General features: G+C 38.1%; 2 protein-coding genes across 2 annotated transcripts in view; both read right to left on the reverse strand.

Moving 5' to 3' along the window:
- Window positions 1-21,476: 21,476 nt before the first annotated feature.
- On the reverse strand, window positions 21,477-76,319 carry LOC117654955 (macrophage mannose receptor 1-like). The gene is made up of 30 exons (XM_034401936.3): window positions 76,182-76,319; window positions 75,160-75,561; window positions 74,641-74,811; window positions 72,546-72,710; window positions 71,317-71,430; window positions 70,277-70,420; window positions 68,095-68,277; window positions 67,582-67,739; window positions 64,462-64,575; window positions 62,940-63,055; window positions 61,646-61,794; window positions 61,336-61,535; window positions 58,616-58,737; window positions 57,938-58,016; window positions 53,178-53,310; window positions 48,032-48,067; window positions 44,888-45,057; window positions 43,645-43,712; window positions 41,934-42,034; window positions 39,494-39,636; window positions 38,225-38,339; window positions 36,264-36,409; window positions 32,347-32,449; window positions 30,118-30,347; window positions 29,019-29,184; window positions 28,236-28,388; window positions 25,701-25,811; window positions 23,850-24,056; window positions 22,842-22,880; window positions 21,477-21,861 (listed from the first exon to the last, which is right to left on the reverse strand). The coding sequence occupies exons 1-30, from the start codon at window positions 76,240-76,242 to the stop codon at window positions 21,635-21,637; spliced, it is 4,326 nt and encodes a 1,441-aa protein (XP_034257827.1). The 5' UTR covers window positions 76,243-76,319; the 3' UTR covers window positions 21,477-21,634.
- Window positions 76,320-91,836: 15,517 nt separating this feature from the next.
- MRC1 (mannose receptor C-type 1) overlaps window positions 91,837-144,179 on the reverse strand; it is a 61,201-nt gene continuing 8,858 nt past the window's right edge. The window contains exons 4-30 of the mRNA XM_034401809.2: window positions 143,583-143,744; window positions 143,053-143,166; window positions 142,261-142,407; window positions 136,126-136,308; window positions 130,023-130,180; window positions 128,744-128,854; window positions 127,514-127,629; window positions 126,308-126,456; window positions 125,538-125,737; window positions 123,911-124,032; window positions 122,687-122,774; window positions 120,781-120,922; window positions 118,701-118,742; window positions 116,503-116,666; window positions 115,208-115,275; window positions 113,814-113,914; window positions 110,997-111,139; window positions 109,937-110,057; window positions 108,654-108,808; window positions 106,902-107,004; window positions 105,553-105,782; window positions 104,093-104,258; window positions 102,280-102,429; window positions 98,395-98,511; window positions 96,569-96,736; window positions 95,083-95,124; window positions 91,837-94,005 (exon numbers count right to left, since the gene is read on the reverse strand). Coding sequence (XP_034257700.1) covers window positions 93,755-94,005; window positions 95,083-95,124; window positions 96,569-96,736; window positions 98,395-98,511; window positions 102,280-102,429; window positions 104,093-104,258; window positions 105,553-105,782; window positions 106,902-107,004; window positions 108,654-108,808; window positions 109,937-110,057; window positions 110,997-111,139; window positions 113,814-113,914; window positions 115,208-115,275; window positions 116,503-116,666; window positions 118,701-118,742; window positions 120,781-120,922; window positions 122,687-122,774; window positions 123,911-124,032; window positions 125,538-125,737; window positions 126,308-126,456; window positions 127,514-127,629; window positions 128,744-128,854; window positions 130,023-130,180; window positions 136,126-136,308; window positions 142,261-142,407; window positions 143,053-143,166; window positions 143,583-143,744 — 3,713 coding nt within the window. The 3' untranslated portion in view covers window positions 91,837-93,754. The remainder of the gene's footprint in view (window positions 94,006-95,082; window positions 95,125-96,568; window positions 96,737-98,394; window positions 98,512-102,279; window positions 102,430-104,092; window positions 104,259-105,552; window positions 105,783-106,901; window positions 107,005-108,653; window positions 108,809-109,936; window positions 110,058-110,996; window positions 111,140-113,813; window positions 113,915-115,207; window positions 115,276-116,502; window positions 116,667-118,700; window positions 118,743-120,780; window positions 120,923-122,686; window positions 122,775-123,910; window positions 124,033-125,537; window positions 125,738-126,307; window positions 126,457-127,513; window positions 127,630-128,743; window positions 128,855-130,022; window positions 130,181-136,125; window positions 136,309-142,260; window positions 142,408-143,052; window positions 143,167-143,582; window positions 143,745-144,179) is intronic.

Here is a 144,179-nt window from a genome sequence, read left to right on the forward strand (position 1 = left end):
AGATCTGGGATCCTCCGTATCTCTGGGGGGAGCTCGTTCCAGACAGTAGGTGCCTCCACAGAGAAGGCTCTTCCCCTGGGGGCCACCAGTCAACATTGTTTGGCCGATGGCACACGGAGGAGCCCCTCTCTATGAGAGCGTACCGGCTGGTGGGAGGCTATTGGTGGTAGTAGGCGGTCCCGCAAGTACCCAGGTCCTGAGCCATGGAGTGCTTTAAAGATGGTAACCAAAACCTTGAAGTGCACCCGGAAGACCACCGGGAGCCAGTGCAGCTCGCGCAGGAGGGGTGTTACATGGGAGCACCATGTCGCTCCCATTATCACCCGTGCGGCCGCACTCTGCACCAGTTGGAGCCTCCGGATGCTCCTCAAGGGGAGCCCCATGTAGAGAGCATTACAATAGTCCAGGCGGGAGGTGACGAGGGCATGAGTGACCATGCGTAAGGAGTCCCGATCCAGAAAGGGACGCAACTGGCGAATCAGGCAAACCTGATGAAAAATCCTCCCGGTCACGGCCGTCAAGTGCTCTTCTAAAGACAGCTGTGAATCCAGGAGGACACCCAAGTTGCGCGCCCTCTCCATGGGGGCCAATGATTCGCCCCCAATAGTCAGTGATGGCACCAACTGACTACATCGGGACATCAGAAACCATAGCCACTCGGTCTTGGATGGGTTGAGCCTGAGCCTATTCCTCCCCATCCAGATCCGCACGGCCTCCAGGCACCGGGACATCACTTCAAGGGCATTGTTGGGGTGGTCTGGGGTGGAGATGTACAGCTGGGTGTTGTCAGCGTACTGGTGGTACTTCACCCTGAAACCATGGATGATCTTGCCCAGAGGCTTCACATAAATGTTGAACAGGAGGGGCAAGAGGACCGACCCTTGCGGCACCCCACATATGAGGGGCCTCGGGGTCAACCTCTGCCCCCCTGTCAACACAGACTGCAACCGGTCAGAGAGAAAGGAGGAAAACCACTGCAACACCGTGCCTCCCACCCCTAACTCTTCCAACCGGTGCAGCATGATACCATGATCAATGGTAACAAAAGCCACTGAGAGATCTAACAGGACCAGGACAGAGGAGCACCCCCAGTCCCGAGCCCTCCAGAGATCATCTATCAACGTGACCAATGCCGTTTCCATGCTGTATCCAGGCCTGAAGCCTGACTGGAACGGATCCAGATATGTCATTTCATCCATGTACTTGGGAAGCTGTTGCGCAACCACACTCTCAACAACCTTAGCCACAAAGCAAAGGTTGGAGACCGGACGATAGTTTACCAACATTGCCGGGTCCAGAGAAGGCTTCTTGAGGAGAGGCCTCACCACCGCCTCTTTCAAGGCGGTGGGAAAGTCACCCTCACCCAACAAAGCATTTATAATCCCCTGGAGCCAGCCTCATGTCATTTCCCGGGAAGCCAGCACTAACCAAGAAGGACACGTGTCCAATAAACAAGTGGTTGCATTCAGTCTACCCAGAATCCTGTCCACGTCCTCAGGGGTCACAGAATCAAACTCATCCCATATAACATTCTCAAGACCTGTCCCAGTCCCTCCCCCTGAGACTACCCAGTCAGAGTCCAGATCGTCCCAAATCTGAGTCATTTTGTCATACAGATACTGATCAAAATCCTCGGCTCTACCCTCCAAGGGGTCCTCCTGCGCTTCCTACCAATTTCGGAAGGCTGGAAGGCTGAGTCAACCTTGAGTCTAGTGATATTTGAACTGCCAAATTGCAGGCAGCCATAGGCAGCAGAAGTAGCCTGCAGTAGTGCATTCTAACCACTGTGCCACAACGGCTCATTTGTTATACTAATAAATATATATATTATAACTATGTATTAGTGATACAAAAACAACTATGTTAAAATATGGAAGGAGATAAAGTTGGGTTTAAATAGATGGCAAAAATTAGAATTGTCATTGATGGGAATGACAATTTAATTCAGTAATTAAAATGAATGTACTACCTAGAATGTTATTTTTATTCCAGACCAATATTGATTAAAGATTTTTCTTTGAAATAATGGCAGAAAGATATATTCAAATTCATTTGGCAAAATAGAAATCAAGAATTAAATACAAGTTTCTTACAGATCTTACAGGTTTCTAAATAGAATAGAATATAATTTTTTATTGGCCAAGTGTGATTGGATACACTTGTCTTGGTGCATATGCTTTCAGTGTACATAAAAGAAAAGATATGTTCATCAAGAATCATAAGGTTCAATACTTAATTATAGTCATAGGGTACAAATAAGCAATCAGGAAACAATATCAATATAAATCGTAAAGATACAAGCAACAAAGTTACAATCATACAGTCATAAGTGGAAGGAGATGTGTGGTGGGAACGATGAGAAGATTAATAGTAGTGCAGATTTAGTAAATAGTTTGATAGTGTTGAGGGAATTATTTGTTTAGTAGAGTGATGGTGTTCGGGAAAAAACTGTTCTTGTGTCTAGTTGTTCTGGTGTGCAGTGCTCTATAGAATCGTTTTGAGGGTAGGAGTTGAAACAGTTTATGTCCAAGATGCGAGGGGTCTGTAAATATTTTCACAGCCCCCTTTTTGACTCTTGCAGTACACAGGAAGGCAGGTTGCAGTACTCAATGGAAGGCAGGTTGTTAGCAATTGTTTTTTCTACAGTTCTAATTATTCTCTGAAGTCTGTGTCTGTCTTGTTGGGTTGCAGAACCAAACCAGACAGTTATAGAGGTGCAGATGACAGACTCAATAATTCCTCTGTAGAACTCTGTATTAGCAGCTCCTTGGGCAGTTTGAGCTTTTTGAGTTGGCACAGAAAGAACATTCTTTGTTGTGCTTTTTTAAATGACATTTTTAATGTTAACTGTCCATTTTAGATTTTGCAATATGGAGCTTTTCCTGGCTTTTGTCTGTGAAATAGGTCTTGCACTTCCTTTTCTGTGATTATTAGGGGTTGTGAACCTAATGGGATGGGGTCAGTTATAGGAGGTTTGGCTGTTGAGGTATCTGAGATGGGGGTTGTGGACATAGGTGGCTATAGTTTCCTTTCAAACCTGCAGTAAAACACGTTCAGGTCATCTGCCAGTTGTTGATTTCCTTCAGTCTGAGAAGAAGGTTTGCCATAGCTGGTGATATTTTTAAGAGTTTTCCACATGTTTGCTGATTCATTTGTTGAGAACTGATTCTTTAGCTTTTCAGAGTAGCTTCTTTTGGCTGCTCTGATCTCCCTTGTTAGTACATTTCTGGCCTGATTGTACAGCATTTTATCATCTTTTCTTTAGGCTTCCTCTTTGGAACAACGTAGCTGCTTAAGTTTAGCTGTGAACCAAGGTTTGTTGTTACTGTATATTCGCAAATTCCTTGTTGGTACACATACATCTTCATAGAAGCTGACATATGATGTTACAGTATCTGTGAGCTCATCCAGGTCTGCAGAGGTATCTTCAAAAATATTCCAATCAGTGCAGTCAAAGCAAGCCTGTAGCTTTAACTTTGCCTCCTCAGTCCAAGTATTCACTGATTTAATTGTTGGTTTTGTGGTTTTAAGTCTTTGCCTGTAAGTAAGTACAAGTTGAATCATGCAATGATCAGAGTGCCCTACAGCTGTTCATGGTAAAGACTTATAAGCATCTTTTAGTGTTGTGTAGCAATGGTCAAAAGTATTCTTGCCTCTAGTGGGACAATTGACATGCTGAAAGTATTTTGGTATTTTGCTTGTTTAGAACTCCCAAAACAATGGCCAGTAAATCGGGGTATTTGGCTTCAGCCTCCATAATTTGGTCAGCTAGAGTTCGTAATGCCTTGTTTACACAGGCTTGTGGTGGGACACAAACAGCATTTAGAAGAAATGAACAAAAGTCATGAGATGAATAGTATGGTTTGCAGTTGATAATTAATGGGGCAATAGTGGGGGCAATAAGCTGACTTTGTATAAAAAAGAACACCGCTTTGGGGGGAGCGAAAGCCCTACTAAGCAGGTATATACAAAAGTATGAAGGCTATTGCTTAACGTATTGTAAGCCGCCCTGAGTCTCCGGAAAAGGGCAGCATATAAATCAAACCAATAAATAAATTAATTAATTAATTAATAATGTCTCTAAGTTTTTGTCACAGAATTTATATATTATAGTTATATCCTGAGACCAGCTGTTGTTGATATATAAGCATAACCCTCCTCCCTTCTTTTTACCTGATGTTTTTGCAATTCTGTCTGATCGTTGAATCTGAAACCCTGGGATATGCAAGCTGCTATCTTCAATTGATTCATTTAACCAGGTTTCAGAGAAGCATAGGGCTGCTGAATTGTAAAAATCAGAATTGTATTTGTTTAAAAGGAGTATTTCATCCATCTTATTAGCAAGTGAATATATGTTGGTTAGGAAAATTGAAGGCAGGGGGTTTTATTTCTCCTATTCCTTAACCTGTTTAAAATTCCCACCCTTTTACCTCTCCTTTGTTTCCTCCATTTGGTTTTTTTGGTAATCCATGGCTCTGGGGAAATTGCTTCTTCCTGTGTTAGAATCTCCTCCGCGTTTGTAAAGATGGGGAGGGGGGGTAAAATCACAGAAAGCTGCTCCTTAAAGAAATGTAGCTTAATTTTTAGCAGATGGTCTTGTGAGTAAGAACTCCGTAGTGAGTCACAGAGAATAATTAAAAATAAAGAAACCATTAGAGAGTATTTCACTGAGGCAGCCTTTGGCGGTGCCATCTTGGATCCCAAATGAGTGAGGAAGGCCATGTTTACCAAATTTTAGATTATATTATGATATTTGTTGTTTGGTATGGTTAAAAGATTGGATAACTCTAAAAAATTCAAGATTGCAAGACCTTGATAGTTGTGATTTGAGATTTGGATGGCATGTCTATGTGTGGTATGACAAAGTACAAATTAACCCTGGATTTAAGAATAATATTATTAGGCAAATGATTGGGCATGTATGGTGGAAATATAAAAGAATACTTTGGTCATTAACTCATGAAGTACTATATAGAACAGAGATCCTATTTGAAGGTAAATGAATTACATATCAGAACTTGTTGACATTTGAAAAAGAGGGACTTAAGAGAAAGACAAGAAAACAAGACATGAGTAAGTGAAGGTTTTGTTTGTGACTACTTTAATTATTATAGAATTTTTTAAAGATTTAAACTTGATTTTAAAAAGTTTTGTTTTTACAGTTAAAACTGAATTGGATATCAATTTATATTCTAGAGATTGCTAAAGTATACAAAATGATATTCAAGATGAACCTGGAAAACAAATATATAAAAGACTACATGGTAAAATTTGTGGGTAATATAAAGCTAGATAAATGGGAGAATGTATGGACTAATGGATTATAATTTACTTTGAGTTGTAGTTTGAAATAAAATTTTTACAAAATGATGTATCATTGGTATTTGATTCCAGATAAATTAACAAAAATGTATAGAGGGACTTCTGACAAGTGTTGGAAATGTAATCAAAATCCAGATACATTTTATAATATGCTGTGGTCTTGCAAGTATGTGAAAACATTATGGATAAAAATTAAAATTATAATGCAGAAAATACTTAAGATACAAATATTAATAAAACCTGAAGCGTTTCTTTTAGATAATATGGATAAATCAATTGAAAATTAATTTGGGACACTATTTCTTTACATGGTGACTGCTTGAAAATTTTACTTGCTAAGCACGTATGTGGACTTTCTATGTGTTAAATAAAATAACAGATGGTTATCAGAAGGAATAGTGTAATAGTTTGGCTAACCTGTTGAGTGTTTTTTTAAAAAATATATAAATTGGGTCAATTTGATTATTAGATAGAGACCTCCATGTCTGAAATTTTTGTTTGTATAATATATTTTTCTTGTTAAATAAGGATGAGAATATTTATAACCATTTGCAAACCCATTATGTAAGGGGAGAAGAATTTATCTGTTTTTTAAATTTTTCTTTTCAGAATCCAGCCAGGCTGGTGGTGGTTTTTTTATTTTTAATGTTGAATGTCTGGGTCATATTTTTTTTTTGTTATTACTATTGGTGTATGTTTTTTCTTTTTTTTTTCTGTTATATATTTTATTCCCATTGGTAAAACATAATAAATGTATATATGAAAAAACTTTCTAAAAAAGACCAAATGATTTTTTTTCAGATATAGCCACATTTTATTTGTCTTTAATCTGATATCTTGTTGTTCTTTGTAACTTAACAACAATAAATAAGAATATAAGGAACAAAGAACACTAAAGCAAAGTGAAGAAATAGATAAACAGGCAAGATATTTTCTGGATATTTCTATCCAAAATTGAAATAAAAAATAAAAAATAAGCTACAAATATTTTGCAAATTAATAAAAATGCAAATATAGTCCAATATAGATGTAAATCAAATTGAAGCACTTTCACTATCCAAGGACACAGCTCTGTTTCCTTATAGAAAAGCAAGAGTTATTCAAAACAACCACCTAAATCAAAGGGAAAAAGAAAAAAATAGAACAGATAAAATCCAGCAGGGATTAAAACAAATCAGCTAACCAGTCAACTTTTTTTAAAAAAAACCCAATATAAAACAGAAATTGAAAAAGTTAAAGTTAAAATCGAAAAGGAAGATGGATGACCAGTGATTTTCTGATCACTCCCCCAGGGAACTGGAATCTTCAAGATTCCCTTTTCCAGCTGAGTCCACAGCCATGTTAAAGCCATCTTGGTTCATTCCTAATTGCTCCCATTCAAATTCAGGGAGCAGCACTGCTAGAGAACCAGTTATGGGAGCAAAATCAGCAGATTGTCAGCAGGAAAAAGAAAAATCCCTACTATTCAGCAGACATCTTGGGAAGAAGTCATTAACATGTAATAACTCTGAAGTGCTAAATAAAGTGTTCTACATACAAGTATCCATGAATATATAAAATACTTTAATCAATACAATAAAATTCTTATTTTATTCACTTTTTGGTGATAATCTCTTTACTAAGCATTTTCTTTATTATCCCAGACTTGCATTGTATACTATTTTTACTTCATTCAGCAACCAAATTTCTATAATTCAAAGGCAACTTCATTTTTCATTTTCATATATTTTTTATGATGTGCAAAAGAGTAAAACTTTGACCTTCCTACCCCTGCATGACATAAAGCTAATGTACAATTTCCAAATCTCATCCATTCAATTTATATTCTGTTACTTTTCCGAGCAACTTATCAATCAATATCATAAATACATAAGTATTAACAAAAGATTAAAAATGGAATGATTAATAAGAATTATAATCTATCTAGTAAACCACTCCTTGCAAACTTCCTGAAGAGCAGTACATTTCCTGGTTGGTAGGATGCAAGTAACAATGTTTTGGCTCAAAATGTGTTTTGGCTTAAAATGTGTTTTCTAGACTAAAGAATTTAGCTTGCGTAGAAAAAAATGGAATATACTGTACTGGACAAAATGTGCCCAAACTAATCTTGGTTGTTGTTACTATTAGCAGTAAATGAGTCATGTGGAATAATTACAATTAAGGTTGATAATCTGGTCTGTTCTTTCCTTTCTTTACTAAAAAGCATTATATGATAGTCATCCATATGGAATAATATCTATTCTCTTGGATTTCTATTCCTGCTACTGATTCAATAGAAAGAGAAAAGAAAAATCAAATGCACCATTGAGCTCCACTGAATCATCATCTTCTTCATTCAAACTGCTTTGGTCATCCCTCTACCCTGGGATATCTCTTGGGGAAGAAGGTTTGAAGGAGCTTTGAAAACTTTCCCTTCAATTGTTTATTCTTTATGACTGAAGGCAAATATATGTGGCTGTTGTTTCCTTGTGCTGCCAAAACTTCAGCTCCTAAACACCTGATAAACTGGTGGCTTTCCAGGTTTCAATCATTTTCCTGGATAGCTTTGTTCCTGCACAGTCAACAATCTTAGTTGTTGTGAAATTGAATGTATGTCCTTGTTCATTGCAGTGTGAGGCTACCAATGAGTTTGTGTCTCCTCATCTGAGTGCTTGCTTGCGTTCTTGCAATTTGATTGTTAGCTTCCTCCCTGCCTGTTCTACATAGTCACATGGGCAATCCATGCAAGGGATCTGGTAGATTACATTAGAAGTATCTCCCACCTCCAAGCAATCCATGTAGCAGGATCAAAATGTAGGTGTGCGTAGCATTTCCAAACTACGTGCCTAAATTTTGGTGCTGCTACATGGGCGAAATATAGAATATGTTCTTTGGGCTATTCTGTGAGTTGTATTTATGTGGTACCTTCCTATTGGTTGATTGGTATGTTGGTGGCTGGCAATTGGTTGTTGTTTCTTTCTGCTGTCAAACCTTCAGTTCCTAAATACCTGATAAGCTAGTGGTAAATCGGCAACTCCTGTTGACTGACAAGGGGCCCATTTCTCAGGCTTCAAATTTCCCTGTCTATTTTTGTGCCTGCACGGCCAACAATCTTAGTAGCTGCAAAATTGAATTATGTCCTTGTTCATTGCAATGTGAGGCTATTCTAGTGGAGAGAAGTTTCCTGAAGATAGGCTCCAGCATGAGTCCAAAAGCTTAGAAGACTAAGCTTCTGGTTCCAGTGACCAACCCCGATTCAGTCTTGTTTATTCTTTCTCCTTCTTTCCTCAGTCAGTGCATGTAATTTAGTGAACCTTTTTTTCCCTCTTCTGCTGGGTGTCTTTACACAACATAAAAATTTTGTAATTGTAGTTTGCAGGGTGCTTTGAGAAGTATTTGCTTCAGAACATCTATCTCTTTTTCTTGATTGAATGGGGTTTCAAATATGATCACTTTCTAGCTGAAAGTCACTGGGTTGGCCATTTCAAACCAGCATCTTATGTCTTTGCAGACTTAGCGCCTGCTGCATACATAAAGGCATGCACTACTCAAGTAGTGATCCACCATGAGATCCTTTCATACCAGAAAAATGTCTGCTCCAGCATGTCTGTTTGTTCTAACTGATTGACTGGCACTCACTAGTTCTCTGGGTTGATTTTTGTCCAGATCTCAGGTAAATAGAGCTGGATTCCTATGAGTAATAGTGCATGCATTTAATCCACAGTCTCTTGGCTTTCCTTTTTTTCCACTTCTTCCAGCAATAATTCTGGGTAGTATATAGATGTTTTACAAAGTGACATACACAATTTTTTTTTACTGTTTCAGATTTGCATTCAGGAATTCAAAAAGAGCACAATACCCAAGTATTCTATTTTAATGTATTCCACCATCTCCAGGGACACTTACTACTTGCATAGGTATTTCTAAATTGAAAATGATTAGTGCATCATAAATAATGGAGTAATACATAATGTCACCCAATCCAAAGTCTCCTCTTAGAATGCATCATTTACCTCTCTTTCCATCCAGATCCCTTACAGGCTTTCAAAGTCCAGACTTCTATTCCTGATGGTCCATTCTCATTCACAATCACCAGCTTTAGAGCTTAAATTGAGGAAATGCTACTCCTTCAGGTATTTACACATCTCATTCATTTTCAGCTAAACAACCTGTCCCTGCTCAGAGACAAAATGAGGACTACTAAATACCACATTTGGATGTTTATTTATATATTGCTTGTTTGTTTATTATATTTCTTTGTTGCCCATCTCTTTGTGGGGCAAATCTGTGTCGCTTACAACAGTAAGATGTAAAATGATTTTTAAAAAAGATGTAAATACAACAGTAGTAAAAACAGAGTATCAGTTTAAATAATTATAAGTAGCACAGGAGGGAGCAGGGTGCACAGTGGGGAGGTGAGGTCAGCTATTAGTCTAATAGCTACCTCCAGTATGATATTCCTCCATTGTGACCCTGGACCAATCATCAGAGCTGCCCAGAAACCCAATGGGGAGTATCATACTGGATGTGAAGAATAGTCTTCAGGCTGTTACAGATGGACAGGTGGTTGGGAGCAAACTTCCCCCAGAGGTCAGTTCCAAAGGATTGGCACCAGGGATGGGTTCTACTTATCTCTGCTACTGGTTTGCAACGGGAGCACACACGCTTGGGCAGATTATCTGTGATGATGTCCAGCCAGGTGGGCGGAGCCTCCTGCCGCCATTACTACCACTTCGCAAGAACCAGACCGAACCGGGAGCAACCCACCACTGATTGGCACCATGAGAGAAAGCTCTTCTTCTGGGCTCTTCCTTGATCGATGGGATATGTAACAGGTCTCCTATGTCAGCATGAGTCCAGGGCCTGTCCTAGTCAGATGAGATGGTTCACCAGATAACCTGAGCACATGCCATGGAGGGCTTTAAGGATCATAACCAAAACCTCGACCTGTACCCAGAAGAAAACCAGCAGGCAGAGCAATTTGAGGAGGAGCAGTCTAAGAGTTCTTCTAGGGGCCCTAAAGGCTGCTCACACTGCCACACTTTATACAAGCTAAAGCTTGCAAATGAATTTCAGGGGTAGCCCATGTACAGTGTGTTGCAGTTGTCCAGGGGATGATTAGCATTTGAGTAACTGAACACAGGGAGACCGAATCCAGGAAACGCTGCAGCTGGTGCACAAACCAAAGCAAAGGTTCTAGCCATCACTGCCAACTGCTCTCCGAGTCACATTCCAGGAATTTTCCATTAAAAGTTCTGCCTGAAAGTAGATCTGCTTAAGTTTAGGGCAGCAAGTTCATTGTTTCAAAACTACTCAAATTAAAGAACAAAAAACAAACTTTGCACAAAAAGTATTTTGTAACAGGATGTAGCCATTTTCAACATCATGGGTGGAGTAGATTGCAGCCGGAAGCATAGCATGCCTCCTTTGCTGTTTAACTGTTCAGTGATGCTTTCTATCAAACACAGATGTGAAAGTCCTGAAAGGCATAGAAAGGCCTTTATTATTTATACACTTTATTATTAAATACAATGATGTGTGTAATATGCTATCTTGCTTCCAATTTTTAAATGATATGTTAATTTAATGAGTTTAGAGAGCTCTGGAAAACATCCAAAATGGTCTTGGTCTGCCTACAAGACATTCCTATAATATGGGACAACCATGCAGTGAACTGAAGGTTTACTAGTTCTAGAGCTTTGGTTTCCCAATACTGTCAAAAATGGGCTTGTTTGTTATAATTGACTCTTGCTATTCATTTACGCTTTCTGGCTCTGTAATAAAATGGGAATAAGAAGACCAGTCATAAGGAATCTAATCAATCAGTTTGTTTCAGATGGGGGTTTGATGGTGGACAAGGATTCCTTCCTTCCTTCCTTCCTTCCTTCCTTCCTTCCTTCCTTCCTTCCTTCCTTCTCTTCTCTTCTCTTCTCTTCTCTTCTCTTCGCTTTTCTCCTCTCTTTTCTTTTCTTTTGCATAATTGTAAAGAAAACGCATCAGGCTGAGAGATTACTACAATAGGCAATTGTTGGTTAGGAAGATATTCTACTTCTATATGACCTAGCAGATCTTCTTTAGCTGGACTTCTAGGACCCAACAGAAAATAAATTATTGTCTTTAGAATGCAGAGTTGAATGGCTTTACACTCTCTCCTAAGACAAAGGACCTAAAGGAAACGGAATCACAGCAATTGGAAGACTGGCCTGATGCTGTCACCCCAAAAAGGGGCAGTGGCAAGCAACTTTCTTCCCACTATCTGCTAGGAAAACCACTCATTTCTAAGTACTGGGATTACTATCTCTGCTTTGTATATATTTTAGTTTTAATTAATCTCAGTTTTTACGATTGATTTTTATATTTCTGCTTTTTTATATATTTCTGTTCATTATATGCATTATTTTTAATAGATTAGTGTACATCAATGAGAGTAATTTCTCCTAAGGCATCTGTTTATATAAGAGAGAGAAAGAGACAGAAAGAGGGAGGGAGGAGAAATCCAAAGAGGAAAAATAGAATGGGCACAGAGACAATAATTTCTAGATTGGTCAGATGGTGATTAAAAACCAGGAAAAATCTGGTAGCACTTTTTAAGGCATAGACTTTTAAGGACTGCCATTTACCTCATCAGATATAAATTCACAAAAATTTATGCCTTTTAATAAAATGTGTTAGTTGGAAAAGATGCTATCAGACTCTTCCTGGTTGTTTGCCCCTATAGAGTAATTTTTTTGTTATCTGTAGTTCAGATTTCAAGCTGAGATATACTTTTGAAATTAAGTCTGCGTCCTCATGGCTGGCTCATAGTACCACTTTATGAAACCTTAGTAAGACCACAGCTGGAATATTCATCCAGTTTTCATCATCATATTACAAAAAAGATGTTGAGACTTTGGAAAAAGTGCAGAGAAGAACAACTAAGGTGATTAAAGGCCTGGAGACTAAAACATATGAATAATGATTGCAGGATTTGTGTATGGCCAGTCTAGAGAAAAGAAGGACTAGGAGTGACATGATAGCAGTATTCCAGTATTTGAGAGGCTGCCACAAAGAAGAGGGGTCAATTTATTTTCCAAAGCACCATAGGGAAGGACAAGAAATAATGGATGGAAACTAATCAAGGAGAGAAGCGAGCTGGAATTAAGGAGAAACTTCCCAACAGTAAGAACAATTAACCAGCGGAATGCCTTGCTTTCAGAAGTTGTGGTGCTTCATTATTGTAGATTTTAAAGAAGAGACTGAACAGCCACTTGTCTGAAATGGTATAAGGTTTTCTGCTTAAGCAGGAGGTCACTAGAAGACCTCCAAGGTCCTTTCCAGATCTATTCTGAATTGAATTGAATTCAGTGTTTGCTTCTAAACTAGTAACTTTAGTATATTTCAGGGGCGGGTTTCAAAAGCCATTGCTACTGGTTCATTCATGGGCGCTCATGCGCTCGTGTGCACAACACTTCTGCGCATGTGCAGAAACAGATGGGTGGGCGGAGCCTCCTGCCACCACCACTACTGCCACCGCTACCGCCACCGCTACTGGTTCACCCAATCCGGGACTATCGGTTCCCCGATCCAGGGTGAGCCAGTAGCAACCCACCACTGGTATATTTGTATTATGAATTCTATAAGAAATAGAATAGGATTAACACTTTAAATTATTTTGTATATTGTTATTGATGGGGTTATGTTGTATTATCTTACATCATTGTATGTTGCTATGTTATAGAGTTCCCCAAATGGAACTATCTCTGGATATTTTCATCTTCATAAATTCAGATAAAAAGTAAACAATTAAACACCAGCAAAATAAATAATAGCATAAAAATCAATAGAAAGAAAATAAAATAAAATTTAAAAAACGTGGGAATATTGCAGTCAATGGCCCAAATTAAAACACTTTTGCTCATCAGTGGAGCAGTCATAACCTTCCAGCCCCTATGGCCAGATGGAACATTGTGTTTAATGGATTTTCCAGATGTAATTGTTTATGAGAATTACCTTGTGAGACAGGAGGAAGAGCCACAGACTAGATAACCATCATGCAAATGGTATCTCACTCCACAGAAAGAAAAGGAGCATGGACAGTGTCTCTGAAAGGACACTCCCTCATTTTCAGGAAAGTAAAAGTAAAGGAGGGGAGAAAGGCTTTCAACATTCAAGATTCTGTTACTGTAACCTTACAATAAAGATAATGTTACTATTCATGGTTTGTGCATGTTGTTTGGATTACCTTGAAGATCTGACCCCAGTGAAGGTTGCAAAGAGTTGCAACAGATTACTGTATTTACAATCTAAGGTGTGGCACAGTGACAGATATGGAATAAAGATACTTAATTCTCAGTATCTGCTCTGATACAAGACCATCAAAATTATGAAAAAGAAGATGAGTAGTTTTAAATGCTCCAAAATCTGTCTGGCTAACATGATAGTTGTAGAATTGCTTTTCATTAAAGGAGGATGAATTGCTAGACAGCCATTGTGGCACCACTCTACCTGTTCCTAGGCAAAGATGAAAAGAGAAACAAAGGTGCTTTTTGAAAATTAAGATTAAGACCTGCACATAAAGGTCCTTCTGTTACTGAGCACAGATTAATTCAGTAAGAGCAGATTCTTATTGTTAGCTACAAGAGTGCCAAGTCTGGCAAGGAATTAGAAGAAGGGCTCCACAGCTTTCTGGCAGAAGGGAGAGAAGTATAAGGTGAGTTGTAAACTTAGAAGTATTCTGCATGTGCTGAGGACTGCCTCTTGAAATATAGGAGTAATCTTCAAATTATAACCATAATTGAAACAGAAACTTCCATTGCTAAATAAGGCAGTTGGGTTGCACTCTTACAATCTTTTTTGTTGTGGTTGCAAATCACAGTGTGGTTGTTAAATGAATCTGGTTTCCCCTATTGACTTTGCCTGATGGAAGTCAGCTAGGAAAGTCACAAATGGTGAACACATGACCCTCGGACACTGCAGTTGTCATAACTACATGCCAGTTGCCCACATCTGAGGTGTCATCTTCAATGATCACGTGAGAACCAGTTGCAAGTCACTTTTTTTCAATCCTGCTGCAACTTTGCACAGTTACTAAATGAGTGAAAGTATGAGGAATATCTGTAATAGATTAAAAAGTCAAAAGGAGTAAGCGAATTGTGTCTATCTGATCTCTGTTGGGTAGCCTTCTAAGGAATCTGTGGTCTGTGTATACAATGGCAGTAATAATAAAGGAGAATATTTGTAGCTCAGCATTGAAATGAAGGTTCCTTGGTGCTCTCTGAGCTTGGACATTTTCTAGCAGACATTTCATTACCCAACTAGGTGACATTATCAGTGCTAGTAAGAAGTGGGATTTGATTTCAGTTTATATTCTAGTAGTTTGCCCTGTCAATTTTTGTGGGAGTGGTTGTAGATGTTTTTTGCTTGGGTTGTTTACTATTGCTTGTTTGACAGTTTCTAGATTGGGGTATTGTTTAGCTGATTGTTGGTCTGATGTTAATCTTGGAGTTAATCTCTGCTCATCTGGGTGCTGGTTGTTGGTGGGAAGGTGTTTTGATGTCTCTTTTGCATAGTATATAGATTTTTTCTTTATGTCAATGAGTCGTTTGATGGCTAATTTGCCAGAATGCCAAGCTTCTAGAAATACACTTTGGCAGTGTAGTGCATATTACTGGTATGTAGGAAGTAATAGCAAATTTGAAATGCTTCTTTAATGGTCCAAACCTCCTTGTTAAAAAATAGTTTTACAGACTAATACCAAATGCCCAAAAAAGAATGCATAGGACCTGAGGGTTACCTGAAAGCTATAGAGTAAATCGAAAAAACAAAGCACCCCAGGCAAAATAAGTTCCAGACAGAATTAAGATAATGCAAAATGTATTGAAAAGTGAATGAGTCCCACTTAAACATTAGTGAGATAAACCAATGGTATGATCAATCCTGCCGAATTAGGAATCAACTTAAGGTAAGATCTACATAGCCTATGAAAAACCATTTAACTTTCAGAGAGTACTGTTAAGTACTCTTGAAACAAAATGGACTGTACTTTAGTTGAATCGGAAGCAGTGGTGGGTTGCTCCCAGTTCTGTCCGGTTCTTGTGAACCTGTAGTAAAAGCAGTGGGAGGCTCTGCCCACCCACCTGGAAGTAATAATTGATGATCTGCACATGCGCAGAAGCGTGCACATGCTCCCATTGCAAACCAGTAGTAAAAGTAAGTAGAACCCACCCCTGATTGGAAGGTACAAATACTCTAATGCAGAAAAACAAAGGCAGATATCTCAAGTTCAGCAACTTTAAGATATGTGGATTTTAAGTCCCAACATTCCCCAGCTAGGCACTGAAGACCTCCTCAAACTTGACTGATATGAAGAATCAGTTCCTCAGAATAAATTAGTATTGCTTTTAAATAAATGATCAAGAACTTCTTCAGAAATTATGAAACTATGATTCATAACTATCTGAAAGATAAACGTTTTCTAAGCAGAATAGCATTGCTCTATGATGAAAATTCCTACATGAACAATAAAAAATAATTAAATATATGCCCCTCTTTCAAGAGAATCAGACTGTATGCAATTTCCCACTAGGACTAGCTTGGTAAAGACAGACCTCTTTAGCAACCATTCTCAGAATTCAGAAATGAATAGGAAGGGAAGTTATTATAAAGGTTTGGGAATGTGGAAACTGGGCATCATGAATTGTATGGTAGACAGGGAATTATACATATTTTTTTTTTGACAAGAATAAATTACTGGTAAGGGAGGAGGAAGAGCAGAACATTCTTCCATAAGTTTTCATTCATATATTTGACATTATGTAATGACACTTCACAAGCATTGAGGTTCTGACAATAAGACTTACTGTGCAAGCAGAAGATCATCAGAGGACAAGATTTGTGCTTCCACATTCCCAAATTCATCTGCATAATCTAAATTGGCCAGGTTATCTAAAATATACTGGTAGCTACAAGTTGTCTTTCACTTACAACCATTTGTTTAATGACTGTTTGAACTTATAATGGCACTAAGAAAAGTGACATATGAGTAGGTTTTATACGTACAAATGTTGCAACATCCCCATGGTCATGTGATCAAAATTCAGATGTTTGGCAACTGGCATGTATTTATGATGGTTGCACTGCCTGGGATCATGTGAACACCATTTCTGATCTTCAGAGCCAGCCTCTGACAAGCAAAGTCAATGGAAAAAGCCAGATTCACTTAATGAACAAATGATTGATTTAGCAACTGCTGTGGTTCACTTAAGAACTTTCTTTTGCAAGAAAGGCAAAATTCACTAAACAACTATCTTGCTTAGCAACTGTAATTTTGGGCTCAGTTGTGGTTGTAAGTTGAGGACTACCTGTGTAGGCCTTCTGTGCAACAGTACAACTTTTAGTGAGCGGTCCAGCTGCATAAGTTCAGCTTCTGAATTCTCTTATGTTCAGGGAGAAGAGGTGGAGAAGGCTCAAAGCAAGTACTGGAGTTTTAGCTTCCCACCCGTGTTTTCCTGCAATACCTTGAATAATTTCCAGTTGGTGCAAAATGAAGCAGCATGCATGGTTTTGGGCAGACCTCAGTGTGCACATGTATCACTTCTCCTGTGGGACCTGCATTGGCTGCCGATTTGCTTCCAGGTGCAATTCAATGTGCTGGTTGTCACCTTTAAAGCCCTTCATGGCTTGGGACATGGTTATCTAAGGGACCATCTCTTGCCGGTCACATCTACCTGACTCACTAGAGTAAGGAGGCAAGGAAAGTTAAAAGTCCCATCACCTAGGGAGATACACCTGGTGTGACCCAGAAGAAGGCCTTCTCCATGGTGGCTCCCTATCTCTGGAACATTATTCCCCTGCTCTTCTGGAAAGAGCTGAAGACCTGGTTCTGCCAGTGGGCCTGGGAAACGCAGTGCAGGATGGAGCCCATTAAATGGCTCGTGTGATGTGTTATCATCAGAGCGGGGATGTGGGTTTATTTTATTTTATTATTTTATTAATTTATAATATGATTCTCTTTTATTAGTGTTATTGTTTTTGTATTGTTTTTTTAAAAAAATTTGATTTATATGCCGCCCTTCTCCTGAGACTCAGGGCGGCTTACAATGCATTAAGCAATAGCCTTCATACTTTGGTATATTTATACAAAGTCAGCTTATTGCCCCCACAAACTGGGTCCTCAATTTACCTACCTTAGAAAGGATGGAAGGCTGAGTCAACCTTGAGCCTGGCAACATTCGAACTTAGAATAATTGCAGACAGCTGGTGTTAATCATAATGCTATCAGTCTGCTGAGCCACCAGGCTATAAATACATATTTTTTATATTCTTCTAAGCCACCAAGTGCAAACAGGCGACAATATTAAATAAATAAATAAATAAATAAATAAATAAATAAATAAATAAATAAATAAATAAATAAATAAATAAATAAATAATTCTCAGACCTGAATTCTGAGTGCTTTGACATATTTATTCTGGTATTTCTTCCAATAGGCTATCTCTGAATATTGAGTTAATCCTTTCTCTTTACAGTCCACATCCTGAGCTAGGAGCTGCAACTATGTGAGATATTCCCACACCAAATGTTTAACCTGCTATAGATATCACAGCTGAGAGCTGCTTGCTTGACTGAATCCTAAAAATGATGTGCCATAACATTCATGTAGATTGGCTTCATTAACAAGGCATGTCCATTGTACCACCTTCTTTCATTAGGCTGTTCACAGATTACTGATGGGGAAGTTGCCTGGTCTCAGGAAAATATAACATTGTAAAACAAAGGCAATATATTTGTTTGGTTTACATCCTATTTCTGTGCCGTGACAATAAGAAAACAACTCTGGACTCTGGCAGCAGCTACAGGGTAAATATGAACTGTATCTTTAAGATGAATTATCTTTGTTTCTCTGCCACTTGTTGGGCTAGTCCTTTAATAGTCAGACGTAGGTCCATACAGTAGACACTTGACTCTGAGCAGAATGCTGGTTTCTTAATTAACATATTAATACATCTTTATTGCAAATTAAAATGAAGTCATATAAGTTCATTGTCCTCTGTATAAAAGAGCAGTGTCCTCTTACATCAATTGGTTCCCCCCCCAGCTTTATACATATATAAAGCTGGGGGAAATCTTATATATATATATATAAGATTCATTGTTCAATGCTTCATAACCTTGATCAAGCAGTTGTTGACCTTCCTGACATCTTTGCCTAGACTAGAGCACGGCTAGATCTTTGCTGAATTTTCACAATAATGATAATGCTGGCTGGCAAATTCTAGAAGTTAATGTTCACACACTGGGAACATGTTAAAATTGAAGAGAGATATGTTACATAAATTTAAACTTTAAGAGAATACTAGGAACAAGGGATTACACAACAGTTTTCATGAAGGCTGTCATAGAGAAAAAGTCATGGTCAGAGTGAGGATTCCCAAGAGGTTAAATTGTTTTTATATTTCCAACAACTGTTGAATTTTAATCTTCTGTTATTAGTAGGGCAATAATTTTCAGCCAGTTTTCTATTTTTTTTTATTTCAGTCAATTTTCTTTTTTCTTATTTCTTAGAAATATATATGTAATCTATATTTCCCTTTTCTCTGGTATCAGACTTGATACTGACGATAAAGCTGCTTCAACATATGAAAAAGCTAATATGCACATTTCATCCTAAAGGATGACTATGAAGCAGGAACTTTCATGTTATTTTGAAATCTTTCTATTGCTTTGAATTATAATTTGTGGAATATAACATTTATCAGTAGACTTTATAAGAAACTAGAACACCAAACCTGTAAAAATCTTAGAGTTGCTTACTATAGGCTATAAACTATAATGACCAAAGGCAAATATATGTGTCCCAGAATAATGTTGAAGGATCCAATCTTAGTTGGTGACCAGGACCAGAGGTCTGTGCTTCCAAGCTTTCAGAGTCATGCTGGAGCCCATCCTAATGCAACTTCTCAATCTCACACATCCTGGGGATTGAGAAGTTCCCTGAGGTTGGGCTCCAGTACAAGTCTGAAAACTTGAAAGAGCAAATCTCTAATCCTGATGATTGACTTAGATTGGATCCTATAAATAGTAAGTTACCTCAAGATCTGCTTTATTGATGGTGACAGAAAGAACACTTTATTTATTTAAATTATTTATTTTGTCAAGCATGTATTAGGTAATATATATACTGTAAGTATAAACATGATTATTAATACGTGAAATGGATATGAATAAAAGGGGATATTAGGACAGGGATGGTAGGAGATGCTGGTGCACTTATGCCTGCCCCTTACAGAACTCTTAGGAATGGGGTGAGGTCAACAGTAGACAGTCTAAGGTTAAAATTTTGGGGGTTTGGAGAAGAAACCACAGAGCCAGGTAGTGTATTCCAGGCATTGACCACTCTGTTGCTGAAGTCGTATTTCCTGCGATCCAATTGAGTTTGGAGCGGTTTATCTTAAGTTTGTATCTATTGTGTGTTCGTGTATTGTTGTGGTTGAAACTGAAATAATCATTGACAGGTTGGATATTGTAGTAGATAATTTTATGTACTATGCTTAGGTCAGACTGACGTTGGCGTAGTTCTAAATTGTCTAAGCCATAATTTCAAGTCTGATGGCATAAGGTATTCTGTTACAAACAGAGGAGTGGAGGATTCTTCTCATTAAATATCTCTGGACTCTCTCAATTGTATAACTGTCCGATATGCAGTGTGGGTTCCAGACAGATGAGCTGTATTCGAGAATTAATCTAGCGAATGTTTTGAAACTTTCATCAAAATTTCCTTGACATAGTGCATAGCAGTAATTTGTCTTTGCCATCTTTCAGATTATAGGATCCAATCTGGGTCAGTCACTGGGGCCAGAGGTTTTGACTTTTCAGCTTTCAGATTTGTGCTGAAGCCCATGCTCAGGGAGCTTTTCCCTAGCAGAATGTGTGCTTTGGGTTATTCTACACATGGTATTTATATGGTGCCTGGTTGTATGTGGCTTTTTATTTGTTGAGTGGGGTGTTGATGGCTGGCTATGGCTATTAAGTCATTGGCTGTTTCTTTGTGCTGCCAAGTTTAAGAACTGTTCAAAGTTTCAAAAGTGCTGAATGTGTCATACTTATTCACTGGTCTTCTATGTTCCGATTGTTGTAGCACTCTGTGCTCATTAGATTGCGATTTGGGCATTCAGGAATCAATTTACAATTAACAATGATTGCAGAATCCAACCCTCACATGATTGCCATTTGTGACCTTCCCACAACCTTCCCACAAACAATCAATGAAGAAGCCAGGAGAAAAAGTCACAAGTTGCTCTAGTAAGTCCCTCTACCTTCCTGTGCATCATGCCACTGCATGATAATATATTTATGCCAACTGGACACAGTTTCTTTCTCTGGATTTTCTGATGCAATCCTTTTTGAAAACTAAAGTGCCTTTTCTCCTCCTTAAATATCAGTAACCTCTAGTCACTAAAAGTTTAGCTTTCCTGAAGAAGCTGAAAGCAAAGCAGGGTAATCATGAATCCAGGTATCCCTGGATTCTTTGTCCAAATGGTAACATCCAGGAAGGAATATTACTCTGAATTGTTTGAGATTTGGTGTAGTAGGGGTGGGCATAACATTCAGGGTCTAGGACCAAAAAGGAGGTGCTGCTTCTCTTGAATAGTCTCTAGAAAAGGACATCAACAATACATACTGTACACTGCTGCACACTGAACAGTGTATGAAGGGAACACATGTGTTCCCTTCACACATAAGAAGATAAATGGGGACATTGTTGGCTGTGAGAGCAATTTATCTGGGCATTGATGCAGGCTGCTCTTGGAAATTTGTTGAGACTCACATAAAGAAAAGAAAAAGACCATTTAAACATGCATTAAAGGTGTAGAGACTTTGATTCCATATACAGGAAACACTAATGAAATAGTAGAAACTTGTGATTTCATATCTCAAACACTGGTTTAGGTGGCATGTTTGATTTTGAAACCACATATAAAGTTGCTTTGAAGGGAGCAACTAAAGAAACCATAACTGATTTAATGAACTCTTTATCATTCACTGTGGTAGAAGATCTTTAATAAAGAAACAACTTTTGTATACTTTCTACACAGTGTGCAAAGGAACCACTTCTAAGTCTTCTTTAATTAAAATCTTTCATTTGAAAGTATACCATACACAATATGTTTTTACTCAGTAAGTAATAAATTCAGTCTTTTTATATCATGGGTTAGACCAATATATATTGTTAATAAGGTTTATTTTTTTCAAATATTTTAAAGTATTAATTTATGAACAGTATAATTCAAAACCTTAAATTTTGAATGTATTGTGTCCAATAGGTTTTATCCTTGGATAAGATACAGTTATTGGTTAATTTAATTCTTGATTATCTACAAGAGATTGTGAATCCTTATGAAGAATAACCGCATTGTCGCTATACAAAGAATTGTCAAATCCAGCAGAGACTTGTTGTTGTCTGTTTCTTCTTCTGTAGAAAATATAGGCTGCAATTCCTGCACCAATGACTATGAAGATAATTGGGAGAACTACCCCTACAGCTGTGCCATGTGTCGATAGAGATGCCACTCTTTTCTGCACTAAAATATCAAAGAGAAGAAAAAGCACTGAATACAGTTATATTGTAATAAAACTCTGACTTATTTTTTTTTATTGAGAAAGAAGCCAAGAGAGATTGCATCCTATCCAGCAGTCTAATAAAGGCAACGCTAACAAGAGTCAACTACCAATCCCAGGAATTTGTGAACTGTAACTCAGTAAAAGAGAGTAACTGCAATACACTGTCTTTTCCTGTTCATTTCAGATCCCAAAGGAAATTGATACGTGTTGCCTGTAAAAGATAAGGATTGACAGTCTTTTGATGTAAAACTTGATGCTAGAAAATGTGAATTCTTCCACAGCAAATATAAGAATAAATTGCTATGGCTATCACTTATTGCTAATTATTTATTTGGGAACTGAAAATAATCACAATTATTCAATCTCACTAAGATTGAAGGAGGATTTTCATAAAGAGATCGCCCATGTGATCTCATCTATGGAAGGGGAAATTAGGAATACAATTTTGGACTGACACTGTGGGGAACAAACATTCTTTTCTTTCTGTTCTGCAACAAAACATGTTACAGACCTGTCTTTTTATTTATTTTTTCCAAATGTATAAAGATATAGTGATTTGAGACTGTATCTATAAAATATGCTCGTTTCTGATTGACAGCTATGATATTTGGATAGCAGCTGCTAAAATCTCAAGGTTGCCTACAATAAAATTATTTCCAGTTCATTCTAAGAAAAAAAAGTTAATAAAATGGCAATTGGCAGCCACCTCAAGGATCTTCATAGCTTCCATTTCATTAAAATAGGAAAAAATATTTAAAACAAAAATTAACTACTGTAACTTAACTTACTGGACATACAGTAAGTCTTCATAACAATTTTGAATACATTCTATTGTCATTTAAATCTTTTAATCTACAAACATAGGTTGCTCTATTCAGCTCACAGATATGGAAAATGTATTACTGAACTTTAAAAATAATACTTAAAATTACTTTCTTACCTGAGATTTCTGTAGGCTTTATAGTTGATTCTTCAATAACTAGAAAATAACCAAATGTTTTCAGTATATAATTACTGTTCATGATTTACTGTATACCACTAAGATAGCAATGAAGAAGGATACAAAAACTTGTAATTTAAGACACAAAAACTAAAAATAATACTTTAGTCTAAGGATAGAATAGCCAGGTAGAAATGCAACATTTCAGAAGTAATAATAAAGCAATCCAAAGTTCCTTCTTTAGATAGATCTAAAATATTATGTAATAAACTTTGTATAGCATCATTCCTGTCTTTTGATATTCAATTTATTCAGCTCCATGTCTTAGCAATAAAAGATTAGTTCATTGATACCATAAAAAAATTGAAATAATAATTAAGGGGCAACAAATGATGAAAAGAAAACTTTGTTTGTTGAACATTTATCAAATGCTAACAGTATAATTAATTATCAATATTAATATGTCATTCAATTATTAGTAGCAAAAATTAATATATTTTGCAATTGATTCTATTTTTACTCCTATTGTTTAATTTAAGATAATGTATTACTTGAAACAGAAATAATCTAAGGAGGAAGATGACAAGACAAGACAAGACAGGGAGAGAGGGAGGGAGGGTAGGAGGAGAAGAAAGAAAGAAAGAAAGAAAGAAAGAAAGAAAGAAAGAAAGAAAGAAAGAAAGAAGAAAAAAGATAAATTATAATTAACTATTTAGAAAGACAACAAAATATGAACAATAAAATACATTAAACATAAGTCACATTGAGAATTCTTAACATATGCAAGTAGAAAAATCTGCCCATCACGAAATTAGAAATATTTCAAATATTCTTGGATATATTTTAAAAATGACCAGATAATAATATGGTAAAAATAATTCCAAGGATCATGCATCTAGACAGAAAATAGGAATTAGAGTATTTTAGGAAACTGTATAATTTAATGTATATTCAATAATCAAATATTATTTTCAATCTAATATCATGGATAATGATAATAAGGCTTACTTTTGTTTCTTTTACAAATAAATGGTTTTGATTGATAACCTCCGCAGTTTCCCGTGAACCATAGACCAGAATAACTATCCATGTAAACGCACATGTCAAGAAATAAGTCAATGTCCTCTTCTCTATCCAAATGCAGAGAATTTCTTAACTGTTGTTCATTCCAGTTGACAAACGTAACTTTACTTTTATCTTGCCATATCCATTCTCCTATAGACAAAACAAATATATAGCATAATGTTTAAAAAGGAAAAGAACTGCCTGTGATGAAAAGGCATGGAAGTATATTAACACTCACTCTAATAATGATATCTAATTGGGTGATGTAACATCTGCAAGCAAACAATAAAGTTCAAGGAGTACCATGGACTCCTCAGCTTTGGAGCTACAGACATTGTCTTCTATCAGAACCACATATATGAATTAAATGTTTTAGAAAGTACACAAATGGGAGAGATTTGCATGTAAGCAAATCTTCACTAAGGAACAACTATTCCTGCATCATGAATGTAGGACAGCATGACCTGTTCATCAGTGTCAGATACAAACCCCTCAATAAACTGCACAGCTGGAAAAAAAGTAGCTCAAACAAATGATCATGGTTGCTCAACTCAGATTGAACAAATACTAGCCTCAAATATAAGGTTATAACAAATATAACCTCAAAATTACCAGAACAACCATGACCCCAGAAAAAAATATGCTAATACCATTTGCCATAGTTGTTCCAATTCAATTTGCAAATCTTTTGAGATTTATGATTTTCTTCTCTCCTCTCCTCCTCCCCTCCCTCCCTCCCTCCTCCCTTCCCCTCCTCTCTCTTTCACCTGTCTTGAGATAATGCCACATTATCCAGGCTTTTTTATCACTTTTATCACTTTGATTCGTAATTGTTAGAAAGGGATTTTATGTGACAGGTGCTTGTCTGAATAAATTCTAAAGCCCAGAACATTTTAGTTTCTTAATTGTTTATTACTTTATTTATTTTGTTTATTTTCCCATCAATTCTTTCTTGTAGGCAAATAGTATTTCTTGCAGATCTTTCAATCATCTTTATTGTTACTTTGTCATGCTATTATTTGTAGAAAGTCTGTGGAAATCTTTTTTCAGTAGCTTAACTAGTTGGTCCAGTTTCTTCAGCTTCTCCACAGAGGCAGCATTTGCTATCTGTTGATGTATTCTCAATTCTAGCTTAGTATGAATTTGTCCTTGTGTAGTCTCTTTCTCTATCTCTTTCTTCAATTTTCCTGCTGTCAGCTATTATTGTTATCTGTTTTCCCTGCTCCCCCCAGTACTCGGTAAGCCTTCATGGTATACTAGCTTCACTATCCTTCAAATATTCTTCCAATGCCATTTTTTTTTCTTCAACAGTCTGATGGACTTGAAAAATTCAAAACCCATCTATTTTATTTATTTATTTATATTTCATATTTCTAAACAGCCCATCTCCCTCAAAATGATCCTTGATAAATTGTTTTCCTTGGTAAGACTCTGTCAACATTACTATGTTGATAGGGCTTATAGTTCAGCTTGAGTCAAGTTATTCCAGTTGTATATATGATTGTAATTATCCAGGTATTGGTAGCCTTGATGTATTTCAGTTTGGACTTTAAGATTTTCTTCACTGTCTTTGTATATTCACTAGTACATTAGTTTCTGTAAGTTACATTTCATCATATTGTTTATAGGAGAGACACTCTTTGTCTGACAAGAACTAATCTAATATAGTTGAACGTCTGGCATAACTCTCACATTCTCCAGAGAATATAAACCCCACTACCACATCAAGGCAGAGTTTAACTGTGGGATTATTATTATTTACAGTATATAGGTAAATATTAGTTAAATAATTACCATCCAGATTTTTGAATAAGCCTATCCAAAATGCCTTATATCTAAATTTTTCCATTTCTTCTTGTAAAAATTGTAATTCAGTTGAGTCTTCGATTGAAGCCAAGGTGCCACCTACAAAACATGAGGTAGGTTAAAGCTCATTAAGAGATTCTATCCCCATCCCAACAAAACAGTGGCGATTTCATTCCCATCGCAAGCAATAATTTTAGGTTTGAATATCTTAAAGAAGCAAATAATCTTCTGTTTCTAAAACCTATTTGATTTGTATTATGTAATATGCTTATGATAAAATACCATTGCAGCTTATCCTTTGGGGATAATGCTACAGAAATTAAACTTGGTAATTAAACAAATATTCTGCAAAAATAGAATTTTGCAGAATGTACAGAAAGACAATATATTCTGTTCTAAATTCTCCACAGTATTTGCCAATCCAATTTCAATATCATATATACATTTTTTCTTTAAAGAGAAAGTATTAACATAATACCTATATCACATGCAATTTGGAGAGTATGTATGTCATTAGCTATAGAAATATAACAAAATCATGGCAAACAATAAATAATAAGTACCCAAGCACACTCTGTTTTGATGACCAAATTATCTGTCCTAAGTCACTCCCTGAAGCTGAAAAGCAGTTGCTTGAAGGCTCAGCACAGATGCATCATAAAATCATAGAGCTGGAAAGGATCTTAGAGGTGTTTTAGTCCAACCCACTGCTCAAGGCAGAAGTAAGACCTTGTGCATCCTGGACAAATGAATGTCTAATCTTTTCTTGAAATCTTCCAGTAATGGAGCACCCACAACTTCGGGAGGCAAGCTGTTCCATTTGCACTTGTTCTTATCCTACCCTCAATGTGCTTTGGAGAATAAGTCAACTGCCTCAACTCTGTGGCTCATCTCTGTGGCTCTCAAGTATACGAGAAGACAGCTACCACATCACCCCTAATCCTTCTCTTTGTTGACCTGGACATACTTACTTCCCTTAACTGTTCATCAAGGCTAATATTAACTGTTAAAGTTAAGTTTAAGGTTGCATTAAGGTTCTCTTGAGTTCAGCTGAGTACTTTTGAACATGCCCAGAAGATAATTCTACCAGGGTAGCTAGTAAAATAAAGCCACTGTCACTTTGCTTTCTGAGCTGTCATGTGCAAATGTCTTCTAGGTATGTCCAGACATTTTGAAAAGACTTCAGAAGGGTCTTAAGCAACCATACCAAGCCTTAATTGACATAGCTGCTTTGTGGCTATATGTTCACATATAATAAGTTACTTTCTAGCTGTGTATCATCAAATTGAAAGAAAGTTATTGCATGGTGAACTATGTTGTTTTTCATCCCACCAGATGGTTTTACTCAGTTGAAACCTTCCTTTTAGTAATTATTTTCAGAGGTTATGAAAAATACAAAAGTATTTATTTATCTTTATACTACCTATGTTTTCCCAAAAATAAGACCCAATCTTATATTTTTTGGGGTCTCCAAAATAAGCACTTGCTCTTATTTTTGGGGAAACACGATTTCAGGTGATCAGCCCAGCTGGGTACCTTACCTCCTGGCATGCACACAAGAGGCAGTAAGTGCACAAGGACCGACAGTATCCAGCAGTAGCTACAGCCCACCGGTCTCTTGGACAGCTCATGGGGTTGTGCAGCTCATGCAGCGCAGGTGAGTTGATTCCTTGTCAAAGCAGCAGATGGAGGCAGGTGTAGGGGGAGAAGGCAGGTGATCCAGATGCATCATGTGGGCCATGGGAAAGCTGAGAGTTGTTGGGCTGGAGCAGGTGAGCGGCCACAGAAGGCTCATCTTCATGTGGTGGCACCAGCAGCAGACAGAGACAGAGGTGCGGAACAGAAGGCAGATGATCCTGACTCACCATGAGGGCGCAAACTAAGACACACGAAGATTAGCCTTCCCCAGCCAGCCGCCCATTCTGGCCCACTGACTCTCAACTTTCCTGCGGCCCATGCAACATCACCTGCCTTCTCCCCACACTTCTGGCTCCATCTGCTACTGGTGCCATCGCATGAAGATGAACTTCCCATAGCCACCTACCATTCCAGCCCACCAGCTTTTGGCTTTCCTGCAGCCCATGCTGAGCATCTGGATTTCATGCCTCTGCCTTCACCTACTGCTTGGCCAGGTAATCAACTCACCTGCACTATGGCTATGGCTGCTGCACCGTCAGCTCACATATGCTCAGCACCTCCTGCCTAGCCCCTTTCACTAGGGCTTATATTTGAGGTAGGGTTTATATTAGGCGCGTGCTTAAAATCAGGCTAGGGCTTATTTTTGGTAGGTCTTATTTTCAGGGAAACACAGTATGCACATTCTATATAACATCTTCCTACATTCTCAACAGCTCTTCTTTCAATAGTTTTATAGGATAGAATATAATACAATAAAAGTTGAGTTGCTGGCTGAATTTGACACAGATGTGTTTATTAAAAATCACTGTAAATGTAGAACCTGGCAAGGTTTCCCTAAACATAGAAAATTACTGTTATCATTAAGTACCTCAAAAGGATACTAACCTATATGAGAACAAATCACGGATGCTGCTGGCCAAGTTTCCATTGTAAGGTAAATTTTATAACAATGACCTCTAAAAGGAATCCAAGATATACGGTTGTTTTTGGAGGTTTGGCATTTTCCTGGCAATTGTGGAATCTCAGTTGGCACTACACCTGTTATGAAACAAATAGGTTTTCTTTATTAAAGAAAATGCATATGCAAGCAACTAGCCACTAAGGAAATTATTAATAATAAGCAGTATAAATAATAACTATAATAAAATAAATTCATTATTTTCTAGGTGAAACTCATTAGAGCCCTCCTATTTTTAAAAGTTTAGCTTATGACTTTGTTGATAGAGGTAGTCCTCAATTTATGACCACAATTGAGTCCCAAATTTATATTGCTAAGTGAGACACTTGTTAAGTTAATGTGGCCCATTTTACGATCTTTCTTGCCACAGTTGTTAAGAGTATCACTGCAATTGTTAAGTTAGTTGTTATGTCCCCAATGACATGGCTTGTCAGAAGGTGAACACATGATCTGGAACACTATAACTGTTATAAATATGAGTGAGTTGCAAAGCATCCCAATTTTGATCACATTACTATGAGGATGCTGTAACGATCGTAAGTGTGAAAAACACTTCACTTTTTTTAATGCCATTGTAACTTTAAATGGTTGTTAAATGAACTGTTGTAAGTGGAGAATTACCTGTATATGCCACATTTAGTAATTAGGTACTAAGTGAAATTGAAATTAAAATGCAAACTCTATTAAAATAAACATATTATTTTGCTTACCATAATATCTCTCGCAAACAGAGAAGTATTTTTCACTGCAATTTCCTGTTTTCCAAAAACCATCAGTGTCTAGGTAGACACAGGCTGTCTTATGCAATGGTTCTCCAGCAGCCCATTTAGTGTACGCGAGCCTCCAGTTACTTACCCACTTGTACCTAGAATCACTCTGAAACCAAAATGCATAAGGGAATAATTACAGGAAGTACAAGAAAAAGTATTATTGATTTAATTTCACTATAGCCATCCTCACTTAATAACTGTAACTTGGACATGAATTTACATTGCTAAGCAAAGCACTCATTTAGTGAAACATTGTGTGACAACATCACTTAGCAACAGCAGTTCTGGCACTCCTAGTTGTGGTGATTAGGAGACGACTGCACTGTACACCATCATTAGGCAATAACCTTGCATTATTCCTACCCTGCCACACGCACCTCTGCTTCAACTCCCCATACATTCTCTCTCCCCCCTCTGAAATTTTGGCTATCTTCCACTTCATCACTACCCCATCACCTACCCTGCCACCCCTCCATAAGAAAATGAATTTTGATTGTGTGATCCCAGGAGCATTGCAATTTGAGAATCAGCCATAACTACCATTGAGCACTATCATAACTTCAAATGGTCACCGAGTGAATGGTTGCTAAGTGAAAATTATCTGTACCCCTTTTTCATTGCCAACTGGAGTCCATGGCCTCTTCTTTAACTATGAGAAAAAGCCACCCAGAGCTGCTTAAAATAGGAACAATATAAATCTTTTACAGAAATAAATCAATTCTGTGAAAGCATTTAGTCTTCAAGGTTCATTTAGAAAATTGGCACATATATGTCATGTCAAGGGACTCATTTAGTGACTGTGGACACTTACAGCAGAAATGAAAAAGGAACTTTATCAGTCATCTTTGCATTTACAACCTTTGCAGATCAGTAGCGTTGCCAGTCCCAAATATGGTTGCTAAACAAGGACCATCTCTACCCCTAACACTTTCTACTCTTAGAAATCCCGTTCTTGAGTTCCTTATCTATGTGACAATTTTTCCAAGTATACAATTTTAAATATAGGGCTTCATTGTGAACGTATAGATTTTGTTCTTACGTCTTTGCTGCTTAGTCCAATCCAAACAGGCTCCTTGTATCTGAACACTTGCAGCCATATGAATGATTCTGTATAGGGGTCTGAAATGGTGGCAAGTTTTGAATTTTCAGATTCACATTTCTTCCTTGCTTCTTCCCAGGTCATCTTGGGACTAACCATTGAATAGCTGCTATTTCCATAACTGATATAGTGAGATGCTGGAACTGTTGGTTCAGAGTAAGGTTCAGGACCTATTTTTTTAAAAAAAATTATCAGTCAATATCACACACAATTCTGCTATTTTTTTATTCTGAAAACCCTTAATATTTAATTTCTATCTTTTCTTAAAATATCCTCTCAGTTCCATACCATGACCAAACTTTATTCAAAAAAAATCAAGAGCACATTAAACAAATTGGTACAGTGAGTAACTTTAAGGAGATCTTGGGTATAATATAAATGTATATCTTTAGTTATCCCAAATATGTCAACCTATGAACTCAGGACTTTTGGCCAAATAACTGATTCAATGCTGTAGAAAGTTAGTACCCACCCTTCTCCTAGAAGAATGAAATATTCTAGGAAATATTAAAAAGGCAGAATATTATACCTCCTTGGATGAGAAAAGGAATGCTCTTTCCATGCTCTCGAAAAGCAGTCCCCACTTTTGTTAATAGCCCCAGAAAGACTGGGCCGTCCTATCTACAAGACAAAAGGCTGGGCCAGCTTATCTACAACACAAAAGACCTTCAGCCTCAGGCAGTAGTGGGTTTCATGTACCTTCACTACCGGTTTGGAACTGTGAGTGTTCGCTCATGGCGCTTCTGTGCATGTGCAGGACCTTCTGTGCATGCTCAGAGCATCCGTGATGACATCCGGCTGGATGGGCAAAGCTTCCCACTCCCACCACTACCAGTTCACCCAAACTGGGATGAATCGGTAGAAATCCACCACTGCCCTCAGGACATAATAGGATTAGCCATCTACCCATCTCACCACATGGCACCTGGGAAGATTACATCACTCAGCAAGATTCAACCAAGCCTGGGACTCAACCTACAAAGTTACCATTGCATGGCCCATTGGAGTCTGACAACCAATCAGAATACATTTCTTTCACAGGAACAGGAAGCAAGTTCAAAGCCCAAGAGAGGGTATAAATATATCTCACTCTCCATTCCATCTGGTCAGCTACTGAGGACTTCAAACCATGTGGTCTTGTCAATCATTAAACTATCTTTCCAATCAGCCTCCATGTTTCTAGCGTCTTTCTTCCCATTTAGACTGAACCCAGATGGACATTTCTTCCAACAATGCTAATAAAAGTCTTTATATTGGGCTTCAGGTAGTTGGTATCATGATTATGTTTGTTAGTTCATTTTATATAAATATTTCCTGAAGTTGATGGTACTGTGATTTAAATTTACAATTTCTATATATTCCTTCCATTGTATTTTCTTGGTTACCCATCTGGCTTATTGCAATCTTACTTGGTTCAAACATGTTTGTTCACCCAGGTTTTTCTTTTTATATCTACAATTTTTATTAAAACATTTTAAAAAGATGATAAAATAAATTTTATCATCTTTTTAAAATGTTTTAATAAAAAACTAACATAAAGTAGGGAAGAAAAAAGAAAAGAAAAGTAATCAAGCAAAAATAAAAATTCAAGAAAAGAAAAAAGGTTGAAGAAAACTAGGAAAGAAAGAAAGAAAGAAAGAAAGAAAGAAAGATAGATTACAATGTTTTTCACAGCAGTTATAACTAGATATGTTGCTGTAGTTATATGCTTAACCTCTCTGACTATCCTAAATTGCATTATATTGATCTTCCTACAACCTATCTAATGCTCAAAATCATAGCTCACAAATTCACTTTTTTCAAATTCTGATATGGATCTATAGAAGATAATCTAAATCAGAGTTCCCCAACATTTCTGGCTTTGTGGACTGGTGGGAGGGATGATTCATGCAAGAGCCAGCAAGCATGTATGCACGCAACTCCATTAGTGTGAGCAGTGTACGCCTGTTGTGCATGCAAACGGAGCACGCACACCCACGCTCACCTGCTGCTCACACAAATGAGGTTGTGAATGCGCGTGCTCATATTCACTGCCATTTTCATGGTCCAGTTGCAAACCCCTCACAGCCAACTAGTGGGCCCTGGCCCATAGGTTGGGGACCTCTGATATAAATTACAAATCCTTATTCTCGGAAACTGAATTATTTTCCAAGATTTCTACAAGCTTACCAGTATTTTTTTGGCAGATGTAGGTCATCTTAGAAGAACAGGATCCAATTCTCCAATATCCTGCAAGCCTTTCAGGTTTTGTCACCATAAAAACGCAGTCACCCTATAATGTTTTTGCATAGCAAGAAAGACAATACAGTCACTGACATCATGATTGGAACAGTCGTTCTGGGACCTCTCCTTTATAATCTCCTTTATAATCTCCTTTATAATCTCCTTTATAATCTGTTTCTGGTAACTATAGAAGATGATTGCCATGTCAGTATCTGTCACTTGTCATTATGTCCCATAGAGTCTAGCACAGAAGCATCCTGAAGCACATACAATAGAAGCATATTGGGCCTCCATGAAATCTTTTCTTCAAAGGAAGATGCTGCCACTGACTATGGTATAGAACGGAAGAGTTAGAAGGAAGTCAGTGGTCTCTAACAATAGCTTCAATGAATCTTTATAGTCAGGGTACTTCATGAATGTTAGCGAATAATATGCTAAGGCTGTGCAGAATATGTGCCATCTCAGGTGAAGGAACCATTTAGACAGCCATCTCTTCCCAAAAGTCCCAGTGTATCTGTGCATTCAGAGCAGAGCAGGGGTGCTATTCAGCAGGTTCTGACAGGTTCTGGAAAACCGGTAATGGAAATTTTGAGTAGTTCGGAGAACCGTGAAATACCACCTCTGGCTGGCCCTAGAGTGGACTGGGAATGGAGATTTTGCAATATCCTTCCCCTAGGAATGGGGAGGGAATGGGGATTTTGCAGTATCCTTCCTCTGCCACGTCCACCACAGAACCGGTAGTAAAAAAGTTTGAATTCCACCACTGATTCAGAGCCACTATGCTTTTTTGGCAAACCTGTCAAAAGGGATATCCGCACATACACAATCATGGAAACAAACTGGAGAAGCCTTCAAAGATGCCACACTGGACCTTCTAGCCCCCAAGATGGAAAATGAGTTCTTTGCTTGTGTCACCAAGCTTTGCCCTTTGGGATTCTGTGCCCAGTTCATTGCATACATAGAAGTTAAGAATCAAATCACTTCTGTGAATTTGAAGGCTGTAGCAAGATTTATGGATCAGGCCAGTGGTGGGATTCTGGGGGTTCTAGGGGGTTCAGCTGAACCCTTTGTTAAATTGCTGGCTCGCCCCGCCCCTTGCCCCGCCCTTCCGCACTACTATTTATTGCCAATAAATGGGGCAAGCGAGCCAGCAATTTAACAAACGGTTCGGTGTTTTTTTGTAATTTATTGGCCCCGCAGCACACCGAACCGTTTGTTAAATTGCTGGCTTGCCAGCCCCTCGCCCCGCCCCGCCTCCCACCCGCGCGGCGCCAGCCTACCGTAGCCAGGCGTAGGCAATTGTGACTCTTTTACAACCTGTGGAATTCAACTTCCAGAATTCCTGAGACAGCTTGGCTGTCTCAGGAATTCTGGGAGTTGAAGGCCACAGGTTGTAAAAGAGCCACAATTGCCCACCCCTTCCCTAGCCTGAGTTCCGCTGCCTAGGATCCACGTGGGCTGCCACATGGTTCCCCACTGGCTCCGGACGCAAGAGAGCAGGATGGAGAAAGCAGCTTCCACGCCTTCACTCACCCTCACTCTCTGCTCTGTTGGATCGCCGGCCGTTCGCTTACCCCGCCCACTCCCCATCTATTGCTGCCTCCGGAGTCCCAGCTGATGGCTAGAGGAAAAAAAACTGTTCAAATTCTTGCCGCGGGGCTTCAAAGGGCCGCCCTAGAGCCAGTGGTGCAGCCGAACCCTTTGTTAAATTGCTGGCTTGCCCCGCCCCTCCGCACCACTATTTATTGCCAATAAATAGTGGTGGGCGAGCCAGCAATTTAACAAATGGTTCGGTGTTTTTTTGTAATTTTATTGGCCCGCGGAGCTTCAGCATAGGCTAATTAGCCCTTGCTTAGATCGGCTCCCGAGTCTCAGCTGATTTGTCTCAGCTGTTTTGCTCAGGGCTCTGCTGCTTGCTGGAGCAATTTTTTTCCCCCTAGCTATCCTGAAAAACGAAACTGAAACTGCTTTGCTGTTGCTGCAAGGTTGGATAATTAGGCAGGCAGGTTTCTTTTCTTTTTCCTCACCAAAAAAGGTAGGTGCAAACAATGGGAAATTTAGGGCAAAAGAGGAGAGTTCAAGATTTTAAAACACAAAAGAAAAAAAGCTCTATTTAACTAGGGAATTGTAATAATTGAGATACTATTAATTGTATATTTCTGAAAGCAGAAATGGTTAAGTTGTGGTTTGGAGGAATATATGGGGGAAATTATTTGGTTTATTATTATTGGTAAATATAATTAATTGATTTGTAAGAAATTGGATTGCATGGAAATAATTGGAATATTCATGTTCATATTGATTAATATACAAAAAAGGTAATTATATAACTAATTGATTTATATTAAAATGTTGAATTTATATTAAACAACTGTAATATTACATAATTAACCAATGTGAGGATGGATATAAAAATATATGACAATGGGAAGGGGTATAATATAGAATAGAAGGGAAAAATTGAATTTGATTAAGATTGGAGATGAGGATGAAGGGTAATATTGGTTTTTTACAAAAATAGATGAGAAATAAATATGGCAAAAAGGAAATAAAGAAATTGTAAATTTAATTGAAATGACTAAACACTGTTTAAATTTGTGAACCGGCCAAATACTCTGTTCAAAGAAAATACATTGTTTGTATGTGTGTTTCTAATTATTGTTATTTATTCATATTTGTTCTCTTTTATTCTTTAAAGTTTAACAATTCATTCTTTATATTTGTTTGGGGTTGGCTTTCTTCCTTTTCATCTTTTTTATTGTACAGCAATCTTTCTCCTCAAACCTACCATCTCTCTCTTTTCTTTCCTTCTTACTTTCTCTTCCTCCCCCTCTTCTTCTCCTCCCTACTTCCTCTTCCTTTCTCCTTCTCCTCTATTCCTCCCTCTCTTACCCTCTCTCATACTCTAATTTCCCTTCCCTTCCTTCATCCCTCTCTATTGCTGTATCCTTTTATGCATATGGACTACTCAGAGGGCTGAAAAAGTTATTTCTGACTGGTCCTCACACTTTTGACCAGTCCTCAAACTTACGACTGTCCTCACATTTTACGTTTTTGCCCTATCTTGTCACCATGGTGAAGAGAAGCAGTTGTGAAATGAGTGACATGGTTGTCAAGAAAGCTGCACGGGCATAAATGTGAGGATGGTCATAAGTGTGAGGACCGGTCAAAAGTGCGAGGCCCAGTCAGAAATGACTTTTTTTCAGCCCTCTGAGTAGTCCCTATGCACATAGCCACGCCCACCCGGTCACATGACCAGCTAGCCATGCCTACACAGTCACGTGACCAGCTAGGCACGCCCACCCAGTCACATGATTGCCAAGCCACACGCTCAACTAAGCAACGCCCACAGAACCTGTTGTTAAAAAAATTGAATCCCACCACTGGATCAGGCATTCTAAATCCGGCAGAGTCATTTCTTCTCCATACTTATTTTAATTTTATATATTGGTATTCTTTACTTCTATAGATTTTTTTTATTTTAAATTTCATTTTACTGGATCATTTTTTTTCTTTAACTGAGTGTTGGCGTTAGTAAAATTCTCCAAAATATAATATTCATGGCATATTTTTTATTCATAAAAGGAGCAACAGGAGTTAAGACTTTCAGCATTATATCACCCTCTATTGATGAGGAGAAAGCACAACAGACTTTTCTTATTTAATAGACAGAAAAGATCTGAAATATCATCTGTTTTATTCATTTATGCATTTGTTCATTAAATTTATATAGCCAGCTATATCACAAAAAAGGGACACCTTTCCATATATATTTTGTATCATTGCAGGAATTCAACATCAAGGAGATTAACTACACATTTGTGGGGAAATAGAACAAAAAAAACCCAACCAATTGGACTTACATCGATTAAACTAGGTGCCCCTTTAGCCCAATTTGTAAAATAGACTCCACTCCCATCAGTCCAGAGGAAACGTCCATTCCAATTCTTGTCAGTCAATCCAGTCCAAGTATTACCACTAACACTTTTTAATTGCACTGTGAGAAAAGCTGAGGGGTGGGGATGGGGTAGAAATACAGATATATTTTACAATAAAGTTTTGTCAGGCTCATCATCACCAATTAAATTTTGTTCCAACTTTTCAAAAGTTTACTTTGATTATATTAGATTTTAAAAAGTACCTCAGTATACCAGACCAAATTCTGCTCACATACAATATTTATGACAGCCATTTCTATGTTCCCATCTTAAGAACATCGCAGGTGATCATCCATAAGGCCTTTCATGGCATAGGGCTTGGCTATCTGAGGAACCTCCTATATCGAATTGTTTCTGTCTGCCAGATATATTCTGGCAGGAGGATGCCTTCCTTTTGGATACTAGATGGTACCAAGACCATTAACAGAACAGAACAGAATAAAAGGAGGATGGCAGGAAAAAAGATGCACAATTTAAACTGCTGCCATAGAGTTATCCAGATGGTAGCTTCCATCTCATATTCCTGATGTTTTAAGAGGCAAAAATCATGCCTGTTCCTGTTGGGTGCCAGTATTTGGAGTAAAGCTTGTTCATATGTTGATTAGCTAAACTGTGGGATAAGTAAATTTTTTCTTCTGATTAGTTGGCAGGTCACTGGATATATTTAGAAGAGTTACTAACTTTATTGCAATTGCTTTTGCCATCAGATGCCCACTCTAGCAGACTCTGAGTGGCTTGCCAAATCCATCAAAAAAATATGAAATAGCACAGACATATCCACCCAAAACAATGAACAATAGCAATAACATGGAACAACACCTGCCCCACAAATTCATTAACCCGAGGCTTGGGATCAGGACTAGGTCTGGCTCTGGTCTGAGTGCTGTCAGTAGCTCTGGCAAGCTGCTGCTCCAGAGTGGGTAGGGGGAGGGGGGCTGCAATACAGAGGGCAAACTTCTTCAGTCGCACAGGATGACAACATTTAATAAAAGGGACCTGGAGTGAATCCTCCCAACAGAATGTACTTGGCAAGCAGAAACCACTGGATCCAGGCAATTCCACAGATAGCCAAGCCCCATGCCATGATAGGCTTTGTAGATCACCAAGCACTTAGACCGCACCTGGAAGCTTATTGACAACCTATCTAAAAATGTCTTTGATCAAGTGTGGCCAAATAACTAAACAGTCATAACTGCTTAGTCATATCAGGATTGAACTGAAATCTGTTTTGCCCACCCAGGCTCAACAGGCTTCCAGATACTGGTCAGCACATCAACAGCTTTTCCTACCTTGAGCAAGGTTGAAATATAAAGCTGGCTATCAAAATGTACTGATACTGAACCCTGAGCCAAAGAATGAGCTCACTTCATCATATAACCCGTATGTTTTATGTAAGTTACAGTTTATACGTTCTAGATAACTATGGGTGAAGGTTGGTTCTTCATTAATTTGACCGTTAAATGCAATAAATAAATATATGTGCTGCTCCATAAATAAATATTTTATCAAACTCTGCTTTGAAACAATCCAGTTACACATTTGTAACTGCTTTAAACTCATACCTAACTCATATATTATTGCCGATGCACACTTTTTATATTATTGTAAAATTACTTTGAAATCTTATTGTCTTTTTTATTTTCAGCATGGCAACCTTTGAATTGGGAATGAGCTAAAAAGGGAATGGAGCCATGGAGAAGGAGCATATCCTAAAGACTCTGGCAACATTTTCATATCATCCAACAGCAAAAGCTTATATAAACTGGAGGTTAGGAAAGAAGATTGGGCATAGTAATTCTTATAAAAGTAATTTAAAAAGAGATTCCTTGATTTTAAAAGAAATGTTAAGCTTACACAATTAATATAGTTTAGAGAAGTGACTGTACCTTGAACAGCTTTGTTTGGTATACTAGCCAGATTTCCTTCTAGATTCCTGCAGTGATCACGTGCAGCGCTCCAGTTTTTCTTTTCCTCTTCTTTGAAGCCAAATATTTGGAAGCACTAGAAGGATAAAAATCCCTCCAAAAATCCATCAATCAAGAAAGGATTAAATAAGTAAAATGTAATAGAAACAATCAACATAGAATTTTCAATCATGAAATGAAATCAGAATATTTAACAGAATTTAGAATGCAGTTCAGTAGTAATAAAATCAAATCCATCACTTTTTGGGGGGAAAAATATAAGCGGTAATAAAGTTAATCTTTTTATGATTTAACTATATACAACAACTATATACAATATATATTACTGACTGCTTTTTGTGACATAATTTACTTCTTAGTAATTTTGTATTGATGATCATTATACAGCCAGTTTGTCACTGCCATCCTACTTCTGAAAATACTCAGGCGAGGGATTAATGAAAAAAAGAAAGTGCCCGAATCTTTCAAAATCTTGCTGGCCTTGGATTTACCATTCAAGGAAGAAAGATGATGTTGCTTATAAAGGTAAAAGTTCCCCTCACATGAATGTGCTAGTTGTTCCTGACTCTAGGGGGCGGTGCTCATCTCCGTTTCAAAGCCAAAGAGCCAGCGCTGTCTGAAAATGTCTCCGTGGCCATGTGGCCGGCATGACTAAATGCCAAAGGCACATGGAACACTGTTACCTTCCCACCAAAGGTGGTCCCTACTTTTCTACTTGCATTTTTTCTGTGCTTTCGAACCGTTAGGTTGGCAGAAGCTGGTACAAGTAACGCGAGCTCACCCCATCACATGATACTAGGGATTCAAACCGCTGAACTGCCGACCTTTCGATCGACAAGCTCAGCGTCTTAGCCATTGAGCCACCACATCCCTATATAGATATGTCTATAGTCATTTAACAAACATTCACAGTTATGAGACACCCCCAAAAGGGGGGTTTAAATTTCTGATGATTCCTCCCTCCCACACTCATGTGATCACATTTTGGGCACTTGGCACTTGCTGTGCTCTGTGGTCATATGACCATGATTTATTCCTTTTTGTTGAAAACTAATGTTTACATCCATTTTTCGGGGAGAAAAAATGATATCTCTTCCTGAACTACCTGTATTCATTGGAAGGTCTAAAAATATCACTGGCTGCCTATAGCAATCTCAATTTTTATATTTGCCTTTAGGATGTTTGAACAGTGATGGTACTCAAAATATTTACATTAACTATATCAGTTACCTTGTCATCAAACCAAAGCCAGCCTTCACTGCACCCTTTTGGATTTGCAGGTAATGTGGGCGCTGCAGTTGTACGGACAGAGCTATTGTGCCTCTCGCAGATGAAGCTTTTCTGAGCACCGCAGTTTATATCATTCCATACACCTGACCAAAGAAATTATATTGTCATCTGGAATATTAAATTATTCTTAAAATAAATAGCAACAGGTTAGTTATATTTATTTATTTTATTTTATTTATTTTATTGAATTTCTATACCGCCCTACTCCCGAAGGACTCAGGGCGGTGAACAGCCATAAAATAAAACACATACATATACAAAATTTAAAATCGAATAAAATGAATTAAAGAAATTTGGCTGAATTAATACCCATAATTTAAAATACCCATATTTTAAAATACATTAAAATTTAAAATTTGCACTTAAAAGGGAGAAGATTTAGGCGAGGCCAGCTTGATGAAATAACAGAGTCTTCAGCTCGCGGCGGAAGGTGCGCAGATCTGGAATCCCCCGTATCTCTGGGGGGAGCTCGTTCCAGATCGTCGGTGCCCTCACAGAGAAGGCTCTCCCCCTAGGGGCCGACAGCCGACATTGTTTGGCCGACGGCACCTGGAGGAGCCCCTCTCTGTGGGAGCGTACTGGTCAGTGGGAGGCTATTGATGGTAGTAGGCGGTCCCGTAAGTAACCAGGTCCTAAGCCATGGAGCGCTTTAAAGGTGGTAACCAGAACCTTGAAGCGCACCCGGAAGACCAACGGGAGCCAGTGCAGCTCGCGCAGGAGAGGTGTTACATAGGAGCTCCACGCCGCTCCCATAACCACCCGCGCGGCCGCACTCTCTGCCAGTTGGAGCCTCCAGGTGCACCTCAAGGGGAGCCCCATGTAGAGAGTGTTACAATAGTCCAGACGAGAGGTGACGAGGGCATGAGTGACTGTGCGTAATGAGTCCCGATCTAGAAAGAAACGCAACTGGCGAATCAGGCGAATCTGATGAAAAATCCTCCCAGTCACGGCCGTCAAGTGCTCTTCTAAAGACAGCCGTGAATCCAGGAGGACGCCCAAGTTACGAACCCTTTCCGTGGGGGCCAATGATTCGCCCCCAATAGCCAGTGATGGCGCCAGCTGACTATATCGGGACGTCGGAAACCACAGCCACTCGGTCTTGGGTGGGTTGAGCCTGAGCCCGTTTCTCCCCATCCAGATCCATACGGCCTCCAGGCACTGGGACATCACTTCAAGGGCATCGTTGGGGTGGTCCGGGATGGAGATGTACAGCTGGGTGTCATCAGCATACAGATGGTACTTCACCCCGAAATCACGGATGATCTCACCCAGCGGCTTTACATAAATGTTGAACAAAAGGGGCGAAAGAACCGATCCCTGCGGTACCCCACATATAAGGAGCCTCGGGGCCGATCTCTGCCCCCCTGTCAACACAGACTGCGACCGGTCAGAGAGAAAGGAGGAGAACCACCGTAAAACGGTGCCTCCCACCCCCAACCCTTCCAGCCGGTGCAGCATGATACCATGGTCGATGGTATCAAAAGCCGCTGAGAGATCTAACAGGACCAGGACAGAGGAACAACCCCTGTCCCGAGCACTCCAGAGATCATCAACCAACGCGACCAATGCCATTTCCGTGCTGTACCCAGGCCTGAAGCCCGACTGGAATGGATCCAGATACGTTGCAACCAAAATAATAATAGTGCAAAGTGCAATAGTACATACTGGAATCCTACATTACATGTGAAAGAATAGACCAGGGTTGTCAAATATGCAGCCCGTGTGCCGGATGCGTCCAGCGTTGGCCACGCCCATGTTCGATTTAGCAAAGGGAGGAAAAGTCCTGATATGTCCCGGGGTACCTACGAGACCACCTTCTGCCACCAGTAGCCTCTCACCAACTGGTACGCTCCCATAGAGAGGGTCTTCTCAGGGTGCCGTTGATCAAACAATGTCGACTGGCGGCCCCCAGGAGGAGAGCCTTCTCTACGGGGGTACCTGCCATCTGGAACGAGCTCCCCCTGGAGATATGGAGGATCCCGGATTTGCGCACCTTCTGCCGTGCCCTCAAAACATTCTTATTCCAGCAGACTGGTCTGGCCTAACCTTCCTTTTAATTGCTTTTAAATTTGTTCTATAAATTGGGGTGTTTTAAATTTGGTTTGGGCTAAAGTATTTAATGTATTTTTAAATGGTTTTTTAATGTTTGTACTATGTGTATTTTGGCTGTTCACCGCCCTGAGTCCTTCGGGAGTAGAGCGGTATATAAATTTAATTAATAAATAAAATAATTAATAAATAAATGTCATGTGACAACGCCGCGACAACGAGAGATTGACACCCCTGGAATAGACGTAGTCCTCACTTACTGACCACTCATTCATATCCTGATCATGCACATAGAAAGAACAGCTGAAAACCTGAAGTTTATTTTACTTGCCTGAGTCATAATACATAACTACACAGTGTTCATCTTCATTTGCAAAGTTGGGTTCACCGGGGGCCCAGGCTTCATATGTCACTGGAGTTCCATCCATCCATCTGAAGAAAAATATTTGACAGTTATCTATGATGCTCTGAGCTCAAAACAACTGTTGGAAGATCAAGAATGGCTGTTTCAAGGCTAGAACACATTCCCACCAATATTGACAATGTAAAACAATAGTAACTGAAAGACTGTAACCAAATATTTCTAACTAACCACAGCATGCTAACAAATATTGAGAAATTAAAGATAGTCCTTGAGTTACAGTAGAAATTGGAACTAGGACTGCTGTCTCTAAGAATTGTGGCTGCAAAGTATGATGTCATGTGATTTCATTGCTTAGCAATGGCAATCCAGGCAGTCCCAATAGCGATTGTCACCCCAATTCAGACAAATTATTAAGTGGGAAGCACAGGCAGCAGTAGGATATTGCAGGGGGCTTGGGAAGGCCTAGGCCAGCTGCAGGCCATACCTGAGTTGAATATGAGTTCCAGAGAAAGTGGATGCAGGAGTGTGTGCAAGTACAGGAAGGATGGGGAAAGAGGACAGTGCATCTATATGTATGAGCACAGGGAGGCCACGAAAGCAGGGCTCAAGGTGCAATTGGATCTTGGACGTCTTCTAGTCCAATCCCCTGCTCAGGCAGGAAACCCTATACCACACTATACCCTATACATCTCTTCTTAAAAACTCCAGCATCCACAACTTTTAGAGGCAAATCATTCCACTGACTAAGTGTTCTAACTATGATAAATTATGTTCCAAAGTGAAAGCAAATAGAGCAAATATTACAAATAGAGATCCCTGTCGAACTCTTGCTTTCAACAAATGTTGGCAGGAACTTAACAAAATCTTCCTTATTCATATTTATTCCATTTTACTGTAAAAGTAATTTCAAAACAGAATTTCATTGCATGCTACAGAATTCATTAAGCATTTTTATATATCTTGTGCACCTGATGATGATGTTATTAATGATGATGATAATCAAGAAAATCAAATAAGAAAATGAGAATTTTGGATCTCTTTCTGAACATCAAAAAGACCAAGCTCATGACCACTGCAAGGAATGGAACTATCAAAATAGAAATTGATGGTGAAGAGATAGAATGCATGAAAAAAAAATCACTTTCCTAGGGTCACAGATCACTCAAAGCAGTGGATGCAGGCCAGAAATAAAATGTTGATTGAACTGAATCACACAGCAATGATGAACATGAGTCAAATATGCAAAAGCAGTCAGCCTGGCAATCAAATGTAAGTTAGTCAATTCTATTATGATCTCTGTAGCTACCTATGTTTGGACCTTAAAAAAGCAAGACAGGAAGAAAGTAGACTTTGAGCCCTTGTACTGGAGAAGGTACATAACACCAGACATCTCTGGAATGCAAAATCACAAACTTTGTCTCACTTATTTTGGCCATTTCATTCAGGGAAATTCACTAGAGGAACCAAGAGTATTTGGAAGAGTTAATGATTAGAGGAAACCAGGCTGCCAAAGGACACAGTGGCTGGACACCATCAAAGCTGATACCAGCCAGAGTATAGAACAACTGAAAGTAGTGCAAGATTGAAAGACATGGAGAGACCCAGCTCATAGAATTGCCAAAGTCTGACATGACTGAATGGAAATTGTCATCATCATTTATATATTTTGTTCACCTACCCAAACTTTTTGTCAAGACTCAAAATTAAACCAATATAGGAATCTTGATAAATTCCATAGTTGATAGCCTAAAATGTAAAAGAAGAAAAGGCAATAAAAATAGTTATTTTCTGCTTTAATAAAAAGTAATAACATAGCATATCAATGAATCTAATTCAGCTATTGTTTAGAGCATCAGAACCAATAATCCAATATAGTATAGAATCTTTCCTAGTACTTGTAGGTTTGTCAAACGCTATGTATAATTAAAAATATTATTTGCAAATCATGTTGAATAGAAGCTACTAAACACAAAATAAATGACAATTTTGAAATATGTTCCACTTTTTAACAATGTAGTACTTAAAAATTCATTTGAGTAAAAAGGTAACATCTAATTTATTATTTTCTTGAAATAATTGGTTTCCAATTAAGTTGACTGCACCAGTGGTGAAATCCAGCCGGCTCTATCCGGCTTGCACGATCCGGTAGGGCCGTGGGCGGGAGGCTCCACCCACCCGCCCGGACATCATCATGTCCCGTTTTTGATGTTCTGCACATGTGCAGAAGGCTCTTGTGAGCGAGCGCATGCATGTGCTCACATTTGTATTCCGGTAGCGAAGGTAAGTGCATTTTAATCCTGGACTGCACTAAACATCCAGTTTTCTTAATTTAATGGCCACCATAATACATATTTTATACAAAAGTTTAAAAGAAATTTTTCAGTTTCTGAAAAGTTCTGTCTTCTGTCATATCATACACACACTGTCAACTCTGAAGCTGGCCTTATTGAAGCCATTTTGAGGCTCCAGTGTTGCCACAATGGAGATGAAGGATAGGGAGGGGAGAATAGGGATAGCTGGGGTTTTGTAGTCAAAACAAAATAGTTTCTCCTGTGAGCCAAGGACATTCCCACAGGTGGCTGAAGAAAGGAGGAGTGATGTTACCAAGCAACTGGATTGCACCCTGATTGGAGCATCTGACTGATTGTTTCGGGAAAATGGAAAAAAAATTACTTTTAATTAGGGGGAAACCATGGGAACATTTAGAGTCAGTTTTCACCAGACTGTCCCAATATGATATATCCAATAAAACTATTCTTTGAGGAACCTACCCGCCTCAGAGTTCATACACACACACACACACACACACACACACACACACACACACACGCATGCATGCATACACACACATACACACCCACACACATAAATTTTTTGAAGCCACGTATTTTCCATAGGTAATTATTGCATATATTTCTTACATATTTCCACAAAAACATTTTTTCCTTTTGACTCTCAATGGTAGTAAGATCACCATGATGTTGTTTGCAGAACTTCCGGGCTTTTTCTGCAGGCATTGTTGTATTACTGAAATAATACTCATTGTTTTCAAATTCAATCCAGCCATCTTCAATGTTTTTATAAGTATAATCTGCAAAAGAAGAAATAGAAGAAATGGCATATAATGCATATCTGAGCAGTCCTTTTGCATCTATTCCACAAAACCACAAAGCAAACAGTCACTTGAAGTTTCCATGCTGTACATTGGGTCAAAGCTCTTCCTTCCAAGGTCTTCTGAATATGAACCTGTATACCCACATCCATATTATACCTAGCAAACTGACTTCAATTGAGTTCTTCCAATAGCTGGAAGACGTTTCTATGCCAATATTCCAGAATACATAGAAGTCAACCCAGATTGCAATGTTGAGACTGCAAGACAAAGCAATATAAAACAACCAGGAGGCCATTTTAATTTGCTTTCAAAACTAACTGGAGAAAGAAGTGGGCTATTGTCTTATGCAATTGCTCAGAACACTTGATTCAATCAAATCACTATCAAATCCAATCAAATCAAATCTTAGTATATTTGGGAAAGTTTTATAAAAATTTCCGATTATTTTTTATAGATATAAAAAGTGCCCTACTTTTTAGTATCTCCTCTTTGGTTATAGCCATATGGGATTCAAATTTTTTAACAACCAGTTCTGTGGATGTGGCTTGGTGGGTGTGGCTTGGTGGTCATGTGACTGGGTGGTCATGGCTGAGTGATCATGTGACTGGCTAGGCAGTCATGTGACTGGGTGGGTGTGGCCAACCCAATGTCACTCACATTCAGGGGCACCTCACCTGACCTTTCCTTGCCCCTCCCCTCCCAGCCTGTCCTCGCCTTGCTTTGCATGTTATGGTGAGAGAGGAAGCTTTTTCAAAGTCATCTTCCCCTTTATACTAGCAAATAAGATGACCTGATGTACATTTCCAACTATTGTTTATCACTAGTCTCTTGGTAAGACTGAATGGAGAGATTTATAAAGAATAACAGAGTTGGAAGGGACCTTGGAGGTTTTCTAGTCCAACCCCTGCTCAAGCATGAGACCTTAAACTATTATGGACAAATTTCTCCTTAAAAACCTCCAGTAATGGTATACCCACAACTTCTGAAGGCATTCCAATCCCCAAACCAGCCAGCCTACCTAGCCCAAGCCTGACAGACTCCTAGTCAGTTTCCTGGAAACCAGGCACAAAGAGATGATTGCGCCCAGCCCCACATTGCCCAAAAAGGCTGGAAGGCAAGGCGTCCGGGTCCAACAAAGGGACCAGGGGTGCGACTTCCTCCCCTCCCTCTTTTCAGGAGATTTTCAACAAAGGACTGGGAACTTCAAGTGAGGCGTGCACTGCAGTCTCACCCACCTCCACCAGGCTCTGGGCTAGGCAACTCTGGGCTAGGCAGTGGATTGGTTTTCCCAGCTGACTGTGACCGTGACTTTACCTTCGTCCCACAGCTGCTGGCAGAGAGAGCCAGGTGTGAGCATCTCACCCCCTGCCCATATTCTCTGCAGCTGCTGGGTCTCGCCTGCCAGCAGGCATGAGGCAGGGGTGACCAGGGAGCACAAAGCTATGCCACCCACATTGCCCCTCTACCAGTCGCCCCTCCCTCCCTTACCCACCTGCCAGCCCAAGTGCTTCAGCCAAGTGCAGACCATCACTATGAAAATGGTGTGAGCCCATGGGCTGGAAGATAAGGCTGATGGCAGGGAAGGAAGATCCACTGCAGGCTTGCTGCGCTCAACCAAAGAGCTGCCTTAGTGGGAAGGTGACACGGCAAGGCTCAGCCCCCTTTTGGGCCCTGCTCTGGGCTGCTGCCTGCTCAACCTCTGACTGCCTCAGCCTGAGACAAAGGGACATTCTGCTTCCAGGCCAGTCCAGCCAGAAGATGGGCAAGCAGGAGGCCTCAAGGGAGGCATTTTCTCTCAGGCCTCCCACCTGCAGGCCCCAAGGAAACTGAACCTGGGCCTGAAAGGTGGCTGAGCCTCATCGTGTCCACCACCCTGAGGCAGCCCTTTGGCTAAGTGCAACAAGTCCAGAGTGGATCTTCCTTCCCTGCTGTCAGCCTTACCTTCCAGCCCAGGGGGCTCACACAATTAACCATTCTCACAGTGGCGGCCGAAGAGGTCGGCTTGGCAGGCAGGTGAGGGAGGGAAAGGTGGCTGGCAGAGGAGAGATTGGGCTACATAGCTCACCTACCGCTGGCAGGTGAGACCCAGCAGCTGCGGAGAATCACCTGTTTCCCAGGGGACTGGTCAGGACTTTGTCGTACTTGGGCTAGGCAGGCTAGCTGGTTCGCGAGGTGGTGGTGGCCGCCGGAGCAGTGCTGGGATCACCACTCAGGATGAAGCCAGGCCTGGATATAGCCGGCTGCAGGGTGATGGGGGTAGGCAACCGCTGCCCAGGCAGGAGGTGGGCACAGGATGGGGGTAGATCGTGGCTGGAGGCCAGGCAGGCGCAAGTTGGCCACCCTTCTCAGCCCCACTCCCCCAGGGGGCACCCTGCTGTGCTTACCTGTTCTGCTGATGGAGTGGTCGAGAGCAGGCCCAGACGAGCAGGAAGCTGCCACGTCGTAGGCCGTGGCAAGGCAGACAAGCAGGCTGGGCTGTGTAGCCATGTAGTTGAGGCAAGGGAGCCAAAAAGCAGCTGCATCTATGCCACAGTGTGACTCTAAGGTACCAGCCAATGCATGCAAGACCAATAAGTAGTGGCGGGGCGGGGCCTGCCAGCAATTTAATAACTGGTTCGACCACTGCATATTTCTACATATGCTTGGGAAGCCCCTACTTAATTATTGCCTGTGAAGAGGCCTGTCAATGACATCTACCTTTCATTTAAAGGGAATCACAATTTCTGTAATTTTAAAGCCATCCAGTGCCAACATCTGGTTTTCTTTGGTGCTCTTAGAAATTGATTTGCTTACAAATTCAACCATCACATATCACATTTTAGGAATGCTTCTTTATGTCATATAGCCAGATTTTGCTCAAAGCAGCCCAATTCAAATCAAACTAAATAAAATGTACAGCCATATCAATAGGTATATTATAATATTTTTGACATTAAATTGCCCAACGTACCAAATTTGTTGCTTGGTTCTGGATTTAAAGGTGAACCTGCAAAAACAAGTATTTTCATTATTAAAAAATTCAAGCAGTGAATCATATTATATTACATTATTCCATATTGCAGAAGGCAATTCTCAAAAAGTGAAATGTACCATATTAATATATTTCTACCTCACATACAAACAACCATAGATATCTGGATCCTAATTTCCTTAAGAGCTAGGTGACATCCACTTTTAAAAGAACCATGACGACCTGTATAAATACCATTGTTGCACTCATTTCATATGCTAACATGGTCATGATCAAAATCCTACAAACCGAGGTTTCAGCAATTTGTGAACTGAGAACTACCAGAAGTACAATCTGGATTTTGAAGAGGCAGAGGAACTAGAAATCAAATTGCCCCCAACTTGTGGGATTATGGAGAAAGCAAGGGAGTTCCAGAAAAACATTGATTTTTGCTTCATTGACTATGCTAAAGCATTTAATTATGTAGATCACAACAAACTGTGGCAAGTTCTTAAAGAGATGAAAGCAGACCACCATATCTATCTCTTGAGAAACATGTATGCAGGTCAAGAAGCATTAGAATCAGACAAGGAATAACTGATTGGTTTAAAATAGGAAAGGGAAGATGACAAGACTGTATATTGTCACCCTGATTATTTAATTTAAATGCAGAGTATATCATGTAAATTGCCAGACTGAATGAATCATAAGCCAAAATTAAGATTTCTGAGAGAAATATTAACTTCAGGTATGCAGACAATACCACTCTAATGGCAGAAAATGAAGAGGAACTAAAAAAAAAACTCTTGATGGGGGTGAAAGAGGAGAATGCAAAATTTGAATTGAAATGCAAAATTTTAAAAACTAAGATCATGGCATCCAGTCCCATTACTTCCTGGCAAATAGAGGGGAAGCTATGGAAGCAGTGACAGATTTAATTTTGAGGGGCTTCAAGAGCATTGCAGACAGTGTCTGTAGTCATGAAATTAAAAGATGCTTGTTCTTTGGGAGAAAAGCTATAGTAAACAAAGACAGCAAATTAAATAGCAGAGACATTACCTTGCTGACAAAAGTCCATAAAATCAATGCTATGGTTTCCCAATTAGTAAAGTATGGCTGTGAAAGTTGGGCAATACAGAAAGCTGAGTGCCGAAAAATTGATCCTTTTGAATTGTGGTGCTGGAAAAGACTCTCAACATTTCCTTTGACTGTAAGGAGATCAAATTAGTCAATCCTAAAGGAAATCAACCCTGACTATTTTTTGAAAGGACAGAAATTGAAGCTGAAGCTCAAATATTTTGGCTACCAAATGAGAAGAGAGGACTCCCTGGAAAAGACCCTGAAAGACTGAAAAAGATTGAAGGCAAAAGGAAGACAATAAAGGATGACAGTTAGCTAGTGTCAATGAATTTGAGCAAACTCCAGAAGACCGTGGAAGACAGAAGGGTCTGTGATGTTATACTCCATGGAGTCATGAACAGTCAGACACAATTTAGAGAATGAACAATGAGAAAAGACAAATTAGGAATAAAAATCAAAATAGTCAAGAAAATGGTAAAACAACACCCACCCAAATCACCAGGATCAGATGGATTACATCTACAATTGTGAAGGCTCTGACAGATATTATCTCAAATTCACTGAACAATATCTTTCAAAGTTTCTGGAGCATCAGGAACTACAAGAGAACTGGAAAAGAACTGATGTAATTCCCATCTTCAAAAAAGGAAAAACAATAGTTCCAGGAAATTGCAGACCTATTAGCCAGCAATCAGTACCTGGGAAGATCCTGAAAATGTTAATCAAGCATAAGATCTGCGAACATCTAGGAACAAGGAAAGCAGTTACTGGATGCCAACATGTATTGGTTAAAAATAAATCATGCCAAACAAACCTTTACTGCATTCTTTGATAAAGTGATTCAATTAGTGGGACAAGTGAAATTCTGTGGATAGAGCATAGTTGGACTTCGGTGAAGTATTTGACAAAGTAGACCACAGACCATTTCTTGGTAAGATAGAAAAATGTGGGATAGACAGCATGACCCGTGGTAGCACAGTGGTTAGAATGCAGTCCTGCAGGCTATTTCTGTTGACTGCTGGCTGACTGCAATTTGCAGTTCAAATCTCACCAGGCTCAAGATTGATTCAGCCTGCCATTCTTCCGAGGTTGATAAAATGAAGACCTCAATTGTTGGGAGCAATATGCTGACTCTGAATACTGCTTAGAGAGGGCTGTAAAGCACTAGGAAGTGGTATATAAGTATATTGCTATCACGACCAAGAGGAATTCATAATCTTACCCCAAGGTTTTGTCTCAGGCCCAGTATTCTTTAACATTTTCATAAGTGATTAAGATGAGGGGATATCTAAAGTGATTTAGGGGATAGAAAGGAAACTTGTCAAAATTGCTGATGACACCTAGCTGGGGGGAATAGCCAACATTCCAGAAGATAGGATCCAATCTGTGTTGGTTAGCAGGACTAGAAATTTACTCTTCCGAGCTTTCAGACTCGTATTGTAGCCCATCCTCAGGAAACTTCACTCTAGCAGAAGATAGGCTCAAGATCCAAAAGGATTTCAACAGACTTAAATAATGGGCCCTAACTAACAAAATGAAATTCAGTGGTGAAAAAAAGTATGGTTTTGCACTTAGGCAAGAAAGATCAAATGCACAGGTATAGAATAGGTGAAAAGGATGTAGAAATCCTAGTGGAGAATCACTTAAATATGAGTCAGCAGCAGTGGTGGGTTTTATTTATTTTTATTTATTTATTTTATTAAATTTGTATACCGCCCTTCTCCTGCTGGACTCAGGGCGGTGCACAGCCAAAATAAAAAACATCCCAATACAAAATTTAAAATTGGTTAAAAGAATTACACAACTTTGGCCCAAAATTTAAAACATCCCGACTAAAACCCATAGACAATTAAAAATCTAACATCTTAAAAAAAAGGGGGGGTTACGCCAGTCCTGCTTAGTGGAAAAGAAAGGTTTTTAGGGCACAGCGAAAAGCCCGCAGATCTGGTATCATGCGTATCTCCAGGGGCAAATCGTTCCAGAGGGCAGGTGCTGCCACAGAGAAGGCCCTCCCCCTGGGGGTCGCCAGCCGACACTGCCTGGCTGACAGCACCCTGAGGAGTCTCTCTCTGTGGGAGCGTACTGGCCGGTGGGAGGCTATAGGCGGCAGAAGGCGGTCCCGCAAATACCCAAGTCCCATGCCATGGAGCGCTTTAAAGGTGGTAACCAACACCTTGAAGCGCACCCAGAAGACTACTGGAAGCCAATGCAGCTCACGCAGGAGAGGCGTCACATGGGACCACCCCCTCGCTCCCATAATCCCCCGTGCGGCCACATTCTGCACCAGTTGGAGCCTCCGGGTGCTCCTCAAGGGGAGCTCCATGTAGAGAGCATTGCAGTAGTCCAGGCGGGAAGTGACAAGTGCCTGAGTGACTATGCGTAAGGAGTCCCAATGCAGAAAGGGACGCAACTGCGAATCAGGCATACCTGATGAAAAGCCCCCCTGGCCATGGCCGTCACATGCTCTTCTAAAGACAGCCGTGCATCCAGGAGGACGCCCAAGTTGCGAGCCCTCTCTGTGGGGGCCAGTAACTCGCCCCCAATAGCCAGCGATGGCACCAGCTAGCTATATCAGGACGCCGGAAGCCACAGCCACTCGGTCTTGGAAGAGTTGAGTTGAAGCCTGTTACTCCCCATCCAGATCCGCATGGCCTCCAGGCACCGGGACATTACTTCAAGGGCTTCGTTGGGATGGCCTGGGGTGGCCATTTTTTTACTACTGGTTCTGTGGGCATGACTTGGTGGGTGTGGCTTGGCTTGGTGGGCGTGGCTTGGTGGGCGTGGCAGGGGAAGGATACTGTAAAATCTCCATTCCCACCCCAATCCAGGGGAAGGTTACTGCAAAATCCCCATTTCCTCCTGATTAGCTGTGACTTGAGAGGCAGAGAATAGATGGGGACAGAGCCAGTCAGAATTTTTACTACCGGTTCTCTGAACTACTAAAAATTTCCCCTACCGGTTCTCCAGAACTGGTCAGAACCTGCTGAAACCCACCTCTGGTCAGCAATAATTTCCTGTCAGTGAAAACAATTCATCAGTGGAAAGCCTTGTCTCCAGCTGCTATAGGTGTCCCATCACTGGAGATTTTTAAGATTTTTAAGAAAAGATTGGACAGTCATTTGTCTGGAATATAGGGTCTCCTGATTAAGCAGGGGTTGTATTAGAAACCTCCAAGTTCCCTTCTAACTCTGTTATTCTGTAATTCTCTAAAATCCTTCATCAAACAAAAGAGAGATCATCATGTGCCTTGGTAAGACCACACTTGCTTGGAATATTGCATCCAGTTTTGATCACCACAATATAAACAAGATGTTAAGACTCTAGAAAAAGTGCAGAGAAGAGCAACAAAGATTATGGAGCTGTAGACATAACATGAAGAACGGTTGCAGGAATTAGGTATATCTAGTCTAGTGAAAAGAAGGATGACATGATAAGCAGAGTTCAAATATTTGAGGGGCTGCCACAAAGAAGAGGGGGTCAGCCTATTCTACAAAGCACCTGAAGGCAAGACAAGAAGAAATTAATGGAAACTAACCAAGGAGAGAATCAATCTAGAACTAAGGAGAAATTTCCTGACAGTGAGAACAATGAACCAATGGAATGGCTTGCCTTCAGAAATTGTACAAACTCCATCACTGGAGGTTTTTAAGAAGAGATTGGACAGCCATTTGTCTGAAATAATTCAGGGTCATCTATTTGAACAGGGAGTTTGAACAGGAGACCTCCAAGATCTCTTCCAACTCTGTTATTCTGAATAAACTACAGAGTTACAGAGTTATAGAGCCCTGGTAGTGCAGCAGACTAAAGCACTGTTATTAACATCAGCTGCCTGCAATTACTGCAAGTTCAAATCTCACTAGGCTCAAGGTTGACTCAGCCTTCCATCCTTTCTAAGGTAGGTAAAATGAGGACCCAGATTGTGGGGGCAATAAGATGACTTTGTATAAAATATACAAAAGTATGAAGGCTATTGCTTAACGCATTGTAAGCCGCCCCGAGTCTCCGGAGAAGGGCGGCATATAAATAAATAATAAAAAAAACTACTTGAGAATAAAAAGCATATTACCTCTTGTAATTTGACAAAACCAATCAAAAAACTGATAACATACTGCTGCTCTCCAAGCTCCAATATATCTCCATAGTGCTCTGCATTTATTATTTTCATTGGAAGACAAAGTAAAAGTTGGTTCATAGTTTACCTAAAGTAAAAATTAAAATATACTTACTGTCTTTAAAAGGCATCAGTTTTAACATTTGGAAAATAAAACAAATGGTACACTCATTACTCCCCAAGATGCTGCATTCTGGATCAAGTCTAGCTTCTGTGTGGTCTTTAAAGGAAGCCCCATGTACAGCACACTTCCGTAATCCAAATGAGAGATCAGGATGTGTGTGACTGTGAATACTGAATAGTGTCTCCCATTCTAAGAAAGCTGTAAATGACACACTAGGCGGAGTTGTGCAAAAGTCCCTCCTTCTTATAATTGCCTCATGTATCTGAAATAATATCCATGAGCCAAGAAGGACAACAGTACAAAACAAGGGAGTATGATTCCATCCATAACTAGATAGTATAGTCCTGCACTCAGCTGGTTTCTTAACTTCAAACTGCTCCATCGTGCTGGGATTAAGATCCCTAAAATCTTATTTAAGTCTTCTCAGTTAAATTTTTTATATTCATCTTTTTACCATTTTGTAAGTCACTCAGAGTAGTTTTTAAGATGAGTGGCATATACATTTAATAAATAAATAAATAGAATGTTCATCCCCTCCCAGAACATAATAACCTCCAGATTTCTGGAAAATGTGCTATTCCCGGGATGGCGAACCTATGGCACGGGTGCCACAGGTGGCACACGGAGCCATATCAGAGGGCACGCGAGCATTGCTGTAGCTCAGCTCCAGCATGCATGTGTGTGCCGGCCAGCTGATTTTTGAGCCTTTTGGTGCCACTGGAAGTTGGGAAATGGGCTGTTTCCGGCCTCCAGAGGGCCTCCGGGGGGTGGGGAAGGCCGTTTTCGCCCTCTCCAGGCTCCTAGAAAGCCTCTGGAGCCTGGAGAGGATGAAAAACCGGGCCCACCAGGCCATCACATGCTAAAAGCGGGGGGGGGGGCGCACACATGCGCAGGGGCGAGGCGCATTGTATTATGGGTGTAGGCACACACGTGGGCAACCTCCCCGTGCTCCCCCCGCTTTTGGCACGTGATGGCAAAAAGGTTAGCCATCACTGTGCTATTCAATCAGAGGCTGGGATGTAAAGTTCTGTATAACTTACTCGTGATATTTAACCCTGTGTTGGTGGATCACATTCTCCACCAGTTGTAGGCAGATGCTAAATAAAAGTAGGAAAGGTATAAGAACCTAATCCAGGGTTTAGAGTTTGAATTCTCTCTCTCTCTCTCTCTTTCTCTCTCCCTCTCCCTCTCCCTCTCCCTCTCCCTCCCTTTCTCTCTCTCACACACACATACCAATTGGAATAACTCCCTCAGAAAAAAGGATCATGGCAATAGAGTATTCCTCATTCTGAATCCTCCGAGATGATGCAGAAGGATACCTTAGTTGATGGCAATTAAAGGCCACTGAGAAGTCAAGTAATATCAACAAGACTGCAATTCCCCATCATGGCCTTGCCAAAATCATGCATAAGTATATCTAATGTGTCTCAGTTCCACTTCCAGACCTAAAACTGCACTGAAATTGTTCCATGTAATTAATTTCTTCCAAAGTTCCTTACATTGTAACAAAGAACTAAATAAGGAAAGTTGGAGATAGGTCAGTAATTGTCTAATTATCTGGGAGGAGTTTGATGCTGTGACTCCCGATGATGTGGACAGGATTTTGGGGAGACTTAGTGCAGCCACATGTTTACTGGACCCATGCCTCCTGGTTGGTACTGGCTTCCCGGGAGGTTACACGAGGCTGGCTCCAGGGCGTCATTAATGCTTTGTTGAGTGAGGGTCAGTTCCCCGCTGCCCTGAAAGAGGCGGTGGTGAGGCCTCTCCTCAAGAAGCTGTCCCTGGATCCGGCAATATTGGCTAACTATCGTCCTACCGTTCGCTTCATTGCGAAGGTTGTTGAGAGTGTGGTCGCGCAACAGTTTCCGCAATTCCTGGAGGAAACATCCTATCTAGATCCGTTCCAGTCGGGTTTCAGGTCTGGGCACAGCACGGAAACGGCATTGTTCGCGTTGGTGGATGATCTCTGGAGGGCTCGGGACAGGGGTTGTTCCTCTGTTCTGGCCCTATTAGATCTCTCAGCGGCTTTTGATACCATTGACCATGGTATCATGCTGCACCGGCTGGAAGAGTTGGGAGTGGGAGGCACTGTGTTGCGGTGGTTCTCCTCCTTTCTCTCCAACCGGTCGCAGTTTGTGTTGGCAGGGGGGCAGAGGTCGACCTCGAGGCCTCTCATTTGTGGAGTGCCGCAGGGATCGGTCCTCTCGCCCCTTCTGTTCAACATTTATGTGAAGCCGCTGGGTGAGGTCATCCGTGGCTTTGGGGTGAGATACCATCAGTACGCTGATGACACCCAGCTGTACATCTCCACCCCAGGCCACCCCAACGATGCCCTTGAAGTGATGTCCCAGTGCCTGGAAGCTGTGCGGATCTAGATGGGGAGGAACAGGCTCAAGCTCAACCCTTCCAAGACTGAGTGGCTGTGGCTCCCGGCATCCTGATATAGTCAGTTGACTCCATCACTGACTATTGGGGGCGAGTCTTTGGCCCCCACTGAAAGGGCTCGCAATCTGGGAGTCCTCCTGGATAGGCAGCTGTCTTTGGAGGAACATCTGACGGCTGTTACCAGGGGGACCTTTTATCAGGTTTGCCTGATTCGCCAGTTGCGGCCCTTTCTCGATCGGGATTCCTTGTGCACAGTCACTCACGCCCTCGTCACCTCTCGCCTTGACTACTGCAATGCTCTCTACATGGGGCTCCCCTTGAAGAGCACCCGGAGGCTCCAGCTGGTCCAGAATGCAGCAGCGCGGGTAGTGATGGGAACAACATGGCGCTCCCATGTAACACCGCTCCTGCGCGAGCTGCACTGGCTCCCGGTGGTCTTCCGGGTGCGCTTCAAGGTGTTGGTTATCACCTTTAAAGCGCTCCATGGCATAGGGCCTAGCTATCTGCGAGACCTCCTGCTGCTACCGACGACCTCCCATCGACCTGTGCGCTCCCACAGAGAGGGCCTCCTCAGGGAGCCATCAGCCAAACAATGTAGGCTGGTGGCCCCCAGGGGGAGGGCCTTCTCTGTGGGGGCTCCCACCCTCTGGAATCAGTTGCCCCCGGAGATAAGGAGAGTCCATGACCTCAGTGCCTTCCGTCGTTCCCTGAAAACCCATCTTTTCCAGCAAGCCGGGTTGGCTTAAGAAGAAATTTTTAAATTCTTTTAATCAGTCTGTCATTTTTTAACTTTCGGGCCAAAATTTATATATATATTTAAATGTTTTAATATTTGTATTCTATGTTTTTTATCTTGGCTGTACACCGCCCTGAGTCCACAGGGAGAAGGGTGGTATATAAATTGGAAATTGAATTAAATTAAATTAAATTAATATTTTTGGATCAAACTATTCTTCTCTTCCTCAAAGCATATGGGTGATGGACCAAAACATTGGTCCATCATCCAAGAATGCATTCATCACCTCCCCTACACACACACACACACACACACACACACACACACACACACACACACACATCGAATCTTTGCCAACTCTGTCACCTCTCTTTTATCCTGCATGCTGATACAGTTTTTCTCCTAGGAATGAAGGTAAATCAATACTTAGAAATGTTGCTTGCTCAGTTCACTCCTTCCCTAATGTGGATCCATTATCCTTGTATTATTCCTCTTTTCTGGGCCACCACAACAATGAGCTCTTTGTTTTCTCTAGATCTGTTTTGCTTCTCAATTACTTTGGAGGTTTTCAGCCTTTTCTCCAGAGACTCAGATATCATGATACTTAGTCAGCCACTATGCCCTCTGCTTTTGCTACTCTTCAAATGTAATGCAAGACCATCTGCTTCATTTGGCACCACTTCATCTGGCACCACCAGTATCAAGTGGTTCAAATGGTGGACAATAACAGTAACAGCAGTAGTCACAAATGTAACACACAAATGCCTATGAATCTATGTATTCTATTTTATCATCTCCCACTTGCCCCTTTATGACCATTAAGAATACATCCCATTTTTGACCTTCAGCTCAAAGTTGTGGGTGCTAGTCCATAACCAAACGTGGTGCTTAAGGAAAGACCACTCAATTATTCTTAATTAGCTGGAGGTTCTGTCATTCCAGCAAAAATGGATAAAGGAAAAATTAGTAGTATGTGGAATAAAATATTTCAGGTAGTTCGTCAGTTTCTGTATGAACAATGCAATCAAAACTTTTTTCAATAGCAGTCTGAGGTAACTCAGAGAAACTGTCAGAATAATCTGAATTAGGTCAAATATCAACAGCATATTATATTAACATTTTTACTACTTGTTTTAATAAACACTTGGTTTTACATTTAGAATACTGTTACTGTTAAATCACTACAAGAAATATTATTAATACCTGTGTTCTACCAGTCTCCAATCTTTCTGGTTCTGTGGAAAAGTAGTAGAGGTGACAGAGTTGGTGGTGATGGCCGGGGGGGGGGGGGCGGGGAGAGGCACATGGTTCAGTACAAATGGAGTTTCATGCACTCATCTGCTCACCTGCCACTTGTGTGGCCTGGGGAGGGGCTGAGCATCCCTGTTGTACTCCATAAATATTAAGAATACCAGAAATTTGCATTATAACAATTGCATTATAAAGCATGCATGTTTATCATTTACTTACAGGAGATCCATCAGTCCAAGTGTATCCTGTGCTAGAGTCTGAAATTCGCAAACCAATCCAGGCACTTTCTGATTGAGATCTAAAAAGTAACAATCAGCAAATATGTTAAAATATATTTTATGCATGTGTCTTGTTGAAATACAACACTGCATTTTCTGTCTGTGTTTTCTTTTTCACATAGAACATAAGCATGTCAGCAAGTGAATAACCCCCAGAAGTAAGTAGGCTCTTAAATATGACATACGCTCTTACAGCTGTAATATGATAGATACCTACTTAAGTGGGAATAAGTTGTTAGGACTACAATGGAATTTATTTAAGTAGTCATGTGCAGGATAATACCAGAAGCCTTGTTACTTTATTGAGATGATGATGATGATTATGACTGACCATTCTTTCTTATTTCTGTTATACCCACTGGAGTTTCTATTTTTTTTAACGATGATGATGATTAGCAAAATCATGACCTTTTTCTTCCTCACTGAATTGGAACTCTAACTAGAGTGCCCTGAGAGAAATCTTAACTACATGCAAAATACTTTGGAATGAACCTATGTAGATTTATGAAATTTTCACTAGTTATATATTCCATGATGATGAATTCAGTGCTCCAATAAACCCTTTGCCATGAGTGTTTCTGCCTTAAGGGTTAAGAAATAAGCAGTTTATTATACTCACAGTTGGTTTAATAAGTGTTCCTCTAGCTTATTATGAAAAGAAGCCAGGTCTCCTCCAATTTGTTTACAAAAGTCATATGCCTCATACCAAGTTTTCCTTTCAACTTTCTTCCCTATATAAGCCTAAATGCATAGAAATATATCTCATTATAAATGAGCTTTAACACTATATATATATATATATAATCTTTGATTTACAACCACAATTGAACTCAAAATTTCTGTTGCTAAATCAGACATTTGTTAAGTGAATTTTGCCTCATTTTACAATCTTTCTTCCCACAGTTGTTAAGTGAATCACTGCAGTTGTTAAGTTAGAAACATGATTGTTAAGTGAAAATAATAAACAAAGCACTGTTGTCATTCCATACATTGCAGGAATATCAGGAAAGCTCAGGTGGATCTTCAACCAATACAACATATATGCATGCTTCAAACCTAAGAATACACTAAGGCAGAAGCTTATTCACCCCAAGGATAAAACACTCAGACATAAACTTAGCAACGTGGTAAAAGCAGTACAATGCAGTGAGCCATGTGCAGATCTGTACATTGAGGAAACAAAACAACCACTTCATAAACGCATGGCACAACATAGGAGAGCCAACCCATCAGGATAAAATGCAGTAGTCCATTTGCTTTAAAAGACAAAGACCACTCTTTTGAAGACAGCAAAGTCCACATTTTGGACAGAAAGACCTCTGGTTTGAAACAGGGGTAAAAGAGGCTATCTATATCAAAATTGCATAGCCCTCTCTCAACAGAGGGAGAGGGATACGACATTATCTATCACCAGTCTCCAATACAATCCTTTTCCTGGACCAACAATCTCTGCTCACTGTCATTCATGCCCTAGGCACAAACCCCCATCTTGACTATTGAAACATGCTCTTTATGGAGCTGCCCTTGAAAACTATCTAGAAGCTTCAATTGGTTCAAAATGCAGCAGCCTGCATGCTTTTGTGCAGGCCCAGTTATGCACATCTGCCATTGTCTGCCAATTTGCTTCCAGGTCCAATTCAAGGTGCTGGTTCTCATCTTTAAAGCCCTACATGGCTTGGGGCAGGTTATTTGAAGGACTATCTTCTCCCAGTCATCTCTATCTGATAAGGAATGCTGCAGGTCCCCTTTCCTAAAGAAGTATATCTAGTGGGATCAAAAAGAAGGGACCTCTCCATGGTAGCTCCCTCCCTGTGGAACATCATCCCCACAGAAATAAAACTGGGCTAACTTTGACACTCAGTTACAAGGCCCTGAATACTTAGTTTTACCAACAGACCTGGGTAACCCAAGTTGGGATATAGCCCATCAAATGGCTTATTTGACTGATTGTTGATGCCTGGGGATAGGGGTTATTGCTTTTTATCATATTTATAAGATATTTTTGTCTTTGTAAACTGCCCAAAATAACTGAGAGTAAATTTTCTGAAATAAATAAAGGTGAGGTGAATGAGGTAAACTGAGCTGAGAAAGAGTGACTGGCCCAAAGTTAGCCAGCTGGCATTCATGCCTAAGAGAGGCTCAGAGCTCACAGCCTCCTGGTTTCTTCATATATATGCATAAAATATGATGCTTCTTAGCCAACACTGAGCAATTCTGTTGCCAATAGTCACCTCATCATCAAGTCTAGGGACTAGCATGGAGTGCTATAGAAACCCCACAAAATTAATTGATCCGAATTGATTTTTCATCATTTATCAATCACCTACTAACACACACATCCCAGACATTTAGTGATTTCTTTATGACTACCAGACATTTATCAATCCCTTGGGTAATCCATCAACATTCAGGGGTACATATTGACCACTTTAGGGAATGCTGCCCTAAATCAATTTAGGATTATAAAAGCTATATATCCAAAGACAGAGCATCAGGCCAACTGACTACCTAATCAGGCTATTATCTTAAGATCACTCTTTAACAGTATTGCGTCAAAGAAGCTCTTCCTTTATTCAATTAAAATTCAAGGTAATAATATAAATTCCTATTGCTCACCTATAAACTAGTCTAAAAGACAGTTAGGCAGCCAGTTTGGTGTAGTGATTAAGGCATCATGCTAGAAGCTGAGAAACAGTGAGTTTTAATCTCGCCTTAGACATAAAGCCATCTGAAGGACTTTGAGCTTGTCGCTGCCTCTCCGTCCCAGGAAGGTGGCAATGGCAAAAAAAAAAAAAAAACTTTATCAAAAAGCTTCAAAAAACCTTTGCCAAAATAACTGAAGGAATCTATCCATTCTTCAATTGAATGGAAGAAATAAACTGTTATGACAAATCCACACAAATGAAGTTGTGAAGAGTTAAAATATATGAAGCATTGATAGCAACAAAAATGCCAAGTTCTAGCTTCACTGTCTTAGGCTAATAATAGTTATTACCTTGATTGGATTGCTTAGACCAGGATTTCTTGGGACATAGTAAGACCCAAAGTGTCTCAAAGCAATTAATGGGGATTTCAGAGAGAGGGCCAAAGATATACTGGTTGCAAAGGAACCTGACCAGTTGCCATGTTCTCTATGATTCCTTCCTTGTTCTTCCAATCACTCTATTTCCTTTTCAGAGGAGGGTTAATCATAGCTAAAGGACACCAAATTTTCCCTGGAAGGGACGGAAGGAGAGGCTGAGATGCCTGCTCCTGTTGCAGTGTCTACCTCTTGATCTGGCCTGTCTCAAAGGGTTGAATCTGGTTGAGCAAACCAGATTCTAAAACGGGATGACCCACCTTGAAGCAGACATTCCTCGTTGGACTTGCAGACCATCCTTCAGGACATGGGGGAGGGGGTGATGTTCTCAGGATTGGAGGAGGCGTCACCCCTTCAGCCAAATGCTTGCAAAGGAAGGGGACCCTCTCCTCACAATTGACAACATCCCACAGTCCAGCAGCATCTCCCGTTCTCATGGCAACACAACCAGGATCTGGGCCTGGCAGAATGGAAGACCAGAGTTAGATAAATTTAATGCATCTCCATAGTCAAGCTGAACAGGATAAAAGCTTTCCTGCCAGAGTGTATTTGCTCTGACAGAGTCCATACCAGGCATTTTTGCATTCCAGTGAGTGAACTGAATGGGGTCTCCATTGGTCCAGTTGAAAGTCCCTGGATTCTCTACATCCGAAAGGCCAATCCAGAAATATTTTTCAGGACGGTGTCCAATTTGGCTAGTCAGGAAGGCCTGCTCAAATCTGTGGTAAAAATAATTCAAATCAGGATGGTCTCTGATTTTCTCCATTTTCAAATTCAGCAGAGGGTTAATCTTAGGTCAATTTATACTTTTACTAGTCAATCCACCTCAAAGGATTGTTGTAGGGAAACTAGGAGGCAGGAGGATTCGGTACATTTCTATATATTAAAAAGGTGGGATAAAATTATCACTATCATCATCATCCTCTCAGATCTGAAAGTACAGATTTACAGATTCCTGATTAGAGCTAAGGAGTCTGCTCCCATAACATACATTAAGGCTAGCAGGACTGGAGTTGAATGTTTCTTACAGCAAAGACTACAGGGCAGAATTTTCCTGAAGATTTAGGATAAGGACAGGCCTTCATCTTACTGAGGTCACTTAGTAAATGGTGCCTGAGGCAACCAGTCCCAACCATGGCTAATGATAGGACTTGCCCAATCCTACTACAAATAAAAAGCCACATGCAGTAGCTCTCTTGACCTAGCTGTCTGACCAAGACCGCAGTTGCATCATAACATTCTCTACAGCAGTATTTCCCAATTTTGGCAGTTTTAAGATTGTGAACTTCAAGTCCCAGAATTTCCCGGATGTCTGAGGAATTCATATCCTAAGGTTGCTGAGTTTGCGAAATACTATTCTACATCAATGGTCTTCATATATTTTTTATCACACTTCCTTATTAATAGAAAAATTAAATGTAAATATTTATTTTGAGATATTCATTAATCACAACAGCAATTAGTAAATTAGTAAACTCATATAAAATTCAAGTAAACCAAGCGTTAGATACTATGTCAAATAAACTCATGTAAAATTAGAGTGCAAAATTAGTCATAATTAAGAAAAATGAATAATTAACAAACATCAGAATAAAATAATACTTTTGCGAGTAGGTGGCTCTATAATTTTTTCTAAATAAATAAATAAATAATTTAGAATACAGGAATAAAATATCTAAAAATGTTTTATTTATGCCCAGATAAAATACTCTTTTCATGTGTGTCAGTAGGTCTCACAGCAGAGTTTATTTTAAAGGAAATGAATTTAAAAAGTAGGTAGACATAGAAAATCTATTTAGTGTTTTCTTTGCTAATATAGATGGATAATATAATATTTTGTTCTGTCTCTTTCACCATATTTTACCTATTCTCCACAGAGATCAGAAATCCTTGGTTTGTTTCACACAATTTCTTTGCTTCTGAAAATGTTCCAGGTGTCTTTCCAATTAAGTAACAATAGAAACCATACCTTTTCCAGCCCTGTGGACATAGCATAAATACACATACAGAACAATATTAGCCTGAATTTATTGATTTATATCTCACATTTTTATTCTGGCCCAATCCATAGACTCTCAGATTCGTTGAGTTATCCTGATGAAAGGGAAATTTTTAATTATTTTAAATTCATATTTTATGTGGTAGTGAGTGATAGTCTCATTATTCTATTGTATCTTTTGAACCCAAAATCTAAAAGATACTGTGAAATAAATAATGGTAGACATAAATTCACAGCATTCAACTTCTGTGTCAATAGCTTCACATTTGTTTAATTTTGTAAGAACATTGCTGCAATTTGGATGTCCAATTACTATGGCCAGTACAAATCAATGTTTTTCAATTTCAGATTTAGCCCAATCCAACATTTCTATTAAGGAAAAAGAAATCAAAATGTATTCCTTCTGTTTATCCATTACCTCAGGTAGTTTTTCTTTTTCGCCATATGGTAAAGACAAATAATTTGTATTATTATAAAATTGCAGAGAAAATCTTTCTGTCTATAGCAGCGGTTACCAACTGGTGGTCCATGGACTACTGGTGGTCCGTGAGAAAATTTTGGTGGTCCACAGAAAAATTATTTGCATTTTTAATATTGCACTAAATCAGGAGTTCTCAAATTACGGCCCCTGGGCTGGATACATGCAATGAACATTTGTGTTGCTTCAGAGAGTCTCCCCCTTCAGGGTCTTTTTGTGTGGTCAGAGGGGAGCAGAAATTCCAACTTGGGGTCTGCTTCGGCCTCCTGTTGCTGGGGCTTTGGGCGAAGGCTGGGAGGAAGCACCAATAGGGGCAAAGAGCCGGAGGGCCTTGTTCCAGTGGGACAGCATCATGACCTGGAACTGGCTGACCATCTCAGCCTGCTGAGCCTCCAGATGCCGATACCTGGCCTTGCACTCCTGCAGGTCTTCCCTCTGCTTGGAAAGCCTATGCTCATAGTCCTCAGTGAGGTGCTTCTGCTAAGCCTCCTTCTCGGTCAGATCCAATTTGAACTGAGCTGTTTTGCCAACTCTTCCTTGTGGTGGCTACTTAGCTCCAACAACTGCTTCCTGTTGGAGCCCTAAGGAGCCCAGGTGGGGAGGCAAAGAGTTGGCCACGCTCACCCAGTCACATGACCACCTAGCCATGCCCACCCAGCCAGTTATTAGGCAGATCATATTAGTTTTGGGATCATATTAGGATTTAAAATTATGAATTTAGTGGTCCCTGAGGTTCAAAAGATTGGTGATCCCTGGTTTATAGGGTTCCTAAGAGTCGACACCAATATTAGGAGTGGAGGGGAATGTTCATCTCAAGGCAAAATCAGCTTTCTGGATGGTATCCCCAAAACTTCATAAGATGAATAACTATTATAAAAGATCAAGAGCCACACAGTTCTTTAGGCTTACTTTCTGGCATTTTGGATCAGCAACTTCATCTGTTCCAGGAAGAAATTCTGAAGGCTCTTTTTTACAGATGTATCCTAATTCCTCTTCACAGAAATGATCTGCCCAGTATCCATTCTGAGGATGGAAAGGTGAACAAACCTCAAAAAGAATATTTTACTTGTACCCTGTTCTATTTTTTATTGTTTATATCATTTTATAAATATAAATTTATATATCAAAGGAAGAGGGCTGTGAATATATCTACAGACCCTCACATCCTGGACATAAATTGTTTCAACTTCTATCCTCAAAACGACGTTATAGGGCATTGCACATCAGAACAACTAGACACAAGGGCAGTTTTTCCCCATGCCATCACTCTACTAAATAACTAATTCCCACAACTCTGCCAAACTATTTACTAAGGCTATATTACTATTATTCTTCTCATCCTCCTATTACCTATTTCCTTTTTTACTTATGACTATAACTTTGTTGCATGTATCTTTATGATTTATATTGTTTTGCTTAGTTTCCTAGAATGATTTATGTTGATTGTTTATTTAGTATCCTATGACTATCACTAAGTGTTGTATGTATGTATGATGAATATATTTATGGTGACTATGATCGTGATTTATCACTTATATTTTTTATGTACACTGAGAGCATATGCACCAAAGACAAATTCTTTGTGTGTCCAGTCACACTTGGCCAATAAAGAATTCTATTCTATTTTATTTTGCTTTTTTTTTTCTTCATGAGCTGGACCACTGCATATTACTTGTTATATCTGCATTTGTTTAAAATCTGCAGCCATACTAACATCTTGCAAAAAAAGATGTTAAGTGGTTACATTTATATTTAATTGGGAATGGTAAACATAGCTTTTCACCTACAAAAATTAAATTATATCAAAATATAATTCATAGATATTACGTCAAGTTTCTAAAATGTAAAATATATTGTATTTTTTCAAAAATAAACAGCCAGTAGCAAAGTTAATCTAAATTTAGCATGCCTAAGCTTTCATTTTTTATTCAATGCAGGTTAAAAGTTTATTCCCAGTCTTCTGAAAAAAATAGTCAACTGAACTCAGAATTTGTTTCTTTGTTTACTTACTTATTAGAATGTAATATACTTTAAAGCAAAGTATTAATTACATAGTAGCAATCCTATGCAATATGAATGGACAGTTAAAGAATCTTGGGGTCCATGAGGCTTCTGAATGTTTGTTTATTGCTTTAGCAACTCCCAGAACCTTCTCTAATTACTAGAATAAGCCAAAAAGTATGCTTTATGTATCATTTTTAAACCAAGATATTTATTCCAAACAAGGTTAGTTTGACTAACCCTGCTTACTTTATATAATTAATCTATTTATTACTATCCAGTGGTGGGATTCAAATAATTTAACAACCCATTCTCTACCCTAATGATTTATTCCAACAACCAGTTCACCAAACTGTTCAGAAAGTTAACAACTGGTTCTCCCGAAGTGGTGCAAACTAGCTGAATCCCACCACTGTTACTATCCCACCAAACTATTATATTTATTACTATCCTCCAAATTATGTGATATCCTTAACCACAAAAGCCATCATTTCTTTTTAGACTTAAATACCCTTAGGTATTCATTCCTAACTCTGATAAATGATAAAACCTTTACAAAAAAACATTATTAAACAAAAAAACAATAATTATCATCCATAAAATCAGGTCAATACTAACAGAAAAAAAAAAACAAGCAAATACAGTATTAACACTAAAAAAAACCCCAACAGAACAATATATTTAAAACAATACTCTGGGATGAGCTCCAGAATATACACATCCATAATTATTTAAAGAAGGTATTAACACAGAACTGTCAGATAAATTAAAGCGGAACAACCAAACATTAACTCACTAAACTAAATTTTAAGTCTCTAATCCCCTTTTAAAGGCTTGAAAATAGGTGTATTATCGAAAGCAATGTTTCTTGTCATATGTGATGGTCTTGTAAATTGCTAAATTATATTGAATAAATACAATAATGACAATGCAGAAAATATTTAAAATACAGATATTAACAAAACTTAAGCCTTTCTTCAAGGTATTATGGACAAATGGATAGAAAATCACTTTGGGACATTATTTCTCTACATGGTTATCACTGCTATTATTGTTTATGTTGAGCATTTGAAGGAAAAGGGATGCCAACTATTGAAGAGGAGACTTTAAAATTGATTGTACTGGCAGAAATGGCAAAATTAACTTTGTTGATTTGAGACAATGGATTAGAAAGTTTATAAGAGACTGGAAGCTATTTGTGAATTTTCTGTGTGTCAAATACAATAACAGATAGTTAACAGAAGGCTTTGAAGATTAGTTCTAACTTTGGGGTTATCTGTTGAGTATTTTTAGTAACATAGTGATCAGAGGTTGGATCAAGTGGATTGCTAGATAAATAGTTTTCCACATCAGAGACTTTTTAAAAACGTAACATAGTATTTGTATCAAATATAGATGAGAAAGTTTATAATTATTTATAGACCTGTTATGTTAGGGAAGGCGAACTCATCAGGTACTTTTGATATATTTGTCAATATTCAGCCAGGATGGACTTCCTTTGTTTGATGTCGCTGGGAATGATGTATTGGGGGGGGGGTTTCGTACAATTTTTTTTTATCATTCATGTCAGATACTTGTTAATTTCTTCTTCTTTTTCTTTGTTTGTATTTTAACTTTGAAAAACAATTTTTTTTTAAAGAAATCAGATTTTTTTTCAGGTGTGGTCATAGAACTCTTGGATCCATGAAAGTAAAATTATTTGCCAAGCCCTATTGAAAAATAATACAAAACTAAAATCCTATCCAACAATTGTGAGAAGTCTAGCTGCAGCAGATATATCAATTTTAATTTAGTAGGATAAATATCAGTAACTCATACAAACAAAAGTTCTTTAGAAGTTCTTCATAATTTTTAAATGTGGAAAATATTATGGAAAGGAAAAAGTTTAAGAAACATTGATCTATAGAATAAATTATGTTATGGAATAATAGATTGTATCAAATAAATTTCTAGACACAAATTTTATCCAAGAGAGAACTGAAGAGAGGGGGAAAAATCCACTGGATAATTAAGGGTTCTTATTGCTACCTTCCCAGTCATGATGATACAGTCTTCCTCCACGTTGCTTATAAGTGTGGGTTCTCCTTTCTGCCATTTGATGAAACTCACAGTAGTACCATCACTCCATTCAAAATATGAAGAAACCTTCTGGTCATTTAGTCCTATCCACAAATTATCTGTCGATTCTAAAAAGATAAATTCATTTTATTCATTTGCTCTCAAATTTAATGAATGAAGTACAGAGGTTGTATATAATCCTCCAGCCCATAGAACTCTGTGCTATGTTGGTCAGGATATAAGAGAGTTTATATGTGACATAATTACCAAATGTCTATGCTAATCTGTCATGGATGTATGCAGCAGTTGTTGTATCATATAAACCACACAAGCTGAATAGATTTTTTACAAATATTTTAAGGCCTAAATAAATACTTTTTTTTTCTTGTGATGGCAACATCAGCAGCTATTCCTTTCTTTTCCTGGCATCCATGTACCCACAGAGTATATGAAACAGGAAATAAGCCTTCTAAATATACTTACCGTAGCCAAGCTGAGAAAAAACAAAGCTGTATTCCTCAATGTCATGTATACTTAGTAAATGTCCACCATCCTTTTGGCAAGAGACTGAGGCACCCTTCCACGTTTTGCGATCTCTGTTCAGACGGTAACAGTGCTTTGCATACCCAACCCAGCCATCTGGACATTTAATTGGCTTAAGATCATCTAAAAAAGATAATAGTTATATGTACACCATCAAGAATTAGGACTGGAGGAAGGGAGAAAATCTTGATCTTGTACTACAATGTAATTAATTCAATAAATAAAATTTAGTTAAAGGAAATCTGACAATCCATCTTAAAGATAAGGGTAATTTGTCCATTGTCATGAGGACATTTTCTAGAAGTGTCATTAGGATCTAATTTTTTTAGTCTAATTTTTCATGGAACAGGCAGGTACTAAAGTAGCAATTTTTTATGTCCTATATCATTGTATAAATATTCTAAAATTATTAATGCTTTTTTAATAAATTACAATGCATGTTAATTGGAATAAGTATTTTTTACCAGATCGTTGCTTTCTTTCAAAGCTTTCATTTTACTTTATAGAAACATATAGACACTTTCTTGAAAAGAAATTTGGAAACAAATCTAAAGTAAAATTACCCCACTATGTGGAGAAATGTATATAAAGTTATTATAGGCAGTTCGGGACAAATTTCTGGTCATTCAGTCTTTATAGTCATAAGTTGAAGCATCTGTCTGATGGGATCTCATTTTACAATAGTTTTTGCAGAGTCATTAAGCAAATAACTGTAGTCATTAAGCAAAATGTGCAGTTATAAGTGTCAACTCATTCTTCCAGCAAAAAAAAAAGAGACATAAATCATGGTTATGTGACTATGGGATGCTGCAACTGATCATAAAGGCAAACTGGTTGGCAAGTACCCAAAGTTCAATCATATGATTGTGGGAGGTGGGGGTGACATGACATTTTATGGTGGCCAGAAGTGCTTTATAGGACTGATTCTGGCCCTGTCTTAATTTTGAGTGATTGTTAAGCAAGTGGCTGTAAATCAGGGTGGATAAAAATCAATGATTTTTTTTAAAAAAATCAAAAAAATCAGATTTTTTTTATTTAAATCGGATTTTTTTTATTTAAATTGGATTTTTTTTATTTAAATTGGATTTTTTTGATTTTTATCGAATTTATTTTAATAAAAAACTTTTGGGGTAAAAATCTATCATAAGATAGTTTTCTATTTAAGTTACATAAATAATTTAGTTTATTCAGTATGAAATGGAGCTTAGTTATGTAGCATAAGGCTGTATATTCTGCAACACTGGGACTATCGGTGAGTCAACAGTGGGTCAAAGGAGTAGCAGAGATGACAGTTGCTGACAGTTGCTGACAGTTGATTTAAATCAAGCCTTTTTACTAGTGATTTAAATCATGATTTAAATTGTGATTTAAATCAACTCGATTTAAATCAAATCCACCCTGCTGTAAATCGATGAATACTTGAAGATTAGGACCTTTCCTATGCATCCATACCTTTAGCTCTGCAAATCTTCAGATTTTAATTCATCTAAGAGGAGTACTACATTTCATATTAAAATGTTCTGAAATAAAACTGACTCAAAATGCATTTTTAAAAAATTCTTTAGGATATTAGATAATCAAACTAATGATGGAAATTCAGCATCTCCCTCAGGGGTAAAATGCACTTACCTTTGCTACTGGATTGGAAATGTGAGTGTGTGTGCACTTGTGCTCACTATGCTTGCGTGCACCTTCTCTACACATGCGTAGAACTTTCTGCACATGCACTGATGGTAAAAAATGAGATGTCATGACGTCCAGGCGGGTGGGGGGAACCTCCCACTGCCGGCCCTACCGGCTCACGCAAGCCAGATAGATCCAGCTGAATTTCACCACTGATCTCCCTCTACTCCCAGCTGTAATAGAAGATGTGTATATAGGATTTTTAGACTGCCTTCCCTCCTGCCACTGAGTGGACCCATTGGCCTAAGCAAAATTACTTCTGCACAACGTGCATTCAGAATCTGAATCTCTGCATGTTCTCCACCTCAGGTAGATCTATTCTATCACATTACTCACAAAACCATCACTAGGAAAAGAATGCAAAAATGTTATCTGGAGAATGTGTGCCATGCATATCAGTGAAAGAATATTTATTCAGTTAACTTAATTTACAATCTACCTGAAGAAGGTGCAGATGCCTGTTTTGAAGAGTTCATTCTTTTACAGATATATCCACATTTCTGTTCACACAGATTATTTGCCCATTTGCCATTCCTACCCTGCATCAATCCACAGTTTTTTCCTGTTTCAGAAGAGGGGCTACCTGTAAAAGAGAGTGATTGTCCTATCACTGTTTGATGTTCAAGATGATAACATTTTTATCTGTAAACAAATCAAAACTGATTTTTTTTCCTTATCTCCAATACCTTTTCAAGAACATGGAATCCAGAAATATATACATTATTATAGATAAGTGTGTATGTGAATTGTATGGATAGGTATAGATATGTATAGATATGTATAATTGTATAGAAATAAGGTATAAATTATTATTATATTATGTTTAAATAACATATAAAGTTTAAGAAATATATTAATATTTTATCATTAGTATATTATGTATTAGTTTAAAGTGTTAGAAGATACTTGGGACCAGTGATGTCATATCTTTGTCCAATGTTTTTTATTTTGAATTATTAATAAAAAACATTTTAAATTAAAAAAAAGAACATGGAATCCGCTATAATATATATGTATGAGCTTTTCAATATCTACTGTAGTAAGTCTGCAATTCTATAGTGGCTGCCTACCTTCAATCAGTGACCCTTGATTAGATCAAAGGGGCCAGCCAGATCAAGCCTTTATATGAGGCAGAACAATTTTTCAAGCCAAGGCACAGCTTCCATCTCATCTGTCATGAGTGACAGGAGTGGCATATCAGTGAGGAATGGAGGCACCTTGCACAGGTCTACGAACTCTACACAAGAGGATTATTACCACATTCAGCTAAACACAGCTGCTGAATCTCTTTTCAGAGTTTTCTATCAGGGTTAGGACATCTTCAAGGTGCTCAAAAATGGTATCAATATTGTAAGAATCAATATTTATATACAATATACATAATACAAACATGCCAGCACACTTCTATAGAAAGTGTCAATTAACTCAAATACATTTTAGGACGTAACAAAAGCTTTATAACTGTACATATTTACCCACCTGGAGCCCAGTTTAAATATCTTAAAGGTTGGTCATTAATCCACTGCCATCCACTGTCAAAATCTGGATTATTCAAACCAATCCAGTAGTTGGCTTCAAAATTACTTGTTAATCCTATTTGAGAAAGAACATTCACATATTGTTCAATTCTGAACAAGTCTGAAGACAGACAGTCAGACAGACAGACAGACAGACACAGTACAATTCAATCTGAAATACAACTATTATCTTTCTCTTGGTCTCTAATCATACCTTTAACATTATATGTAGTGCAAGGAACATAACAACCACTATATAGTATGTCTGGCAAAGCAAAAGACACACAGAGTGCAAGATACTAATTAGCAGTCAGCAGACACAAGGAAAACTTCACTGAAGTTGTTACCTAATCTGCATGAAAACAACCAAGCTCAACGTGCACTAAGGAGTCCCCAGTTCAACCCTGAGCTACATATATTCTCTTCTATTTGTACAATGAAAATTCCTTAATTTCGCAACACATGAACAGACACAACCATAGTTTCCATTGGGGAACTGCAAACATTTTAGATCAAACTAAATTTAAAAAAAAAACCTGCTAGGGAACTCTTGAAATTTTTGGCACTTGAACACATCAGCCATCAGTAGGCACATAGAAATAAATTATATTTACACATGATTCAAAAGAGACATTTAAAAGTTAAGAATGAAACAAAAAAACCAGACACATCATTTTCAGCCTTAACATCTAGAAAAGGAGAAATTAACACCAAACAATCAAGCAGAAAACAATACCCTAAGGTAAGAACAATTAAGGAGAAAATCAGAGCCCCACCAACATTGGCAGAGTAAGATACTGTTATAAACAGGGAGCAAACACCACTGAAGCTATTACAGTCAGGTAAGTAAACAACCAAGCTCAAATCAAGGATTTCATAGTTCAACCTGAGCTATTGTTAGTTATATATTAATGACAAATCAATCAGATAAACTTTCATTTTGGAATCCAAATTCAGTTGATGAATTTCAGTTTGATAAAGGCAGAAGGAAAATGTCAAAAAAAAAAATCTTTGCAAATGGATTATTCAAACTGAGATGGTTTGAAAGTGTCAAATATTTTTCAGAAGGTAATTGCTCTGGAAGAAAAATGATGTTTTATTATATGAAGCATTTGAAATAGCTTACTACGATGAGAAAATATTAATTATCAGAAATGTTTTAGAAGCCTTTTAAGAAATGTTTTGTTATACCTGCCAAATATCCTTGTTCATATAGTTCATTGATGCTCAATAATTCTGAATGTTGTTGCTGACAGCTTTTTCTTGCTTGATTCCATGTTAGAGCTGAGAGGAAATTGATTTGGTAGAGATCTCCTGTCCAGTGATTTTTGATCCAGAAAAAGTCATTATTTTCATCTGTAAACATTATGAAAAATAGAATCAGCTCATTAATAGCAAAGTCCTGAGAGAATTTAAATGTTTTTATTCATATTTTCATTGCATAGTTTAGTTAATAAGAGCTGCCAAAAACTGAACAAAGTTGGCAGATTTTGAATGGTGCTTTGCTTCATCAAGCCACCCAGTGAAGTAAATCAGCTCCCCACTTCTCGCCATATAACTTCACTTGATAATAGAGATATCTGTCCCTGCGTATCATGAGGGAACCCAAGCACCCTTTAAACTTTGTTCTTCAGGACATCCTTGCACAACATTTAACAATCTATCTCATGTTTCGACTATTGCAACATGCTTGTATGGGACTTTACTTGAAAATAGGTGGTAGTAATTGTAGATAGTAATCTAGACGTCCTTCTATGAGCTCCCTATTGTAATGGAAACCAGCTGGGTTTTCTCCTTTTGGTTAATTTTTGGCTGACTTTGCTTTTCAGCAGCAGACAATTGTCACAAGTTTTAGTTTTTCTAAGTTTGACATTTAGTGCTGTCATATCCAATTTTTGTTTATTGTGAAACAAGTCTGGGTGGTGGAATTTACCCAAATCCACATATTGGGGTTGAAAAACTACTCAAAATGATGCAGTGAAATGAAATAAAGTTGTATTTAGTCATACAAGAGTATAATACCTGACCCAGGTTCAGATAATCCTCCAACCAATTTTTCTCTCTTTTTAGCCTAGCTTTTAGCCTAGGAGGGGAAAAATGTAATCCTCATACCTCCAATTATGATGACTTTAAAAAAAAAAAAAAAAAGAAGGAAGGAAGGAAGGATCAGTTACAATTTTTAAGAAATTAGTAATCAGGAACTTGCAGAGTGAATGTTTGTAAGATTGACCAATATAGCACTGATTTTAGAAGTGCTAGCTTCCTTTCCTACTTCCCATTCTATAAGTTAGCAAATCAGAACAAACAAATAAACAAACCACCCAGTGGAGAGCTCTTAGAGCAATCAGAGAAAATTCATTTGTAAAGGGTGTCATGCTAGTTTCTCCAACAAAATATGAAAGGTTGGGGGGGGGAGATTCCCTGAGGAGAAGTTTGATCCTGATCACTGAAAACAGAACTAAAGTGCTTTGTCACTTACTTGTTTTGGGATTTTTCCCAACATCCCAGTGTAGCCTATAGCCCTGAGATCCGTCATCTTCAGGCTGGTGTCTTCGGCTTTCCTCACACAAGCACGAAGCCGAAGACACCAGCCTGAAGATGACGAGTGGGACCTCGTCGAAACGTCGCCAAGATACTCTCAATCTTACACGGGAAAAGACCTGAATACATCAAAACTTGCATACCTGTACCCATGAAAACCTCCGAAAACACATATATACAATATGTGTGTGTGTGTGTGTGTGTGTGAGTGTGTGTGTTTGTTTTTAAACATAAATATGTATGCTCCCATGCGTGGAAACCAGTTTGGTCTAATGGTTAAAGCATCTGTCTAGAAAGGGGAGGTTGTGGGTTCAAGTCAGTGGTGAAATCCAATTTTTTTTACTACCGGTTCTGTGGGTATAGCTTGGTGGGCATGGCAGGGGAAGGATACTGCAAAATCTCCATTTCCACCCCACTCTAGGGGAAGGATACTGAAAAATCTCCATTCTCACCCCACTCTGGGGCCAGCCAGAGGTGGTATTTGCTGGTTCTCTGAACTACTCAAAATTTCTGCTACTGGCTCTCCAGAACCTGTCAGAACCTGCTGGATTTCACCCCTGGTTCAAGTTCCATCCTTACCATGAAAACCAGATGTATGACTTTGAGCCAGTCACTCTCAACCTCACTATTGTAGAAAAAGTAGGAGCAGGAAGGTATGTTGATATGTTTTCTGCTCTGAGTTGATTATAAAAATAATAAAGGTGGAATACCAAAAAAATAAATGCATCATCAAATAAAAGTTTACCTTTTATTGGACAATATCCAGTTAAAGAGTCTTTGTCCACATCTGAAGTTGTTCCACACCAAAATTGTTCGTGTTCATCATCAACTATGCATTTAGCATGCCATTTATTCATATACTTGAAAGGAAACACACAAGGTGCTCCCAAGGAATTGCCTTCTATAGTGAATAGAGCTATAAAAAAATCAAACATATCCATGTTAGATTTAGAAGTACGAAAATGAGAAAAGAAATGCTATACAAAAAATCTCAGCATTTAGTTCTAAGGCATTCATACAGTTTACTTCACTCAAGGAACAATTTTCAGAATTTAGGTCTTAGAATAAATATATGCCATTTTTTCTCAGATGATATAAAAGACAAGAATACTACTATATTAAAGAAATACTAGGTAGTAGTATAATCTGAGATTACATCTTTAGTATCCAATTTATTTCAATTTTCAGTTAAAGAGATTCAAAAAATAGGAAGAGAATTTAAGTAAGCAAATTCAGCCAGAAGAACTAATGTTTGAACATTTACCTTCATATTTCTGGTCACACAAGCTCTTCTTTGTTCCATAGATCTTCCAAACACTTTTTGCGGAGTGGTTTTCTGATAGTATAATCCCATTCTCATGGCCATTAGCAGGATTTAAAAACAAATCTTGTTTTACAAGGGCAAGCAACGTGTTATTTCTGCATTCCCATTTCTGTAATTCAATAGTTTCATTGCACGGTGATAGTGTAACTGAAACCATGCTTGAATTTGAAGGCACACTCAGGCATAACTTCACTGCCATATTCAATAATTGATAATCGGATACCCACTTAAAATTTTGCCATTCATTAAACTTGTCGCAGATTTCAAAGGTGAAGGAACGAGATTCTTGAAGTTTTAGGCAAAGATGAAGATTTTCATTGTATATCAAAAAAGTGTCACTATCTACAAATGAAATAATAGTAGTAATACAAATAATAGTAATAATACAGAGTAATGGTATTGATGAGATGACAGATAGATAGATAGATAGATAGATAGATAGATAGATAGATAGATAGATAGATAGATGATATAAATATTGATATAGATATTGATATATAATTTTCCATGAATAAAATATGGTTTAATATAATTGAGTTTTTACTGTGTTTCCCATCTCCTGTACAATTTAAACATTGAAACAATTCTCTCAGATGTCATGTATTTAAAATTAGTCCTTTCTGTTATTTATTCTTATTATAATATACAAACAAATGAAATATGTTTTTTTAAAGATATAAAAAAGAGAAAAAGACTTTATAATGTTAACTTCTAAACTATTATTTTACATGAAATCAATAATTACAAAGATACATACTTTACTATTAAGAAAGTAACACAAACATAACTGTAAAAGTGTGACATTCTTTTTAACAGAATAAAAAGTAAATTAATTAGACTTTTTATTCTGTTAAAAAGAATGTCACATGAGTGTATAATTATTTATACACATGAGTGTATAAATAATTGGAATATAAATACATATTTATTTAAAACAATTTGAATAATTCAATAAATATTACCTGATATTTGAAAAGCTGGATGAATGAGAAATAAAAAATTTAGGAACAAAAAAGTAGGCATTGTAAACGATAAAACATTCCAGAAAACACTGAAATTAGGAAGCAACTGAGATAGCTTCTTTTGAGGAACTCCTTTATATATAAGAGCAAAGAAGAAAGCAATATTTACTTCTGCCTTCAATCTTACGAAATGTGTATTGTAATAAGGACAACTATAAATAGTATTTGGCTTCTATGTAAAAGAACTATTTCCACAGAAATTTCTTCAGGAATTTGTAACTAACATTAAACACTAACTAGTCATATATCTATATATTCTTACAGTATATGCCTATTACACATTCTATTTGAGAATAAGAAACATTATATATGAAATGAAATAGAGAAACATTAGATTGATAGATAGATGAGAGAAAGAGAGAGAGATGATAGAATAATTTTATTGTCACTTTGAATGCATACTAATCAGCATATATTAAAATGAAATTTCATTACACACAGCTCTCAGTGGATCACTACCTCCAATATAAACTATATAAACATGAATAAATAAATATAATAAATAAATAAATAAACATAATTATGCATATACCCACATATATTGGGTATAAGCATAATATATTGGGTATATGCATAAAACAACACAGTCTAGTATGTGTACATGTAAATGGCGAGAAAAACGAATCTTGAGAGTTTACCAGACGGATGGCATAGAGAACAAAGTTGTTATAGAATGTGGTAATCCTGCTAGAAATATTTTGAAACCTCCGAGAGGGCAGCAACAGAAACAGATTGTGAAGTGGGTATGTGGGGTCTCTGAAAATGCTTTGAGCTCTAAGCACATAGCACTTATAAGCAGTATCCTGAATAAAGCAAGCTTCCTATAATCTTCTCGGCTGTCCTTACCACTTGCTATATGGGCTTTCTATCTGAGGCACTGCTGCCATCAAACTAAACAGTGATGCAGTTTGTTAAAATCCTGTCAATCAAGCCTCTGTAAAAAATGGCCCAGACAGAAGAAGAAAGATGTGCTCTCCTCATCCGATACAGGCACTGGTTTGCACACTTCACTAAGGATGATGTATGGAGAGACCAGTTCAGATTGTTAGTTATCTGCACCCCCAGATACTTAATACTGTTGACCACCTCTACAGCCGCATCCATGATACTGAGTGGAGCAATGGTGGGTTTCAAAAATTTTTACTACCAGTTCTGTGGCTTGGTGGGCGTGGCTTGGTGGGCGTGGCAGGGGAAGATTACTGTAAAATCTCCATTCCCTCCCCACTCCAAGAGAAGGTTACTGCAAAATCCCCATTTCCTCCCGATCAGCTGGGATTTGGAAGGCAGAGAATAGATGGCCAGTCAGAATTTTTACTAGTGGTTCTCCGAACTATTCAAAATTTCTGCTACCGGTTCTCCAGAACTGATCAGAACCTGCTGAAACCGATCTCTGGAGTGGAGTATGATTATGCCGGCTCTTTCTAAAATCTACAATGATCTTTGTTTTATTAACATTTAGAACCAGGTTACTTTCATTGCACCAGTCCACCAGAGCTTTCACCTCTTCCCTATAAGACAGGGGTGGGTTCTACTTACCTTTACTACTGGTTCACAATGGGATCACGCACGTGCGCATGTGCTGAACTTCTGCGCATTCAATCAGGGGCAACCGACCACTGCTATAAGCATCATCATTGCTGTTCCAGATAAGACCCACCACTGCCATGTCATCCACATACTTCATAATATGATTCATAGCAGATCTGGCACAGCAGTCGTGGGTCATCAAGGTGAACAGTAGTGGACTCAAGACACAGCCCTGTGGGGAACCCGTACTCAAGGATATGGAAACTCTTCGTCCAACAAACTGGGCCTATCAACAAGGAAATCCAACATCCAGTTACATAAAGGAGTATTAAAACATAATATTCAGTTTGTTCACCAAATGCTGAGGAATGATTGTGCTGAACACTGAACTAAAATCAACAAACAGCATTTGCACATTTATTTATTTATTTATTTGATAATATTTATATGCCGCCCTTCTCCCACAGGACTTGGGGCTGTTCACAGCAATAAAACGAGACAATAAATAATGCTAAAAATCCAACTTAAAATCCCCAAATTAAAACTATAGCTCCCAAACAGATCAGAAGATTTGCTGAAAAAGCTATGTCTTCAGGTCACTGCAGAAAGAGTGGAGGTCAGGGGCCATCCGGAGCCCAGTGGGTAACTCGTTCCAGAGAGTTGGTGTGGCCACAGAGAACTCCCTCATCCTGGGCATCACCAGCCGACATTGTCTGGCTGATGGCACCCAGAGGAGGGCAGTCCTATGTGAGCGCACTGGGTGGTGGGAGGCCAGTAGAAGGTGGTCCTGCAAGTATTCTTCTCCTCCAGGTATGCCAAGCTAAGGGGAAGCACACAGGAAAGTGCATCATGTATAGAGTATATTTGACCTGATAGGCACACTGTAATGAGTCAAATGTAGGGAGAACGCATGAAACCATATACTATATTCAGTCAATGACTGGTAAAATTTGAAAATATATGACATAAAAGTAAAATCAAATGGATGATATAAAATATTAGCATAACAAGAATTTTCTATTATAAAAAATATAAAACACTTTCATGATGATATTAATTACATCTGGAAATATAAATCTATTTATATTTATATAAATATAAATGTAAAAATACATTTACCTAAAACAAAATAACTAATGTGATAAATTTGAAGTATTGATTTTTTTTCTTACTTTTATCCATAATAGTATGTGAAATAATCAGAAGCTATCATAAATCCTTATTTTACTTTTTAGTGATGATCCTTTTCTTTATTATCCCCCACTTGCACTTACCTCATTCAGCCACCAACTTTCTGTAATTCAAATTCATTTCTCACCTCCATACTATTTTTTGTGATATGCCAAAGAGAAAAATTTTGGTTTTCTTACTCCTTTCTCCCTACTCCCTACTCCTTTCCAAATCTCATTCACTCAATTTATATACTGTTCTTTTTTCAAGCAGCTTATCAATTAATATCATAAATACATAACTATTAATAAAAGATTCAAAATGGAACAACTGATGAGAATTAAAATACAATCAGCCTAATAAGCCACCCCTTGCAAACTCTTCATTTCCTGACGGGTGATATATTTCCTGGTTGGTTGGATATAAGCAACAATACTTTGGCTCAAAATGTGTTTTCTGGATTAAAGAGTTTAGCTCGCATAAAAAAATTTGAATACACTTGTCAAAATGTGCCCAAAACCACCATTGCTGTTGTTACTATTAACCGTAAATGAATCATGTGGGATAGTGACAATTAAGTTGGAAAATCTGGTCTGCTCTTTCCTTTCCTTTCCTTTCCTTTCCTTCCTTCCTTCCTTCCTTCCTTCCTTCCTTCCTTCCTTCCTTCCTTCCTTCCTTTCTTTCTTTCTTTCTTTCTTTCTTTCTTTCTATTTTACTAAAAAGTATTGTATGATAGGCATCCACAGACAGTAATATCTACTTCCTTGGATTTCTATTCCTTCTACGGACTCAGGGTACCAGTAAAGGGTACCAGTGTCTCCATTGTGCTGTTGAGTTTTACTGAACTATGATCCTCTTCATACAAACTGCTTTGATCGTCTCTCCATCCTGGGACATCTCTTGGGACATTGAAAGGGGCTTTAAAACGTCGAAGGGGCTTTAAAATCTTTGCCTTCAATTTTATTCTTCCTCCTTCTTTCCTGGGTTAGCACATATAATTTGGTGATCCTTTTTTCCCCCCAGCTGGCTAGTCTTTACACATGATAAAAAATTATGTAATTGTAGATTGCAGAGTGCTTTATGATCTGTGTCCTGCTTCAGGACAACTCTCTCTTTTTCTTGATTGAATAGGGTTTCAAATATTTCTATCTGAAAGTCCCTGGGTTGGCCATTTCAGTTTGAACCAGCATCTTATGTCTTTGCAGACTTAGCCCCTGCTGCATACATAAAGGCATGCACTACTCAAATAGTGATCTACCACAAGATCTTTGCAAACCAGAAAGATGTCTGCTACAACACCTCTGTATGTCCCAGCTGACTGACTGCAACTTGCTAGTTCTCTGGGTTGACTTTCACCCAGATCTCAGATAGTTAGAGCTGGATTCCTATGAGTAATAGTGTACACAGTTAATCTGTAGCCTCTTGGCCCTCCTTTCTTCCATGTCTTCCAGAGACAATTCTGGGCACTACGTAGATATTTTTCAAAGTGACATACATTTTTTTTTACTGTTTCAATTTACATTCAAGAATTCAAAAAGAGTATAATGCTTTTGGATTACCCAAGTATGCAATACCTTAATTTATTCCACCATCTTCAGGGACACTTACTGCTTACCTAGGTGTTTCTAAACTGAAAATGATTATTATAAATATTTGAGTCGTATATAATGGCATCCAGCCCAAAGTCTTCTCTTAGAATGCAACATTTACCTCCTTCTCTTTCCATCCAGGTCCCTTACAGATTTTCAAAGTCCAGATTCCTATTTCTGATGTTGTATTGCAGGGGTCTTTTCTTGACAGCGTTAAGACTTGTGGACTTCAACTCCCAAAATTCCTCCTCCAGTCATTTTAGCTCAGGAATTCTGGGAGTTGAAGTCCACAAGTCTTAACGCTGTCAAGTTTGAAGACCTTTGTATTTGCAAAATCATTTAAGTTAACGGGGAAAAACCCAAACTTTTCACAAAAAGTATTTTGTAACCATTTTCAACATATGGGTGAAAAAAATTACAACCAGGAAACATAGTATGCCTCGTTGTTCAAAGCTCAGTGACATTGTCTGTCAATGCAGATGTCAAAGTGCTGTAAGGCACAGAAAGGCTTTATTATTAAATAGCAAGATGAATTTAATACTTTACTTGTTTTATATTTTTTTAAATAATATGTTAATTTAATGGAATGAGTTTAGAGAGCTCAGGAAGACATCCAAAGTGATCTTGGTCTGCCTACAAGACATTCCTGTAATACTGGACAGCCGTGCAGTAAACTGAAGGGCACCAATTCTGGTGCTTGGGGTTCTTAATACTGACAAAAAGGGTTTTGTTTGTGATAACTGACTCCTGATCTTTATTTAAGCATTCTGGGTCTGTAGTATAAGGGAAATCTAACGAATCAGTTTATTTCAGATGAGGGTGGGGTTTTTTGCATAAATATAAAAAATATTATATAAATATTGGGTTCAAAAATTGCTATGATAGATGGTTGATAGTTAGAGAGATATCTCCAACTCTGAATGACCAAGCAGATCTTCTAAGATCCAACAGAAAATAAATTATTATCCTTGGAATACAGAGTTGATTGGATATACACTCTCTCCTAAGACAGGGGACCAAAAGTAGACCAAATAACAGTAATTGGAAGGCTGGCCTAACCCTTTCCACACCCAAAAATGTTCCCACTATCTGCTAGTTATTCATCTCTAAGTACTGGGATCCTGGGATTACAGAACTGAAAGAAAGCATGGTTACCTTCATTACCTTTCATTTCATTGGCAATTAAGAGGACTGTACATATCAGTGACATTGCTTTATTCTAGTTTTTTCATAGGTGTTGTTCTTTGCCCTCAAATCCCTTTAATGAAAGCTAGCATGAAGCAGTACATTTGTTTTGGCCTATAAATTTGGATTTTGAACTATAAATTCAAGAAGCAATGGGTGGAAACTAATCAAGGAGAGAAGCAACCAAGAACTAATGAGAAATTTCCTGACAGTCAGAACAAGTAATCAGTGGAACAACTTGACTCCAGAAATTGTGAATACTCCAATACCGGAAGTTTTTAAGAAGAGATTGGACAACTGTTTGTCTGAAGTGGTGTAGGGTTTCCTGCCTAAGCAGGAGGTTGGACTAGAAGACCTCCAAGGTCCCTTACAACTCTGTTATTCTACTCTATTCTATTCAAATACCCTTGGATGGATCTATAAGAGGTTTGGTTTATCTATTTGCTGATGAGACAAATGTGGGAAAGGTAGAACACCAATCTTCAACCAACAAGGTTGACACAGCCTTCCATCCTTTCTAAGGTAGGTAAATTGAGGACCCAGTTGTGGGGGCAATAAGCTGACTTTGTATAAATATACAAAAAGAATGAAGGCTATTGCTTAGCGCATTGTAAGCCGCCTTGAGTCTCCGGAGAAGGGCAGCATATAAATCAAATAAAAAAAAACAAAAAAACAAAGAGAAAAGTCAGAGATGTAAATTTACAATTGTATTTTTTTTAAAAAACAATACAGAATAATTAGATCTTTGTAACAGCAAAAAGGAAGAGGTCTATACACAGCTAGTGGTCCAATTAATTGAAAAGTGACTTCTTTGCTTCTTCTTTCTTAAGTAAATTAATCTATCTGAAATAGAACCACTTTATGACCTATTTATGTAATCTTGAGCTGCAGCTGATCTTGAGGAGGGATCTGCAAGCCTTCTAGGTCTCCTCTAATGAAGAGAGGACCAGACACAAGCTAATTAGTTTTGGTGGTGAATTGACTTTATGTTTTATGCATCTGAAGGAGAAATGGGAAATACTATTTTGAGAAATGTAGATTGTATGTGTAATTTAAAATTCTAATATGTATAGGGCCATAGAAGCTGGCAACAGTGATTTGATTGCAGATAGGGGAGCAAGGATATTTTCAGGCTCCCTTTCAATAGCATGAAAGACTGAATGTTTCTTGTTCCATTCTATCTAGAATATAGTCTTAAGTCTTAAATGCCAGATTTTAAAAAAGAGTTCTTTGCAATAATTTGAAACAAATTGAATTATCCTTTCATAATTTGGAAGACAGACCTGGAGTAAAATAATGGAAGTTTAATTACATATTACACTAAACATTTAGACAGAGAATTTATTTCTATTGCTCTAGTAACTGCTACAACTCCCAACGGCACCAGTCAAAATGATCAGTGTTGGTAGAAATGAATGTTTATCAACTCCCAGGGGGCTCAGGTTCCCCATCCTGCTGGAAGAAAATGCCTGAAAGCAGGAGCTCTTGGGTAGTGGATAGATACTTTGGTGAAGTGGTAGGTTCTCAGTTAATGGAAATGTTTCATCTAAAGATGGTCCTGTTTTGGAGTAGTGGAGTGAGGGAGGACAACATTTGGCTATGCATAGTTTTGCAAAAATTGGTGTTTCTGAAGGAATGCCTGTTTCCTGCCTTCAGAATCCGAACCACAAAGCAAAGAGGGACAAAGAAAGAGAGAAGTGAAAGTGGCATCAAAAAGCTTCCTGAAAAAATGGGAGCAGTTATTCAATATGGCATGAGTGACAATGTTTGTTTTTCAATGAGTGTTGTAACAGATCAAATTATTATTTGAATTAGGTTGAACCATGTCAAGACTGAGTAGTTCTGAGTTTGCGGGGGGGCCTACAGGTTCTAGGACTATGCCATCTTTGGGGCTGGATGGGATTGCACAGTTCCAGACAGCCCCAGTGCACAATCTATGGGCCCTCCTAGATTCACAAATTCTGTTTGTGTAGCAGTTGGTAGTTGTTCTTTGTACCACTTGGAGTTGTGTGCCAGTTGCACTAATTCCTGGATGCTTGCAATCCTCATGCTCTAGTTACCTCCAAGTTGGTGGTAACTAGTGGTATTTTAAGGTATTCTACATAAGGCTGTCCTTGATGTACATTCAGAAGCTCCAGCTGATGCAGAATTTAGTGGCACAGGCAATAATGTGTATCCTAAGACAGACATTTCATATGCATTACTATATTGATGTCAGTTTCCTTCCAAGTCCAATTAAACTTTCTGGTTTTAACCTGTAAAGTCTTTCATGGCTGGGACCAGCTTCTCCTTGATTATATCATCCTGATCCATTAGATTCAGCACAGAGGGCATGTTGAAAATACAATCTGCTAGGTACCTACTGTACATTTGGTCAATCCCAGGAAGCAGAACTTTTCTGCTATGGTGCTCACTTTATGGAACTTTGTCTCCCCCTCCCCACCCCTGATATTATGTTAGCTCCATCTCTTTTGATGTTCTGGAAATCCTTCAAGACCTGTTCCATCAGGTCTTGTAAATGGAGATTTGTTCAGATTGCTCTATTATTGAGCATAATGAGAGGACTCATTCTCTCTCTGCTTTGTATATATATTAGTTTTAATTTAGTTTTAATGTTGATTTATATATTTTTAGATATATATCAGGGGTAGGTTCTTCTTACCTTTGCTACTGGTTCACATTGTGCCCATGCGCACATGCTTGCTTCGTGCGTGCTCTCTCTTTCTTCTGCGCATGCGAAGATCGCCTATGATGATGTCCGGGTCAGTGGATGGAGCCTCCCGCTGGTTTTACTACTGGTTCTTGTGAACCGGTCTGAACTGGGGGGCAACCCACCACTGATATATATGTATTGTTTTTAATTGATATTTTACACTACCCAGCCACATATTTAACATATTTCTTCTCCTACAACACTAGGAAACTGTGCCTTGCCTGTGTGTTTCCTAAATATATTTTGGAGGGACTAAGCCTCTTTAATGCAATATGAGTTAATAAAATTTTTTTGCACTATGGGAATTCATAATAGTATTTCATATCAGTTATCACTGTGTACTTGTTAATTTTATTATCACCATTATGTAACAGAGCCCAAAAATTCTTGTTTAGTTATGGTTTGTTCTCTGCATTTCAGATTTTAAGTCTGCATAATCCTTGTTTGCTTTCAAATTGGCTAGCTTTGGGATATGTATGTTACGAATTCCATAAGAAATAGAATAGGATTAACATCTTAAGTATCATATCATATTTCATATCATATCAGCATTACAATTTATCAGGTCCTCCAGATTGAGTCATGTCTGGATAATTTCATAAATTCAAGTGAAAAGCAAACAATTAAGCACAGCAAAATAAATCATAGCATAGAAATAAATCAATAGAAAGAAAAGCATTTTTTAAAAAACTGGAAATATTGCAACCAGTGGCCCAAATTAAAACACTTTTCCAGATGTAATTGTCTATGAGAATGACCTTGGGAGACAGGAGGAAGAGACACAGACTAGACAACCATCATGCAAATGGTATCTCACCCCACAGAAAGAAAAAGATCATGGAAAATGTCTCAGAAAAGACCCTCTGTAGTTTTCAGGAAAGTCAAAGTAAAGGAGGGGAGAAGGGCTTTCACCATTCAAGATTCTATTACTGTAATCTTATAATAAAGATAGTACTGATAGTTAGTGCTTCTTATCTAGACTACCTTGAAAGACTGACACTTGTGAGGGTGGGGAAGGGGACCAATCTTCACAACCCTTACAACCTAATTGCAACCACAAACCACTAAATAACCAATCAAATAAGGAGGCAGGAAGTAAAGAGAAAGAAGAAAAACTCAGATGCAAAGTAGGAGATGTAGGAAGCATATCGGGGTCAGCCACAAAGCCCATTCCAGTTCAATACTACTAAAAAAGAAAACCAAGAAAACCAAGAAAAAAATAGCATGGTTGCACAAAGAACTTTCAGACCAACTGAGGGGGAAAAAAAGGGTAAGTACAAAAAATGGAAAGAGGGACATATAATTAAGGCAGAATACCAACAAATAGTTCAAATCTGAAAAGTTGAAGTTATAAAAACTAATGCTTTGAACAAAATAAGACTTTGCAACAAATGTCAAAAACAATTCAAAAAAGTTTCTTTCAAAACATAAACAAGAAAAAATCAAAGAAACAATCAGTGTACTAATAGAAGAAAATGCAAAAGAAGTAATAGGTAAATAGAGAAAAAGCACAACTTAATTCACATCTGTCTTCATGGAAAAAGAAAACACAACTCAACTTAACCGTGTTTCCCCATAAATAAGTCCCTATCTTATTTTTTTTCCCATCAAAAAAGGCACCAGGTGTTATTTTCGGGGAGAGGTGTTGTCCACTGACTCACCTCATTTGCATGTGTCGACCCCAGCCTCTTTTTCACTATCAGAGGCCTTCAAGAACTTTTTCATCCAGCAAGGCCAGCAAGGCTTTCCTGAAGGCCTCTGTAGCCGATAACAGAGCTCCAGATCAATCTGGAGCTCTGTTATTGGCTACAAAGGCCTTCAGGAAAGCCTTGGCAACTGCAGCAAAAGAATTGGGCCGAGGCTACAACTATCCGAAGGTAAGTAGTAGGGCATCTCCACTCCCCACCCTCATCCTAGCTTAATTTTTACCTGTGCAATCTGGAATAGGCAGGGCCTTAATTAGGCATTATTTTGGGGTAGGGATTATATTGGGTGCATGTGTAAAAATCAAGCTAAGACTTACTTTCTGAGTAGGCCATATTTTCAGGGAAACACAGTAACAAAAACAAAACTCTAAATGACAGGTTAAGAATTCAAATTAAAATATGCAAAAATAAGATAAGAAAATAGATGGATTCAAATCATTGGGTCCTGACAGACTACATCCCAGAGTTCTGAAGGAACTGGCATGTGTGACTTTAGAACCATTGAAACATATCTTTCAAAGTTCTTGGAACACCAGGGAATTACCTGAAGACTGGAAAAGAGCTGATGTGATTCCCATTTTCAAAAAAGGAAGAAAAACAAATCCAGGAAATTACAGACCAATCAATCTAAAATCAATACCTGAGAAGATCTTGGAAAAGATAATCAGGCAACAAATCTGTAAACACCTAGAAACAAACAAAATTATAAGCAGTAAACCAACAGGGATTCATCAAAAACAGATCATGCCAAACAATTCTTATTTAATTATTTGACAAAGTGACTAAATTAGTGGATCAGAAAAATGCTGTGGACATAATATATTTAGATTTCAGTAAAGCATTTGATAGAGTGAATCACACCCTACTTCTTGGCAAGCTACAAAATGTGAGATACACAGCACCACCACCAGATGGATTTGTAATTTGCTGACAAGTCATATTCAACATATAATCCTTAACAGAACTACATCCACATGGTGGGAAGTAAGCAGTGGAGTACCCCAAGGTTCTGTTTTAGGCCAAGTACTTTTCAATAACTTCATAAAAGAATAGAAAGGTACTCATCAAATTTGCCACTAAATTGGCAGGAATAGCCAACACCCCAGAAGATAACTCAAGATCCAAAAAGACAAACTTGAACACTGGGTCCTATCTAACAAAATTAAATTCCACGTAGATAAAAATAAGGTTTTACACATAGGTGAGAAAAACCAATTTTATAGGTATAGACTACTGGCTTAATGCCAGTAACTGTGAGAGGGATCTTGGAGTTCTAGTGGACAATCATTTAAATATGAATCAAGTGTGCGGCAGCAGCCAAAAAAGCCAAAGCAATCCTAGGCTGCAATAATAGAGGGATACAATCAAGATCACGTGAAGTTCTAGCACCACTTTACAAAGCCTTAGTACTACTAAACTTGGAATACTGCATCCTGTTCTGGTCACCACAATATAAACAAGATGTTGAGACTCTGGAAAGAGTGGAGAGAAGAGCAACAAGAATGATCAGGATCTGGAGGCTAAAACATACAAAGAACAGTTACAGGAATTGGTTATGTCTAGTCTAATCATGCAAAGAAGGACTAGGAGAGATATGATAGCAGTGTTCCAGTAAATGAGGGGCTTCTACTCAGGTCCTAGCTCAGGACCTGGCTACCTACGAGACCACCTTCTGCCACCTATAGCCTCCCACCGACCAGTTTGCTCCCACAGAGAGGGACTCCTCAGGGTGCCGTCGGCCAAATTATGTCAGCTGGCGATACCCAGGTGCAGAGCCTTCTCTGTGGGAGCCCCTGCCCTTTGGAACGAACTGCCCCCAGAAATACGCACCATCTCTGACCTCTGAGTTTTTCGCTGTGCCCTCAAGACCCTGCTCTTCCGACAGGCAGGGCTATCTGTGTAATGGAGTTTTAAATTTGGAGTTTTAAATTTTTGGGTTTTTAATGAATTTCGGCCGCAAATGTAAGAATTTTAATAATTTTTAAATTTAATTATGATGTTTGTATTGTGTTTTTACTTGGCTGTGCACTGCCCCGAGTCCTTCGGGAGAGGGGCGGTATAAAAATAAAATGATCTTAATCTTAATCCTACAAAATGAGGGGATCAAACTATTTTCCAAAGCACCAAAAGGCAAGGCAAGAAAGAATAGATAGAAACTAACCAAGGAGAGAAGCAACCTAGAATTAAGGAGAAAATTAAGGAGAAGCAACCTAGAATTAAGGAGAAAAGTAATCAACCAATGGAATAGCTTGCTTTCAGAACTTGTGAGTGCTCCATCACTGGAGGTTTTCAAAAAGAGACTGGTCAGCCATTTGTCTGAATTATTGTAGGATCTCCTAGAACAGGGGGTTCGACTAGAAGACCTCCAAGGTCCCTTCCAACTCTATTATTCTATGTTCTAAGACCAGAATGCATACCCTCAGTTACAGGAGACTCCCAAGTCTGGCAAAGAACTAAAGAAAGGGTTCAATAGTTTTTTGACAAAATGAAGATTGTAGAGAAAGTTGTAAACTAGAAATACTTTGCATTTTGTGATAAAATGTTAGTTTGTTTGATATGCTTGAAATGAACATGTAGTCCTCAGTGCATGACTACATTTGGGACTGAAACTTCTATCAGTTTAAGTGAGGCAGTTGGTGAGTTGCTCCCTATTTTACAAACTTTTTTGCTATGAACATTAAGTAATTCACACTGTTGTTAAGTGCATCTGGCTTCCTCCTTTGATTTTGCCTGTTGGAAACTAGATAGGAAAGTTGCAAATGGCATCACATGATCCTAAGATAATGCAACTGTCATAAATATATCCTAGTTGCCAAGCATCTGAGTTTTGATCATGTGATAGTGAGGATGCTGGAATCATGTGGGAACCAGTTGTAAATCATGTTTTTCAGTGCTTGTCAGATGCCTCGACTTTTTATGGCAGCATCAGAATGCTGACAGTGCCATTGCAACTTTGAATACATGGTTGTAAATCAAGGAGAACTTGTAATAGATTAAAGAGTCTGAATTGTGCCTATCTGTCCTGATCTTGGTAGGCTTCTAAGAAATCTGAAGTTTTTGAGTTCTGTATATAAACTTTGGCAGTAGGGTACATATTATGTAGGTGGTAAATCTGAAAAGCTTATTGAATTGTCAAAAGCTCCTTATTAAAAATATAAGTTTTACTGACTCATAGCAGTTGCCAAAGGGAATGTGTAGGACAGGAAGTTACTTGAAAACTATGGAAAGGGGTTGAAAAAAACCAAGCACTCAGTCAAAATAAGCCCCATAAAGGGATAGGCTGGATCAAAATGATGCAAGATGTGTTGAAAAATGAAAACTTAAAAATTAGTGACATAAATCAGTGGTACGATCAATGCTGCCAAGTTAGGAATCAACTTAAAATAAAGATTGACAGTCTAAGAAAAACCATTTATCTTTCAGAATGCTGTGAAGTACTCTCGAGACAAAATGGATTGTATTTTATTTGAATCCATCTGAATTTTTTCAGAAGGTACTTGACCGCCAAATGCTCTAATGCAGAAAACCAAAGGCAAATTTTTCAACCTCAGCAACTTTAAGATGTGTGGTTTTTCAGTCCCAGAATTCCCCAGATGGCATTGAAGAATTCCTCAAGTTAGATTTATATGAAGAATCAAAATAAATTAGAATTGCTTTTAAATAAATTATCAAGAAGTACTGTACTCCAGAAATTAAAAAACTGTGATTCATAAATATTTTAAATATAAACATTTTGCAATCAGAACAGCATTGCTCTATGATGAAATTTCCTATGGCAATAATCAGAAATGGTTAAATATAAGTGCCCCTCTTTAAAGAGAATTAGATTGTAGGTACTTTCCCACTAGGTCTAGCTTACAAACCTCAGCAATCATTCTCAGAATTCAGAAGTGAGTAGGAAGGAACACGATTGTAAAGGTTATGGACTGTGGAAAGTGATCATCATGGATTTTACTATAGATAAGGAACTATTTTCTTTTGACAAAAATAAATTGCTGGTGAAGGAGGAGGAAGAGCAGAACATTCTTCCGTAAGTTTTCATTCATATATTTGACATTGCGTAATATCACTTCACAAGCATTGGGATTCTGACAATAAGACTGATCATGCAAGTGGAAGATCATTGGGAGACAGAATCTGGACTTCCTCTTTCCAAATTCATCTGTGTAATCTAAGGTGACCACATTATAGATAACATAGATACAGGTAGTCCTCAACTTACTATCAATCATTTAGTGACTGTTGACAACAAACACTTAAAAAGTGACTTACACTTACAACCATTGCAGCATCCCATGATCATGTGGTTAAAATTCCAACACTTCGCAACTGGCATGTATTTATGATGGTTGAACTGTCTGGGGTCATGTGATCAGCATCTTTAACTTTCCCAACCAGCTTTTGATAAGCAAAGTCAATGGGGAAGCCAGATTTGCTTAATAGTCAAATTATTCACTTAACAACTGCAATGATACACTTAAAAACTGTGTCAAATGGGGCAAAACATACTTAACTGTCTCGCTTAACAATTGTAATTTTGGACTCAGTTGTAGTTGTGAAGCAGGGATGAAATTCATCAGGTTCTGACAGGTTCTGGAGAACCAGTAGCGGAAATTTTGAGCAGTTCAGAGAACCGGTAGTGAAAATTTTGAGTAATTGAGTAGAAATTTTGAGAACCAGCAAATACCACCTCTGGCTGGCCCCAGAGTGGGGTGGGAATGGGGATTTTGCAGTATCCTTTCCCTGGAGAGGGATGGGAATGGAGATTTTGCAATATCCTTCCCCTGCCACGCCCACCAAGCCACACCACGCCCACCAACCCATGCCCACAGAATCGGTAGTAAAAATATTTGGATTTCACCATTGTTGTGAAAACTACCTACATAGGTCTTCTCTGCAATAATACAACTTTTATTGAGAAGTCCAGCTATATAAATTCAATTTCTGAATTATCATATGTGCAGGGAGAAGAGTGGAAAGAGGTTCAAAGCAAGTACTAGAGTCTTCCCTTCCCACCTGTACTTTCCTGCAATACCTTGAATACTTCATTAATACTCAAACCTGAATTCTGAGAATGCTGATATAAACCCAGAGAGAGTTTTGTAAAAACAATAATACTCTAGGCTAGTGCATTGAAAAATGTCCCGTGTTCCATTTAAAAAAAAAAAAAAACTTAATAGAGTAAGTTAACCCATTAATGTTGGTTGGGATCAAAAGTTTGATAGTTATCAAGGCAGGGTGTAGAAAATAAAAACTTCGTTAGCCATCCCATGGATTCCCTCCATCAAATGACTCTTCCAATCGATTGGAAGTTTGTAAATAGATTATTTAAAATGTAAAATAGGTCATATTTAGTAACAATAATCACATTATAATATGCATGCTGAGATTAGAATTTGGAAGTTTTCTAATTTGGAGGTGAATTTTATTGTAAACTATTTTTCAATTCACAAAATCAGCATTCAACTTGAAGTATACATATCTGTTGCTGTTTATTGTAAGGAAATGCAAAGATGATCTAAGTAATATTTTTGTTCATTCATATTTGAGAAGGTGAATCCATTAAACTCTGTGGTATTTTACACTGAACAACACTTACAGCTTGAAAACAGTACATATAGATGTGATATAAAGAGCACCAAAAATATCTTCTGAATTATTCTAAGCATCAATGAACAGTTTCAAATACACTTTTGATCCAAATGTGGAAGGAAAAGTTCAGATTTATTGAAATAGACATTTATTGCACCATATGAATTTTAAAATTATATAAAGTGGATGTATAATTCATGGAAATAATTACTTGATTAAAATCACATGCCATAATGAGAGAGTTAAATTCCCCTCGCCCCTTTCTTTTTGATACTTTTTCTTTCTCCGCATAGTCCTCATGTAGCACACATGGGAAGCAGCAGATCATATTTCCCAAAATTCTGAACAGAGGATTGGAAAGTAACGATGAGAGCCTTAAGATAAGGCTATGGACATTTGTTGCTTATCTATCTACTTATCATATCTACTTTTGTTTCCAAAGATTTGTTCAAGATGAGGGACGTAACTTGTATGTTTCCCCATTTTTCCTCTGGCAATGTTTAGATGGAAATATAATGGAATAAAGCTAAAGAGGCAGTCAACAACACAACATATCTCAGATGGCATCTGCATAAACCCCCAAATGAAAAACACTTTTTAATGACCTAAATCTCTCAGCTATTTGGTACAAGGATATTTGAAAGATTTGAGGCCATTTTAAAAATGATTAAAATTACAATCCATGGAATATGCCAAGTCATGTAGTGACACCGAAAATGATTGCTTTCCCAAAGTTTAGCTTATCTTCACAGGTTCAAACAAGGGAGACAAGTCATACCAAGACACGTGTAAGAATTGAAATCTCTTGTCTGGAAAAAAGACGGTGGAAGGGAAACAGTGTTCAAATACTGTACATGAAAGTATATCAAAGAGAAAATGTTATATAATTAATTTTATTGTAGTAACTGACCAGCATACAGAGAAGATAATCACAAACAATTTTGCACTGTCCCAAAACTAGAACCAAAAATAATGTGCATGGAAATAAAAACTTTGTGATGGTCCGATGGAAAGTTAAACATTCCATATACCAAGGTTGTTGTGGGTTTTCCATCTCTAGAGGTTTTTAATAAAATATTTTAACCTCTTCAGAGTGATCTAATTGGTTTTCCTGCATACGATAAAGGCTTAGATTAGATGATCCTCAGGAACCTTAGATGTTCCTTGGAATCCTTTCCAACTCTACCATTTGACTATATGAATCTAATCTGAAATTCTTCCTGTAATACTAATATAATGCCAATACTTTGGTATGAAATTTTCAGGCTTCTTGTTGAATAACCATTTGAGCATATGATGATATTACAGAAATAAATGTTACGATACGTTTGCATTTGCAAATTTGCTACTGATTTAAGAAGTACAGCACATTCAATAAAGCAATTAAATATTTCAGTAAAATCTTAGATCTACCTTACCAATAGGCAATATATCAAAATTTATTATGTATTAATTTGTTAAATTTAAATCTTGCTATCCAGTAATCAAATGATGTTATCCTGTGAATAATTTAGACAGAGGCAAATTTAGTGATGTAAATAGAAGGAAGCAACTACAATACTTCTCCAAACAAGACACTTTTTCATATCTCTTATTTATTATGCCCTTCAAGTTAATGTAAATTATTCCATTATTTTTGTTTCAGGAATTCAGCATTAGAATATAGCTTACTGACTCAGTAATGTAGTTCTGTTGTTCTTTCCTCTCCCTCCTATTTTTTTTTCTGGTGCCAGAAATACCATCAAATTTAGCGGTTGCCATGTTTCCCTCAGACTGCAGTATGAATTTGAGAATAATCTTCACTTAAATGTTGCCAGTTGTCTCTTGTTATCCAACAACTTAGCTATCGGTAGTATTGTTTACTTTGAATGCAAAGTAGCTGCATTATTTAGAGTCTGCAATGAGATGATTGTTGCTTTTAATATGTAGCAAAAATGCTGAAACAGATAGACTCATTGTAATTATTTTGTCAGTTTGACATTAGAATGTGGTAGTGTGCTTAAACAGGACACAGTTTAGATTGTTGCCAGACTAATTGGTTGCCTGTTCATTTTTCTCCATGTTCATGACCAGATCTATTCCATCGCTAGTTGCTGGAGCAGCTCCACCAGTAAAATAAAAAGAATTCTCAAAATTCTCCTCTAACAAGCCATGTTGATTTCTTTTTTTGTAGAAATAGAAACCTGTAAGAGCAGCTCCGGAAACAATGAGCATCATTAGTACCACCACAATGATGGCTTTGTTGTGGGTTGGTGAAGGAATGACATCTGTCTTTCTTGAATCTGTAAATAAATGCAGGGTAATCAACACAACATTCAGGGAAATTCTTCTTAGCATAGTTGGATCTTGTCCTTCAAAGAGCACTGAGTACCATTCCCCCTCATTTATTTTTTTCAATAACATTGTGAGGTAGCTAAACAAGAATCCAGTGATCTTTGAAGTCATGTGGTATTTGACAATACTGTTTGTCCAATACTGTAACTTCAATATTAAAACATTACCATATTGGGCCAATATGAAGCTGACCCCAGATCTATCTGACCCCCACTTTGATCCAAGTTTCCTCCTTAACTCAACTTTACCTGAAACTAGAAAAAGCTTTTCTCTCCCCCCACCCACCCACCCACCCTGTAAAGCTGAAGCTGAAGCTGAATCTCATTGGGTCCTGTTTACCAGCTTCTGTGCTTAAGTGACATTTAATTCTTTCTTTCCTCCTCTCCCAAAGGATAAATGTTTTGTTCCTGGACACTGACATTATTTATTTCTGTTTCTTTCCCTCCAATTATCTGCAGCTCCTGCACTGAATGCCATGGGGTTTATCCTCGAGGAGAACTTGCATTACAAATAAGGATTAGGAAAATTCGTTATGGATGGTATTGCAAGTTGTTCCCTGATTTGTTATTTCCCCTGCACAAAGAATTTAAATCAGAATTAAGAATTGCTGGAATTTTTCCTGAAAAACGTTATTTGCTGGATAATGTTCTGACTCCAGAAGATAGCAGCATGAACAGAATTCTAACTGGCGCACTCCGATTGTATTAGATCAAAACTCATGTGAATTGGGAATGATACATATTTTGTTTTAATACTTCTAAATACATCAGGTTGTAGGAAACTGAAAGTTTCATTTCTTTGGCACTGTATTCTTGGAAAAGCAACAAAAACAGTTTCACATCTTATTATTTAAATTTTATCAGCTAGTTGAGAAACTGATTTGAAAATATAATAATGTAAAATTAATTATTTTAAGATACGTGAGAGATGGGAAAGAGAGAGAGGCAGATAGGCAGGTAGGTGGGTAACAAAGATATGGTTCTCATCTGAGTTTTAAAATTTATTTACTGTGCATAAATTCTTACCTTTGTTTTCTAACACCTTCTCAGTAGGTACTGTTTCAACAACTTTAAAAGAAGAGAAATATTATGAATTATGTTATGTTCAGAGTCCTTTACATTTCAGTGCTATAGGCAGAACAAATTCAATTCCTTCATAAATTATCATTGGAATTATCATTTAACACAAATTGAGTTTTGTATAAATAGCAAGGTAATATAATAGTCAAAAAAAAATGCAGTTTCAAGTTTTACCAATGGCAGAGGGTGGTTTGGAGAACCGGTAGCAAACATCTCTCCCCCCCCCCGCCATGCCCAGCTGAGCCGCGCAATCATCAGAGGCTTTTTTTTTTACTTTTAAAAGCATTTTTTCAGCCGAAGAGGTTGTAGAAAAAATACTTTTAAAAAGAAAAAGAAAAAGCCTCTGATGATTGTGTGGCTTAGCTAGGCATGGGGGGGGGGGGTCAGAGATGTTTGCTACCAGTTCTCCAAACCACCCACTGCCATCGGTACCGGATCAAGCGATCCAGTCAGAACCAGGAACATTTCACCCCTAGTTCACAGGAAGTAAAATTCCCACTACATTCTGCACCAGTCAGGCTATTCTGTTAATACTGGGATATGCTGCTAATGCTTAGCTTTGAGAAAAAGAAATAAGAGCTGAGGAGAGATAGGAAAGGAGTTTTCAAGTATCTGAAACAGTCTTACGAAGAAGTCCAAAATCTGACCTTAATCACACCCAGGTGCTAGGCAAGAAACAGTGGCATTAAATTATAGGAAAGCAGATTCTGGTTGAATATTAGAAAAGGCATCCTAATAGCAAGACAATTCAGTATAAGGTCCAATTATCAACAGATTTCTCCTTCACTTTCACTTTCCCACTTCATATATTCAAGCAAAGGCTGGATGGCTATCAGTTTGGATGCTATAATTTGGATTCAAAACATTGTGTAGGGTGTAAGGTGAAAAATTATGAACTCCTCATAAATCTTCTTGCTTGAATCCTCTGAGGAGACTTATGATTCATCCTGACTAGGTGGCTCAGTGGCTAAGACACTGAGCTGGTTGATCAGAAAGGTCGGCAGTTCAGCGATTTGAATCCCTAGTACAGGTTTCCTGCATGAGCAGGGGGTTGGACTAGATGATCTCCAAGATCCCTTCCAACTCTGTTACTGTTAAAAAAATCCTTTACAAAATTTCAGAGGTGTTGATTTTTCTTTCTTTCTTCCTATGGATATCTATTATTGCCAGTACAGGTCAGATTAAATGCAGGAAGACAATTTGGTGGTCAGGCTAGGTGAATTAACTGGAAATTCTTTTCTAGACTGATTTTATTCAAGTTCAAGATAAACATGACGATCATCTTAAAGTTGCTGGTGTATATTTATATCCCATTTGCTCCCTTTCTCCTTCTCATTTTCAATTATGTTGTGAACAAAAAGGCAAAATGGAGAAAAGCTAGGAAAATAAAATGATTAAATAGAATAATAAAAATATATAATGCATTACTTACTTTTTGGTTTTTTGCAAATATATCCCAGATATGAATTGCAATAAATATTATTCCAAATCCCATTTGAAGCAAACATTTCTACACAATGTTCCTCATTCTGACTTGAAGGTTCTCCAGTGTTCCAGTTGACAAAGTTCACAGCAGAATTGTCAATCCATAACCAATCACCTAATGTTGAGTTAGAAAACACCAAGATAATGAGCTCTGGCAATGTCTTTCTTACTTACTTACTTACTTACTTACTTACTTACTTACTTACTTACTTACTTACTTACTTACTTACTTACTTACTTAGCTTATTTTATGATTAAGTGCCTGGTTTGATTAAAAGACCTCTAGATTTAAACAAAAGTAAAGAACTTCAGTCATGTACATTATCTATATCTATATGCTGCAGTTATTAGAAATTTAAATTTGTTTTAATTTGGTTGTAAAAATAAAGCAGGAAGACTCTTTCCTGACCATATATATATATATAGAAGTAGAATTTGGAAATATTCTTTTCCTTTGCCAATTTAATAAAATGAGGATGGTACTGGGTGTTTTTGTTCCTTCAGGGTTAGATAATAAGGCAGAACAAAATTATGTGCCAATTTTTAAACCATGTTATTTAAATTTGTCATACTGTTGAATTCATAACTGTACAAAGCTATGAATCGTAATTTACGATTACGATTAAAACACAAAGATGGATTTATACACTAAGGCAAAAAAAATTTTTAGACAAAGTCCTCCTTTTGTGTATTGTATAACATGCCAAGGGTGCATGCAAAAACATTAGTGGACCAGGACCAAAAAAAAAAAAGAGAGAGAGGTTGAATTATGAGTATCCCTGGAGGCATCAATGGACAGCAGACACTGAAATATCCATGGCAACATCACTTTGCAAATTCTGACTCTTTCATACTTGTGATATCACCTACAATGGTGGACCTTTAGTTACAAAGACATAATACCTTTTTTTCTCATTTGTATGAGCTTATTACAAAACAAGTGGCTATAACAGAAATAGATTTGTTGTCATGTCGTGTTTTATTTATTTATTTAGAAAGTTTATATGGGTGCCCACTCATTCAGTGACTCTGAGCAGCTTACAAAAAATAAAAACCCAATATAGAAACAATAAAATAATAACCCCCTACCTCCACCCTTCTTTAAATGTTAATTTATATATAATTAAAGTTATATTACCGTAATTACTTTGGGGTGGGGGGAGAACTCTCAGGGTACTCTAAAAGCTTCTAGGGAGCAGATAGAATTTGTTCCTCCAAGCCAAAACCAAATGTCCTTTTACTTGAACGTAATGGATAAATCTACTCATTTTGCCTTTAATATTTGATGCAATTATTTTTCCATAGCAGGATATATAACAAAATGCCCTGTGATGTATTGAAACTGAGCTGTAGACTCAAATTCCCAGCGGAATCAATAAAACACTTAACCATACGTGCACACTCACATATCCCTACTGATTAATGCTATAAAAAAACACCTCAGCATTGAATAATCTGGCACTGACTCATCTGCCAGTTAGCTAAATAAATTAATAATGCATTTTACCTTAAGAAGCATTAGAATATGACTGTGTGAAATATCTCAAATATGCTTTTTATTTTTTCTTAATTTTTTGAGTTATATTTTGAGTTATAATTAGAAGTCATGACAATGTCTACATTTTTCTGTGTTTTCTTCTTTCTTTACATACAAGAAAAACTGTAAGGAGCAATCAAATCTTCTTTGGTGCTTGCCAGAAGATTCAACTGTGATTATAATAAAATATTCACAATACAAACAGCACTGAGCTTAACACTTAAATTAAAATATACCGTTTAGATTTTTGAACATTCCTATCCAAAATGCTTGGGATTTGCTTTCAAGATTTTCTGTAAATTCTGTTAGAAAGTTTGCTTCAGCTGTATCCATTACTGAAACCAGAGATGCATCTGTAAAAAAAAAAAAAAAATCAGCAAACACGCTCAGTGAAAATACTACTTGAATAATTTTTAACTCATAACAAGTTGAGTAGCTAATTAAAAGAAAGATTTTGTTTAACATCAAAACATGATTTTTCTTTGATTCCCCTACCTTTTTATGTATGGATGCCCTGATCAAGCCAATCACCTAAATTTTCAAATAAAGAACACACATCTATACTCATCATACTATTCTCTCTGAGACATTGTGTTAGTTTTGAGATTAGAATCTTATTCATTCCCTCTCAACCCTGCTCATTATTCTTCTTTCATTTTTCTATTGTATTGGCCTTCTGTACTGTATTTTGTATTGTATTTTGTATTTGTATTCAATACAAATGTATTGAATGTATTCAATTTGTATTCAATCCCCACTCCTTCAGTACCCCATTCCAACTGCATGCAATTTATTCTTATGTTTCTACTTACATGACCAAATCTCATAACAAATTGGACATGTGCAAAGAGAAAGCCATTCACTCTTTTGACAGATTTCTTTAACATCAATCTTTTTCCCTGCATTATTCATGTAGGGATGAATAATATGACAAATATCCTGAAAACAACATCAAGAGACTATCAGCAGCTTGGCATGAAAGCCAAAGAGTTAGGAGCACAGGTAGTATTTTCATCTGTACTTCCAATGGAAGGTAAACACCCAACTAGGTAATGGAAGATTCTAGAAGTAAACCACTGGCTTAAAGGATGGTGCTGTTGAGAGATCTTTGGATTCCTATATCAGGATCTACATTACATACATGAGGGCTTCTGGCAGAGAACAGGCTGCATACCACAAGAACTGGGAAGAATGTGCATGGAAAACAATCAGCTCAACAAATCTGAAGAGCTTTAAACTAAAACTGGAAAGGCAGGGAACCAATCTTTAGGATCTTTAGGATCTAATCACAAGCATAAGTCCCAAGACAACTAATCAAACAGTGAACTAGGGAATGATGAGAAGAAAGGGGAACTCAGATACAAAGTAGGAAAAATAGAAAACGAATGCAGAGTTGGCCATAAAAGACTATACATTAATGCTTAAAGTATGAGGAACAAACAGGTCATACTTGAAGTCCTAGTAAATGAGGTCAGGTATCATATAGTTGCTATTACCAAAACTTGGTGGGATGAAACTTATGACTGGAATGTACTGCTGGAAGGATATAAATTTTCAAAAGAAACAAATCTAACAAAAGAGGAGATGGAGTTGCATTATATGTAAGAAATCACTACACCTCTACAGAACTGCATAAAACCAGGTGAAAGCCTTCTTGAATATATATGGATTAGTACAAAATGAAAAGGAAATGATATTATATAGGTGTATATCACAGGATAGACAACCAAGCGGAAGAAATATAGGAAATTTTTGCTAGTCACTTAGCTAAGGTATGCAGGAAACCATAGTAGTTGTTGTGACCCAGCCTTCACAAGCAATGAGAAACCACTTACTCCCCGAGCAAACACCTTATTAAAACAATAAAGGAACAGTGATTATTCACACTGGATAGACAAAACCAAAAATCGTTAGTCACAAATGAATGTCAACCTCCTCCTCGTCTGACTCTGCTGCTAGTCCTTCTGGCAGCCAATAGACCACAATAGTAGTAATCAGGGATGTTAACTAAATTGATATCAATTGAGAAAAAAAACTCTTTCTGACAAGATTAGCTGACAGCTTTGACATTCAAAAGAGAGAGAAGGGAACTAAAGGGTCAGCTGTATTGAACTTAATTCTTGTTAACAGAGATGAAATGATAGAAAGGATGAGGTAGTAATTTTGGAGGAGAATGACCGTGTCATACTGCAATTCAACATAACCCAAGCACAAGTAATAGAACAAAATCAAACCAGGACCTTACACTTTAAGAGAGCTGACTTCAATAAACCAAGAGAGAGTTTGGGAAGTATTCTATGGATGGAAATCCTAAAGGGGAAAACAAGTCAAGATGCTTGGGAAATTCTTAAAAATGAGATTATAAAAGCCAAATATAATGCAATATCACAAAAAAGAAAAACAAGAGACCCCAGATGAAACCAGCATGGTTGCATAAAGAACTCTCTGACAAACTGAGAAAAAAGAACAAATATAAAAAATGGAAAGAGGGACATGTAACTAAAACAGAATATGAGCTAATAGGCCAAATCTGCAAAGATGAGATCAGGAAAGCTAAGGTTAAGAATGAATTAAGACTTGTAACAAATGTCAAAAATAATAATAATAAATATTTCAAATATAAGAAACAAGGAAAAAGCCAAGGAAGTGATCAGTCAACTAATAGGAGAAGATGGCAAGGAGGTGATGGATAGCAGGAAGAAAGTAGAACTGTTTAATTCATTCTTTATGTTTGTCTTATGCAAAAAGAAAAAAAAAGTTCAACCTATCAAGAGGGATACCATAAAAGATAGATTAGGAATACAAATCAAAATAGGCAAGAAAATAGTATCCTATCCACTCTAGTCAAGTTCAAATCACCAAGATCAGACAGATTATATTCCAGAGTTCTGGAAGAGTGGCTGTCAGACATGATCTCAGAAACACCAAACAATTTTTTTCAAAGCTCCTGGAGCATGAAGGAACTACCAGAGGACTAAAAAAAGAGCTGATGTGGTTTTAGCATACAAAAAGGGGGAGGAGTTAATGTAGGAAACTACAGACCAATCAGTCTGGTATCAATACCTGGGGAAATCCTCAAGATAATCAAGCAGCACATTTGTGAGTATCTAGAAATATTGACAGACTTGAACACTGGGCTCTATCCAACAAAATGTAATTCAGTGAGAAAAGGTCCTACACATAGGCAAGAAAAACCAAATGCACATGTATAGGTGGCACCTGGCTCAACTATGGTAATTGTGAAAGGGATGTTGTGTTTTTATAGACTACCACTTAATGGTAGTCTATAAAATATGAGCCAGCAGTGTGCTGCAGGTATCAAAAAAGCAAAGTAGTCCTAGATTGCATCAATAGAGGGACAGTTTCAAGATCACATGAAAAGATAGTAGTACTTTATACTGCACTGGTGAGACCACATTTGGAATACTGCATCCAGTTCTGTTCAACACAATTTTAAAAATAATGTTGAGATCCTAAAAAGAATATAGAAAAGAACAACAAAGATGATAAGAGGTCTGGAGGCTAAACCATAAAATGAAAAATTTAGAGCACTAGGTATGTTCATCTAATGAATAGAAGGATTAGGAATGATACAATAGCTGTACTCCACTCTCTCCTTCAAGTAAACGTAACTCCATTGCAACTAGGCAGTTTCCTGGTTCTACCAGTACTTGAGGATCAATCACAGAGAAGTCGGGATCAACCTATTCTCCAAAATATCTGAAGGCAGAACAAGAAGTAATTGGTAGAAGATCATTAAGTAGAGATCCAACCTAGAACTAAGGAGAAATTTTCTGACAGTAAAAACAATTAATCAATTGAATGACTTACCTCTGGAAGTTGTGGATTCTCCATCACTGGAGGGCTTCAAGAAGAGACTGGACAGCAATTTGTCCAGAATTCTATAAGGTCTCCTTCTCAAGTAGGGAGTTGCACTAGAAGACCTCTAAGATCCCTTTCAATCCTATTATTCTATGTTCTAAGGAATCTGCATCCTTTCTATTAAAATATCTTAGTATTTCTTCTTAGTATTGCAAATCTTAGTATTTCTTCAATAATTATTTCTTCTACTTGCTTTAAAATAAAGTCAGGTATTATAATTAGTGAGTGGGAACACTTACCTAGTTGCAAACAAGCTAATGATGCCTTTGGCCAATTCATCTTTGACGAGGCTTCAAAGTGATAGCAATGACCACGGAATGGAATCCAAGATTTCTCCACTGCAACCGGGCAGATTCCTGGTTCTTGAGGTGGTACAGTAGGTGGGAACACTGTTTTTAAAAAGCAATACAATTTTTAATTTTAATGTATTTATTGAAAGATTATTATGAGGAACCTTGTCAAAACTACAGTGTTTTTTTAGTAAGCATCTTGTTCTTTTTTTACATTTTTTATGTTACTGTTAACTATTTTTTAATTTTACACCAACACAGAGAAATATAGATAATTAAGTCATTGTGGTCATTATGTTCACACTTCTACAAATATACACTCCCTAATATATGCACTGGCGGGTGTACATCTATTCCTAATATGCTCTTTTTTGGCATTCAGTCATTGACACCAAATATAGATCACAAAATTGAAAGAATGCAGCATGTGAAAAATAATTGTGTTCCACTCTGTTGAGTAGTCTTTTAAAGTCAAGCTACTTAAAGGGCAGATTAAATTTGCCCGTCTCTTCCCTCCTTAAACATTGTTATAGTTCAAAAACTGACTTAACTAGCATAAAAAAGCAGAAGTCTTCCCATCCAAGTGATGTTTAAGGGGCAGGTCTTCTCCTAATACAACCAATTTCATTGTATACATGATGTACAATGACAATAAAAGCTATTATTATTATTTTATTTTATTTTTATTTTTGAATTTGTATACCGCCCTTCTCCCTGAGGACTCAGGGCGGTGAACAGCCAAATAAAAACATCAAATACAAATATTAAAATACAGTTAAAAAAATATATATAAATTTGGCCCCATTAATTAAAGAAGTCTTAAGACTTCTTAAGAAGTCTTCCCATCCAAGTGATGTTTAAGGGGCAGGTCTTCTCCTAATACAACCAATTTCATTGTATACATGATGTACAATGACAATAAAAGCTATTATTATTATTAAACATCATCCAAGCTACGCAGGCTGCATTTATTTATTTATTTATTTTACATATTAGAATTTTATCCTGCCTTTATTACTTTACAGGCAGCTCTAAGTGACAAATATATCTAATACTACTTACTCCTCTTATTTTCCCCACAACAACAATTCTGTAAGATGAATTGGACTGAGAGAGAGTGATCGGTGCAAAGTCACACATCTGGCTTTTGTGCTTAAAGCAGGACTAGAACTCTCAGTCTCCTGATTTCTAGATGCAGCATTTTAACCATCACATCAAATAGCCTCTTCAATCTGTGATCTCTTTAAGTTTTTGCATGCTAAAGCATGAATAGCCCTACATCAGAGGAATAAAATTTGGAACTCCACCCCTTTCCCCACATTGCTGAATTACGACTCTTAGCAAGCATCAATATTATTCATGCTGACAAAGACTGCTCAGCATGTAGTTCAGCAATATTTTACTATGACCAATCTATAGTAGTCTTTAAAAATGAGACCTGTGCAAAATGTCACAGCTTAAATTGAGATATATTCCCTGCAAAAAGTAATCTAGATGTCTATGGCACTGTTTCTAAATTATTCTGAGTCAAAGTTCTGAAGTCAGTAAAATGAGGACCCAGATTGTTGAGGGCAATGTGCTAAGTCTGTAAACCACTTAGAGGGGGCTGTAAAGTACTGTGAACTTACATATAAGTCTAAATGCTATTACTATTCCAATGTGTGGCACTCCAATATACCTACAAGATGCCAAGGCTGGAGAAAACTGCTTTAGTCTGAATATGAAACCATTATGAAAAATCTTTACCTATCCTTTAACTTACCTTTGGGATATTTGCAAAGAGGAAAATACTTTATATTGCATAAGTCTGTCTTCCAGGTCCCATCCAAGTCCATATAAACGCAGCCTAATTTTTGTTTTGGTTCATTTGCTGCCCAGTTAGTATACTTCATGCGGAATTTATCAATCCATATGTATTGCCCGTCAGTCTAAAAAACCAACCAACCAACCAACAAAATCACACATTGAATGAGATACTTGTTTCTTATGAGATATCTGAGCATATTGGGCTGATCTAGGAATGTTACATTATTGATTCACTAAAAATAGATCCTGTCATAATTTAGCCTTTTTTTGCAGTAACAACCACAATCCAATCTGAAATATAAATAGTAAAGTAAATACAATGTAGATTGGTTTTTATGGATGATTTCACAACAGTACTAAACCTTCATGTTTGCTGTCATGAACTCAGAAAAGTCTTTGATTTCAAATTCCAATTCCCAATAATTTTGCCAAATGCTCATGAAGTCACATAATAAGTTTAGCTTATTAGTAAACTCTGACTTGATTAAAAGTTTTCAGCGGTGGAAAGAACAAGAACTGCTTCAGAATTAGGTTTGCTTACTTTATTATTTAGACTGCTCTGAGAATCCACATGCTATATATACATGTTTGAACCTGGCCATTAAGTATGTGTTTAACAAATACATGATTAGAAATACTGGCATATTACCAATATGTTTTAGGGTAGAACTCAAGGTGCTGGTAATTACCTATAAAGCCCTACATCGCTTGGGACCAAGGAATCTGAGGGATCACCTTTTTCTAAGAGTTTCTACCTATCCAATTAAATTAAATAGGATGGACATGCTGCAGATCCAGTCAACCAAAGAATATCGGCTGATGGGGACTAGAAGATGAGTTTTTTCTGCAGGAGCCCCTGCCTGTATGGAGCATCCTCCATCTGGAGATTAGAATGGCCCCAACTCTATTAGCCTTCTGCAAAGCTTGAAAAACCGGGGTCTGCTCCTGAGCCCCGCCTCCTGGATATGTTGTTAACAGGCCATATGTTTTGCTTTGAATGAGCTCGAATTAGACATCTTTATGTTTTTTAGCGTTTAATGGCTTTTGCTGTTTTTGTTGTTTTAAAATATTTGTATAATTTTGATTGTAACATATGTTTCTGAATTCTGAGCCACCCAGAGTCATTTGCTGAAATGGGTGGCTATAGAAATCAAACCAAATCAACAAATAAATAACTAAATATTGGTATGTGTGAATTCAGACTCTAGTTTGGGAGGGCAAAGTCATATTAGATTGATTGGAAGGTGTAGCAAATAGTCATTTCATTCATCTATGGTGGTTTTCTAATTTTCATCTCCACTGAATGGAACAACTGCTGACCAAAATTAATAGCATATTCTTGAATCCTTCAAAATAAATAAACAAATAGAAATTTGAATAGATGGAACTTTGTGGATTGATACAAATTGCATTTACCAGATTACTGTTGAGGCCAAGCCATACAATCCTTTTTTGTTTTAGTAATTTCAGCCAGAGATATGAGAGGGCAAAGGGATCTAAAATGCTAGCAAGATTCGAGTCTCTCCTTTCACAACTTTTTCTTGCATCTTCCCATGTCATTTTGGCTTCAATGATAAAGTAGGTGCTATTTCTATAATGGAAACGCTGCTCTGGGGTGGTGGATGGAAGAAAAGAATATTTGGGTTCTACAAAAGAAAAAAGAACAGTGTAAGGTTCTTTTCAAAATTATGAAGAGATAAAAAGTAAAATGAGAAAACCCCTTTTTAGACATACAGTGGAAATGATATTTGGGGTAAATTAACATTTGTTGGGCATAAAATGAGAAATGTGTTTTTATTTCAGGGTCAAAACAAATAGCCCCCCTTGAAACACTTTAAGATATTTTGATCATAAAAAATAGTGGGAAGTTTGAAAGAAGCCCACTTCTCCCTGCTTGTTTTATTATTATTTCATTCCCGGGTAATAAATGTGATACCTCCACACTTCTTAGCTGGACTAATGCAATTCATTCTGCATGGGACTGTCCCAACTGCAGCAGCTTAAGTAATGGGTTTAATTCAGTTACCTCTTTGCTTTAAAAGCTGCACTAGTTACCAAGTAACTAGTGGTTACTAGATGGCAATTGTTACTCTTAAAACACTGAGTGAATCAGGACTTAAGTATCTTTGCGATCATCTGCTCTGAGTAAAAGTTTGCCTATCTGGTGAGATCTGGTAGACCAGACTGGCTTTAGGTCTCATCACCAAGGACCACATAAGACAGGGGTATCAAACTCGGGTCATCATAGCATCATTGTTGTGATATATCGTGACATTTTTCCCCTTTGCTAAACCAGGCATGGGGGTGGCCAGTGTGTGACGCATCAGGCCCATGGGCCATGAGTTTGACATCCCTGACATAGAAGAACATTCTCCCTGGTCACATCTCTTCTTTAGAACAGCACACACTCTCAGGTTGAAGGCTGCCCCATCCTTGTTAGTAATTCACAAAATAAGTGAAGTACTTATTTTAGCGACTGATGAAATTTTACATGAATGTATTCTGCGTTTTGACTTTATTATTGCATTAACCAAATATCATGCTTCTCAGTCATTTTTCAAGTGGAGAGGCATGTCTTACTAAATAAATAAAACACCTAATTATTGTTCTGTACCATAGTTAAGCTCTGAGATCAAAAACCATCATAGTCTTGTTGTTGTATTGAAACATTAAAAGAAAAAGTTAGAGGTATTTAAATCAAAGTATGCTTTTCTTTTCAAAAAGAAAAAAGAGGTGAGGAAGCAAAAAATAGGCAAAATACTCACGAACGTTGGTTTGGCATATGTACCCTTTCTTATGGTAGCAATAGCTATTTCTCCATAAGCCTGCACTTTTGTAAGGCAATGATTTCATTGCAATACAATCTTCCTATATGAAATGGAAAACAATAAATGTTGAAAGTGGTATGAATAATTCGTCAATCATACCAATTTAACAGGGAAAGTTGGTAGAGAAGGTTATAGGTAGTCCTCAATTTACAACCACTTGTTCAGTGATCATTCTACTGTAAGTTGCAACAGCACTGAAAAAACTGACTTATGACCAGTCCTTACAACCATTGCAGCATTCCCCACAATCATGTGATCCAGATTGGGACACATGGTAGTCAACATATATTTACACTATTACAGTATCCTAGTGTCATGAGATCACCATTTCCAGCAGGTTTCTGTTGAGCAAAGTCAATGGCAAAAGGCGGATTCACTTAGTGATGATAGGATTCACTTAACAACTGCAGTGATTTGTTTAACAACCTTGATAACAAAAGGTTGTAAAATTGGGCATGATTCATTTAACAATCACCTTACTTAGCAATGGAATATCTGGTTCCAATTGAGGCCATAAATCAAGAACCTCCTGTGCAGAATGGTTTCTGGCAGTATGGAAAAGCAAGAATGTCACATGCCCATTATGTTACTAATCAACTGTGTGCTGCAAATGGTAAATCCCACCCACCAGGGGTGAGTTCTATTTACCTTTATTACTGGTTCGCAATAGGAGCACGTGGGCAGAAGCTTCTGCACATGCGCAGATAGTCAATTATGACATCCAGATGGGTGGGCGGAGCCTCCCAGCACTTTTACTACTGGTTCTAAAGAACCGGACAGAACCAGGAGCATCCCACCACTGCCACCTACCCATTTCCCCAGTCATAACTCAGGCGTAGCTTCACAGGTTGGAAACATAGTTGGATATATTTGTCAAGATATGACAAATCTGGGATAGAATAAGGAAATATCAGCTGTAATAGCTGCTGTTATACTGTATGCTTATTACGAGACCTGCTATGTATCAAGTCAATTCATAAAGGTAGCCTATTTGTTTTCCTGGCAGAGGGCATTGGTCAAGATCAGCTTTTGCCTGGGTAACAATCAGAACAGCCACTTGCCCTTTATCCTTAATTGTTTTGTCCAACCTGCAGGATTCCCCCTTACTTGTTCCTGCTAGTTTATTGTTTAGATCAACAAACTGGCTAGTGGATTTTGGGAGTTGAAACTGACACTTCTTACAATTGCCAAGCTTGAGAAACACTGGTTTAGATCCTACCCCTTGAGATTTGATTTTCAATATTGCTTCTGCTTCTGATTTATTATGATGATAGAGATGTGCAATGGAGCTGAAAAGTTCTTCAGACTGCATGGGATGCTAACATAGCCCCTGTCTGCAACTCATTAAAGCACCTATACTTTTTCCTGTGATTACTTAGCTGCCCTCTGAGGTTGCGGCATAATCCCAAGAAACAACACACATCTAGTTTTAGAAACTGTAAAGGAGTATCTTATGTGTGCTCCTATGTGTATATAAGAGAACATCTGCCTTCAAATCTAAATCAAAACAAAATAAACCAATAACCACTTGTAGTTCTCCATTAAATTATTTTGCCTACTCATGTTGCTTTTTTTCTTCTAATCATGTGACTCTAATTTCAGACTCATATAACAGAGGTTGAAGGGGAAAAGACAAAGCAATGAAATTGGGAGAAGTTTCCAGATTCCATCCTGTAGTCAAATACCTACACTGTTTGGTCCATAACTCAATGGGAATCCTTTGTCCCAGTTTGTGTAACTGAGTCCTTTTCCATTTGTCCAGAGGTACATTTGATCCTGATTGATGTCATTTAGTCCTATCCATACATCACTTTGGAATTTATTTAAATGGAAGGTGAGAAAGGCTAAAAAGAAAAAGTAATGGAAGAAAAATGTGATCAGAAAAAGTAGACATACTTTTTACCTTTGGGACAGCATGAAACCGAAGCAAATACTTCATTATATAGAGAAATCTGAAATTAACTAAAACATATTGAAAAGTAGACTTAAATAAATGCATAATATGTACAGGTATGTGAAATAAAAGTCATTGAAGTCTGAAATTCGGTTTGAAAAATGTACCTAGAATTGTGGGAAATGAATAAGCACACCTCGGAATGTTATAATTCCACTGAGATACTTCTTTTAGATATAGTAATTTGCCATTATTAACACAAGTGAGCTCAAGCTTTTATAATTTATATGAACAGCACATTCATTTATGTATTGATTAAAATATTTTAATCTCCCTTTGATCCTAGAACAATACAACTGAATCATAAAACAAGTGTGTGGGCGTGTTATCAATGTGTATAGCACCCCAATCACAGAAGCTGCTCTAAATGATTTACACATTTTATGACTGCAAAAATCTATAAATATTATGGCTGTGTAAATACTCGGAAAGCGATGTGTTTGAGTGTTCAAGAGTACATATGAAGATCTCTCTTTTTTTCCAAATTCTTAAAGCAGCCATGTCTTTCAGGACTGTTCCTAGCTGTCTTAGCATGATAGCCAACAGGGAAAATAAAAAGCAAAACAAAGGTTTTGCACATCTCTAATAAATATATATAGCAGGTACACACACACACCGTTCCTTTGCTTTTAGTATGAAAGGGAACATCTGAAACTTTCTTCTGTAATTTCTATCAAATCACAATTTTCTATTTTATCTTAAAGATGAAAAATGACTTTTACAACTATATTTGCTTTGGGGCAAACACAGGTTTACCATTATATCTAGGTAATAGTAAGAAAATCAAGGAGGAAGAAAATAGTTGTTTTAGCAGTAGTAATAAGGGGGGAAATATGAATTAAGGTATTATAACTTCTCATTTTAAATTCTGGGTTCAAACTAGTATTGTAGGTTCCATAGAAGTGGTCAGGTAGTTTCATCAATGGCATATTTATCCCATAAAACATAATCACCCCAAAGATGATGTAAAATTTCACAAATAAGTAAACTTTTATTCATTGATATGGTGCTTATATACCTTGTACCCTTTTATTGAGTATTGTAACCAGGTTTCCTCCAAATTCTTCGTTCTGACAATCTTTCCGTGCATTTTTCCAATTTTTTTGGTCGTCTTGATTAAATCCAAAGAATTTATAGCACTTTTTTTAAAAAAAAGAAAAATCAAAATAAAATTAAAGATTTATTTCATTATTAATTTTTTTAGAAATGTATATGGACACAGACAATAAAAGCAACAATAAAATACAATTTAAAAATAAATCAGCCAGGAAAAAAGCAACAGTTAGAAGTCAACACATTACACATTTTGCCATCCTTTTTGATCCAAAGCCTGGGGGTGGGGAGCCAGGTTATCAAGATGGAGACCACAGAGATCTCAGCTGGGAAGGTCTTCTAGAGAGCTGTGCTTGCAACAGGGAGCAATCTCACAAGTGCTTTTCTAAGTACATTCACCTGGATTTTGAGTAGCAGCATCTAATTCTTGATTCTTGATTAGATTTTTATCCCACCTTAGTTTATAAGTAACTCAAAGTGGAGAACATTCATATTATTCCTTTCTGCCTAGGGAAACTGTCAGATAAGAGACAACATGGCTATAGCTGAATAGTGGCCAGAGCAAGAAGCTTGGAAGGTTCTTGGCCAATAGAGGTGACAATAGAAGAATTGTACTTCCAGATTTGCAAAATTCTGCTAATGTAGTTTTGCCATAGAGTAGAATTAGTTTACCTGGTCATATGTACTGTGTAGTTTACATGGTAAGGCTGATGAGTGTTTATCTTTATTTTATGTAAGGTAAAGGTAAAAGTTCCCCTCGCACATATGTGCTAGTCGTTCCCGACTCTAGGGGGTGGTGCTCATCTCCGTTTCAAAGCTGAAGAGCTAGTGCTGTCCGAAGACGTCTCCGTGATTATGTGAATAAATATGTACATATGCATAAAATTATTCTGTGGTGTCATCTTATCAAGGCATTTATTTTAATTGCCTAAAAAAATCTTCCATAAAAAAATCCTTCTCATATTGTTATCCTTTTGTTTCTTGGAGTGATTCTTTTTTTTAAAAAAAGGAAATAATTACTACACCTTGTTTTCAAACAAAAGCCAAGATTCAGGGCATCCTCCTTTAACGGAAGGTGGTGTGGGAGCAACAGTTGCGTTGATTGACTTGTTATGTCTTTCACATATGGAAGAAGATGGATAGCCGCAGTTTATATCATTCCAAAGTCCTAAACGAGAAAACAAATGGTTGAATGTGAGCAGGGGAAGGGACTACAGAGTGGTTAAACAGTCAACCTTGCAACTAAAGCCCCACACATTTCTAATGTGTCATGACAACAGCTAAAATCAAATGTCATCTATAACTTCATGAGCTGCTATTGCATCTGTTGGCAGACAAAGAGATCATTAGAGGAGCATTTATCTAGAAAATCCACAAACCTGGATTCATCCATGCCAGAAGTGAATATTGGTGGGTGTCTCACAAGGCAGCATTATCTCCAGATGCCACTTAGCCTGCATATTACTCAGACTGTCTAGTCTGCATGTATTGTCCCATTTATAGTAAGGAATTGATTTCTTTCTATTTTATTTGCTATTATTTTAGTTCTTAAGAAACTACTGGAAAGGTACAGGTTAATGCTAGCTGACTAATTGGAATTCCAGATTTTAAATCAGTGGTGGGTTGCCCCTGGTTCGGACCAGTTCGCAAGAACTGGTAGTAAAACCAGTGTGAGGCTCCGCCCACTGACCTGGATGTCATCAGAAGTGATCTGCGCACGGGCACAATGCGAACTGATAGTAAAGGTAGAACCACCCCTGTTCTATATCCATATAGTCTGAGCTCAGAATAGTAAAAAGACATTTCAAACACAACTGATTGTTGGCAAAGTAATTAGAAAGACCATGAGACCAGAATATGAAACAAAATCTAACATTCATAACAATCACAGTACTGAAAATCAATCAACTTCTTCCTTCAGCCAATCAGCCACTCCAAATTCCTTTCAGATTTGGGAAAAGAGCCACAGCCCGCTATCCAATCCACAGAAGTGAATGTCCTAAATGCAGCATATTTCAAGCTTTTGAACAGGAATCTGAACATCCTGGCTTGAGTCACGTTCAAATATCATATGCATATTACCACTGTTTTTCCAAAGCCCTTATCCTGGTAGAATACAACATTGGTGATATAGATGCACTGTGATTAACTAGACTGCATGTCAACTGTAGGCATTTCTATTGTTCAACTTGAGAGTCACAGAATATATTGAAAACCAGATTTCACTGCTACTCCAGATGTACCTAATCTCCAATTGCAGCAAATAAATAAATCCAGTCAAAACGATGCTACTCAGCAATATGAGCAATATTGCTCATATTGAAATTTGTCCAAAGAGAGCAGCAGCTAAACCAAAAGGAAATATCACAATGACCTTCAAGGCTAGGGAAGGACTACAACTAGTAAAGGTCATACATTCAAGAAAATGTGAGACAGTCTTGGAAAAAGTGGAGAAGAATCTAGAGATGTTGACAATGTTATAAGAACAGCTTATAAAGGCTGAGTCATTAAACAAAATCTCAACCCTATAGCTTGGTAGTGCAAAAAATACATTTTCCAGATATATATATATATAAAACCTGAGAAAACACACACACACACACACACACACACACACACACACACACACATATATATATATATATATACACACACATATATATACATATATATATATATATATATATATATATATATATATATATATACACACATATATATACATATATACATATATACATATATACATATATACATATATATATATACATATATATATATATATATATATATATATATATATATATATATATACACATATATATATATGTGTGTGTGTGTGTGTGTGTGTGTGTGTGTGTGTTTTTCTTCTAGCCAGGTTTTCCCTACGTAGCCAAGGTTTTTTTGTAGCTCCAGCTCAGTAGAATCTCATCTACTCGGTTCTGGGCTTTTTTCTTTTCTAACACCTAGCAAGCTCTCACTGCTAGGTGGGAGACCTAAATAGATCCATTTCTAGCTCGTTAGCTGTCATCAGTAGGCCACACCCATATCCTCCCTGTAAAGGCACAGTATCAATTTTCTTACTTCTTCGTAGGGTTGATTGATACTGTGGGGTTGATTGATAACACACATAAACCCTACGAAGAAGTAAGAAAATTGATACTGTGCCTTTACAGGGAGGATATGGGTGTGGCCTACTGATGACAGCTAACGAGCTAGAAATGGATCTATTTAGGTCTCCCACCTAGCAGTGAGAGCTTGCTAGGTGTTAGAAAAGAAAAAAGCCCAGAACCGAGTAGATGAGATTCTACTGAGCTGGAGCTACAAAAAAACCTTGGCTACGTAGGGAAAACGACTTACAACCATTTATTTAGTGACTATTCAAACTTATAATTATACTGAAAAAAGTGACTTATAGCCTGTCTTCATGCTTACGACCATTGCAGCATCCCTTCATGATCAAAATTTGGGCTCTTGGCAACCAGCATGTATTTACAATGGTTGCACTGTCCTGGGATCATGTGATCATTCTGACAAGTAAAGTTAATGAGGGAAAGTGAGATTCACTTAATGACTCTGTGATTCACTTAATAACAATGGGGAAAGGATAATAAAATTAACCATACTCACTTAACTACTGCCTTGTTTAATAACAGAAATTCTGATCCCAAGTGTGTTCATAAGTCAAGGACTACGTGTGTGTGTGTGTGTGTGTGTGTGTGTGTGTGTGTGTGTGTTTATTCTGCATTGTGAACTATGTCACCATTACTAAAACCATGAATTTTTAGCCTGCATTCAGAAATACATTTGAAACTGGTATCATCAATTAGCAAGCCACATACCTGTATTCCTGTAAATGACCACACAGTTTTCATCATTGTTTGCAAAGTTAGGCTCATGTGGTGCCCAGGCAACATATTGGACAGGAGTTCCATCCATCCAGCTTTAAGACAAGTTAACATATTATTGTCAATCAGTGTAAAAGCAAAGGCTCCAATAATAATAATAATAATAATAATAATAATAATAATAATAATAATAATAAACCACCTTACTCAGAACAGCTTACATCCTCCGACGATACCTTAACAGTTCCTAGGTCCTTGGTTAGGACTCGAGCTGCTGAGCTATTAACCAGCCTCAAAGGCTGTGAATCTCACTAAAGATTAACCAATAAATAATAATAATAATAATAATAATAATAATAATAATTTTATTTCTATACCGCCCTTCTCCCGAAGGACTCAGGGCGGTGTACAGCCTATTTAAAAACACAAGACAAAACAGCGATTAAAAAAAATTAGAACAGTGTTTCTCAAACTTAGAAACTTTAAAATATATGGACTTCTATTTCCAGAATTCCCCAACCAGCATTCCCCAGCCAGAATTCTGAGAGTTAAAATGCATACGTCTTAAAGTTGCCAAGTTGACAAACATTACATTAAAATGACATCATGCACCAGAAACCCTACCGCCTACTGGAAACTATGGATGGAAACTAATCAAGGGGAGAAGCAATATATAACTAAGGAGAAATTTCCCGACATTTAGAATAATTCATCAGTGGAACAACTTGGCTCCAGAAGTTGTGAATGCTCCAACAATGGAAGTTTTTAAGAAGCTATTTGTCTGAAATAGTATAGGGCCATGATGGTGAACCTATGGCATATGTGCCACAAGTGGCATGCAGCGCCCTCTCTGTGGGCAAATGAGCCATCGCCCCAATTCAGCTCCGCCACACATGTGCATGTGCCGACCACCTAGGCGTTGGGTCTCTGCCACGCATGCGCAGGGGGGCAGGGTGCATAGGGGGGGCTGCACGCCCATGCGCAAGGCATGTGATGCGTGTGCATGTGCATGGGGGCAGGGCCCATGCAGGGGGGCTGCACGTGCATCCATGGGGGACACATAAGCAGGGGGCGCACGCACATTGCATTTTGGAAGTTTGGGTGCACGCACACGCTTTGGACACTCAGTCTGGAAAAGATTAGCCATCACTGGTATAGGGTTTTCTGCCTGAGCAGGGGGTTGGATTAGAAGACCTCCAAGGTCTCTTTCAATTCTGTTATTCTGTTACTCCCTGCATGGAGTAATAAGGACAATATGTCATGTGAATTAGTCCAATGTATTGGGCTTTCCTAGATGAAAATCCTAATTATCTGTATGAGGATAACAAAACAAGCAAAAAGAAACTCATGTGCTGCAATGAAATGCAGTGATCTTTTTGTTTGCTCACCTGGTTACTTTATCAAGGCTCAGTTGCAGTCCAATGTAATAACTATTCACCTGTTCATTCTGTAAGATCTAAAGAATCAAAACAAAAGGCCATCACATACATTTGTAACCTGTGAATTATGTCTCAAGCAAGAATATATTAAGATTTAAGAAGTTATTTCAGAAAACAAACATTGTTCCTTTAAGAAAAAAAGCAATTAGAGTTGCTAATAATCCAGTTATTGGCTCCTAAAAATTTGTTATGATCCTATAATCCCTTGATTCAAGATGGAATCAGGGCAACTGGATGGAGTTGAGTGTTCACTGGTTATTGGCTCCTAAATAAAAGTAGAAAAATATCAGGCAGGGAAATTGGTTGACGACCTCAACTCCAACCTTTTCTTCTTGTATTCCATAATATGGATTTTTGTAATTTTTAGCAATGGCCCTTGCTTTATCACAGACAAACTTGATAAAATTTTAGTTCTTTCTAAAGTACAGTTCCTGTTTATCAAACCGGATAAAATCAAGAATCAGATTATTTTAGCAATATGATTTCCCCAATTAGGCAGAGATGCCTTAAGGAGATTTTCAAAAGAGAATGATAAAGAATGGAATAGAATCTCCTGTGTGAGCAGAGGGTTGGACTAGAAGGCCTCTGAGGTCTTTTCCAACTCCTTTTTTTCCTGTTATTCTGTTATTCTATTCTGATTAAGAGGAATGGCTTTCTTGTGAAGATATTCAATGAAACTGATGTTGGAGCCTTAGGGTGCCTATAGCATTTTGCCAACTAGACGGGATGGTGACTGGGGGAGCCCCAGCTCATTTTATAACGGAGCTGGTGGAAATGTGGATGTGGAGCCACCAGGAAACCCCGAGCTTCATCATGGCTCAAGGGGTGGAGCATGCCTGGCATGGCTCCAAAAATGGAACCCATAGGTTAATTGGTGGAAGAGATAGAAGAAAGCTGATGCACATGGAATATAGACCAGCATGTCTGAATTTTAGATCAAGTTGTGAAAATCAAAAACTGTCCTTCCATACTTTTTCCAGCATTTTTAAAATATTTGGATATGAACAATTGTAGAATAGATACAATTTGTATGCTATTTAAATTTTACTTCACCAATGGGAAAAGCTCAGATATACTCAGTTTACTCCATAATACAGATTTTGTGCCATAAATTTATGAAGAAGGCTATGGTTATTGTACAAACCATTGTTTGGCAGACACAGAAATTCCTTAAATAAACCAAAAATAAGCAAATAATGCACATTCATTGTTCTCATATCAGAAATAATAAATAAGCGTCTTACATATTTCCAGATAAATTTCCTTTCAGTGTTATCTTCAATGACAAGCAAATCTCCAAAGTTTGCTTTGCAAAAGGCACGGGCTTCTTCCATTGGAACTTTATTGGTGCTGAAATAATACTGCTTGTCTCCATTGATGAGCCAGCCATCACTAGTGAATGAATAATCTATGAGAAATATTATTTATTTATTATATTTTTATTCCACTTTTATTACTTAGTATCTTAAGGCAGCCAAGATACACAATACTCTTTCCTCTTCCTATTTTCCCACAACAATCCTAGATGGTGAGTTAAGAGAGAGTGAGTATTCCAGGGTTACCAAGACAGCTTTCATGCCTAACATGGGATTAGAACACATAGTCTCCTGGTTTCTAGGCCAGCAGTACACCAAACTGACTCTCATATTCTGCGGTCCCAGCCAGCCAATCAGAAAAGAGCCTTCAGTTTATGAAAAGATCTGACAATGTTACAAATGTTATCAATTTCAAGACTCTCATTGGGTGATTAGGGATATTGTCTTTCAGTCCAACTTAATTTATAGGATTATTGTGGTGATCAAATTAGGAGACAAACCCCACACACACCCATGTACACTGGAGCGCAAATCATAATATAATATAAACAGGCAAGGTGGAATTAAGCCTTTTCTTCTTGCATTGCAGCTAATAACAGATTGAGACTCTCCAACTTGTTAGGAAATGATAACAGACCAATAGAATAACATAGTTGGAAGGGACCTTGAAGATCCTTCTAGTCCATCTTCTGTTCAGGCAGGAAACCCTATACCAGAGGTGCCAAACTCGCGGCCCATGGGTTGGATGTGCCACACACTGGCCACAGCCACCCGCGGTTTAGTGAAGGGGGAAAAGTCACAATATATCACATGATGACACCACTGCCCTATATCATTTCAGACAAAGGGCTGCCCAATCTGTCGTCTAGTGATGGAGCACCATAATTTCTAAAGGCAAGACTTTCCGCTAATTAATTATTCTGTGAAGAAATTTCTTCTTATTTCTAGGTTGCTTCTCTCCTTGATCAGTTTCCATCCATTGCTTCTTGTCCTGCCTTTAGGTGCTTTGGAAAATAGGTTGACTAACTCTTCTTTATGACAATCCATCAAATATTGGAACACTGCTATCATGTCATCCCCAATCCTTCTTTTCAATAGACTAGACATACCCAATTCCTGTAACCATTCTTCAGCTTTGTTGCTCTTCTCTGCACTCTTTCTAGAATCTCAACATCTTTTTTTTATATCATGGCAACCAAAACTGGATGCAATATTCTGAGTGTGATCTTAACAAGATATTATAAAGTCGTACTAACACTTCATGTGATCTGGATTCTATCCCTACTAATGCAGTTTAGGATTGTTGGCTTTTTCAACAGCTACAACACACTGCTGGCTTGTATTTAAGTGACTGTCAAGTGGGATTTCTAGATCCCTCTCGCAGGTACTACTATTGGGCCAGGTACCACGTAATCAATACCTGCGCATTTGGTTTTTTTCTTTCCTAACTATTTTTCTTTCCTTATTTTTCTCACCATTGAAATTCATTTTGTTAGATAAGGCCCATTGTTCAACACTGTAAAGATTCTTCTGGAACTTAAGCCTTGTCTCTCTAAAGGTTATGTACAGGATCAATTCTTCTGGAAGTGTTTGTTCTTACTGTGTTACGTTTGGATAAACTCCTTTTTAGTTTGTTTGGAATTTCTCGTTTTGTAGGTTGAGTCTCATAGTATCTAGGCTTGCTTCTTGACCCTTTACTTTTTCTTCAAGTAGTTTATTTAATTTACATTTGGTCCATGTGTAATATGGGTCTTCTATGGGCATGAATACATACATGGAACATATTATGCAAATCACAACAGGGTCAGTGTTTTTTCCATGGCTATGTTTTATCAATCACTTTTTAAAAAAAAATTAAAGATTCCAAAAGTTCAAATTTAAAACTATTTTTCATTATTTTCAGCCAGCAGTACCTTCAGCAAACTGCAACAAATCAATGTGTCAATGTGCAAACTATGACATCATTATGCTGCTATTACATACTTATGTCCTACATTTAACACAGGTATATAAGTAATGGCATTTGCATGAAAATGCCACATGGCCACTTTGTTCTCAAGAAGACAATTTTAGTTTTATCATCAGCAAAAAAAAACATTTCATCACAACAAGCTATAGAAACGTACTTGGAATGGGTGGATTTGTTGGTTCTGGCTTTAGCTGCACACCTGAAAAAGAAAAGTTAGAGTAAAATCTCAATTAAAAGGACAAAATGGAATAGAATCATACTTTTATTCTAATTGAGGTGGAGTGCCTTCAAATCATTGTTGAACCTGTCCCTGCACTTTCCTTGGCAAGGTTTTTTTTTAAGTGGGTTGCCATTGCTTCCTGCCTAAGGCTGAGAGATAGTGCTTGGTCCAACGTCACCTAGCTGGCTTTGTGCCTAACAGATTCCCAATTTCCAACTTGGTGCCATTACACCAAAGAGCCTCTCTTAATTAATTTAATTATCATAAATTAAATAAATGTTTCAAAAGTGTTTCTTCAGTTATTTAAAAATTGTAATTTTTAAAGACATAAAAATATAACAGCCTTAATGAGTCAAGCAAAGAATTTAGCTAAAACCATGGACTGCTGAAGTGTCAAAATGGTGCGAAGGCTTAAACTGCCTTCCCAGCGCTGCGAAGCAAGTCTCTGGATGCCGAGTTTGCCCCAGCTCACCAGGCAGTGACTCCAGAGCCGCTGCTGAGGATAGGGCTGCGGGGGTGGTGGCGGTTGTGCCGGAAAACCGGGGAACCAGCTCACCACCAGCGGCAATCAAAAACACCGCGGAGCTGCCCTGAAGGGAACAGACCTCCAGAAAGCTGCTCGCTGTGAAGTCCTGGGCAGTGGAAGCAACCTGGAGGCCCAGGCACGCTAATCACACTACCAGCTGAGGGACTGTTGAGATCCTCTATAAATCCACGTTGCGCAGCCCTTCCTGTTAAGTCCAAACAACCAAGTCCAATTGATCATAATAAGAAATTAATAAAAGTAGAAATCCACAAAAAAAACCCAACAGAAATAAACCTTAAGATAAACTGACAATTTCAGAGAAATGTAACTCAAGTCTCTTCAGCTAGATTGAGTGAAAAGACTGAAGAGCAGGAACAGGGGGCGTGGCTACACCAACGGAAAAAATTGTCTACACTCAGTCCCTAGCAAAGCAAGAAGTGAAACAGCATCCTATCCTCTGCACTGGTCAACTAGGTGACAATCAAAAGTCCACAAATAGTTATTTTCTTCTGTTGCTGCTCTCTGAGAACATTTAATGAGAATTATGCATACCCCACATGACTAGTAGCCACTGACCTTTTAGAAAACACTAAATATTTACAGAGTTTCAACACTCATATCTAGATTCTAACAAAATACCAACAGAATTTCCAGAATATCAACAGAATTTCCAGAATTCTTCACCATTTTTCTTTTCACTTAAAGGAAAAGAAATTCCAAATACCTTACTTGGAATTGTAACAGATATTGTAACAGTTATATTAAATCTAACATAATTTCAGTGAATATTTGACTTGTGTCTGTCAAATTTCATAAGACGCTGACAAAGAAAAAATAATGAAAATGTGGATTGGCTCAATTTAATTACACTGTGATAATAAATGCTACTTGCTCCAAAATCACAATATTCACACTGTGAATTGATTAATAGAATCCATTCTATTAATCAATCCCAGATATTACCTTCAACTCAATAACTGAATGAACATGCATTTTTAAAATATCAGCCTTATAAAATTTACTTTGCTATATTCGTTAAACGAGATTTAGGCACATATACATTGATGATTTTTATTATGTTTCCACCATATAAACATTTTATTCCTTAATATCAATGAAAGGATTATACCAGTTCCAAATCTGTCATAATTTTTGTATTCCTTGACATTTTTAAATTCCTTGAGGGAAGTGAAAGAGACTAAAGGCATTTTTGAATATGGTAAATCCACTACTATCTATGATTTCCTCCCAGCTTGCCCCATTAAGCTTATATTGCTTGGTGAATAAGTTATCACCAAGGTATGAAATACCACTAGTTAATTTTATTGATTGAAATTTTAAACCAAGATACTTAATGTTTATTATTCCTTAAGTCCAGCCAATTTACAGATTGTTTTTTAAAAAGTAAAGACATTGTTATTAATTACTGATACTATTAATCTAATATCATTCTGAAGATGATATGATTTCACATGATAAAAAAAGTTGTACCTTTTGTAATCTGGCAGATCCAGAAAAATATTTCCTCACAATGTACATCATTCCAATACATACTTTCTGGATTTAACTCTCCACAGTGTTCCATTCCATTATAATTATTGGGTTCTCCATATCCCCAGTTGATATAACCTAGCTAATGTAGAAATATGGAATATTAATTTATTGAAAAATACATTTTATGATGCAAAATTCAAACTAACTATATAAAAAGTTCCCTATTACAGAGTACGAAAACTGGACAACCTAAGCAAACATTGCTTACACTGACTGGCAGTTACTTTCTATAGCATGGGTTGCCATCACATGACGTATCGCGATGTTTTTCCCCTTTGTAAATCTGGGGTGGGCATGGCCTGTGTGTGACACATCCGGCCACCAGTTTGACACCCATACTAGAGCTTTAGACTGGAGTTTATATTAGTGGTTTCAGGTTTAATATTGGGGGTTTTTTTAGGCTAAGCAAGTGTTCTGCCATTGAGACAATCAACTGCAACAATCAAGGAAATCTAAGTTCTAAGGGATACTTATTTAGAATTCATTTTGCTTGAATTTTTAAGATGTTAATGATATCATTTCTCCATCCACAGACTATAGGGCTGGGCAAGCTTGTTAGCTTATTTGCTTGCTTGCTTGCTTGCTTGTTGGTTTGTCTCTTAGGCTTGATAGATTTTTATCCCATCTTTATTATCAAATTGGCAAACATATAATGTTCCTTCCTCCTCCTACTTTCTCCCAGCAACAATGCTATAAGGTGAATTGGGCTGAGAGAAAGTGACTGGCCCAAGGTCACCCAGCTGGCTTTTCTACTTAAGGAGGAACTAGAATTTACAGTCTCCTGGTTTCTAAGCGAAACTGTCATTTCAATTGAAGGCCAGGTTTTGTTATCACCATTTATCACCATTATTTGTTTGCTTGTTTGTAATTCAGTTTATTATTTGAGAAATAACACATCCAACACACCTTCCTTCTCCTATTTTCCCAGCAATAACAATAACCCTATGAGGTGGGTTTGGCACAGAGAATATGACTGGCCCAAAGTCACGCAGCTGGATTTTATTATGACCATCTTTCTTTGGCCACTGAATGACTGATGCAGTCACATTGCCAGAAAGGGGCATAACAGATATTTTTGGCTTTGGTTTTTACATTGTGTAGGGTGGGTTGGGATAAAAGATATTCCTTTATATGCCATAGAATATCTGAAATAAATATATAAACAAACTAACCTTGTGAAGGTTTGATACTTATTTATTTAATTGAAAAATAACTGAACGTGCTCCTTTGGAAACAAAATTTGGCAATGAGATTTCTGGAGAAAGGTACTATATTATGGAGATCAGCAAACCATCCAATTCTGATCTAAGGCATGGAGTTTGGTGATGAATCTTTTACCTCAATTAGCGAACAAGGCTTCTTCAAGTTGTCCCGTTTTTTTATTTTTTATTTTGCTCCCCCTGATGGTAGATGATCTCACTCAGCAGCTTCATGTAGATGTTAAATAGGAGTGAGAAAATAATGAGCCATGCGGGAGCAACCATGGACTGGACCTCTCACTTCCTTTCAACCCTGATTGGGACTGATCTTGGAGAAAGAAGTCAAACCAGCACAAAACTGCATGCCCAGCCTCACACCTGGCAGTTGGCCCAAAAGGATATTATGGTCAATGGTATTGAAGGCTTCTGAAAGGCCAAGGAGAGCAATGATGGATGCGGTCACCCCATTCTACTCTCACCAGAGATCAATGCATTATTCAATATTGTCTGGTGCAATATTTCAGTGCAACATTCCAGATTCCTTATTTTTTCAACTCAGTTCCCCAGTCTACTTTGCCAAAGCATATTTTTTAAAAAAACAAACAGGAAAAATACTGCCTGAAAAAAAAGTTGAAATCACTCACTGGTGAATCATCACTCCATTTAAACCCATCCTGTGGGTTTAAATAATTTAAACCAATCCAGTAATTGAAACTGATGATTCCTGAGTTCCTATAACATAACACAAACACAAATAAAAGCAAGGGTTTTAAAAAGTGAGATAGATCCTACACTATGGTTGATTTCCCTTAAAATCTGAGAAAGTTTGAACATTTCTGAAAGAATAAACCAATAAATGCTTTTGATAGGTAGACTCGCTACGTAATGGAAATGCAAACTAATTTTCAAATGTTCTTTTTGGCCTTTTAAAATAATGTTAATATGTATATTACCAGCATATAAAGAAGGAATGGGATTTGGATCATGGCCCACCATCTACCGGTAAAAAAGGAGAATAGTGGGAGTGTCAGAATGTAAAAGGACAGCCAGGGGAAAAGAAAAATAGATGGATGCCAAACAAAAAGGAAAGCTACGAATTCTTTCTACTTTGGGCTTACTCCATTTCCCCAATTGGCAAGTATTCCAGTCCCAGATAAAAAATTCTTTGGGAACCTGATCTTCAGCAGGAAATAAATTAATCATCTTAAAGAGAATGTGTTACACCAGAGGTGTCAAACTCGATTTCATTGAGGGCTGCATCAGGGTTGTGTTTGACCTTGGGGGGCATGGCCAGCTCGATGTCACTCATGTCAGGGGCGCCTCTGGAGGCCTGAGCACTCTGCCAGCAAAAACAAGTTTGGGTTGCACCCAAATTCCATGTGCAACCCTCACGAGCTCCGTTTTTGCTGGCAGAGGCACTGTAGGCCGGTCCTTTGCTGTTTCCAGGGTGGTTCCGCAGGCCAGATCTAAGCATCCCTTGGGCCGGATCCGGCCCTGGGGCCTTGAGTTTGACACCCATGTGTTACACGCTATAAAGTTAGTATCTGGCCCTAATATTTAATTCAATGTTACTCATTTTGGAACTTTAAGATGTTTGGACTTCAACTCCCAATATCCTCCAGCCAGCTAAACCACATAATTTAATGTTGCCATGTTTGAAAAACCCTAATTAGATTGTTCTATCACTATTTCAATTCTTAGAATCTCCAGCATAGTACTAAGCAGTGATATGTGGGTTAAGGTATGTGAATTCCAGCTTATATCTTCCTTATTGTCAAGAAAATGTATGGGTTATGGGTTCAAAGGCATTTTGATTATGTTCCTAGAATGGAAGAGTTTAGATTGTAGAGATACATCCATGGACTCACCGCAAGTGGTTCTGCAGCATATTGGATTCTTTCATACTAAAAATGGAAGCCAGGTCTCCTCCAATTGCTAAACAGAAACTCCAAGCCTCTGCCCATGACCTCTTGCCATGGTTTAAGAAAGCCTAATGACAATACATTATTTTGCAATTAAGCAGAAAAAAAATGTGCACATGATAAATTGAGACATATGTCATTAGCCAAGCATAGTAATGGTAATGATACTGACAAAATCATCAAAGTCACAACAATATTACAACTCATCATTTCCTCTCCATTTTTTCTACTTCAGAAAGAATGGAAAATGTCCCCACTGCTAGCTAGGCCTGAATTAAACTGCTTTTTAAATGACTTCTAAATTGCTTACAGCTAATAATGGGGGACTCCACTGAGTTTCCCATGGATGGAAATGAAATATGATATTTATTTTATTAAATTTAGATTCCATCCATCTTACTCACAGATGGCAATATCAATACAATATAATAAAAAAACTCAGTTTTTAGTAAAATAATATATTCTCATTGAGTATAAACATCTGGTGACTTTGTGGACATGTAGCCTTTTTGTCAACAATACAAAAGAAGTTCACCAATGCCTTCTTCCAAAATGTCTTTCTCTGATAACCTCCTATCCATGTACAAAATAATTCCAAGCCTGCTTAATTTTAGCTGAATAAACCAAGGTTTTCATATCTAGCGAGACAAGTTTCAAAAGAAAGACCCGGAATTGTATTGAATTGGTAGGATTTCTCTCAAGAGATGTGGGAATGAACAAAACACTGCTACATCTATCCTATAGATACAAAAATGAAATAAAAGATGCATTTATAAGATTTGCATACATTTGGTGTCTCAGTAAGTGGCAGCACTTAGCTCTGGTCCCCAGTGGAAGGGAATCAACCTTGTCAAGATGACAGTCACAGCTATGCAATCAAAACCCTGCCCTTTTTATGGTTTCAACACATGTGAAAAGTGATGGGGCTTTCATTGTCTCTCTGGGGCAATCTTGACTCTCTGCCTCTGCCTCTCTCTCTCTCTCTCTTTCTCCCTCCCTCCCTCCCTCCCTCCCTCCCTCCCTCTCTCTTACACATACACACCAGTGCTGGTTTCAGAAGTTATGTTGTTGAAACTCTATGTTTTAATCAGTGGTGGGATTCAATCTTTTTTACTACTGGTTATGTGGGCGTGGCAGGGGAAGGATACTATAAAATCTCCATTCCCTCCCCACTCCAGGGGAAGGTTACTTCAAAATCCCCATTTCCTCCCAATCAGCTGGGACTGAGGCAGAGAATAGATGGGGGCGGAGCCAGTCAGAGGTGGTATTTACCGGTTTTATAAACTACTCAAAATTTCCGCTACCAGTTCTCCAGAACTGATCAGAACCTGCTGAATACCATCTCTGGTTTCTATTTTGGTAGGAGTCTTTGGTAGGAGACCAGAAGGAAGAAAGACAAATAAGGTATATCATGGTTGTTATTGTGGCGGGATTTATTTTTTTTTATCCTTCTAGAAGGCAAGGCAAATTACTGCCATATTGTTGCTAAAAAGATTACATGTAACATCCATGAAGTACCAGGAACTGAGTTTAGCTTTCCTTATGTCATATATTCTACAGAGAAGGGTCATACTTTGAAGCACATATTCCTTTCTTCACTTGTTACCCAGCCTTCAGGACACTGAGGGGCAGGTGTTGTAGTTGGTATCGGTGGAGGGGTCACACCATCAGCAATGCGCTTACAAAGAAACTTTGTCCTAGTCTCACATTTCAGAAGATCCCATAATCCAGCTGTAATTCCAGTTGTCATTGCAACACAGCCTGGCTTCCGACCTTCAAGATAGATCAAACAATCAACAGGTCTGTGTTATTTAAAGTGAGACATCTGATTCAAGATAAATACTTAGTTGCCTCTTGATTTATTTTACTATAACTTCCCAAACCATTTCCCCAAAGGTTGCTATCGTTTTTTTTAAATTTAAGATTACATTGTTCCTAAAGACTAATAAAGAAGGAAAATTATTTCTAAAGAATACAACTTCTTGCCAAATTGGCATTGTGCCAGGCTTAGATTTGTTATCCTTATCTTCAACAGAACAGAAAAGTAGAAATCTGAGTGAAAATCTTTCAAAATATTGCTCATTAATTCATTTTTGGATTTAATCAGATCAAGAGACAATTCTAGGAAAGCAAGTAATTAACAATAAGCTGACCAATTAAATAAAATGACCTAGGATAATCTATTTGCATTCTATCAATTCCAAGGAACCAAATTTTCAGAAAAAATGTTTGTGTGACAGAGAAAAACAAATGAATGTATCCTTAGACTTCAGTGAGATCAAGATATTAAATGACAACTTTATTAAATGCAATAGGTTAGAGCCAAGTGTTAATTATATATACCTGGCATTTCTGAATTCCAGTGAGTGAATTGGATTGGTTGCCCATTGGTCCACCTGAATGTTCCTTTTTCTTGTATGTCAGAAAGACCAATCCAGATGTAAGGTTCAGGCCTGAATCCAACCAAACTGGTCAGAAAAGCTTGTTCATATCTGTACAAAGGAGATAATTGACAATATTTTTGCCAATTTTATCAATTTTGCCAATATTTGTCACAGTGTGCTACTGTCGGTGTCCAAAATTATTTCTAAATTCTTTAAAGCAATTACATATTTAAGAAAATCAACCCAGATATCTGTTCTTTGGAAGGACAGATATTGAAGCTGAAGCTCAAATACTTTGAGCTTCCCACAAAATGGGAAGGAAGGACTCATTGAAAAAGATGGCTAGATAGTGTCATCAACACAATGAACATGAATGTAAGAAGACTCTGGGAAACAGATAGCGAAGGGCAGAGGGGCCTGGTGTTCTGTGGTCCATTGGGATCGTGAAGAGTTGGGTATGACTTAGTGACTGAACAACAAAATTGTATATTTATTTAAATTTCATTAATGTTTTTAGATGATTTATTATAAAGAGAGCATGTTCACTGCTATAGACCTATTCTCTGGTTGTCAGCGGAGAATTGCCTGAGTACAGTGATGAGTAGAATGAGTTTCTCTCAGATACTGTAATAGTTGTGTTTGAAATGGAAATAGGAATCACGAAATTCCTGGGAGTAAACAATTTCCTGCCACCCATGCAAGCAATAATCCAGACCAGTACAGCCAAAAGGCTATTAAAATGGCTCCAACATTTGGAGAGTATTTTATCAATCTGAACTTAATGCTCCATCCTAAATGGAATAGATCACACCCATAAAACAGGAATTGTCTATTTTTTTTTTCCTCCTTCCCTTTGAAGCCTCTTTATCCTTGAAAAATTGTTCCTGTTAGTTGGAACAGATTTAGATATTCCCTGTCTTTAAATTTAGTTAAATATTGCACCTAAGTAGTTTCAACAGAGTTATATATACTTTTAGCTTGAATATCTGTTACTTTACTCATTATTTCCAACTATCTAAACTTATATTTGGTCATGAAGACTGGGCATATTGAAAGTTGAAGCAGACTACAAGTCTGCAGCAAGAATGTATTTTTTCAGAAGACACTGGAAAAATATATAATTAGCACTCTTTAAATAAAACCATTTTAAATCAATGTTTATTACCTATTTTCAATATAAGCTAAAGTAGCCCCATTATCTGTACACTTTTGACCCGCTTGAGCAAATGATGCAAATGTATTTCCAATCATGTAGCAGTATAAATAGTATCTTTTCCAGCCCTGGAAAGAGAAAAGAATGAAACCCAACCATATATAAGTAGCCTTTTTGCTATAGCTAGGCTGTCCTATACAGCATTGGGTAAAGATTCACTTTAACCATTATTTAAACTTGAAGGATAGCAGGCAAAGATTTAAAGGGCACAGATTTTAATAACACAGTTTTATTACAGATACTACAAAAAACTTAAATGCGTTAGAAAAGCAGCAACTCTACATTTATCTTATCCCCCACCCCTCTCTTTCTCTCACCTTCAAAGTTCAAATCTGACATCCCTTTTCCCTGTCTGCATACTTTAACAGAATAACTAAATCCTATCTCACGAGGAAGGGTGATTAATATCTCAGCATTGTTATTATAACTGACTCATCGGATCTCATGCTTTTTGCTCTGACCTTCCTCCTTCTAGTTTCATGGTATGTATGCATTCTATGTTCTTTCTTTTTTTAAGCGTGGAAGATCACAAGAAAAATATGTTGAGAACTTATGTTTTTGAAGCAAAAGCAATAATCAGCTTAGAGGATGAAAATTCAGACAGACAAAAATAATTCTGCTAAATACTTCCTTAAATGAAATATGATACGAGCTTAATCAATGAAAAGCCACTTTGTAGTTTTCTCTTTCCCAACTGTTGTTATGAATATGTTATTAAAAGGGATATTAAACTCATAGAACATATTATCATGTAAGAGATAATATTTGTTCTGTTTTTGCTCTTTTTTTAAATATTTAAGTCCAAATCTCTTGTGAAAATATTTTTGAGGATATTCACATTTTGAAATAGTTTTAATATTATATAAATTATTGGTTGATCCCCCATTTTAAATTAATTGTTTTTACAAGTATGAATCTTTGCACTTTTCTTTTAAGGTTATTTGTTTTATAACAATAATAGAGGACATTATATTGAATCCAAAACATAGAAGACAGAATTTTAAAATTCAAGCAATCTGGAATATCAGCACCTGAGCACATAAAGATGAATCAATAATCAGATGAATTTTTTTGGTTTTGTTCCATACTGTTCCATTCAAGTTTTCATACTTACTGAACAAATTACACAGAACCAGGAAGAGTAACTATTTAACACTTCAATCTCATCAATTTTCTACTTACTTTCGCGCATCCTTCATCAATTATATCCTTTTCTGGTGCTTGTTTTAAAGGTTTCCTTTTACAAATGTATCCATATTCCATTTCACAAGGTTCATCTGCCCAATACCCATCCTGTGTTGGGCAGAAGAAGAAGAAAATGTCAGAATTCCTCTATCATTTGTCAATAAGATATGTAGACTGTCTCTGCAGGATTTACGGCTTGACTTCTCTCTTTATGGCTCACCCAGTTGAGTTGTTTGCTGACAATCCCTAATCTTTTTTAGCCATAAAATCCCATATATATATATATTAAATGGATATATCAGATGCAATATAATTTATTTTTCTTGATTTTATAGAAAGAATATTTTTATTACTAAGGAACTAAGGGAATTGAAATTATAGTAACAAATTAAAGAAATATAATAAAACACAGCTCTTAAAACTACACTTGTGGAGTGATATCAGAACTGGCGCAGATTATAAATTCCAAAATTGAACGTCATGTACTTTTGCCCAGTGCTGGTCTACCAAAGCTTGTTGGTTCTTCTGCAGGATACTGTCTTAAAGTAAGGCAAAATTCTTATCCAATTATCTCAGTATTCTCTTAATGACAAGATAGCTTTTCCAGCCTTATTTTAGAAATGTCAGGGAGCAAATTTGGAGCCCTTTATACGCAAAACATGAGCTATAATCTCAGTTAATATAAAGAAAGGTGGGAATTAATTGTCTAAATTATTTATTCTTTCGTTATTTATTTATTAGTTATTTAAAGTTAATGTGGAAACTAGTATGTAGTAGTGCAGATCCTAAAACCCTTTATTTTTAATGCTGTTGCTCTGTTTCTATTATCCTTATTCAGCCATTTCTTCAATATCCCTACTCACCAGGTCAACCTGAGGTACTAACATTGAGGAGTCGCCATGCACAACAGGTTCAATAATAGCAATAGCACTTAGACATATATACCACTTTACAGTGCTTTACAGACCTCCCTAAGTGGTTTAAAGAGTCAGCATATTGTCCCCACAATCTGGGTCCTCATTTTACCTACCTCAGAAGGATGGAAGGCTGAGTCAACCTTGAGCCTGGTGAGATTTGAACTGCCAAATTGCATGCAGCCGGCAGGCAGTAGAAGTAACCTGCAGTACTGCACTCTAACCACTGCACCACTGTGCCACATAATAAGCTTAAAAGATTCTCTCCATTCAATCAGTTCACTACATACACTAGTCAAGTATTAAGATGATTCTAACAATATTTAATTAGAATATAGTGAAGATGTCAAAACTTCATTTACCTTTCCTTTCATGACCACACAGTCTTCTTGCCTGTTATTAGCATGTGTTGGCTGGCCACGGAACCATTTGGTATATGTAACAGGAGTCCCATCTGACCATTCAAAGAACATTTGAATCTTGAGATCATTCAGACCAATCCATAATTCATCACTTGATTCTGATTCATTGCAAGTAAACAAAAAGTATATTTTCAACATGTATGCTGCAATAATTTTTTTCTAAATAATCAATCTTCTACTTATGTTTTTATTGTTTATAGTTTACTTTGCATTTTAGTGAATGTTTTAGTGTGCTTGTTTAATGTGATTTTAGAATGTTGCAAACTATTTTGGAAGAATGGGTTTAAAGGATATTGTGCACATTTTTAAGATTAAGATTAAGATAAAATTAAATTAAAACAATGTAATTTTTTCCACAATCCATATCAATCATGGATGCTGTCTCCTGTATTGCGGTCCCCTGCTGATTATGAAAAGTCATTTAAGTCACTTCTTCCACCTGGCATATTCCAGATGTGTCAGGATTATGATTCTCAGAACTCCCAGTCATAAGATCAAGTCACCCACAAATGGTCTCAAATATACAGATTTCCCACTAACTCTTTCCTTCCACTTTTGGGTTATATGCAAGGACATCCACAAGGAGATCAAGCATTGTCAATCCCAGTAGGTAGACCAGACCAGGAAATCAACTCCACAGGAAGATAAAAACTAGTCTTATTGAAATAGTCTTGGAAGTCTGATTGTACTGTACCCCCTCTTCCTTCTTTTAATTCACTAAATCAGGGATGTCTCTGGCTGAGGCATTTGCAAATGTTATCTTCTTGTTCTGGATTTTTTTTAAAAAAATACTTCAAATCCTTTTGCCTGCATGACTCCATCAAGATCATCTTCTTTATTCTCAGCAAGCATTGCCCATTATGAACAATGAGACAAATAGTCAGATTAGGCAAAAGTTGTAAGGCTGTGTGAAGACATCACTGCCTCTCCCATTCTGCCAATCAGTTCTCATTCCTGTGGATCAAGTAATCTTTGCTTCACAAGTGGTACATAAGGAATGGTTTCAATGAAACATATCCTCCACTGAACAGCGTTGAAATATGAAGGGATTGCTTTTCAGTAATAATTTTCTAATTGGATGTCTTGTGCAGACATTTTTTATATTAATCAATCATTAAACAAGAGGAGATAACTTTAAAATGTCCTACATAGAAGAGTAGCCAGTATAATCTGACCCTATGCCAGAATATAACAGGTGTTTCCTTTCCACAGGGCTAAAATACTATGAATAAAATGTCATGTATATATGATTGCCTCAGATTTGTACAAAATCCAAAAGAGCAGAGCACATTATACTATTTGGCTTCCTGCTCTTATTGTCATTTTGATTGCTGTCTCATAACAGAGGTACTGCTTTTTGAATTCCTGAAATTTTCACATGGTTTTTCTATTTGCTTTCACGTCCCTGTCCCTACACATCCTATTACCAACAATGGAGATATTATGGTGCAAGAAGCAGAATCCTTCTCCCAAGTGTGGAACATTGTGGTCTATGCAAAATTCTCAACATTCACTTTAACTGAAACGCAGTTTCTAGATTTGAAATGCATAACAAACACTGCACAAAAATATTTTTTTGCAACCCACTATGATCCACCATAGTTATGCTGCTCATATATGGAGAAGTCCCACAGGTTTGATCTCCCTGATGGAGGATAAATATGTCCAATATCTAATCATCCCAAGGAACATACCAGTATGTCTTCCAAATTAAAAGTTCTGCATCATACAAATCTTAATCTGGTATCTTGCATTAACTATGGAACTTCAATATTTGCCTGCTGCTTCTTCTGTATTACTTATTTTGCTCCTACCAGTGAAAAAGCTTCACTGGTTGAGCATTAAATCCCCATTTAACATATATTTAAAAAAATAAAAAAGCTTTGAGCAAAACCAAATAGTCTACTTGCCATGAAATATTTAGACCCATTTAGCAGTGGTTCCTCAAAAAATCTAGGCTAAATTTTTTTTCCGGCCATTTAATATCTGATCCTTTGAGCTCACATACAGGAGTTGAACTTGTGACCTTCTATATCCACAGGATGAGTTATATTAATGAGTAACAATTCCTCCCTTCTAATTTCCCAAAGATCAGTAGGCATTGCTTGCCACACTTTCAAGCAAAGATTTCTAATCATGATGGATGGCTTGGATAATGTGCATGTGTTTAATAAAACCAATAGACTAGTCTAAATATACAACAGATTGACTTGAAAATGCAACAAAAAGCAAAGGTTTATTCAACTACCAGTTGAAAATTCAAACTTTGACTGCTACTTCCTGTTCCTAGAGTTCTCAGTCTAGTATCTCATAGAAAATAAAATCTGTATTTTTTATTCTCCAAGTTCTTCTTCAGTTGGATAAGAACAAGGTGTTTTCAATTCTTCTTTCAAAAGAAAAGAAAACAGTAGTGAAATTCTCAAGAGTGGAAATAATGCTCTTGAACTTATTTGTTCTCCCTCTCCCTCTCCCTCTCCCTCTCCCTCCCTCCCTTTCTCTCTCTTTCCATGTGAATGCAGAGTCTTCCTGATTCTACACAGGTCAATTAAGTCCCAAAGGAAAACTTTTCATGGAACTGGAAAATCCAGGCATGCCCAAATTTTGCAAAATGTTGGGAAGTTATATAACAGAAAACAGTGATACCAGGTCCAGAATTTTTCACCATCTGTAATAATAAAGTTAAACTATCCCAACAAGCGCCCTGAGAATAAGACATATGTAGAAAGATTTCTTTTGCAGGGAAAGAAATTACAAATTAGATTTCCACCCAACTTGACAACATATACTCCCTCAAACCACAATCTCTCCATAGGACTAATGTCATTCCCACATTCATGAACGTGAATCAATGCATCTGTTCTCAAAGATAGGAGGAAGCACACATACAGAAATTTTCAGAAAATCCAGCAAAAGGACTGAATTCACAATTAATTTAATTTAATTAATTCAATTTATATGCCACCCCTTTCCAAAGTCTCAGGGCGGCTCACAATACATTTTAAAAAATTATTATAAAAAACATTTAAAAATTAAAAACATTAAAAACATTAAAAACTCATTCACGTCATTCATGGCCGATCTCACCAGATCACAAGAGCGAGATCAACAGCCCCAGGCCTGCCGGAAAAACCAGGTCTTCACTGCTTTTTGGAAGGCTAATAGGGTGGGGATGGTCCGGACCTCAGGAAGTAACTGGTTCTAGAGAGCTGGGGCAGCCACAGAGAAGGCCTTCCCCATGGGCCCGCCAGCTGGCATTGTTTAGCTGACAGGACCCGGAAGAGACCAACTCTGTGGGATCTTACCAGTCACTGGGAGCTATGTGGCAGAAGGCAGTCTCAAAGATAACCTGGCATTAAGCCATGTAAGGCTTTAAAAGTAATAACCAACACCTTGAATTGTGACCGGAGACCAATAGGGAGCCAGTGCAGCTCGCGGAGAATTGGTGTAATGTGGGTGTACCTAGGTGCACCCACGACAGCTTGCGCGGCTGCGTTCTGCGTTCTGGACCAACTGTAGTCTCCGAACACTTTTCAAGGGTAGCCCCATGTATTGCGTTGCAATAATCTAACTGTGAGGTGGCAAGGGCATGAGTGACTGTGAGGAGAGCCTCCTGATCCAAGTAGGGTCGCTATTGGTGCACCAGGTGAACTTGTGCAAAGGTCCCCCTAGCCACAGCTGTCAGATGTTGCTCTAATCTTAGCTGTGAGTCTAGGAGGACACCCAAATTGCGAGCCCATTCTGAGGGGTACAATTTCTCCCCCCCCCAGAACCAAGGATGGACAATCAACATAGTCTTTAGGAGGCAATACCCACAGCCACTCGGTCTTGTCTGGGTTAAGTCTGAGTCTATTGACTCCCATCCAGACCCTCACAGGAATCAGCACATCACATCCACCGCATCACTGAATTGACGCGGGGTAGAGATATACAGCTGGGTATCATCCGCATATTGCTGATATGTCACCCCGTGTCATCGGATGATCTCACCCAGTGGCTTCATGTAGATGTTAAATAGGAGGGGAGAGAGGACCGAGCCCTGAGGCACCCCGCAAACAAGGGGCCTAGAGGTCGACCTCTGTCCTCCTACCAACACCGACTGTGATCGACCAGAGAGATTGGAGAACCATCATAACACGGTGCGTCCCACTCCCAGCTCCCTTAGTCGTCCCAGAAGGATACCATGGTCAATGGTATCGAAAGCTGCTGAGAGATCAAGTAGCACCAAGATGGAGGAATGACCCCCATCTCGAGCTCGCCAGAGATCATCCATCAGCATGACCAAAGCAGTTTCCGTGTTATATCCAGGCCTGAAGCCAGACTGAAAAGGGTCTAGATAATCCATTTCCTCCAATGACTGCAGGAGCTGAAGTGCTACCACTTTCTTTACAACCTTTACCACAAAGGGTAAGTTGGAGACTGGACAAAAGTTCTTTAACTCTGCTGGATCCAGGGAAGACTTCTTGAGGAGGAGCCTTACAACCGCTTCCTTTAATGGTTGCGGGAAGGCCCCTTCCCTCAAGGATGCGTTAACTAAAGCCTGGAGCCAGCCTTGTGTCACCTCCCTGCTGGCCAAAACCAGCATGGGTCCAACAAACAAGTGGAGGAACTCATCGCTCCTACAGCCTTGTCCACTTCCTCAGGAGTCACCGGCTCAAACTCATCCCACACGATAGGACTAAGACCTGCCCCCATATCTCGGTCAGAATTGCCCAATCAGAGTCCAGGTCCATCCAAATCTGAGCGACTTTATCCAACAGAAACTGCACAAATTCTTCAGCTCTACCCTGCAAGGACTCCTCCACTCCCCCTACATTAAAGAGGGAGCGAGTCACCCTAAATAGGGTGGCTGGGCGCGAATCAGCGGATGCAATAAGTGCGGAAAAATGCGAGCATTTTGCCGCCTGTATCGCCACTAAATAAGTCCTAATAAAGGCTCTTAAGAGTGTTCGGACAGATTCAGAGTTATTGGTCCTCCAGCGTCGCTCTAGACGTCTCTTCTGGCGCTTCATCTCCCGGAGCTCCTCAGTAAACCAGGGAGCTTTCCTGGATCCACCGCCATGGAGAGGTCGCAAAGGGGCAATCCGGTCCAGTGCCTATTCCAGGCAGCCGCCAGGGACTCAGCCAGACTGTGGACAAGGGAGTTAGGTATCTCCCCAAGCTCCTTCTGGAACCCTTCAGGGTCCATTAGGCGCTGGGGCAGAACCACTTAATTGGTTCCGCCTCTCTGCGATGGAGGAGTAGCGTCCTGAAGTCTAACCTCAGCAGGAAATGATCTGACCACGACAAGGGAGAAGCATCTATACCCCTTAATTCCAGATCATATCTCTACTGCCCCGAGAGAAACACCAGGTCAAGTGTGTGTCCCCCCCTATGAGTCGGACCCTGAACTACTTGGGTCAGGTCCATGGTTGTCATGGAAGCCATGAACTCCTGAGCCGCATCTGAGGATTCACCAACTGATGACAAATTGAAGTCCCTCAGTACCATAAGCCTGGGGAACTCCACTGCCAGCCCGGCTACCGCCTCTAGCAGCACAGGCAGGGCTGTTGTAACGCAGCTGGGAGGCAGGTACATCAGCAACAAGCCCAACTGAACCCCTGAGTCCAACCTCAAGAGGAGAGACTCACATCCAACAATCTCAGGGGCAGGGATCCTGCGAGGGCAAAGACTCTTCCGGACAATAGCTGCCACTCCTCCACCCCTTCCCTGGAGTCATGGCTGATGCAATATCTGGAACCCGTCTGGGCACATCTCTGAGAGGGGCAACCCTCCTCCTGGTCCCCTCCAGTTATGCATGCCAGGTCAGCCCCCTCCTCCAGGATTACGTCCCGAACGAGGGGGGCCTTGTTAACAACAGACCTGGCATTAAACAGCAGCAGCCTGAGAATTAGAATTAAAATTCTTAATGGCAATAGGTCTTAATCATTTAGCAAGATGTATGAAACTGGTATTGTCAAAATAAACCACTGCTGTTACTTTCAACTAAACCAACCATGTTTTTAGAAAGGGCTGAACATTCACAGAACCTCATACTGATACTCACTGTACCCAAGCAGAGAAATAATAAAACTGTACTCTTCCACATTATGGATGCTTGCCAGGTCGCCACCTTCCTTTCTACACAGACTAGAAGCATCTTGCCAGGAAGTAGTTTGTCTGCGAATCTTATAACATTGACCCACATAAAATATCCATCCTTCAGGGCAATCAGCCAATATACCAGAATCTGAAAAACATCACATCAACAATTGATTATTGCTTATTAAAGTTCTGCTTAGTTTAGATATTTGTTGAGTGCTTTATTGATTGCATTTATATGGCTGTCCACCTCAACCAGGTGGGCTGGTTGAGGAGGGGCCTTTGGTGCTCTCTGACCAATAAAGACTTCTATTCTATTTTAACGTGCTTCCCTAGATCAGGAAGAGGTAGTTGCATTATTTTCACACTTCCTGCTTCTGATTTTCTTCCATTTAAACTGGCAATTATAAGGAACTCTAACAAAGGCCTCGTTCTTGAAACAACTTTAGCCATAGTGGGATGTATTTCAGTTTCACATATTGTAGTTTGTGAACTTAAATATTGAAATTTTCTCATTACATTAATGTTCAGCCAACCATAGCTAACTATACAAGTTAACTTTATGAAAAAGTTCTTGCATACATGATTTTTACCTTTCTTCATATCTTTTTTTCTTTTGGTGCAGCTGAGCTTGAAAGGGAGAAACTGTCAACATTCATTCTGATTTGCAAACTGCTGTAGCAACCTTGTTTCATTTAAAATCAGGTTTTTAAAAATGCTATAAATATTTCTTAAAATATTAAAATGTAGCATCCTTTGACTTATGTCTAATAATTTATCATTAATAAGTACAGATTCTAAAAATAAAGCACTCAGTATATTACAAGTATGTATGTTTGTGCATATATATACACACAGACACACATAAACAGACAGAAACAGAGGGCATATCCATACTGCATTTTAAACTACTTTGGTCTTATATTCATGATTACCTGGTACTGAAATGGCTTTTAAAAATCCTGTCTGGAGTAGAAGACTTTGCTTACATTATATTCAGACCAGAGACGCTACCACATCAACTCATTGGACATCTTATTATCTTAGAATAGCAAATTCAATGACTTTTCTTCCTATGGAAGGTCTTACTGACCATATATACCTTTACTTATTTTATACATTTACAAAATTAAATTGAGGGTAGATACACAAACTGAAAAAAAAGTCAAAATGCATATGCATACAGGCTTTAAAATATAGCTCACTAAGTCCTCGTTTATTAACAATAATTGGGACTAACAACTCCATCACTAAGTGGTGCAATCATTAAATGAAACATCATGTGATCATGCCAATTTATGATGTCAGTTCCAGCTGCAGTTGTTAAGCGAGTCACTGCATATTATTATGTGTATCATCACATGACTGACTTTGACTTCCTGCCAACTTTCCCATTGACTTTACTTATTGACAACTCACAGAAGATAAATCTTCAAATTAGAATCACATGACTGCAGAATAGCAATAGCTATAGCACTTAGACTCATATACCACTTATCAGTGCTTTACAGCCATCTCTAAGCAGTTTACAGAGTCAGTATATTGCCCCCAACAGTCTGGGTCCTCATTTTACTGACCTCGAAAGGATGGGAAGCTGAGTCAACCTTGAACCCCGTGAGAATCGAACTACCGAACTGCTGGCAGCCGGCAGTCAGCAGAAGTAGCCTGCAGTACTGCATTCTAACCACTGCGCCACCATGGCTCTTTACAAAAGAATGCTGTGATCATCATAAATATGCAATCATAATTTGGGCATTTGGAGCCAAGTGCCCAAATTATGATCATGTGACTATAGAACCACTGCGACAGCTGCAACTTCAAGGACCAGTCATACATTACCTTTTTTTAATGTCACTATAACTGAAGGAGATGAACAGGCTGAGCCCAAAGGAGGGGGTCAAACACATCATCAGTCTTGAGTCCTTTCATGTCCACAAGAGATCTAAGTCCGGTCCAGCTTGGATTCCAATGACTCTTATCTACCATCTATTTGCCTTGATTATTAATAGTTCAAATTCTTGTAAAGAGCATAAGCTTGCAATACATCTGTATATTCTTTCAAATGCCTAGACTTCCTGATTTTCCTGTGCTTGACAATAACTTTGAATGGTGGCTGAACAAGTGGTTGGTAAGAGACTATTACTTGTAAACATTATTACTGCCCTGATGGACTCTAATGTCTTCCAAAGCTGTTTTTAGCATTAATGCTAAAGTGACACAGCACCTGTAATATCAGCCTTCGAAGTAGAAGGTTTCTAATTACAAAACCAAGAGAAATGTATGCAAATCTTAAATTATTTATAAAACAATTATACAATGATATTTAGTTATTTTTATTTATCTGGGCTATTCTGTGCTAATAAATTATTATTTATTTCTCTGGGTATGAGAATATATCTCCAGCATTGCATTGTTTCATGGATTTTTGAGTGATTAGAAAAAAACATGAACTTGTATAACATTTGACTTTTTTAAAAAGAAAATCCATGGAAAAATAAGAAGCTCAGTGGGAAAATATATTGTTTTTTAAAATTATGCAGTATTTTGAAGCAATAACTTTCCTTTTACAAGGCAAGTGTTAGAACTAATGTGTTATTATGGCATTATTGATAATCACTGAACACTTTATAGAAGGGAATTATAATTAGCTCACCTTAGGGGCTGTTTGTGCCTTTGCAAAGTAGTTTGTGAACTGCTGAGGCTCACCAGTAACAAAGCAGTCAATCAAAGAAAACAGACACTTGAGGTGACAATAGGGAGGAAAGTTTCTTTAAAATGGAAGCAGAAATATAGACACAAATTTTGCATTTGTAATGAGAGCAGGTAAATACAGAGCAATGGCTTTCATTTTTACCTTCCAAAAATGGTTGTGGGCCGGTTCAGGCAATGCAGATAAGCCCAGAGAAAAAGCAAACTATTAATATGTTTAGGAAACACCTGGATCTGTTTTCAGGAAATACCAAGGAGAAATTAGAGGAAAGTATACCAACAAATTGGCATGATGCATTGGGATAATTAACAAATACGTTTTTCCGAACAAACTGTATTTTTCCTGATCACTAGATCTGGTCTTCCTTTTCAAGCTGGAAACCTTCTCTTCACCAAATACCTGCTAGTTGACAGGAAATTTCCATGCCTCAGGATGGGACAAGTAAGACCTATGAGTTCCTGGCCTCCATGAGCGTCTTTAGGTAATCTCAGCTTCAACCACATAATTGGACAGACAATGACCTCATTTTTGCATCAGAATAGTTGCCTTGTGATCTGGTTAGGGAGGCCATTTCTATCGCTCTTTTGCCAGAATCATAGCTGTCCTGGTCCGGAGAAGTTTGTCAGCTACCAGCAACCTCTATAAGACAAGTTCTATTCACCTCAACTACCATTGGCATCTGATGGATTGTTCTCAACTATTCAGAAACCAAAAGAAGTTTTCCAACAATCTGGCAGACAAATCTATCAAGAACCTGGTTGTCCAGGTTCTTGATAGGCAATGTGAGGCAATCCAGACTGTTTACACAATTATTCTCAAATGTCCTTTCTCTGATGGTCACTCCTAGTTTGCTCCTTGGTTTACTGAGGATCTGTAAATGAAGGGGAAGAAGCAATGCATAGAGCATTGATGGAGGAAGACAAAAATAAAATCTGACCAAGTCTGGGTATAGGCTAAATTTGGTCCTGCACTATGGTAATAAGACCAGCAATGCTTCTTTTGTTAGTATTTGTCTGGTAATAGGGGGGCGGTCTACAACAGTCCCTATGAGCAAAAGCAGCAAATATCTTAATTCCCCTTTCCCTGGATGCATCCACTGTAATCAGGAGTCAGGAAATAGGCTGGGATTTTTTAAAAAATCCTGCCAATGGAAAAATAGAATGGCCACAAATTCACTGCAGAATTGTTGTTATTGTTTTCATTTTAAACTGATTTAAAATAAATTGCAAAAAAAAGTCAGAAGTAAATAATCTCTACCCTTGAAGGCAACTGTTTTCTGAATTGGTGCAATGTCTTCTTTTGAAAATGCTCTAGGGCAAAGTGATGTATACAGGAAACCTGGGCTTCCAGAGGCAAGAAATAGGATACAGAAAGTTAACAGAGTCAATAAAGGGATACAGATAGTTAATAATGAGGTACAGAAGGATGGAAGAAAAAAGAAACAAAAAGATTGTCTGTAGAATCAGGATGGGCAAGCTTTAAGGAACTGTCCGGATGTTTTTCTACAGATAGTGAAGAATTTGACTTCCTGTTGTCTAATTGTGCAATTGCAAAATACTTCCCTTGGCACCCTGAATTATTATGGTGAAGAAACAAAGAAAGCTTGAAGGAACAGTGATATTTTCACTTCATTTTCATGTTCGGTCTAATGCTAAGATTAGACATTTGTGGGGTCATATTTTTTTTAATCTAAATGGATGTCTTTAACTTCACACATGGCTTGGTAGATTTTACGGTTCCAGGAAAAAAATAATAAAGCAAAAAGAGCCTGTGTGATGCGAAGGTTAAGGGGAAAGGCTGGCATCAGAGGCATCCACCTTCAGCCATGGAAGCTCCTTCAGTGACTAAAGAGCCAGCCAGGGTCTCTCAGTCCAACCTCTTACACAAGATTGGGAAGTAGGAAATAGGAGAAAATAATTATTTCTATACCATCCTGAACTTCTGAAGATATCTTGAGATATAAATCCAGTGATGGGATTCAGCTGGTTTGAGCCAGTTTGGGCAAACCGGCTGGCAGGCCCCACCCCAGCCCACCCCACCACTACATATTGGCCTCACACGCCTTGGCTGGTGCCTTAGAGTCACACCACGGCATAGTTACAGTTGCTCTTTGCATCCCTTGCCTCGACCATGTGGCCACTCTCGTCTTATTGGCTAGTATCAAGGGGAAGATGACTTTGAAAAAGCTTCCTCTCTCACATAACATGCAAGACAAGGCAAGGAGTGGCTGGAAGGGGAGGGGTGAGGAGAGGCCAGACAAGATGCCCCTTGAAGCCCACCCAGTCACATGACCACCCAGTCACGCCCAGTCACATGACCACCAAGCCATGACCACTAAGCCAGACCCACCAAGCCATGATCACAAAACTGGTAGTTAAAAAATTTGAATCCCACCACTATATAAATCTGATGAGAAAATAATGGAAAAAATCAATAGCATACACCTAAATTATGCCTACCAAAGTTTTATATAGGAATTTATTGAAACATTCCTATCGTTGATTAACACTGATGGTGTTTACTAGTTTGGGTAGTCAAATGTCTGTAAAAATAGAACCAAGCTCAGAGAGCACCAAGGACTTCCCCAATCCTCATCAATTGTTATTACTGGAAGTTAGAGGCTTCTGAACATGATATAGTTGATTATATATTTCTGAGTCAATATTAGTTCCTAAAGCTAGACTTTCACAGGACTAGAAAATTTAAAGGGTTCCCTTGGTATGAACTTTATGACTGGACTCACAAGTACATTTTAAGAAAACTTAGAACACTATCTTTTCTAAGAACACTATGAGCTGTGGTGGCACAGTGGTTAGAATACAGCAAGCTACCTCTGCTGACTGCTGGTTGCAGTTCAGCAGTTCAAATCTCACCGGCTCAAGTTTGACTCAACCTTCCATCCTTCCAAGGTGGGTAAAATGAAGACCCAGATTATTGGGGGCAATATGCTGACCAGTGGTGGGCTGCAACCAGTATAACAACTGGTTCTGTGGGCATGCGCTGCGCACGCGCCTAACACACTTGCGCACAAAGTTCAAAATACAGCAATTTGAAGCTCAGCTGCTTACCTTCTAAGGCAGCCCCGGTAAGTAGAACAGCGGAGGCACAGAAATCAGCTCTGCCATGCGAATCAACTGAGCCAGAAAGAAGAAAATATAGGACAGGATAGTGCAGGGGCGGGTAGGCGGGGCCACCCGATCGTTGGAACTACTGGTTCGCCCTCACTGGTCTGAACTGGCAGCAGCCCACCACTGATGCTGACTCTGTAAACTGCTAGAGAGGGCTGTAAAGCACTGTGAAGCAGTATACAAGTCTAAATGCTATTGCTATTTTCCATCAGCGCAACACCAATTTTGTCAGTTTATCTCCACATTGCATTTACTAACCTACCTGAAGGAATAATGAAGTTGTTCAGAGTGGCATTTCCTTTCTTACAAATGTAACCAAGTTTTTTAACACATTCCAGGTTTTCCCACTTGGCTGCTTTACCAGGATTTAATACTCCACAGATCTTCCCAGGCTCTGGGGAAGGGCTTCCTTCAGGAAACAAAGTAGAAGGCAAAAAAGGGTATTATTAGCTTCTTACATCATTTTGTAAAACTTTGTTGAACCTAATGGAGATGTGGATATGGACAAGACTGTGCAATGTGTTCAAAAGATCTTTATAATATGCAAGAATACAAAGACTGGGCTCACACCTGCACAGCAGCCTGATAATATAGTGTCCCTTCTACTATCTTTTAGTACTTTCCTCCCTAAATTGTGTGTGTTGGAAACACAAAGTACAGACAATGGCATTCCACACTGTGCACATTTGAACTGATCCCTGGTCCCAATCCCTGGTCCATGTACTGTCACTGGTCTGTGGCATGCCAGAAATCCATACAGGCCATACAAACAAGTGAAGCCCCATTCAAGGGATGCAGGCAACCACGCCCACTCCAGTCCGGAGAAAAACCTCTCTGTGGAACCGGTCCCTGGTGCCCAAAAGCTTGGGGGCCACTGAATTAAAGCATTCAGAAGGAGTAGGTGGAAGGGAGAAATATACCAACTGCTGAAGAAACCATTTAATTTCTTTTATCCATATAAAATAGGAAAAATTAGGTGACATAAGGTTTTAACGCAAAAACAAATTAAAGTAAATTTTTAAAATGTGTATGTTAACATAAAAGAGAAAACTACCTGGTGCCCAATTTAGATATCTGAAAGGATAGCCACCACTCCATTGCCAGCCACTGTTGAAATCCAAACTGTTAAGACCAAACCAGAGTGCAGTATTCAAAGTAGAAGTTAACCCTGAAAAAGGATCAACATTTAGCAATGCATCTGTTTCAGGAATATACACTGAGTAGCATGCAGCAACAATTACAACAATTATTGGGAGACATGAAGCATACAGTTAGTTGCTTCTCATATTTCTGCAACCACAATGCTACATCCTAAATTGTTTATTGTAGAAGAATACTAACAGAGCCACCTACCCTGCCAAGTCAGTTCATATTCACAGTTCATGGTGGAGCCACTTCTGAGCAATTGTGAGTCCTGATTTTCCAAATAACAGGGAAGATAACAATAGACAGATAATAACCCCGGACATACTAATACTTGCCATAGGCAGGATTGGGAATAAAATGTTAGGGCCTCCTCTTTATTTTAACTCTGATTGTACTGTATGAAATGCTACAAATATTAATGGACTTTAAATTATTTACCTGTCAGGTACATTTGTTCATGTACCTCTGTGATACCCAACAAATTGGCACCTTGTTGTTGGCAACTTTTACTAGCTTGGAACCAGGTTAGGGCAGCGTCTGAATTTATTTGATACTGGACACTTGTCATAGGGTCTGTAATCCAATAGGTTTCTGCATCAGCTGTTAAAAGAAAGATGTATCCATATTTCCCATGGTTTTAAAACAATAAAACAATATCATACTAATCTTGCTTTCATAATTCAGTACTGTGAGGATTCTTCCTATATTTAAAATAAAATTTGGTCAAGCAGCCGAAAGAAAGCTTAAGACTTGAATAGGCAAAGAATAGATGTCTAAGTAATAGTTTATACAGAGAAAAGAGGCAATTTTGCACTAATGTCTGAAACTGATACATTCCAGATGTGTGAATGCCTATCACTCCAGGCTTCCCCACACCATCTTTCTATTGATGTATTAGACTATGAATTCCATGATTTATTTACTAATTTGTGCCTTTGAGTCAACCTTGTCTCAGGTCTATGTAGTAGGAATGTTAACACATCTGAAGGTCATCAGAATTCTGAAAGGCTGCACTAACCATAAGTAGGTGCCACT

This window comes from Pantherophis guttatus, chromosome 4, assembly GCF_059756535.1.
Source record: "Pantherophis guttatus breed Tessera chromosome 4, ASM5975653v1, whole genome shotgun sequence".
Taxonomy (NCBI): domain Eukaryota; kingdom Metazoa; phylum Chordata; class Lepidosauria; order Squamata; family Colubridae; genus Pantherophis; species Pantherophis guttatus.

What these genes read in the sequence shown, in the direction of transcription:
- LOC117654955 (XM_034401936.3), bottom strand. Translation starts at nt 76,242, where the DNA reads ATGCCTACTTTTTTGTTCCTAAATTTTTTATTTCTCATTCATCCAGCT. An exon ending in CTGATCCAAAATGCCAGAAA is followed by an intron (nt 63,056 to 64,461) that starts GTAAGCCTAAAG and finishes CTATGTCCACAG; the next exon opens with GGCTGGAAAAGGTATGGTTT. An exon ending in TTGGACTAAGCAGCAAAGAC is followed by an intron (nt 29,185 to 30,117) that starts GTAAGAACAAAA and finishes TTTTGGTTTCAG; the next exon opens with AGTGATTCTAGGTACAAGTG.